Here is a 113,947-nt window from a genome sequence, read left to right on the forward strand (position 1 = left end):
GGAGGAAGTTGCCTTGGGGATTCTCAACACTGACTTCAGACCTCAGGACATCTTGTTGCATGAGGTTAAATGATACCTCCTGCTTGTAACTATCTCCCACGCTCCTCATCTACTAAATCAGTAATCCTCCAGGCTAAACACTAATTGGGAAGGATACAAAGCATTCTGGGTGAGACACTTAAACATGGGCAGCACAGTGACACAGTAGTTAGCATTGCTGCCTCACAGCACTAGGGTCTTGGGTTTATCTGTCTGTCTGCGTGGGTTTATTCCGGGTGCTCCAGTTTCCTGCCACAGTCCAAAGATGTGCAGGTTAGGTGAATTTGCCATGCTAAATTGCCCATTGTGTTAGGTGTATTAGACAGAGGGAAATGCGTCTGGGTGGGTTACTCTTCACAGGGTCAGTGTGGATTTGATAGGCCAAATGGCCTGTTTCCACACTGTAGGGAATCTAATCTAATCATCCATCACCAAGAATATATTGGTAGTAACACAGCTAGTCATCCTAAAGGAGTAGTTGCAAGACTGGGCCTAATGCAGATCATAATAGAACAGACAAGAGATCACAGAGTGGATCCAAGCGATTCTTTTCAGAATTGGTTAAATTGACTTAAGAGAAGCAATTTGCTTAAATATTAACATTTATTAAATAATAATAGAAGATGGAAAAGAAAGGAAAAAGGACTGTAATATGACCATCTATTAAGTAAAACAGAAAAGATGAAACGGAAGGAACAGAAAACAATGAATCTCATGCCCTCCTGCCCATAGGGAACCCCTCGATCGATGGCTGTTCTGGAGGCTTAGGTGTATTCTTGGCACTGTCCACAATCCCAGTCCAAGGTGAAGTCCAAAAACCAAGAACGAAACTCTCTCTTTCATATAGTGTAACAAGCAGCCAGCACAGAAAAACAGATGCAGAAAACAAGCTGCTTGCAAGCAGAGAAAACGAGTTTTGTTTGTGCCATCTGCAGCACATACAGGAACGAGCACAGGACTCATTCAAGGTCATGCAGCTGTCGAATACTGTCAACAATTTTAGCCCTTCAGCCCGTCCTATACAGCACAGGACATCACACCCACTAATCAATCTGTCATAGATGTATCTGTGTTTGACAGTTTTGATACGAGTGACCAGCACACATTCCCTGTGGAGGTGAAGTCCTGACTCTGCATTGAAGTTAACCCTCTATGATATTGTATGGCACTACCATTGTGTTAAATGGGATACATTTTGAACAGATCTAGGAACTCAAAACTAGATGACCATGAAGCACTGCAGGCCATTAGCAGTAGCAGAATTGTATTCAACCACAATTCCAACTCTATTAATCACCACATCGAGGGATCAATCCTGGTTCAGAGAATAATACAGGACAGCGTGGAGGGGCACCATCCAGACCTAAAAATGAGGATCTAATGAAGCTACAAATCAGGGCTACCACAGGTTAACAGCAGAAGCAGCTTGCAATATATAGAGTTAAGTGGTCCACAACAAACAGATAAGATTGAAGTCCTACCATGTACATTTGTGAATGATAGCGGATAATTCAACAATTACTAGGAGGAGGAGGCTCTACCAACATCACTCTATTCAGTAAAAACTGAAAGAACTGATGAAACAGAGTAGCATCAAAAACAGAAATTGCTGGAAAAGCTCAGCAGGTCTGGCAACATCTTCAGAGAGAAATCAGAGTTAACATTTCAAGTTGAGTGATCCTTCCTTAGAACACAGTGATGTCCTTGGCGAATCATCTTCAGCTACTTCATCAATCACCTACTTTCCATCACAAGGTAGGAAGTGGGGATGATCAGTGATAACCACGCAATGTTTAGTTTCACTTTTCATTCCTCTTTTACTGATGCAGTCTGTGTACATGTTCAGCAAGTCCTAACCAGTACAACAAGGGCTTGGGCTGATAAGTGGCAAACAACCTTTGCGCCATACAAGTGCCAGGCAATGACCAAGAGATAATCAAACTGTCTCCCCTTGACATTCAATGCCATTGCTGAACCACCACCCATTATTAACATCCTGGAGGTTACCATTGACCAGAAACTGATCTGGACCAATCATATAAATACAGAGGATACAAAAGAGAGACTGGGAAGTCTGCAGCAAATAGCTTTCTAAAGCTTCTCCACCTATTTATAAGACACAAGTCGGGAGTGTGATGGAATACTCCCCGCTTGCCTGGATGAGTGCAAGAAGCTTGGTACCATCAAGGACCCCGCTTAATTGGCATCACCATTTTAAATATTCAATCCTCTTACTGCCAATGGACAATGGCAGCAGTGTGGACCACTGACAATAATCTATAGTCTTCTGAATGTTAAATAGGAGAAAGTGAGGACTGTAGAAGCTGGAGATCAGAGTCGGGAGTGTGGTGCTGGAAAAGTACAGCAGGACAGGCAGCTTCCGAGCAGCAGGAGAATCAATGTTTCAGGCATATGCCCTTCAAGGCCTCCAAACCCTCTATTTCTTAACCTCATGCTTCCCAACCAGTACACTTTCACCGACACCCTCATCCGCTTGGTTGAACTGGTCCTCACACTCAACAACTTCACCTTCCAATCCTCCAGCTACACCGGTACCAACCCCCACTTTTCCTCTGCTGCATTGATGATGGTATCAGCACTATCTCGTGCTCCCATGAGGAGCAATTCATCAACTTTATTAACACCTTTCAACCCGACCTTAAATTCACCTGGACCACCTCAGACACTTCCCTCCCCTTCCTAGACCTCTCCATCTCCATCTCCATCTCCAGCAACCAACTAACCATGGACATCTATTACAAACCCACTAACTGGACTACACCTCCTCCCACCCTGTCTCCTGTAAAAATGCCATCCCTTATTCCTAATTCTTCCACCTCTGCCATATCTGTTCCCAGGGTGACCAATTCCGTCAGAGAACACCTCAGATTGCCTCCTTCTCCAAAGACTGCAATTTCCCCTCCCAACATTTGATGACAGCCTCCAGCACATCTCCTCCACTTCCTGCACCTATGCCCTTGAACCCCACCCCTCCTAATGCAACAAGGACAAAACTGCCCCAGTCCTCAATTTCCACCCCACCAACCTCTCCATCATCCTTTGCCACTTCCGCCACCTACAAATAGACCCCACCACTAGCGATATGCTTCCCTCCACCCCTATCAGCGATTTGGAGAGACCATTCCCTCCATGATTCCTTTGTCAGATCCTTGCTCCCAACCTTCCACACCCCATTCCAGCCCCCTTACCTTGCCACTGCACGCACACCTCCCCCTCACCTTGGTTCAAAGCCCCAAAGGATCCTTCCACATCTGACAGAAATTTACCTGTACCTCCACTAATGTCATCTACTGTATCCATTGCACCTGAGGTGGTCTCCTCTACATCGGGGATACGGAATGCCAACTTGTGGATTGTTTCAAAGAATATCTCTGGGACACCCACACCAACCAACCCCACTGCTCCATGGCTGAATACTTTAATACCCCTCCCCCCCCCACTTCACCAAGGACATGCAGGTCCTGACCCTCTTCCATCGCCAAACCCTAACCACCAAATGCCTGGAGGAAGAATGCCTCATCTTCCACCTTGGAACCTTGCAACCTCATAGGATTAATGTGGATTTCACCAGTTCCCCATTACCTCTCACCCTACCTTATCTCAGTCCCAAGCCTGGTAGGAAGGAGTCTGGGCAATGAAACCACTCGCTCTCGCAGAAGCCAGACCTGCCTCAGGCAGAGGTACATCAGGACCAGGGGCTCTGGGGTTACTTCAGTGTTATAATTCCCCGGGGAAGGCCAAAGCAATAGAACTTCTATACAGTGTAGTAATAGTTAACAAACCACAGTTAAAAACCACACAACACCAGGTTATATCACTATCACCTGATGAAGGAGCGCTGCTCTGAAAACTAGTGTGCTTCCAATTAAACCTGTTGGACTATAACCTGGTGTTGTGTGATTTTTAGTTTTGTACACCCCAGTCCAACACCGGCATCTCCAAATCACAACAAATCACAGCTCTGTGGAAACAGCTGAGGGAAGACCTTATTAAAAGCCAGCCGAAGGTGGGAGGGGATTGCTGGGTTTTCTGGGGGTCTGGATTGTATGCACTGTTTCTTACCTAATTGGACTGTCCTGTTTGTACAAATGTCATTGTTACTGTTTGTAATGAGTGAAACTGGGATTTGAGGTTTGTCCTCATTTCCCTGAAAACTGGTTGAATGTCAGGGTTTTGGGGCTTGGCTTTGCCGTTCTTCTCCCTAGTAAAGTTGCTGTTTCTCTGTATACAGATGTAAATGTTAATTGTTTTGTAAACTGTGAAATATATAAATATAAAATATATAAAAGTCAGCTGAGAGGAGCTCAACGGAGTGCAATTCAGTGGATTCCTTTGATGTGTAAATGAAAGGAGGATATTGTTCCTGGAATGAATGGGCACATGTTGATGGCACCACTCCAGGAGTGGGCAGTTTCTCCTCCACTTGCGAGCACTCAGCAGAACCTCGGGGACTGTCTGAAGATCAACAAGACCAGCGGAAAGGGAGCACTGCGCCAGCCCCTCTCTCATTGATACTGGAAACGGTTCATCGACAGAAACACAAAAATAAAACACAACACTTCAACACCAACCGCGCTTCCTATTGGAACCGGGAGCTGTGGGCTGGTCTGAGAGAGTGTAATGTGTGGCGGGGTTGGTGTAGATGGTGCGGCTGGCTTTCTGACTCGGTTACACATGAGTCTGGCACAAACCCCTCATTGACCAAGGGATAGATGTGGGTGGGAAGCTGACATTCTGACTCCAGATCTCTTAATGGTATGGGTTGTAGCGGCGAGCAGCTCTCTCCCACCCCCACCCCCTCCCCCTCCTGTTGGGGTGGGGAAGGGGGAAGGGGGGTGGATGATGGGATGGTGAAGCAGTGGACCATCTCAGCGGCTTTGTCTCTCTCTCTCTCTCGCAGCTTGCCATAGTAACGCTGACAAAGCGGCTGCGCGGCGACCCCAGAGCTCCAACCAAAACTCCCCCCCCCCAGCCCTGGAAAACCGGGAGTGCGAGGCAGAGGGAGAGGGGAGCTCGGCAATGCTCCTCCCGGGAAGGGGCAGCTTCACCCCGGAGAGAGAGGAGAGGAGAGGGAGGACTCCCTGTTGGAGCGTTGCCTGAGAGAGTGCCTGTGACAGCAATGAGCGCTGACAGCCAGTATGAGGACAGTGTCTCTGATCTGCTGCTGGAGAACATCAAACACAGGCTGCTGAGCGCCTTCAGGGTAACCTCCGCCCAGAGAGAGCCGCCTGCTTCCTGGTCCCTCAGCACCAACCCTCGGGCTGATCAGGAACTCCGCAGGGCCAAGATCGATGGGGCCATCACTTGGCTCCGGACTGAACTGGTGAGGACATAACTCCATGTCTGTTCAACTTCAGCTCTTTCCCAAACTCCCACTCCCCACCCCATTCTCAGAGCAGGGCCGGAGCTCTCTCCCTGTGGAGCTGAGCCGCACCTCCAGCTGTTTGGGGAGCAGACCCAATCTCAATTCCAACCCCTTACCCCTTACTCCCTGAACCGCGAACTTCCTTGAACCGGGTTGGTTTTGTTGGTAAGCATGTCTGTAACAGAGAGGATGAATGTGTTTCCGGCCCATGGGTCAGCGTGTCCGCTTTCCTGTCCACCCTGAGGACACATGGCACCCCCACCCTCACTGAGAGCCGCCCCTCCGTACCCAGCATTGGCAGGGCAGAAGCTTTTTTTCCAACCAAATGTTGGAAATACTGACCCCATCACCCTCCACTAACTCGGTTCCTCGGCAAAGGATTGCATCCCACTGGCTAGCAGCTGTCTGAGATGACCCTTGGTGCAACAGTTGATCGTTTAAGTTAAGCCTCTGACTCCATGCCATTATGACCAACCCCTTGTAGGTGTTAGCATCATCTACCTGGGCTCACCTGCTGCTGAAACCTCTTCTCTCCATCTCTAAACTCGACCATTCCAGTAAATCCCCAGGGGACCCTCCCACTGTGTATTCTCTCTGAATTTAAGTTCATGCCAAACTTCTGCTGGCCACTCAAGCACCAGCCTGTGCTTGCTAAAGCAACCTGCCAAGATGTCCATCAGCCCATGACCTCTCTAACTCTGAAAATCTCCCTGTCCAGCCCCGTAGAGAAACAACTTCTCTCAGAGGGTCGTGTGTGTGTGGAACTCACTGCCCCAGAGTGCAGTGGAGGCAGAACCACCAGATTTAAGAAGGAAATAGATATGTTTCTGATGAAAAGCAGAATAAAGGACTATGGGGAGCAGGCAGGAAAGTGGGATTGAGATCAGGATAAGATCAGCCATGATCATGTTAAATGGGAGAGCAGGCTGGGAATTGCCTACTCCTGATGTGAATGCCTATGTTCCTATGTATATCCCTGGGATGCAGTCCCATCTGCTCTAATGTGGTAGCTCCGTGCTTTCCTGCTGCATATTAGCAGCACTATTTAAACTAATGGGGCCGGAATCACGTTATAACCAATGCATGCTTTAAAACTTCGTGCTTCAGAAAGTGTCCCCAATCGTGTTGTCATGAATTCATGTTAACAAAATGCATGCTATAGCAGAACAACCTTCCTCCAATTCTGGTCCCTTGAGCAAGCCAGTCTCGCACTGCGTGGGACTGGACCTTCAGCTTCCAAGGTTCCCGAATTCCCCCTCCCCCAAATTCTAGGCCACTTTGATTTTCTCCTTTAATCGCTTCCAAACGTTAGTTCTTCGATCCAGCTTTTGACCATTTCCCCCTCTCCCAATCTCCTTATGTGATTCGGTTTCTAGTGGTGTCCTTTCAGGAGTCCAGGAATGTTGTACAATATTGGCGCAACATAAATTCAAATTGTTGTCACTTGTGTACCCAATGATTTGGGGGAATTTGCAAATGTAGTCATGATTTGGAGACGCCGGCGTTGGACTGGGGTGGACAAAGTTAAAACTCAGACAACAACACCAGGTTATAGTCCAACAGGTTTAATTGGAAGCACTGGCAACTATCTGATGAAGGAGCAGCGCTCTGAAAGCTAGTGCTTCCAAATAAACCTGTTGGACTATAACCTGGTGTTGTGTGATTTTTAACTTTGTACAGATGTCGTCACTGTTGACGGATGTTAATGATCGAGTGAATGTGAGGGGGGGCGTTGTTGAGTGGGGGGGGGGGATGTTGTGTTTTTTTTCAAGCGAGATCCATAGGAAAGGGAAACACGGAGTGGGTTAATGTGTGATTCCTCCCCAAGGTGGAGTCCAAGCTTTTCAATCACAACAGATCTGAACGGGGACATGGGCAGAAGAGGCGGTCTCACTTCTTTTGATTTGCCTTGCAGTTGGAGATGCGATCCCAGGATCGGGAGCTCGCTAAAACCTTGTTGGAGTTAAACCGGGAAATCCAGAAGCTCAGGAATGAACAGGAATTCTGCAGAAATGTGCGCAGCGAGTCTCCTTCAGAGCTTCGGGATCCTGAAATTCAAACTTCCAGGCAACCAGACAAGGAAGGAGAGCAGGAGTTGCTCAGTTCCAGGAGCAGCAGAGAGCAAACTGACCGATTCTAGGGTTAATGGCCTGAATTTGCAAAGTGCTTCACATTTAAAACATCAGGATGTATTGTCTGGGTCAAACAATAACATGAGGAAAACTTAATAATGTGACCATTCTGAAGAAAGGACCTGAAATGTGAACTCTGCTTTCTCTCCACAGATCCTACTGAACCTGCTGAGTTTCTCCAGCACTTTCTGATTTTTGTTTTTTTTTCACTTTATTCATTTGGGAGATGCTGGCCTCACTGGCTGGGCCTGCATTTATTGCCCATCCCTTGTTACCCTTGAGAAGGTGGGGGTGAGCTGCATTCTTGAACTGTCCACCCATAATGCTGTTAGGGAGGGAATTCTAGGATTTTGACCCAGTGACAGTGAAGAAACAGCAATATATATCCAAGTCAGGATGGTGATTGTCTTGGAGGAGAACTTGAAGGTGATGATGGTCCCGTAAATCTGCTGTTCTTCTAGATTGAAGTGGTCATGGGGGTGGAAGGTGTTCTCTGAGGATCTTTGGTGAATTCCTACAGTGCATCTTATAGATAGTACACGTTGCTGCTACTGAGCATCAGTGGATGCTCGTGGATGTGGTGCTGACCAAATGGACTGTTTTGTACTGATTGGTGTCAAGCTTCTTGAGTGTTGTTGGAGTTGTACCCATCTAGGCAAATGGGGAATATTCCGTCATATCCCTAACTTGTGCCTTGTAGATAGTGGCCAGGCGTTGAGGAGTCAGGAGGTGAGTTACTCGTCACAGTATTCCTACCATAGATGATAATAATGTGACCATATTGTGCTTTATGAATATATGCTCCAGTACACTGTTACCACGTTGTAACATAAGGAAGTTCAAATTAAAGAACTTCAGTACATTATTTTTGCGATATTACATAGGTACAGAAAGAAGGAGAATGCAACAACTCAGTTAAACACACCACAGAGTTCGATTCCAACACTGATTTTCTTTCTGCCACTCCCATACTATCCTTGTCACACAAGCTCATGGATGTTTAAGGTTGGAAGGCTCCAGGGAGCCTCCCAGATACAATGGGATATGTTAGTCTGAATGCTGGAGAAACTCAGAAGGTCTGGCAGCATCTGTACAGAGAGAAACAGAGTTCAAGCTTTGAGTTCAATGCGACTTCTTCAGGAGCTTCGGAAACGTGTCTGCTTTCAGGAGCGGGCAGCAAAGTCTATTTTCTGTCGTTCATTTTTCAGTACTGTTGGAGACTGATAGAATACAGTTTGCTTTAAAAGAAATAATTCTGAAAATACTACCTGATACTACTTCGGAATGAACTAAAATATAGAAAGTTATTTGTAGTTTAGTTCAGTAACTGCACACATACTGGTAAGTCAGCAGTTTGGGATGCAAGCTTTAATGCCGATTTGAGCATGTTATTTTGACTGTAGTTTTATTGTAATACTGAACAAACACTTCAGTTAAGTCAACATAGGTGAAGTGCAAAATCTTCTTGGTATGTTTGAGTAAATACTAACTGAACATCAGTGGAGTTCACCTCCTGATTTTCTTTAACATTTAATAAATATTGTTTTTAGATTCTGATTAATCCTTTTAATTCAGTTTTATTTTTTTAAAAAGTCATGCATTGCTGGAATTTGATGTAATGCTGATAACAGTACAAATGAACTGGGTAGGTTAAAAATTCTGAATTCAAAATATTTCTGAATCAGTATCAGCAGATTGTATTGGAGGGAATCAGTATCTTTGTTCCACAGGCAGAGGACAATTCCTTAGATGGTGAGACTTTAGTCTAGCAGTGAATACATTTGTGTAATAAATATGTGGCTGTAGTCTTAGGTACTTACTGAAACTAATACCAGTTAAAAACCTACACTGACTTTTTTTCTTATAATGTGCTCATGGGATGTATGTGTTGCTGGCTAGGCCAGGGTTTATTACCTTTTCCCAACTGCCCAGACAGCAATTAAAATTCAACCACATTGTCGTGGGTCTGGAGTCACATGTAGTGATACTGGGGAAGGATGGCAGATTTCCTTCCTTAAATGGTCTGTTTTTCCTGAAAATTGACAGTGGTCATACGGTTGCCATTAAGCAACTTTTTATTGAATTATTATTTCGCTGTCTCTCATGATGAAATTCAAACCATATCTCCAGAACATTAGCCTGGGATTCTGGATTTCTAGTTCAGTGATCCATTTCCCACGACACAAGAATCAGGAGCTGTGGTAATTAATTTAGCCCTTGAGCTTTTCCACCATTTGATAAGATAATGGCTCAAGTCCCTTTTATTAGCTTTTTCCCATAAACTTTCTATTCAAAACTCTATCTAGCTCAGCCTTGAACACATTCAATAATGCCACCTACATTGTCCTCTGGAGAAAGTAATTCACAGCTATATTTTCTATTGGACATAATGAATTATGACAACTGAGAGTGTGTAAACAATTCTAAAAAAGTGGAAGAAATGATAATGGTGATTTATTAAGTTAGTGCAATAACTCTGGATTTTCCATGTGAACCTAAACACGCACATTATCAGAAATATATTTATATGGGAGAATGATGAGTGAGTTTTCTGTTCCTTCATAAAATTACTTTATAATGGTCCACCACAATAATAACAAAAGCATAATGATACTGAAAGAGTGAATATTAACCCTTTATTTCCTCTTAAATCAGACAAGACTCAGGTTTCTTCATGCAAGGGAGATGTACATCAAGAAAATGGCATACAACTCAGATTTTATTACAGAAACAAAGGTTTTACACCACTGCTACAGAAAATAAGCTTCCAATTGATTCTTAATACAGATAATAATTTCCGACCAAAGGGTCACACACTCATTCCTATGACTACTCAATCCTGAGTCTATAATTGGCATGAAAATGTGTTGCTGGTTAAAGCACAGCAGGTCAGGCAGCATCCAAGGAACAGGAAATTCGACGTTTCGGGCCGGAGCCCTTCATCAACAGCAACCAGCAACACATTTTCAGCTCTGATTTCCAGCATCTGCAGACCTCACTTTTTACTCTATAATTGGCATGCCAAGTTTGTATATACAAGTATATTATTCAATCCTATTCAAACTAATACACAATTATACTGTCCAATTATACCATTACGTGTCCATATCTAAAACTATTCACATGCACTTCTTGCAGGAAACCTGAAATGCTTATTTCTCCACCTCTCCATCTCCCTAAAGTGAATGACTGAACAAAGGCTTTGTTACCCAGAAAGTGTTTAGTGACATTTATTTCCAACACTTTGTGTGCATTTATAATATGTTGACTGAGGGAAGCAGTACAAAGCAAGCATTTTAAAAAAAACTTGAGCTATCTCAAGCAAAGGAGTAAGAATATTTTAATGAAATCAGCATAGCATTCAGTCCAAGATGATGATTAGAGTAACAGAGTTATACAGCACAGAAACAGACCCTTTGGTCCATCAGTCCATACCAACCATTTTCTCAAACTAAACTAGTCCCACCTGCCTGCATTTGGGCCATATCCTTCCAAGCATTTCTTATTCATATACTTATCTAAATGTTTTTAAATGTCGCAACCCATACTGCTTCCACCACTTCCTCTGGAAGTTTATTCCACACATGAATAAAAAGTTGCCTTTCATGTCTTTTTTAAATCTTTCTCCTCTGACCTTAAAAATATACCCCTAGTCTTGAAAAACCCCATCTAGGGAAATGTCACTATTTAATGCAGAATGATGCAGTTTGCAAAATTGAGCTGTTCAACACACTACAATTTATCTATGCCCCTCATGATTTAATAAACCTCTATAATTTTACCCCTCAACCTTCTATGCTCCAGAGAAAAAAGTCCTGGCCTTTCCAGCATCTCTTTACAACTCAAACTCTCCATTCCCAGCAGCATCCTGGTAAATCTCTTCTGAACCCTGTCCAGCTTAATAATATCCTTCCCGTAACAGGCCATGTGCAATTTGGTCCATTATATTGTCCTCAGATTCAAGCACATGATCTGGTGGCATAGTGGTCTAGTAACAGTATGGTGCTTCTGTTTTGCACAGGCTTTGGACTGATAAAGGCTCCAAATCCAGTGTAAAAGCCTAAAATCTTACTTGAAAAGGGATTATCATTGACCTCTTTCTCAGTATCAATTCAACATTTCACAGGAAATTTCAGTTCTACAGGTTGAAATAAGAAGAAAGTAGAACATTTTGTATGTTCTGTAAGCTTTGGAATCTCTTCATCCATTTATAAACCTCCTGCAGTAATTAGGCAATCTTTGCCGTTTAATGCATAATGATGCAGTTTGCAAAACTGAGCTGTTCAGCACATTACAATTTATCATCACAAATCCATTAAAGGAAAAGCTTAGAAATTGTATTTTATTCAGTAGCTAATTAGTATTAACTATAATTCTCAATAACGGGAATCTAAACAGCAACATCCATCTTTAACACTGCTATCAGATTCAGGAATTCTGAAGTCCAAAAAGATTATTGTGGAATCTGGACTAAAAATGCATTTTTTAAATTGTTTTACAACAAATGCCCTGTGTTATTTGCCTGCGTAAATAACATTAAGAACGGGACTTGGTTTAAATTGTATACCACTTAAAAACATAATGCTGTGAAATATCCAACACCTCATTACAATGCTTTTGCAGTTTTCTCTTCCACCCTGAAACAGGAACATTTGAAGAAAACGTTCTGAGCATGTCAACTGGTAAATGTTATGGTTGCTTATTCCAGAGTGTAGGTTGCTGATCATAGTTCAGTTCATTATGCTACTTCTAACAGTATATTTTTAAGTTAAGTTTTGTTCAGTTTTGTTCCAGTCTGCTTCACAGTGACGCTGACAAAGTGGCAGTCAGGAGTTGATATTTCCCTCTCTAATTAAACTAAACTTGGGAGGTCTATAGTGATATGCACTCTGACATTTTGGATTACACCAGCTACTTCTGAACAGCCTTGCAATATTTCTATCCTGCACAGCTCAGCTATTATAGTTAAAGTCGTCATAGGAGAGCAACTACAGTAAATGCTACTTCATTTAAAAATTATTGTTTAATTTCCCACTTCTTGGCTCCCTCCTGTGAAGTTCTTTAACTTCACTATTCATTTGATTCAAAGATGTTAACCCAAAGGTGAATACAATTTCTCAGAGAAGTGACAGATTTATCTTTTGCACAAATACCCATAAAAAGAACAACTAGGTTAGTTCTTAGGAAAATTGGGCTTCTTCATACCCCAAGCAATGTCACACTAGATTGAATTGAATATAATTCCTCTAAGAATCATCCTATTCATATACATTGACAAGCAACTTTACTATTGGACACAAAACCCTTTCAGCACATGCTCCACGGGTGTATTTCAAAATTTGGCAGACAGAAGAAAGCTGAATTAACTTCATGCTCATGTCATTACTGAGGGAAGGCAAGTTACTTGGATGGTGACATTTTGGTAAAAGCTGTGCAGAGCTGGAGGGAGAAGAGGTGGCTTTGTGTTTGCAGTGTTGGATTAATTTTGCTTCTTTCACTTTGGGACTAACTCACTGTGTTATTTCCAGCATTTTCTGTTTCACTGCAGGCTTTTCCAAATTCAATCTCTCACACTTTCTCAACTTTCACTGCTTTAGCAACTCTTGCTTTTTATTTCTTTCACATATTTTTAAGTTTGTTAAGGCTTATTTCTATAGTTAGAGTGAAACTTTTACATCATGTTCTGTTACGTTAACTCCAAACCATTCAACGAATATTTTTTGTCCTTGGCATATCAACTATCTCTGTCCCTTTCACCTCTGGTTTTTATTTTCTGACTCTGAATGGTTTTGAAATTTTAATCATCTTTCATTTTTCACTTTCAAGAAATCTGACTCAAAATGCTTACCTGTTTGCTCTTTCCACAAATGCTAACTGGTCTGCTGTGTGTTTATAGCATTTTCTGAACCGTTACAAATAGGTTCAGACGTAAAGGTTATATGCTGGGTAAGAGAGAGGAATTAATTCAATAAAAGATGTGAAACTTGAGATAAATCATTGCAAAGGAACTTTTTTTCTGATTTAACAGTGATGGATTTGTGAAGCTCCCTTCTCTGTATAAGGATGTGGGCGGCACGGTGGCACAGTGGTTAGCACTGCTGCCTCACAGCGCCTGTAGACCTGGGTTCAATTCCCGACTCAGGCGACTGACTGTGTGGAGTTTGCACGTTCTCCCCGTGTCTGCGTGGGTTTCCTCCGGGTGCTCCGGTTTCCTCCCACAGTCACAAAGATGTGCGGGTCAGGTGAATTGGCCAAGCTAAATTGCCCGTAGTGTTAGGTAAGGGGTAAATGTAGGGGTATGGGTGGGTTGTGCTTCGGCGGGTCGGTGTGGACTTGTTGGGCCGAAGGGCCTGTTTCCACACTGTAAGTCTAGTCTAGTCTAATCTAATCTAAGGATATTTTTCAAATGTTAGCAGCAATTTAAATTTGTCACTGTGCAGTCTGGTTTCCCAAGGCTCTGAAGATCTAGCAGCTATAGGAAGAGAAAGCTGCCAGCTGCATTAAGTAAATGTTGTTCAGAGTAGCACAAGTGAGCTAGGAAGAACGGGATTCGCCCCTCAGTAACTCAAGCTAATCATCTGCTAAAACCTGCTGATCTCAACAAGCTGCTGATCTCTCCCTCCCTCCTCCTACCCGCACTTCCAGCATCAACCCCACATCTCCTCACCCCACCTTGCCCCAATCAATCCAGATACTTAGCACCAGTCCCAAGAATCCACAGAGTAATACCTTCATCTTCCTTTTCTTTTGGCTGTTTCAAAAAGAAGGAAAAAAACGGTTTTCACATCTGTAAAGATATTCAAAAGTACTTCAATTAAATAAATTCAGTTTGTAATATAACATCTCAGCATTGCAGCAAGTGAAAGTTACATTGGCCAATATGGCAACCAATTTATACACAACAAGCATCAAGAAATGCAAGTGAGTGAGTGAAAAGTTAATCTGTTTTGGTGGTTATTAATTGAAGGACAATTAAAGGTGAAGGGAACTTTTTGCACTTCTTCAAATAATGTTCATGGGTCTTTTTTACCTTCACATAATAGGCAGAAAATGTCCTAATTTAAACTTAAGTCACCAGTTCCTACAGATGAGGTGTCAGCCTAGATGACATGTCAGCCGATAGAATGATCTTTCAACCCACATTTTTTTTTGGGGATTCAGAGGCAGGTGTATGACACAGATAGGTAATTAGCTGAAAATGTGTTGCTGGAAAAGCGCAGCAGGTCAGGCAGCATCCAAGGAGCAGGAGAATCGACGTTTCGGGCATAAGCCCTTCTTCAGGAATGAGGAGAGTGTGCCAAGCAGGCTAAGATAAAAGGTAGGGAGGGGGGACTTGGGGGAGGGGCGTTGGAAATGCGATAGGTGGAAGGAGGTTAAGGTGAGGGTGATAGGCATTTCCAGCACCCCTCCCTCAAGTCCCTCCTCCCTACCTTTTATCTTAGCATAAACAAACAGATAGGTAATTACTCAAGTTTTACAAAATCTCTGTAAAAAATCAATTTCAGGGAGCCAGTATGAAACAAATGTATTGCAATATGCTGTATTAACGTGAATTTTTATTACATTTCTAAAAGTACTATGAAAGTGCATGAGAGAATATTTCATGGGATGAGACAGACAGTTTGAAAAATATCTGCAAAGTTAACAAAGACGTAGCTACAGTACACTGAAAAAGATTCAGTGAGAGCATTGCAGCAAGTGAAGCTGAAAATGTGTTGCTGGTTAAAGCACAGCAGGTTAGGCAGCATCCAAGGAACAGGAAATTCGACATTTCGGGCCAGAGCCCTTCATCAGGAATGAGGAATATGGCCCTTCATTGGGCCAGACCCTCATTCCTGATGAAGGGGTCTGGCCCGAAACGTCGAATTTCCTGTTCCTTGGATGCTGCCTAACCTGCTGTGCATTAACCAGCAACACATTTTCAGCTCTGATCTCCAGCATCTGCAGACCTCACTTTTTACTTGCAGCAAGTGAAGGCAAGATAATGGCAACAACTGAAGAATGGTTGAGGTGGATACATAAAGGAAGTTTGTGGTTTGACAAATTTGCAGAAATGGGGTGGCGTGAGTCTACAGGGAATTTTTAAGTGAGGATACAAATTTAAATTCCATTGTGAAACAGATAGGGATTGCAGATCAGCAAGAACAAGCGCAAAGGATGAACAGGGTTTAATGCCGGAGAGAACCCAGTTAGCAGAGTTTTAGACGAGTTAAAGTTTCCATTAGAGGAGAGCAATTACAAACTGAAAATATTTAACCCGCTGCATTGGTGTAGACAAACAATGGACATATGGTAGCCATGTCTGAAACTGGATGAAGGCCCTGTACATGTACAAGTAAGCAGCCCAACAGCTATGGTTACCCCGATGTGACCTATTAGAAGCCTCCTCACCAATGAATTACCTGGGGATGTCTAGTCAGTGTCTGTGGTTTTCCTGTGTAATGTAACTGGTCCAATATTGGATGCCTACTAATTCATTTACAAACAAATATCTATCCTTCTAGTTCCAGAATATGTACTTTTGGCCCACGGGACAAAGCCCGCTTTCTTGAGAAGATTACTTTTTAAAACTTGAAGAGATAAACAGATATATCTTAAATGATCCTCCACATGCAATTCCCCCAGCTTACGCATGTTCCACTCTTATTGGATGCTAGCTGTCTGGATCCAGTTATACTCGACAACATGTTTTGAGATGTAACTATTTTCCTTTTGGCCATGGCAACTTTTATGTTTGACTTAAGCTTTTCTGAAAAGTGGCTTCTACTTTCTATCAAAGATCTAAGAATTGGCTCAGGACTAGCCACAAAGAGATAGTGTTTGGGGTTGATACAGGGTGGAAAATAACTGGAGTGAGATATCCAATCGTATTATCAAAGCACTCACTAATGGCCCTCCTGAACATTTTTATAGCTCTCCACAAAAGTTATTTAAATGTACTCACTGTGGATATTAAAAAAACATATTTTTGATACATTTACATTTTAATTGTCTTTCTCTCAGAGTCCTAGAATTATCTTCTGGATTAGAAAATTCTGATTATAGAAAGCAGGATAATCAAGTTACTGCAAGTTGCAAAAAAAAATGTATTAACTGAACTGGCTCTGGGGAAGCTAGGTCAGGGTCAAGGACATTCTATGTATAAATAAAGGGTGACTTGGCGATGGGATACCAGCTGCTGTGGTGTTATTTAAGGGTATGTCCATGTTCCCTTTCAATATGTTTGAAATATAACATTTTTGCTTAAGGATGGTGTGTTTACTGATGTGTGACAGAAGTGTACAATGGATGAGAAGGAATTGGGGAAGACATCATAGGACTTTGAAAGGAAGATGTCCATTGACAAGTAGTGTTCTGTGTGTGTTATTGAATTGCTACATTCTACTTTGAGCTCCTGGTTACCAGCATGAAATTCCATTAGTTGTTTGATCTAGAATTAGCCAAAAGAACATATTCCATTTATAAAGAAGTATTTGAGAAGTAATTGAAGTTGCTGACAAAACACCCCTTACTTCTGAATATACAGGCACATTTTGTTAAATTACTTCAAATGTAAAATCGGTAACGTGAAAAATACATAATAGGCTAATTCTTTGGCTTTCAGAGTCCTTTGTTTCTGGGTTCACTCCAAAGTGGATCAGTACATGTTGGATGGACTCCCATGAAGATACGACAGGCCCACATTTGAAAACCAGAGCTCCACATTGTCAGGCACTCCATGCTGAGACATACTAGTGTCCCCACAACAATTATCTTTTTTTTGCCACTTTTCCCTTCAATGCTTTAAGCCAAAGTTTTGTCTTGCTTTGACATATCAATACTAAAGCAAAATCTTGGAAGTAGTTCTATTCAAAACACTTCGGCATGCCGCAGGGAATGCTGCAGTCAATCTGTAGTCAGGAAATGTATGCTTTTTGTGTCAAATTCTATCACCATGATTTCTAGACAGTCCTGTGCTGTATCTGAAATATGTGCAGCTTGGAAAATGAAGCAAGGAATGTTGCCTCTGATGGGCTTGTACTTATAGTGGGACAGCTACAGAAGTAGACGATACCTGGAAATCTTTGGGTTGTGTGAAAATGCAGATGACTCAAGTCACCTGAAACCTCAAGGAAAGGGATATTGTCCTTCATATTATTCTAAGGAAGATGATTACTCTTCACTGCCTCAAAAAGTGGACATTCAATGCATGCAAACCTAGAAATTGAGGGGTTGATTTCACTTCTGAATTAATTTCTCCCTGATGTCCCAAAAGTATACTCATAAACTTCTCCGACTCTATCACCAATGGATATCAATATCTGTATGGCACATGATCTAACCAGTTCAAATCCACCATGGCAATTAGGGTTTATTTCTGTTATAGGATCCCAACTTGCATATTAGAAGACATCAACCATTTGAAACAGGCAGGCACTTTAGAATAAAATCATAGAATCCCTACATTGTGGAAGCAGGTCATTCAGCCCATTAGGTCCACATCAATCCTCCAAAGAGCATCCCATCCCCAACCCCATACTCTATTCCTGCATTTCCCATGGCTAATCCATCTAGCCTGCACATCCCTGGACACTATGGACAATTCAGCATGGCCAAGCCACCCTCACCTGTGCATCTTTGGACTGTGGGAGAAAACCAGAGCATCCAGAAGAAATCCACACGGACACAGGGAGAACATGTCAATTCCAGACAAACAGTTGCCCAAGGGTGGAATCGAACCCAGGTCACATGAGGCAGCAGTGCTAACCACTGAGCCACCCTGGCTCCCATGGGACACACTTTGGACAACTGGAGTAGGTTCTTAAGACTAGAACTAGCCTCATCATCATGGTTAACAGAGCATAATGGTCAACAGCAATATTTTCAGGTCTTTGGGCTCAGTTAATGTTCGACAAAACTTTCAAACAAGCTTACTGTCAGCATTTGTTAAAGGAGTTGCAGTCAAACGCATAGTAATAACTTCTTTACACATTGTCCCTGGATGTGCATATGACAATTGGAGTAATTAGAGAGCAACTGCCAGGTCTAATTTCAACACATGCACAAGAGGTTGTCGACACACTTGCTGTCATGAACCAGAGCCTGTGTTAGAGGCAAAGATGATAACATATGTAAACATCTGAACATGCAGGCTCCACTAAATGTGCAATTTATTATTGAAGTACATGATAAGGTTTTTTTATAACTAAGAAAGAATTGTTTGAAGTCATATTAAAGATTCAGGAATGCTGTGGCTGTGTAGATGGCTGGAGGTGGTCATTCCAAGTCTTGTGTCAGAGAGTATTCTCAGAAGTAACTCAAGTCTTTAGATCATTTAATATAAATAGAAGATCATTCCATACACCATTCATATGTGAATCATAAAACAAACCTTTGTTGCAACTCTCAACTGCAAAGAAATCCACCAAGCCTTATTTTAAAAATTTCTTGAAATTCCTTCAGCCATTTTGGAAATTAAGCTATTTCTTTTGAACATTTAATACAGTGAACAAGGGCCTTGAAGATTAATTTAAGTTAGAAAATGGAACACTGGCACTATTGTTCTAGATATTAAGCTAAGACAACCGTATCCCATGTCAATGCATAGTTTGGGAATGAGCCATTATTAAACTGACCCTTACTCTGCTTGCGTCTTCCAGGCATCCTTGTAGCCACTCCTGAAATTGTATTTTGATGTTACTTTCAACTTAGAGCCAGGGTGGACAGCAGGCAGAGAATGTGATAGGTAGTAGCTTCAGGGACCGCAGGTTTAATCGGGGATAACTACCAGGAGAGGTAAGGCAAATGGTGCAAGAGTATTGTGAAGCTATCCCCCACTCAGACAAGTAGACCATTTTGTATACTGTTGGGTGGGGATAGCACTCAGGGGAAAATAGCAACAGCAGCCAGGTCTTTGGCACCATGACTGGCACTGCTATAGAGCAGGAGGTGACAAAACCAAGCAAGCAATCAAGATATGGGAACTCTCTAGGGAGCAGCCACAAGCAAGACTCTAGGATGGTGTGTTGCCTCCCTAGTGTCAGAGTCATCTTGGAGCGGGTGCAGCAATTTCTCAAAAAGGAAAGTGAGCAGCTGGACATTGATATCAATGGGATAGTGAGAAAAAGAGATGAAGTCCTGTAGACAGAATACAGGCAGTTAGGCAGGAGCTTAAAAAACAGGACCTCAAGGGTAGTAATCTCCGGATTATTCCTGGTGCCTCATGCTCGTGAGAATAGGAATAGGATGATCGTGTAAATGAATGTGGGGCTGAGGAGCTATTGCTGGGGGCAGGAATTCAGAGTTTTGGATCATTGCGATCTTTTCTGGGGCAGAGATGGACCTGTACAAGAGGGACAGGTTGTACCTGAACTGGAGGGGAACCAATATTCTGGTGGGGATATTTGCTAGAGCTACTTGGGAGAATCTCAGTCAGTGGGCCGAGGAAGAGCAGAAGCAGTTTAATTCAGATAAATGCAAGGTGTTGCACTTTGGTAAGAAAAACCAGAGCAGAACTTATACAGCTAAGGTAGGCCCTGGGGAGTGTAGTCGAACAGAGAGATCCAGGGGGGTGCGGATTCCCCCCAGACGTCATCGACGATGCCCTCCACCGCATCTCCTCCACTTCCCGCTCCTCCGCCCTTGAGCCCCGCTCCTCCAACCGCCACCAAGACAGAACCCCACTGGTTCTCACCTACCACCCCACCAACCTCCGCATACAACGTATCATTCGCCGTCATTTCCGCCACCTCCAAACGGACCCCACCACCAAGGATATATTTCCCTCCCCTCCCCTATCAGCGTTCCGCAAGGACCACTCCCTTCGTGACTCCCTCGTCAGATCCACACCCCCCACCAACCCAACCTCCACCCCCGGCACCTTCCCCTGCAACCGCAGGAAATGTAAAACTTGCGCCCACACCTCCACACTCACTTCCCTCCAAGGCCCCAAGGGATCCTTCCATATCCGCCACAAGTTCACCTGTACCTCCACACACATCATCTATTGCATCCGCTGCACCCGATGTGGCCTCCTCTATATTGGGGAGACAGGCCGCTTACTTGCGGAACGCTTCAGAGAACACCTCTGGGCCGCCCGGACCAACCAACCCAACCACCCCGTGGCTCAACACTTTAACTCTCCCTCCCACTCCACCGAGGACATGCAGGTCCTTGGACTCCTCCACCGGCAGAACATAACAACACGACGGCTGGAGGAGGAGCGCCTCATCTTCCGCCTGGGAGCCCTCCAACCACAAGATATGAATTCAGATTTCTCCAGTTTCCTCATTTCCCCTCCCCCCTCCTTGTCTCAGTCGGTTACCTCAACTCAGCACCGCCCTCCTAACCTGCAATCTCCTTACTGACCTCTCCGCCCCCCCCCCCACCCCCCACTCCGGCCTATCACCCTCACCTTGACCTCCTTCCACCTATCCCACCTCCATCGCCCCTCCCCCAAGTCCCTCCTCCCTACCTTTTATCTTAGCCTGCTTGGCTACTCTCTCTCTTATTCCTGATGAAGGGCTTATGCTCGAAACGTCGAATTCCCTATTCCTGAGATGCTGCCTAACCTGCTGTGCTTTAACCAGCAACACATTTTCAGAGAGATCCAGGGGTGCTGGTACATAGTTCCTTGAAAGTTGTGTCATAACGTAAGTATGGTGGTGAAGAAGGCATTTGGTACACTTGCTTTCATTGGTCAGAGCATTGAGTTCAGGATTTGGGATATCATGTTATGGCTGTAAGGGTTAGGGTTAGAGTTACTTACCCTGGTAAGGCCTCATTTGGAGTACTGTATACAATCTGGTCGCATGAAGAATGGTATTAAATGGAAAAAGGTGCAAAAAAGATTTACAAGGATGTTACCAAGACTGGAGGATTTGAGCTAAAGGGAGAGACTGAATAAGCTGGTGCTATTTTCTCTGGAGTATCAGAGGCTGAGGAGTGACCTTACAGAAGTTTATAAAGTCATGAGGGGCATGGGTAAGGTGAATAGCTAAGGTCTTTTTCCCCAGGGAATCCAAAACAAGAAGGCAGAGGTTGAAGGTGAGAGAGGAAAGATTTAAAAGGAACCTGAGGGGCTACTTTTTCACACAGAGAGTGGTGCATATATGGAATGAACTTCCAGAGGAAGTGGTAGATGTGAGTACAATTACAACATTTAAAAGGCATTTGAACAAATACAGGATAGGAACTGTTCAGAGAGATATGGACCAAACGCACGCAAATGGGACAAGTGTAATTTAGGAAATCTAGTCTTGGACGAGTTGGTCCAAACAGTCTGTTTCCAAGCTGCATGACTCTCTGATGCTTAACTCTAAGGAGATTCCTGGTTTTCTCAGCTGCTTGGGTGTTCCTACTGGCCATGTTTGCCATTGCCCCCCCCCTCACCCCAAGCAAAACCACGTGGCCAGCATTGAACTCATTGAGTGAGTTACCGTTGGCAAAAGTGACAAGTGTTAAAGCTCTCCGATGATATGCAGATAAAACCCAAGAGCCAATTTCTAATGATCATTGGGGGCCTCTGAATTCAGGCACATAAGTTGTTCCTTGGAACTGGTTGGAACTCTAAAGGGCCATCTTACATTTTGGAGATAAAACCATATCATATAAATCCTGTTAATTATTTGGTATATTTGCACACTTGTCGAATAATACGTTACACTTTAACAAAATTGAATTGGACATTTTGTGAAGTGAGCACAATCACCATGCTCTGACTAATACATACTCTATTCATTATTGCCACACAATTTGTTTTCTCATTTTAAAGCTATTTAAAGTAGGACATTTGTATTCAGTTTTCAGGATAGTTTCTGATGAAGGTCCGCAGATATACTGACAAGTAACAAATGTAAGTAATTTAAATCCACATCAATTCAGAGGAAATAAATCATTGAAGTAAACATGCTCATATAGGATTCATGACCTTTTCTGTCACTGATTAAAGAAATTGTCACAGGTCAAAGGTAAATAATCAAAGTTATAGGAAGTTGTTTATACAGTGCATTAACTGAGTATGTAATCATCTGTAAATTTACAATTTCCATCTTCTCATTGACATTGTACTGAGCTTCAGTCAACAAATACTCTCAATGGTTATTTTAATGTTATCATTCATCTCAGTCCTCTGTAAAATGGTTGGATATTTTTGTTTGATATTTTACTTTCAACTCCAATGAGGATATGCTTATACAAACGACATTTTAACAATCCTGCCAAACATCCTGCCTAAACAACTGATGTGATCAACCTTTCTGACCTCCACTCAGGTCACGAAGTTATAGATGAAACTTACTTCTAGAGACAGTTTCTCTGCCAATAAACATCAAACACACAAAAGTATGATGGATTGCCAATAAACACTGGAGTAAAGGTCTTAAAGGGTCTTCCTGCTGTATCTTCAATGTAAGCTACATAAAAAAAAGCAGAACTGTTTCTGTCCTTGGGGTTCCTGCTGAAGATTTCATTTACAGTTGGAAATGTTACATCTGTAGTAATTCTATAAAGGTAAAGGAAAAGCTTTCCTGTTCACATAAAGATATCTTTAAAAGACTCTCCAGACCAGATCGTCATCAACATTGAACTTCATTAAAGTGTAACCCAGTCAGAATACCACTTCATTATTCAAAATTCAATTTAAATAGTTTACATATTTATCATGAGAAGCTCCAAACAAATAAAAGAAACCAATTGGCAGAAGAATGATCAAACATGAATATAGACAGAAAGAGTATGCAAAGTTCTCTTCGCACTATCAGTTTGCTTAATTGAAGATCAGAAGTTGTAAATGAGATTCATTTTGCGTTAACTGAGAACACAAATTCCCTCAGTGCTCCTTCACTAAATGATAATAAGTAAATAATCGGCTAGAGTCACCATTGGCACCTCTGTCTATTAGGTGAAAGTGAGGACTTCAGCTGCAGATCAGAGTCTAGATTAGAGTGGTGCTGGAAAAGCACAGCAGTCAAACCATATCCGAGGAGCAGGAAAATCGACGCTTTGGGCAAAAGCCCTTCATAGGAACGAGGCCTCATTCCTGATGAAAGGCATTTGCCTGAAACGTCAGTTTTCCTGCTTTTCTGATGCTGCCTGACCTGCTGTGCTTTTCCAGCACCACTCTAATTTTGACCTTCATCTATTAGTCAGACAGATGGTTAGTCTATTTTATTCACACAAAATATTTTGTTACAGGTACTGTAGAATTAATACTGGTGTGGAATCCCCTGTGTAAGCTAACCTGAAATCGGGTGCTAAGCAGATTTCCATTTTTCTGCCACAGCTCCATTTTTCTTGCTCAACTCCCACTTGCTCACAACCGTGCCTTGATTGTCCACCTATTGGTGACAGCAGAATTCTGCTCCAGCTTTCTTTGGCCACCTGAATTCTGGTCCTGAATTCTGGCAATTGAGAGAAAGGTTCTGGTAAAGATACCCATTCTTTCCAAAACATTGTCTCCACCTCACTTTATAAGCATTAGTCTCAGCCAAAATCAATAAAAATTGAAGTCATTCTCACATCAATGTCTTCTCTGCCTTTAAAATGCCTTTTTTATTTGCTTATTCATTCAGGGGATATAGGTGACATTGGTGAGGCTAGCAATGCTCTGGTTGTAACACGATCCAGTTTCTTTCAGTATCTGCTGTCGGCTTCCTTTGTTGGTAGGAATCACACTGGAAGCTGACTGCAAATATTTAATTAACCTAGAAAAGATGAGCCTGTAGGTAGGCAGTAGCAATTATCTAAGTGGAAATCCTCTCCACTGTCTTCTCAGGAAAGGGATAATCCAGCATGTCACATCACATGCTGTATGGTCCTGCTGATGGGATTGGATTTCCATCATCTATAACACAACACATGGAAAGATGGCCTTAGAGTTGACTAAGATAGGCCTTTGGGGCAATTGTGATGCAGTGGTGGTATCCCTACCCCGGACTGAGTGATCCAAGTTCAAGACATACCTGCTCCAGAGATGTGTAGTAACATTTCTGAACAGGTTGATTAGATAAATAGGTAAAATTTTTAAAAAAGAGAGGCTCATGGGAGGGCTCTTGCAGCACAGTTGTAGTTTCCTTATCTTTGAGCCAGGAGGTTTGTGGTCAAATTCGACCAGCTCTGGGGCTAAATAGTAATATCTCTAATAGGATGATTAGATACTTTAATAAAAGACTTGTGAGCTTAGCCTGCTTTTCAGGTTGGACAGAATCTTTGGAAAGGTGTTAAAGCCATTGCTAGGAATGGCAAACTGGAGGATTGCATTGGGTTCATTGTTACTTAAAATGACTGTAAGCACTTATTAGGTAGGCTGGATAGCATTTTAACGGCTATCGCTTGTTCTAATACCCTCCGTTAACAGTGAGCAGGTGATTAGGAGTAATCAAGCAATGTAGTTTAAAGAAAAACCTACTCATTATTTCATTTAATGTACCACTGAGCCATGAAGCGGGCCTGTGAAACACATCAGGCTGACTTCCTTACTTTTAAATTTCACCAATCAGGTTCTACCTCTGCTATTGTACCAATTTTTCTTTACAATGTCACAATTGGTGCATTGTGTATCTGTGAGAATGGTTAACCATCCTTTTTATTGCTCTTGGCCTGTTTTGACATAATTGAGCACATCAATCTCTAATGCTATTGTCCAGCTGTGTGGAACAGTATTTGTCTGGCTCTATTCATCTTTTCAATTGTAGCCAAAAAAAAAAATCAGCTGCAACGGCTTCTTTGACTCTGGTGTCTTCTCCTCTCCCTACATTTACAATCCTCATTTTACTAACATGTATAAACAAAGCATTGGTTTTCACATGTACTTTAATGGCACTCATTCTACCTCATCGCTAACTCTCTTTAATTGTTCACAGTCTCTAGTTTATTACACAGCTTTCTAATGAGCAACAATGTTCTTTAACTTAGTATTGGGAAAACCAGAGTCATTGTCTTTGATCTGTCTACAAACTTCATTCCTCTCCTTAGCAACTGTCTGAGGGTGAAACATTCTCCCTGCAAACTTTGTGTCATATTTGACTCAAGTGAGCTTCCAACCACATGCCCATATTATTTCTATAAGCACCTTTCCATTTCTTATCGCTGCCTTTCTTCTCTCTAGCTTTGATTATTCCAATCTATTCCATAAACTCGAGGTCATCCAAAACTCTATTGTCTGTGTTCTAACTAATAACAATTCTCATAACTGACCTTGATTTTAAAATTAAGAACAATTGATAAGTTCCTGAGCCTGAAGGATCATGAGGAAGCTCACCAGCACTGAGGCTGATTGTTGTTGATGATGGAGAGAGGATACTTCAAGATGTAGATGCCCTCTTGATATTTTGTAATTCTTTAAAATTCACAAAGCTCACAGCTGCCAGGTCGTAATTTGCAGAGGCAACCCATGGATGAAAGACTAATTGTCACTGTTGAGATCTTATGAATATGGCATTGTCAGGGGCTTGCTAACGGGATAAAATGCACCCATCCTCATTACCCTCCCCCCAAAACCCCTCAACACACCCGATCCCCAGTCTGTTGCTAGGAGACTACTTCCATCCCTTGACCATGGCTTGACTTCAGTGGGGTTGAAAATGTGTTGCTGGTTAAAGCACAGCAGGTCAGGCAGCATCCAAGGAACAGGAAATTCGACATTTTGGGCCAGAGCCCTTCTGACTTCAGTGGGCACTTACATGCCAACTGGAAATACATAATTACAAAATGTGATTAATCACAGGATTACAGACATTAAGCATAGATTAAGGATTTGTTTAAGGACAGAAATCAAAGTAGAAATAAATAGGACATTTTCTAATTGGCATGCTATTACCGCAAAGATCAGTACTCAGGACTCAGCTATTTCTAATCGATATTTAATTGGCCATTGGCCCCTTGTGGATGGAAGTTGTCACAAGCTACCCACTCTTTCTTGAAAGAATATGCCCACAGGAAGCTATATCAGAGCATGCTGGCAGCAACAGGAAACTGAAATGCCACTCAGACCTTGCTCTAGGCCATTTGCTCATTTAGCCAATAGTTTCACCCCAATACCTGTGTTAGCTACAGATTTTAGAAAAGAAAATTGAAGGTCATGAAGGCATAATAAATTAATTCAAGTAAGTATTAATATATGAATGAAGAGTCTTTTATTGTTATCCTTGGGTCTGTAACTGGGTGCCTATGTAGATCAAGTAGAGTTGCTGACAATATTTGAAAGTTTTCATCTTGATTATTTTTGCATGTAAGAAGTGCCCTCGGTTCTACTGAGACAGGACAATGCAATGACTGAATTCAGTTCAAGCTGGAGTACCATTGGACATGACATCATGAGAACTGCAGAGGGTTAGAGGATACTATACACTATTTGCAATAGAAATCATTTTGCTTTTCAATTTCTTTGTTGAGTTCATTCCAGTTTTGACAAAAAGCTTACATCCAGATTGTTAACCTACCTGTTTCCAAACGTTGCTGTGTGTTTCAAGCATTTTTTGTTTCAGAATCCCTACAGTGTGGAAATAAGCCCTTCAGTCCAACAAGTCCACACCAACCCTCTGAAGAGTAACACAGCCAAACCTATTCCGCTACCCTATTATCCTATATTTACCCCTGATTGAGCACCTAACCTTCACCTCCCTGAACACTATGGGCAATTCAGCATGGCCAATTAATGTAACCTGCATATCTTTGGATGGTGGGAGGAAACCAGAGCACCTGGAGGAAACCCACGCAGACACCAGGAGAATGTGCAAATTCGACACACACAGTTGCCTGAGGCTGGAATCGAACCTGGGTCCCTGGCGTGTGAGGCAGCAGTGCTAACCACTGAGCCATCATGCCACCCCGCCCCATTAGATTGGATTAGATTTCTAGCATTAGCAGTTTTATCAGTCTTTTTATCTCTTTGCGCAAATACTTTCACTCATATACACGTAATGACTAACAAGGAAAACTGCAACAATCATTTATGAGACTTCAGAGACCAGTAAGGCAATTACTGCCATTTTAAAATGTCAGAATTTAAGCCAACTTGTTCTTTGAATTCAGATCGATTTTAAATGTAGTGTCTATCTCTTGAGATTTCTATTTACATGATTTTCTGGCTACAATGTGGCATCATTGGTTGCTGGGATTCCATTTTTTTGGATGCTATGCACTGTCCTCCTTCACATAAGACAATTTGTTTTGCATGGGGGAGATCAAGCATAAAATTTCACAATAAATTTCAGAGTGCTGTTTGCCTGGTAACCTAGGTGATTCACCAAGCCACTGAAAAAATTTGTCTTCCATTAAAATGAATCCCCTCACAGGCTCCTGAGAGAGGTTTAAAGTGGAGCTTTCTCATTTTTTTTCGGCTTCCTGACAGTTTCTTAGAAAGGATTAACTGTAAACTAGTTGGAGTCCAACCAACATAAAGAACTCAGGGACAGTTTTAATATTTACAAAATGCTATGTTTCAAAGGCAGTCGGCAAAAATGAGAGTTGTTAAGAAATTAGGGGATCAATCACTTGCCATCTAAATATTTATAGTTAAAAATCACACAACACCAGGTTACAGTCCAACAGGTTTAATTGGAAGCACACTAGCTTTCGGAGCGTCGCTCCTTCATCAGGTGGTAGTGGAGAGCTCAATCCTAACACACAGAATTCTGTGCGTTAGGATTAAGCCCTCCACTACTTCCTGAAGAAGGAGTGATGCCCCGAAAGCTAGTGTGCTTCCAATTAAACCTGTTGGACTGTAACCTGGTGTTGTGTGAGCTTTAACTTTGCATCCCAGTCCAACACTGGCATTTCCAAATCATAAATATTTATACAGGGTTTGGTGCAGTAACACAAACTGTTATAAAGTATTTTAAATTAAAATTTATAGTATTTATAGAATTTATAAATGCATTCAATTTATAAAGTGCATGCAATTGTGAATCTGTCCAACAGAGTCAAAAGAAGACCTTGCAGCTGAATGTTTGGAGAAAGATGGGAAACGTTTCAAAACTTTAAACGGAAAATATAAATGCTTGGAGCAGCATTAGTGCTGATCTCAAAATGGCAGCTACAAATCAAATAGCATGCCCTCTATTAGAGAGTGTCCTGAGGACAGAACGTTGAAGTGAAGACAAATTCAAATCAGCTCTCTTTCAATTTTCAGTGTGGAGGAGGGCAGATTTTATACACTGTTCCTAATTCAATATAAGTGGAAGTGGGCACCATTGGCACTTTTCCAGGTTTTCATGTGATTCTGACCATAATCTGAAGTGTCAGTGGTTTGCATGGGAAACACATGGCTTTGCAATGAGGGATATTTTACCTTGATGAAACCTGCCATCAGGTACAGCAATACACCCACAGGTACTATAAAAGAGCTTCCTGTTGACAAAGGGAGGCTCTGCATTGCTTCCTGAAGATCAGAGTTCAGTTTTCAAGTTGTAGAGTCGTAGAGATAGTACAGCATGGAAACAGACCCTTCGGTCCAACCTGTCCACGCCGACCAGGTATCCCAACCCAATCTAGTCCCAGCTGCCAGCACCCAGCCCATAATTCTCCTAACCCCTCCTATTCATACACCCATCCAAATGCCTCTTAAATGTTGTATTGCACCAGCCTCCACCACATCCTCTGCAGGTCATTCCATACACGTACCACCTTCTGCATGAAAAAGTTGTCCCTTAGGTCGCTTATATCTTTCCCCTCTCACCCTAAACCTATGCCCTCTAGTTCTGGACTCCCCAACCCCAGGGAAAAGACTTTGTCTATTTACACTATCCATGCCCCTCATAATTTTGTAAACCTCTATAAGGTCACTCCTCAGCCTCTGATGCTCCAGGGAAAACAGCCCCAGCATGTTCAGCCTCTCCCTATAGCTCAAATCCTCCAACTCTGGCAACATCCTTATAAATCTTTTCTGAACCCTTTCAAGTTTCACAACATCTTTCCGATAGGAAGGAGACGAGAATTGCACACAATATTCCAACAGTGGCCTAACCAATGTCCTGTAACATGACCTTCCAACTCCTGTACTCAATACTCTGACCAATAAAGGAAAGCATACCAAACGCCTTCTTCACTATCCTATCTACCTGCGACTCCACTTTCAAGGAGCTATGAACCTGCACTCCAAGGTCTCTTTGTTCAGCAACATTCCCTAGGACCTTACCATTAAGTGTATAAGTCCTCCTAAGATTTGCTTTCCCAAAATGCAGCACCTCGCATTAATCTGAATTAAACTCCATCTGCCACTCCTCAGCCCGTTGACCCATCTGGTCCAGATTCTGTTGTAATCTGAGGTAACCTTCTTTGCTGTCCACTACACCTCCAATTTTGGTGTCATCTGCAAACTTACTAACTGCACCTCTTATGATCGCGTCCAAATCATTTATGTAAATGACAAAAAGTAGAGGACCCAGCACCGATCCTTGTGGCACTCCACTGGTCACAGGCTTCCAGTCTGAAAAACAACTCTCCACCCCACGCTCTGTCTTCTACCATTGAGCCAGTTCTGTATCCAAATAGTTAGTTCTCCCTGGAGAAGAACACCTTAAGGCATCTTTCCCCAACATTCACCACTCCCCTTCCCCACATGCAAACAGCCCTCACCATTCAGAACTTCAGAACTGAAGAGGAGTTACACTGGATTTAAAGCAGTCATTTTGTTTCTCTCTTCACAGACATTGCCAGGCATGCTGCATTTCTCTAGCATTTTCTGTTGTTGTTAGAAATCTGTAGTACAGCTCATGAGTACCAGTTAGCATTGAATTTGGTTAGTGTGAATATTGTACCACACAATGATGCACAGATTTTGACAAATCAGGAAGTGAGCCACTCACCTGCCCTTGTAACTCTGTGATGATGTCTGCACAAATTTGGTCCTGGGAGTTGACAGAAGAAATGTAGTCAGAACCTCTGAAATTTCTTTCCCCGCTTAAGATTTTAGATTTTAAGAGATTAGGGTTCAGCTGCATTAAGTGTGGTGTTGGGAAAACACAGCCAGTCAAGCAGCATCTGAGGAGAAGGAGAGTCATTCTTGATGAAGAGCTTATTCTCGAAACATCGATTCTCCTGCTCCTCGGATGCTGCCTGACTGGCTGTGTTTTTCCAGCACCACACCTTTTGACTCTGATCTCCAGTAGCTGCAATCCTCACTTTCTCCTTCAGCTGCATTAAGTTTGAGGGACTTCCTTAACATAATTTCACTTTGAATATTAATATTTTCTAACTGTTTTATTCTTCCCTCTGAATTGAATTGAATTGAATTGAATTTATTGTCATGTGTACTGAGGCACAGTGAAAAGCTTTGTCTTGTGAGCAATACAGGCAGATCGCAGAGTTCAATAGCATAGATAAGTAAATAATAGGTAAACAGTGAAAAAAAGCAAAAACAGGTACAGGCGAATGTTAGTTTGTGAGTCCATTCAATATTCTGTAAAATTATAATATCAACTTGTGAAAACTGAGATATAGAACTGGTTCTGCATCTTTGTTTTCCCTTGACACTCCACTACAAGTTTACTTCTGACATTTTTATAGCTGTCCAAGCTCAATGTTTGACTACCCTTTTATCACTAACGAATCACAAAAAATCTTTATTATCCCTTATGTTTTCACTTTCTAATCATTTTCACATTGCTAAATGAACAAAATATCTCTTTTTGCAGATGTCTCATATCGAGTCATAGTGCCAGACAGGACAGAAACAGATCCTTCGGTCCAATTAATCGGTGGCGATAACTGCTGAAACTGTAATTCATGCAGGAATGTTCTCCTCATTTGTCATGGCACAAATTTGGCCCCTGAAATAATGGGATACTTATTCCCAGCTTCTACATTCCTTCATGTTGATGCTGAAAGTAACACAGAGTTCTACTTTAGTGGGTTCCAGGTACCACTTGAGAACTAGCCCCTCAATCCCTAACCAATCAATTAGAAGCTGATATTTTGTGCATCTTTACCATATGCAAGGGACATTTGGAAGTTAAAGATAGATGTCTGCTTTCCAAAGTTTTGCCAGTACTCTCAGCTGACATACTGATGCATTGTATCCCTGGTAGATAACTGCACCAGTTTGGGTGAAATGGATACAAACATATATGGAGGTTGCTCACACTGGTACTTCACCTATCTAAAACTTTCCCTGAAGACATCTCAGCACAAGTATAAAGAGATGCCTAGCATAATCTCACCCAACCAGAAATATTCTGATCTCCAACATCCCATTCCTGGCTCAGTAGTTTTAACTTTGAAATTTTCTTTCTTTTTTTCCTGTTCCTGCTCCTGCATGATGCAGATAAAACATATATTTATATCAGTGCAATTCTCTATCACGTTGAAAATTCTGGCCTAATCCAGAGCATTGGAAATTCATTGATGATCTTCCTTCCTGTGAATCCACAACTGGAACACAGATCTTAAAATTCTATGTTAAATCATCTGAATTTGATCACTGGTTGGATCTGTTCTCATCTGATTCTGGCCTGGAGGATCTCCAATTTTAATCATCCCACCATTATTAACTGAGTAACCCAAAGTTCTGGAAATCCCTCCTTACATGTCTCTGCCTTTCTACCTTGCTGACCTCCTTTAAGATACTCCATAAAAGCTATCTTTGACCCAGCCTTTGATCAACTCGCCTATTACCTACATACATGGCTCAGTGTCATATTTTGTCTTGTAGTGCTCCTGTGAAGTATGTGGAATGTTTCATTGCATTAAAGGCATTTTATAAGTTCACTGCTCTGAACATCACATCCCTCATAATTTTATAAACCTTTATAAGGTCACCCCTCAGCCTCCAATGCTCCAGGGAAAACAGCCCCAGCCTGTTCAGCCTCTCCCTGTAGCTCAAATCCTCCAACTCTGGCAGCATTCTTGTAAATATTTTCTGAACCCTTTCAAGTTTCACAACATCTTTTCGATAGGAAGGAAACCAGAATTGCACACAATGTTCCAACAGTGGCCTAACCAATGTCCTGTACAGCCACAACATGACCTCCCAACTCCTATACTCAATACTCTGACCAAAAGCCTTCTTCATTATCCTATCTACCTGTGACTCCACTTTCAAAGAGCTATGAACCTGCACTCCAAGGGTCTCTTTGTTCAGCAATACTCCCTAGGACCTTACCATTAAGTGTATAAGTCCTGCTAAGATTTGCTTTCCCAAAATGCAACACCTCACGTTTATCTGAATTAAACTCCATCGGCCACTTCTCTGTCCATTGGCCCATCTGATCCAGATCTTGTTGTAATTTCCAATTTTGGTGTCATCTGCAAACTTACTCGCATTCAAATCATTTATGTAAATGACAAAAAGTAGAGGGCCCAGCACCGATTCTTGTGGCACTCCACTGGTCACAGGCCTCCAGTCTGAAAAACAACCCTCCACCATCTTCTACCTTTGAGCCATTTCTGTATCCAACTGGCTAATTCTCCCAGTATTCCATGAGATCTAACCTTGCTAATCAGTCTCCCATGGGGAACCTTGTCGAACGCCTTACTGAAGTTCATATAGATCACATCTACGGCTCTGCCCTCATCAATCCTCTTTGTTCCTTCCTCAAAAAACTCAATCAAGTTTGTGAGACATGATTTCCCATGCACAAAGCCATGTTGACTATCCCTAATCAGTCCTTGCCTTTCCAAATACACGTACATCCTGTCCCTCAGAATTCCCTCCAACAACATGCCCATCATTGACGTCAGGCTCACTGAGTTAATGTTGGGTCTGGCATTTAGATTTTATAACTTGACTGTTGTTTTACCTTTATAGACTTTTAAAATATATTTTCTTATCAACCTGATCAGAAATACAAGTACGCCTCTGTAAAAAGTGAGACTTGAACCTAGGCCTCTTGGTTCAAAGGTTACCACAGCATCACAAGAGCCCTTGTGTATTCTGGTTTTAACAACCAGGGATACCTGCTTACTGTCTGTCAATAATTTGCCAGGGCGTCAAGGTACATGGAGAGTGGGATATGCTCTTTCAGTTAACTTAACAAGGGAATACTTTGAAGAGTGAAACTGAAAAACTGCTGCAGGTAAGGAGCAGCTGCCCACAGTACAGCTTCTCTGAAAGAATGCTACTAACAGATGATTGCCAATTTTTTAGTAGGTCCCAACTTGTCTTTCACTTCATTCACCTTCAGTTGCACTTCCCCGCTGACAGCCCTCACTGACGCATTGCTTATTCAGTTCCACTTTCCATCACTAGTGAGGAATGAGCAAAACTGAACATCAACATCACAACTGCAGCTGGAGAAACACCCTCGATAAATCCCACTGCCTTTTCCTCAAGCACTTGTCCTTACTGAGGGTGGAGGTTATGGAGACTGAGATCCAGCGGAAAGGAGGCAATTTTCGACCACGCAATCTATTGGCAACGGTTGAGTTCTCTCAACATGTCTGACACCTCAGGACACTGAGGCTTTCATGACAGGTCACTGCTGATATCTGCAGCCTCCTGAACAAGATCCCATCTCAGTGGAGCATGAGGAGGTCAGGAGGGCAGTTCCACCAACACCCCCAACCCCATCCCCACCTCCCCGTCAACATTGAGGGATCTCTGCCTGGCCCAGAGGTTATGTACTTTGTTCTCCTGCAAAGTGAAATGGCAGAGAGTCGTGACTGTTGCAATTATGTGGATGTGTGGATAATAGAGAGGGACAACACTTGGTTGATGATCATGAGGTAAAGGGCAAGGGCCAACAGACTGAGTGTTGACTGATTGAATAGAGGATGTGAGGTGCTTTTAGAGTGAGAGGAATGGCTGGTTCTGCAAGGCATATTGTCCTGTGTCAGAGTATGTTGGAAAAGTCAGAATGGGAATTTACACTTGAAAGTGTTACACCAATGGTCTTTCCCACATTTCTGATGTCCTGGATTCTTTGACACATTCTGCCCATGTTGAGGGGACTATTGCTCTGCTGCTGAATGCTTCAGACATTTTTACCCTGATTTGCCCTCATGTCTTTTGGAAAACTCACTTCACTGCAGCATCTCCGATGCAGCAGCTGGTTAAGAGGAAGACACTTGGTGAGCAGTCTTTCCACATTCCCTCACCATCACTGTGATTGCTTCCAGAGAAAAAAAAGTGCTGATGAACGTTTCTTACCTGCATAGGATTCCCTTTCATTACAATTCCTTCCTTTGCCAGAACTGATGCCTGCCCTTCCCAATGAGGTGGGAACCTGGAGATAAGATTCGAATGGCCATCATTCATTTAGAGTGTCCAGAAAGGTCACTCTGCATACAATGTAAACGGACAATAAAATGATGGCAGATTACACATAGCAGGGATCTGTGAGTGGCTGTAGCATGTACTGGTTCCTTCATTGTCCTATCAAACATCAAACATGGATCCAAATCTCATCAGTGATGCTGACTCAGTTTACTTGACATCTAGCTTGGATAGTAAGTTAGGAAGCTGAATACTAATAAACTGAGTTTAGCCTTTATCAAGATATTTGACAAGCAATAATCCCCCTTCAATCACAACTCACTACTACCTATTGAGAAACTTGCCATGCCACTTATTAATAGCATAAAAGATGGAACAAGATGTGCTCATTGTCGAGATGGAACCTCAGTGGGTTTCCCATCCAATTCTCTTCTTGCCATATCCCATGTCACTCAGACCCCGGTAAGATTACACCTTTTGCTTTTAACTAAAGACTGTGAATCATATAAATGCTATCTCTAGCAGCAGAAAGAATATGCATGCAGGAAGACATGAAGTGAATACAGTATAATGGTTTTCACTGAGCTATTTCTAACAGATCTGATAAAGTGATTTTGTTGAAACAATTCTCATAAGTACTTTATTTGCACCTCCTTGAATACAAAAATAATTAAGTTCTGCGTAAGGGGCTCTACTCCGGTCATTGCAATTCATTAGTTTTCAATCCTCACATACCAAAAACTCCAATCTCTGCATTAATTTCAGCCTTTGAGATGAGATTTTGTACAGATACCCGCACCAACGTAATTCGAACAAAAATACTTCCAACATGAACTTACCTTCCATTTACACTCAGGTTTGTTCTTCTTGCTAATAATGATAGTTTTAACTGCACTGGAATGTGGAAACCATTCACAGCCTAAGGAAACACCGAGAGTCATTGGTGCCATATGTGCCTGCACATTTTGAATCTGGTCATGGACAATTGATTTCTTAGGTTACTCACACAGAGGAATAATACATGTTTGTAATACAGTACAGTACTTCCATGATGCTGGGAAAGGACTTGACTAACTTAATGAAGTTCAGGTTGTAAGTTTGCTCAATGAGCTGGAAGGTTCATTTTCAGATGTTTCGTAACCATACTAGGTGGCATCATCAATGAACCTCCAACAAAGCACTGTTGTTATGTCCCGCTTTCTATTTATGTGATAAAATAGAAAGTGGGGCATAACACTAGCGCTTCACTGAAGGCTCACTGATGATGTTACCTAGTATGGTGACGAAATGTCTGAAAACAAATCTTCTATCTCAGGAAGCAAACTTACAACCTAAACCTCACCTTGAGTTACAAATTGTCTCAAAAATCACAAACTTAATGAGGGTGCTAATGGCACTTTGAACCCACTGACAGTACATGGATTGGTGCATGCAGAATTATTTTGTGTTTGTGTTCACAATCTCTATGTAATATGTTACTGATTGAGTAGAATCTAAGTTGTGCCATTTTCATTAGGAAAGGGTTGATAAAATAAATGTACTTGGGTAGATATGAGTAGGTACTTCAGTTTACAGTGGTTGTTTGATTGTTTCACATTATTTAATTTGCTGCCTCAAATATTTTGCTGGACTGTGCGATCGGGAAACTAAGCTTGGTTTGCATAATTTGGGAGTGCAATGGGCACTTATAAAATAAAACTGATATAGTTCTGGAGTGCTGGAAGGTAGCCAAATGTTTTAAAAAAGGCAGACTAAAACTCCTGTCGGGTCAACTGACCTCCAGACTAATATCAAAATACACCCATCACACAAAATGCCACTTTAATTGAATTTTCAAAATCTACTGTTCTATTGATTACTGAGCACCATCTAGTGGTAGAGTACACAGTGGTTTATGAATGCATAAAATTATGCTTGTTCTGCAAAAGCAAATAGATTGATCATATCCTCAGTAATTCCATTGATTTCATGCCATTCTGTATAACATAGCAGAAGAGTATGACTGTAATGAATCAAAGAACATAAGAAATAACAGCAAAAGAACACGTTTTGTCTTCTCTCAAGTAACTCTAAATATCAAAAAATGCAAATATGATGCAGAATCACAGAATTGTTACAGTGCAGAAGGATCCTATTTGGTCCACTGTGTCTGCACTAGTTCTCCAAATAAGTGTTACGATGGTGCCTTTTCCTACATTTTCACTGTAAGTCTGTGCAATGTTTTCTTCAATACCTCGATTGAGACGGCCTCCACTAATCTTCATGACTGTGCATTCCAGATCCTAACTATTCACTTTGTGATGGGGTTCTTTCTCACCTCACATTTGCTTCTTTTGCAAATTATTTCTCATCGGACAGTTGTCCTGTATGTGATGTCAGCCCAGTGAACCTTCTCTGGGCTGTCTATTTTGTGAAACCTTCCTTCCTCTTCCCCACGCCTGGCTCTAAAGTAATCTCTCAATTGTCAGGAATGCTTCCAGAAACGGTAGATGATTTCCAGGCTTCTGCCAAGATGTGGAGATGTTCCTGCATGTGCTACTGATATTGTTGCTCACTGCCATCAATCTCTAGGTCAGTTCCCCTGCTTTCTGCTGATCCACCAATGTCCCTAATGGTGTGATGAGTCTTCGAAAGTTCTGTCTTCCTTACCATGAGTTCACTTCAGTTGTTCCTTCATTTTGTATTTTCCACTGCCATCTGTAAAGTTTGTTACGATATGTAGGCAGAAAATCGAAACAAATCAGCCTTTCTACCTCTGTATTCACAACATAGTAACTTTAAAACCATTGAAGATCCTCAACAATTACCCCAATGGTTCCTCACCAGACTTTTAAATAACCAATCCCAGACTTTGTGAATAAGCAAATCCAGGCACTGGCTTTGTATTGTAAACAAAAGTTCTGGCAACTTATTAAATATACTATAACTTTAGCAGACAAAAATTAAACAAAGTTATCTAATTAATGTCCATGCTTAAAACTTCGTTTTGAGTCCCCATTCATACATAAGACATTCAGACAAGTACAAATTGCTGGGAAAACTCACTAAAGAACAGTGACTGGACCCAAAATGTTAACTCTGCCCTCTGTCCACAGGTACTGTCAGGTCTGCTGAGTTTTCCCAGCAATTGCTGTTTTGTTTCTGATTTCCAGCATCCACAGTTCTTTGGTTTTATTTGGACAGATAAACAAACATAGTTAAGAGATAAATAAAAGAAAAGAACGAAACTGGCCAGATTACTTAAATAATTTTCACACTGCATTGTTTCACAGGCACTCCTTGGTTGCTTTTCTGAAACATTAATCAGGGTTATCTTTTCAGTTCACTGAGGTATAAGTAGTAATAATTTTATCTCAGCTCCCGGCCTGGCCACACAAACAAGCATTGGTATTTTTGGTTTCCTTTTCCAGAAGGTGTCCCAAAACCCACATTCATCTTCCACCCCAAACCAAAATCATGAAAAAGCGAGGATTCTAACAAGATTATATATTTTTATTTTTCTACAGTTTTGATTATGGGAAAAGGACTGTTTCAAAACCAAGCATTACTGCACTTTTAACATTAACTTACCTGACACTCATTGTAAGTTCTGATTACACTGCTATTTGTTCAGGTAATCGAGTGAGGACTGTATTTGGGATGAAGCCGGGGTGTGTACAAAAGGAGATTCTGCTGCCAACAAGTAGCTGATTGGTTAATGGAATAGTGACCAGTTGACAATGATTCTGCCCCATGAACCATCTGATTGGCTCCCAGGTAGCTGAACAGTTTGTGCGTGTGAATCAGACTTTGGAGACAAAGTTGCTGTCTCTTACAATTAAAAAAAGCTCAAGCCTGAAAAAAAACCATATTTTTTACTTTCATGAGCTGCTGCAAACTTGGCTGTTAACTAATAGGACAGAGACTTTATAAATGAATCAATATGGCTCCTGAAAGTAAGTGAAGGTGCCAGGGAAGTACGATGAGAAGCATGTGCTAAGAAATAAAAAGGATCATCTCACTGAACCCTGTGGACAGGGAAGCTCGAACTGCGTTCTCGGAATTTCCCTTCATCCATAACACCCTTTCTTTTTCGTGTATCGTGTGTGTGTAAGGGTTTCATAAAAGTTTTAACTAGTAGAATTCCGTGTCAGTGGTTCATAATTGTTTGCCTGTAGGTAGAATCTATTTATTTGTAATAGAACTAGAAATCCAAGTTAAACACAGAAATCTGGTCCTTGCTTTCTGTCAACATGATTGAAAAGACAGGTACATTTTTATAAAATCTATAACTTTTGTGTTCACTCTGGGAATAGAATTTCCAATCTCTTACAACAGTGAGGCTTAACACACTATGTTTTGTTGCATGCTTGGTGTGGTCTATTAAATAATAAATTTATTAAATTCCTATCCCCTTTTAGTTCAGAAGTTTACTCTACGTATCAGCAACTCAAGACTCCCAAATTATTGTCTGCACAAAACACGCTTATTTGGCACTCAAAAAGAAACTTGTACTCAATAAAACCTTTACTCATGTGTCTGAGAGTCAAAACAGAGAGTGTTATCAGGTTTAACCTTCTTGCCTCCAAGCCTACTTTGTCCGGACCTGGTGTCCATGTGTGGAAGACTGCTTGAGCTCGTAACAGAGGGAGTGATCAGTTCTTTCCTTCTGGTCTCCATTTTGTTGACCAGCCTACTTCATCCTGAACTGAGCTAGCTATCCTGTTGGGGCACAATTCCTTATCGATCAATCAGAGCTAACTATCCACAAGCATTGACTCCAGACAGACCAAACCTGCCTTGCCGAGGCTCAGCAATTGATCAGTTGTTGTACTGGCTGAACTTGCCTTATTATGATTTTTCATTATCTTTCATAGCGAATTCCCTGCTTTTCAGCCCAGAAAGCACATCATCAAACAAGATAACCTCATCCCTGCTGATTCCTCTGTTTTCAAGCAATCAACTCATATGTGTTCAATGCAAATTTAACTAAAATTTTAACCTTATCTAAGAGAAATTTATTCTAATCTAGAGCAACATGTTACAGGTTTTCAAACAGTCAGCTCCTTTAACATTAGCACAGTTACACCGCATTAGTCAATCTATAGGCTCACAGCATTTCAACTTTGATTACTGTAGACAAACGTCATGCCAGTCTTTACAAATTAACACACTCGAACTCAACATTATGGATTTAGCATATTCCACACCAACCCACCCTTTGCATCTTTGCTTCAATTATTTGTGCTCAATACATTCATCATCATCAAGTGTCATTACATTAAAGGAGACAATGGGAAAATGGAGACGGGGTGGAAATTGTTTGCATTGGTAGTCAAAGCTCCACAAAGTATATAGTTTGAGTCCATGGTACTTTCTGTAAGAACATTTTACTTGTAATTTGATCTGGATGCACATTGTCTTCAGAAGAGTTTCTACTCTTTTATATTTGATTACTTAATCATACCACACTGATATCATCATCAACATGTATGCTTTTGATGTAAATTCCTTTTCTCTGCACTTCTTAAAATTTCAAGCAACAAACATAGGATGTATCCCATCATTGACACCACCACGCAGTTGATTACTGTTTCACAAGTTCAACACTGTTTTGATAACTTGCTTTCAAGCAGGGCAGTGCAGTTATGCTTTGCCAAGTCATTGAGTACATGCGCTAGACTAGTTAGGTACACCTTCATGGACACAATGCGTTGAATGATGGATTGTGGTGAGTTAGATGGGAATGGAGAAGTTCAAACTCAGAAATATCTCTTTCTGTTTGATGTGGGATGAAGGCATTGCAAAACTAACATCATGTCCAAGAACAAACAACTCGTTTTCAGAGAGCACATGATCCGACAGCTTGATTATGATCTTTGTAGCATCGTTAATCATGTTATCAAACTGCTCCACTTAGGTGAATTTATAGTGTGGGTGCATTTCACGAAGGTATTGTGTATGGTGTGGTCACCTACTGAGGCGATATCACAGCACAAACTGATCAAATCAAATCCTTCACTAAGAATTCTGTCTCACTAGCTGACAATGTTTTTAAACAGATCTTTGGGAGGCTAAGCTGAAGTCTTCTCACCATTCTGTCACCATCCGGTGATACCTCTGTTTATACATATTACTTTCAATTAATTACATTTCTGGATCTCCTCCTTACATCAAAACACCATAAGATGTAGCAGCAGACTTGTTTGGCCCATCAAGTCTGCTCTATCATTCAATCATGGCTTCAATATGTTTCTCAACCCCATTCTTCTGTAACCATCGATCCCCTTCCTAATCACCTTGCACCAACAACATTCAACAAAGAGTTCTCTATCATTCTGTAATTCATCAAATTGTATGTAAAACATTTTGTAGTAATCACATGTCACTACAATTGATATGATTTCGAAACATATGGTCTCTTGTTTAAAAAAACAAGGAATGCACGTTGTTGCTCTTTTTGGAAGCCCCAAACTAGGTCATTTGAAATGTTCACATAAAATCACTCAAGTGCCTGACACTAAAAGATTGACAATGTCTGATATTTATAATACAGCAATGTGACTCAAAAATGTTGCCAAATAGAAAACGAATATCATTTAGATCTTAAATTTCACAGACATAAAGACAATCATGTCCTGTCTCTGCTTTTCTCTAAACATTCTTTTAACTTTACTTTTTCACTCTTTCTGCATTTATCCTGGCTTTCTTAGATGTCAAATCTTCTCCACGATCCCAATAATTTCTGTATTCAACCAATCACTACTTATAAAACATGATTCCTTTTGATGGGTAATGAACTCACAATGAAATGTTTTATTCTATATTGCCTCTTCTCATTTATCATTTCAAAATCGACCAGTTTTCACATCTCAAAAGGTGTGGAACCGGAAAAGCACAGCCAGTCGGGCAGCACCCGAGGAGCAAGAGAGTCGACATTTCGCGCATAAGCTCTTCATCTTCATTCAACAGCCTGGCCGGCTGTGCTATTCCAGCGAGGCACTTTTTGACTCTGATCTCCAGCATCTGCAGTCCTCACTTTCCCCCACTTCGCACAGGTCTCAGCATTATATTCCATTGGTCACAAGTCTACACATTGTACTAGTCTTATATATCCTCTTGAAGTTTATCATGGTCCTCTTTAGGGGAAATCTCTCCAAAATATTGTTTTGGATCTGACCTTTCCTGGGACCTTGTCAGTGGGATGGTATCCAGGCTTGCTGCTAAGTAGCTACCTTGATTGAGTTTGCAGCCATTACACAGCAGAAAAATACCTCAAATTGGATCCTTAATTGCCCTAATTATCTGCTTGCTGTCTGGATGCAAATTCCACGATTTTTCCAAACCTACGAATTGCAAATCCCTCTTCACAGGGCCAAGAATTTTCTGTTTTTATTTCTAACGACATGCTGACTTTGTATTATATCACCACTTCGACACTATCGCTTGATCTAAAAGTATTATAGCTGTTTATACATCAGATACATTCTGGCCATGTCAGCAACACTGACATCCCATAAAGGAATGCTTTACAGAAATGGCTCACTGATGACATAGACGAGCTTGAGGCAGTTTTATGGGCCCAACTTTGGAGTCCTGACACCTACTGGAATACCCAGATCAACATTTCAGGTTGAACTGGAACTAATTCTGGAGACAGCTCATCGACCTGGAGCATTGGCAGGGTATTTACCAGGCCTCTGAAAATAGGTTGGCAGGCAGGAGGGCCGGTAATGTGACAGCAGAAAGAATCAGGAGAAAATTCTTGTCCTCATCATCACAGGATATTTTGATATGAGGGAGTGACTGCAAACCACCAACTGGTGGCTGACAGCCAACTAACCTGATTTCACTCACCAGTTAGAATCATAGAATCCCTACAGTGCAGAAAAAGGCCATTATGGCAATCGAGTCGGCACCAACCTTCCAAAGAGCATTCCACCCAGACACCCGATCCCCAAAACCATACATTGAATGGCTAACCCACCAAGTCTGAACATCCCTGTACACTATGGAGCAATTCAGCATGGCCAATCCACCTAACTTGCACACCTTTGAACTGTGGGAGGGAACCAGAGCACCCAGCGGAAACCCACAGAGACGCAGGGAGAATGTGCAAACTCTGCACAGACAATCACGGAGGGTTGCATTCAAAACCAGGTCCCGGGTGCCGTGAGGCCACTGTGCTAACCACTGAGCATCTGAGCTGCCTAAATGGCAGATTTTAATCATGCTGGTATTTTATTGGCATCAGACTGACCTTCCTTTAGGGGGTTTACTCAATGTGTTTTGCTTCCCAGTAGTTTCTGGGTGAGAGGATGATCTTTCTTCCCTGAGGCCTCAAATCCCATAGGGTCTTTCTTTCAGTGATGGCAGTCCCCCCGATGTTACCAGTCAGTCTACCCTAGCTTTGTCCCAGCAAATTAAAATCATTTCTCATTGCCCCTTAACATGAACCTGCCCTACTCCCAGCAATCTTAGTAGCAACACCTCTAAAAGCTTGCCAAGGCTACAGGGCAGCTGACCCTCTGACATGGCTGGATCCGCAGGGATATGCACTGCTTTAATTAATTTGTTGACAGTCCAAGCTGCAATCTCTGGGATATGTGCCACAGCCAAATCCCATCAGAAATCATCCACAACCTGCTGAGTATTTACTGCGTTTTTATTTAAATATCTAATGTTAGCTGCTTAACCCCATTCTATATTGATTCAATATCTCAAACTCAGTCCTTTTCCTCACCTAAACTTATTGTTGTAAAATTTCAGACAAATATTGAGGATGTTTCATTTTCTCATTGACTATCGAAATCTTCTGATTGGCTTATGCAAACATTTTTTGTGATGCATTTGTCTCCTGTTATTCAATTTCTTTCCCAGAACTCTATTGGTATATGGAAGGGGTGATATGACATAAGGGGGAGAAAAGATTCTGGACTTCCAGTCGAAAATAAGAGTCCACTTCTTGTTTTACCTTCTGAACTGTGCTTTCACAGATCTAATTCTGATGCTGCATTGCTTTAGACCATGGTTAAATTTTCCTTTTTACTGATCCTGTGATTATCTGTCACTGTATGACTCAGATCTGCACTTAACAGTGCAACCTCTCAATGGACAGTGCAGAAGGGCATGCCAGGAGCAGCACCAGGCTGACCTAAAATTGGGGTATCAATCTCATGAAGCAACAAAAAGAACTATTTGCATGCCAGACAGGGTAAGCAGCAAATGAGAGATGGAGGTAAGTGATCCAACAACCAACAGATCAGGTCTGTGCTCTGCAGTCTTGCCACATCCAGAGGTAAATGATGGTGGAGAATTGAACAACTCCCTGAAGGAGGGGGCTGCACAGATATCCCCATCCTCAATGATGTAAGACCCCAACACATCAGTGCAAAAGATAAGGCCGAAACATTTATAGGAATCTTCAGCCAAAAGTGTCAAAGCAGATGATCCATCTTGGCCTTCTCCAATTGTCGGGAGAAAGTGAGGACTGCAGATGCTGGAGATCAGAGCTGAAAAATGTGTCGCTGGAAAAGTGCAACAGGTCAGGCAGCAGCCAAGGAACAGCAGAATCGACATTTCGGGCATAAGCCCTTCTTCAGGAATGAGGAGTGTGTGCCAAGTAGGCTAAGATAAAAGGGAGGGAGGAGGGACTTGGGGGAGGGACGTTGGGAATGCAATAGGTGGAAGGAGGTTAAGGTGAGGGTGATAGGCCGGGGAGGGGGGTGGGGGCGGAGAGGTCGGGAAGAAGATTGCAGGTCAAGAAGACGGTGCTGAGTCCGATGGTTGGGGCTGAGATAAGGTGGGGGGAGGAGAAATGAGAAAGTTGGCCCGGCCTGCACGCCGATCTCCGCCCCCACGCCTAACCTGACCCCACCCCCAGCTCCAGCCTCACACCAGGTCCTAGCTCCCAGCCCTGCTGTATTTTCACCATCCCTCCAGACCTCCCCCTCTCTGAGGATGAAAGATCAGCCCTCAGCAGAGGCCTCACCTTCATCCCACTACACTCCTGGATTAACGAGTTCAACATGCAGCGAGACATCGAACAAATCTTCCTCCGCCTTTGGCTCCGCGCCTACTTCTTCAACCAGGATTCGGGCCCACCCGCTGACGACCCATTCTCCTGCCTCCAACACGCCCCATCTACCTGGACATCCCATGCTGACCTCTTACCCGCCCTCGATCTCTTCATAGCCAACTGCTGCCGTGACATTGACTGCCTCAACCTGTCCACCCCTCTTACCCACTCCAACCTCTCACCCTCGCAACGTGCAGCCCTCCACTCCCTCCACTCCAACCCCAACCACACTATCAAACCGGCAGACAAGGGAGGCATGGTGGTAGTTTGGCACACCGATCTTTACACTGCTGACGCGAAACACCAACTCGTGGACACCTCCTCCTACTGCCCCCTTGACCATGACCCCACCTCCCACCACCAAGCCATCATCTCCCAGACCATCCATAACCTCATCACCTCAGGGGATCTCTCATCCACCATCTCCAACCTCATAGTCCCATAACCCCGCACCGCCCATTTCAACCTCCTTCCCAAAATCCACAAACCTGACTGCCCCGGCCAACCCATCATCTTAGCCTGCTCTTGCCCCACTGAACTCATCTCTACATACCTCAACACGGTCCTGTCCCTCTTAGTCCAAGAACTCCCCACCTATGTTCGGGACACCACCCACGCCCTCCACCTCCTCCATGATTTTACACTTCCTCGGCCCCCAATGCCTTATCTTCACCATGGACATCCAGTCCCTATACACCTCCATCCCCCATGATGAAGGCCTCAAAGCCCTCCACTTCCTCCTTTCCCACCGAACCACTGTACCCTTCCACTGACACCCTCCTTCGACTGACTGAACTGGTCCTCACTCTGAACAACTTCTCTTTCCAATCCTCCCCCACTTCCTCCAAACCAAAGGAGTAGCCATGGGCACCTGCATGGGCCCCAGCTATGCCTGCCTCTTCGTCAGATATGTGGAACAGTCCATCTTCTGCAGCTACACTGGCACCACCCCCCACCTTTTCCTCTGCTACATCGATGACTATATCGGCGCTACCTCATGCTCCCACGAGGAGGTTGATCAGTTCATCCACTTTACTAACACCTTCCACCCCAACCTCAAATTTATCTGGACCATCTCAGACTCCTCCCTCCCCTTCCTAGACCTCTCCATTTCTATCTCGGGCGACCGACTCAACATGGACATTTATTATAAACCGACCGACTCCCACAGCCACCTAGATTACACCTCCTCCCACCCTGCCCCCTGTAAAAATGCCATCCCATATTCCAAATTTCTTCGCCTCCGCCTCATCTGCTCCCAGAAGGACCAATTCAAATACCGAACAACCCAGATGGCCTCCTTCTTCAAAGACCGCAATTTCCCCTCACAAGTGGTTGACGATGCTGTCCATCGCATCTCCTCCACTTCCCGCTCCTCTGCCCTTGAACCCCGTCCCTCCAATCGCACCAGAACAGAACCCCACTGGTCCTCACCTACCACCCTACCAACCTCCAGATCGTATCATCCTTCGTCATTTCTGTCACCTCCAAACAGACCCCACCACCAAGGATATATTTCCCTCCCCTCCCCTATCAGTGTTCCGGAAAGACCACTCCCTCATCAGGTCCACACCCCCCACTAACCCAACCTCCACTCCCTGCACCTTCCCCTGCAACCGCAAGAAATGCAAAACATGCGCTCACACCTCCCCCCTCACTTACCTCCAAGGCCCCAAGGGATCCTTCAATATCTGTCACAAATTTGCCTGCATCTCCGCACACATCATTTTCTGCATCCGCTGCACCCGATGTGGCTTTCTCTACATTGGGGAGACAGGCCGCCTACTTGCGGAATGTTTCAGAGAACACCTCTGGGACACCCGCACCAACCAAACCAACCGCCCGTGGCTGAACACATTAACTCCCCCTCTGACTCCGCCAAGGACATGCAGGTCCTTGGCCTCTTCCATCACCAGACCATGGCAATACGACGCCTGGAGGAAGAGCACCTCATCTTCTGCTAGGAACCCTCTTACCACAAGGGATGAATGCAGATTTCTCCAGCTTTCTCATTTCCCCTCCCCCCACCTTATCTCAGTCCCAACCATCGGACTCAGCACCGCCTTCTTGACCTGCAATCTTCTTCCTGACCTCTCCGCCCCACCCGTCCCTGGCTTATCACCCTCACCTTAACCTCCTTCTACCTATCGCATTCCCAACGCCCCTCCCCCAAGTCGCTCTTCCCTTTTATCTTAGCCTGCTTGGCACACCCTCCTCATTCCTGAAGAAGGGCTTATGCTCGAAACGTTGATTCTCCTGTTCCTTGGATGCTGCCTGACCTGCTGCGCTTTTCCAGCAATACATTTTTCAGCTTCTCCAATTGTCCCCAGCATTACAGATGCCAGTCTTTTGCTAATTTAATTCACTGCACATGATATTGAGAAAAGGTTGGACACATTGGGTACTGCAAAGGCTATGGGCCATGACAACATTCTGGCAATAATATTGAAGTGCTCTAAAACATACCACTTCCTTAGCCAAGCTGTACCAGCATTGCTATGACACTGGGATCTGGCATGTGGAAAATTGCTCAGGTATGTCCTGTACTCAAAAAGCAGGACAAATCCAACCCTGCCAATTGCCACCCCATCAGCCTACTCTTGATTATCAGTAAAGTGATGGAAACGTCTGCTCAGCAATAACCTGCTCAGTGACATCCAGTTTTGGTTCTGCAAGGAGCCCTCAGCTCCTGACCTCATTACAACCTTGATTCAAACATTCATCAAACAGCTGACTTCCAGAGGTGAGGTGACAGTGACAGCCCTTGGCATCAAGGCTGCATTTGACTGAGAGTAGCATTAGGGAGCCTTAGCAAAACTGGAATCAATTGGTATCAGGGGACAAACATTCTGCTGATTGGAGTCATACCTGTCTTGTGGTGATGAATGTCCATCATCTCAGCTCCAGGACACCTCTGCAGGAATTCTTCAGGGTAGTGTCCTAGGCCCAACCATCTTCAACAGCTTCATTAATGACCTTCCTTCCATCATAAGGTCAGAAATAGGAATATTTGCTTAATATTGCACAATGGTCAGCACCATTCACAACTCCTCAGAAACTGAAGCAATTCATCATCAAATGCAACAAGGTCTGGACAATATTAAAACTTTGTCAAGTTGCAAGTAATGTTTGCACCACACAAGTGCCAGTCAATGATCATCGCCAACAAGAAACAGTCTACCAACCACCCTTTGGCATTCCATGGAGTTACTATCACTGAAACCCCCACTACGAATATCCTTGGGTTATGATTGATCAGAAACTGGTCTTGCTACACAAACACAGCAATTACAAGAGCAATTACTTTAGAAAAACTGCAACGGGTAACTCACTCCTGACTCCCTCAAGTCTGTCTACCATCTACACGCCACAAGTCAGGAATGTGCTGGCATACTCTCCACTTGAATGGATGGTGCAGCCCCAACAACACTCAAGAAGCTTGACACCACCGGGGATAAATTAGACAACTTGACTGACACATATCCACTACCATCTACTCCCTACATCATTGGCACTCAGTAGCAGCAGTGAGTACTATCTACAAGATGCTCTGTAGAAATTCTCCAAGACTCCTCAGACAATTCCTTTCAAACCCATGATGACTTCCATCTTGAAGAACAAGGCTGGCAAATACATGGGAACACCACAACACGCAAGTTCTCCTTCAAGCCACTCACCACCCTGACTTGGAATTATATGATCATTGCTGAGTCAAAATCTTGGAATTCCCTCCAGAATAGCATTGTGAGTGTGCCTAATCCAAATGGACTGCAGTGGTTCAAGAAGGAAGCTCACCATCTTGGAGCAAGTTATTGCAGATGCAGAAATCAGAGTCTACGAAAAGTCATCTAGACTTGAAACTTTAGCTTGGCCTCTCTATCCATGACTAGGGCCTGACCTGCTGGGATTTCCAGCTTTTTTTATTTCAAGAAGCTCACCATCACCTCCTCGATGGACAATAAATGCTGGCCCAGAAAGTAATGCCTACATCATATGAGTGAATTACAAAAACATTTGTAGAATGGCCATTTTGACAAACTCAGATGTTCCAATGCAATTCATGGATTTGGTTCATTTAAGGCAATGTTTAAATATTTACGTATTACAAAGTGGCTTCAGGCATTTTGCCTGAAGGGCATGAAAATTCAGAATCTAGGAAAATAATAGATGAATAATTGTGGTCAATAATGAGCTGGAGTAGAGAACAGGGAAACACAAGCCAATTTGTAAAAATCTGGAAGGTGTATTAAAAAGGAGTTGCATGTATTTAAAGTTGGCTGAGAGATTATGTTTGGAAACTAAAGGGAAGGTTGAATGGTAAATTGCAGTTAAAATAAATAGACTTTTAATCTGTAGGTGGGCATTAACTCTAAACCAAGTGTTGGTCAGATGATGAGAGTATTGTGCAAAGTGTACTATCAGCCTGGGCTCAGTTCTTTCATATACGGAAATGTGCACTCAAAGGATCCTTTGGTCCAACTCTGACCAGATATCTTAAACCGATCTAGTCTCATTTGCCAGCATTTGGCCCATATCCCTCTAAATCCTTCCTATTAATGGACCCATCCAGGTGTCTCTTAGATATTGTAATTGTACCCACCTCCACCACTTCCTCTGGCAGCTTATTCCTTATATGCACCACCCTCTGTGTGAAAAAGTTGTCCCTCAGGCCCCTTTTAAATCTATCCTCCATCACCATAAAGCTATGCCCTCTCGTTTTGGATCCCCCTACACTGGTAACAAAAAGACATTGGCTGTGACCTTGGCTGGTCACCTTATCCATGCTCCTCATGATTTTATAAACCTCTATAAGCTCAGCCTTCAGCCTCCAACTGGATAAAAGCCTCTCCCAATAGCTCAAGCTTTCCAATCCAGGCAACATTCTTGTTAATCTTTTTAGGAACCCTTTCAAGGTTAACTCAGAGTTCTGGCTGAAACTGACTTGGGACCTTGGGAAGTCTAAAAGGCAATAGCATCCAGTGGTAAGAAAATCCCTGAAGGAGGGGGAACAAAACTGCTCAGGTTGAAGAGTACGTTAGAGACTAAAAAAAAACTGCAGATGCTGGAATCCAAAGTAGAAGGGCAGGCGCCTGGAAGAATACAGCAAGCCAGGCAGCATCAGGAGGTGGAGAAGGGGCATGGGGAAGGGTTATACCCAAAACATCGACTTCTCCACCGCCTGATGCAGCCTGGCTTGTTGTGTTCTTCCAGCATCCTGCCTGTCGGCAATGATCCCACTGCAAAGTACTCAGGACCTGCTTGGGAAATTGCTTTGTAACACTCCCAAATAAAGGCTTTCTTCGCGCATGCACCGCTAAGGTCAGGACAACCAGCAGAGCACTTGCCTTAAAGCCCGAGCAAAGAAACGGTGCCAAACACTCAGAGTCCACCTTGAATCAGAGACACCCGATTAGAAAAAAAAACATAACGTTTGATAAGAAGGAGATAGGTTACTTCAGACAGATAGATTGGTAGCTTTTGAGTTCGAAGCAAGAACCAAAGTTCGCCTCAGGGGACGTACGTTCAGGTGGGGGACAGCTAATTTCTGTCAGGGAGGAAGTCACTCAGTGTGCTGGAGATGGATCCGCTCGCTCAGATCCGTTCAAAATTTACATTCCAGAGGACGAACATGGAAAAATCTCACCTGGTGCGGGATAAAACAAGCAAGGACCTTTCCTTCCCCAGGGATAGGTAAGATTTCTCATTTTAAGCCATGATCTCGGTCGAGGAACTCAGTGCCCAGTAGATATTGTGAATGAACGGTAAGTGAGCCGTATTCACCGGCGTCTGTTGCTAAAAAAATGTACTTTATTCCAAAAAAGTATTTTTGAACATACTGTTACTGAAGCAGATCAGTCGTCTTTGCCCACGAGGGACAGAGATTGGAAGTTGGCATTCCCTGCACTTACAAAATAAAACCCAAGGGGTTTCTTAGATTTTTCAGGACAATCTTTAGATATAGTTGAGATATAGAGAGGGTCTGATAACTGAACATACTCCCATTGTACTAAATAACTTCACTTCAGTCACAGTCCGTCAATGCGAACTGCCTCTGACTTGCAAGGTACTGGGACTCTCTGTGAGCAGTCTGATTATTTCTTGGTCACAGAAACAGGAAGGTGGACAACCCCTCACCCAGCCCCATGATCTCAGCTGGAGCTTCGAGGAGATGACGGACCCTCAACAACAAAATTCGTTTGACGGTTTTGTTAGAAACGGATGAAATCCGATGCGGGGTGGAAAGTGCAGCCGTCCACTGGTCCCTGAGAAGCCCACGGCTTGTTCCCGGGAGCTGACCGGTGGGATTTACCTTAACCCCAATGCAGTGAGGTCGCTTGGAAATACGGGCGGACCCTTTGCAGGGACGTGCATACACACCGAGAGGGTGTGTGTGTGTGTTGGGGCGGGGGGGGGGGGTGGTAGTGGTGGTTTAATTCAGCCCCCAGGAGTGGGAGATGGGGCATGTTCCAGGAGCAACACTCTGAAAGCTTGAGGTTTCAAATAAACGCTATTGGACTATACCCTGGTGTTGTCTGACCTTGTCCAACTCAGTCCAACACAAGCACCTCCATATCATGAAGGAGGAAGGTTGGGAGGTTTCAATTATCCCATGGCCGGTCAAAATAAGGCAAACTGTGCTCACCACAATACTGTCCAGCGGTGCCTTCACACTGGTGAGACAGGCAGTGAATATTTATTAATCTGTTTTTTTTAAAAGACTGAAGTATTTATTGCTTTCAGAATAAAGTCAGCAACACCATACACACTCAGCCCACTAGCTTCACCTTTTTTCTTCAAGGTGGCATGCGCACTTACATAGAACATAGAAAAGTACAGCACAGAACAGGCCCTTTGGCCCACAATGTTGTGCCAAGGATTAATCCTAATGTAAAATAAAATAACTTAATCTGCGCACCCCTCAATCCACTGCTATCCATGTGCATGTCCAGCAGTTGTGGTTTTCCATGTTGAAGTGGAGATTGTACACCGCAGGGCAGCAGGAGAGGGGCAGCTTCCATTAGAGAGCTGGGCCCAGCAAGAGCAAGCCAGACCTGAGGTGATGTGGGCATCAAGGGAGATATCCGAGAGAAGACGGAGGGTTGGGTCAGGGGTATGGAAAAGTGTCTGGGTCTGATATCCCGAGTGTGGTACCTGGGGATGCACGCACTGTCAATCAATCCAGATCATAGAATGAGGGGCAGAAAGGGATTGTGCTACCCACATATAGCTCCATCTCAGGGGTTTTGCTGGCAGAGTACTTACAGAACTCTGCGTTCAACATTCAACGACCTCTCCTGAGAATCATCTGGGACACTGAGTGAAGGAAGGCCAATTGAGGCTGCCAGTTAATCCATGCCCCACAGAGTAGGGAATACAATATTGGACATAGTGAGGGCTGCAGATGCTGGAGAGTCAGAGTCGATAAAGTGTGATGCTAGAAAAAGCACAGAAGTCAGGCAGTGTCTGAGGAGCAAGACAATCAACATTTCAGGCATAACCCTTCATGAGGACTCAATACTGGACAATACTGGACACTGACATACCCACAAGGAATCTCTTGGCCCTTTGGGTTCAGGCCCCATTCAGTAATATCAAGGTTGATCTGAGTTTAACCTCAACTCTACATTGCTCCTCATTCCCCTTTCATCCTCCTTGTTAATCAAGAATCTATCTACCTGTGCATTAAAATATTTAAAGATTCTGCTTCCACAGCCTTTTGAGGAAGACAATTCCAAAGACACTAAACATTCTGAGAGGAAAAATGTTTCCTTATCTCTGTTTTAAATGGATGCCCCTCAACCCCTTAGCTTTACACTATGACCCCTAACTCAAGATTCTCCACACAAGGAAACATCCATTCAACATTCACCCAGTCAAGTCCACTCAGTATCATATTTGCTTCAACTAAGTCATCTTTGACTTTTTAAAATTCTTGCAAATACAGGCTTCGCCTGTAGGGGAAAGTATTGGCCCAATGGTATTATTGATGGACTGAACATGTGTTCATACCCTGCCACAGTGGATAGTGGAACTTGAATTCAATTTTGAATTGAGAGTCTAATGATGACAACGAAGCCATTGTCAATTGTCAAGAAAAACCATCTGGTTCACTAACGTCCTTTGGGGAAGGAAACTGCCATTCCTACCTGGTCTGGCCTCCATGTGACTCCAGACCCACAGCAATGTGATTGAATCTTAACTACCCTCTGGGCAATTAGAGATGGGCGATAAATGCTGGCCTAGCCAGTGATGTCTTCATCCTGTAAATGATTTTTAAAAATGCCTGTCCAGGCTATCTACTCATTCCAGGCAATAGACTAATAAATGTTCTCAGTAATACATTCAGCACATTACCATCCTTGTGTAATGATGGTAATTAGTGCTGAGCACAGAACTCCAGATGGATTCTCACTAGGGTCCAGTATAACTGAACCCCCTTACTCTTACATTCAAATTCCCCTTGCAATAAACCATAACATTCTGTTAACTTTCCTGTTTTTTGCTGTGCCTTCTGTGATTCATGCATGAGGACACCCAGATCTCTCTGCAACTTCTTACCATTAAAGATAATATGTTTCTTTTTATCCTTTTGACCAAAATGGACAATTTCACACTTCTTCACAACATACTGCATTTGCTAGATCACGAACGTTCAGCAAAGATGAACAAAAAGTCATTGTTCCTTTTATAATTAAGGAAATGTCCTAAACAACTCAGTAAACACCAATGAGTTACAATTATGCGGCATGCCTACACATTTACCTTTCTGACTAAGCTAACGTCAACAAGGAAGGTGAAACACCCATGAACATTGTGAAGTCAATACAAAGTGAAATATTTACATGTGATTCTCAAATTTGACAAAGAGCAAATATATGAATTCTCAACTAATCTCATGCAAATGGCCACAGAGTCAGGCAGCAAAATGTTTGACATGATGTACAGACTCCTTTTTTATTAGGAAGCTCTTCTAAAGTTTCCCCAGAGCTGCCCCATTCTGAGTGAATGGTGATTTCATCACAGATTTTAGGAACGTAGGAGCAAGAAGAGTCAGTTCAGCCCTCGAGCCTGTCCCATCATTTAATACGATCATAGCTGATCTCATCTAGGACTCAGCCCCACTTTTCTGTCAGCTGTCTATAATCCTTTAACCCATTACTAAATAAAAATCTATTTCCTCCTTAACTATATTCAGGTGTTCTTGCATTTAACACATTCTGAGGTAGCAAATTCTACAGATTCTTTAAGAGAAGTTATTCCATACTAAATCTGCTAGCCCTTAGCTAAAAACTATGTTTAAAATTCTTGTTCTAGAGTGCTCCATGAGGGGAAACATCCACTCTACTTTGTCAATTCACTTTATCACCTTATATACTTCAATTAGATTTCCTCTCGGTTTTCTAAACTCTGGTGAGTATAGGCTTCTGGCATTCCCCTCATGGGTCAAACGAGAAGAAACGTACGAGTGAAGTTCATAACTGAGCAGAAGATTGCATTGTATTTGTGTCTGTGTCTTTTTCGTCTAATTTGTATTGCAGTTTTGGACCAAAACAGCTGTACAATATTACTTTTGATCATAAAGTAATTTTTAAAATTTTTTTTCTGTTTTGATTTACCAACACCTTTTTGTGAATGGAAATTTGAAATAGATGAACTTATTTCACAATATTTTCCCATGAGGCTGAAATCCACACCCCATCTTAATATATCCAGGACAAGGTACATGCACTCTGAGCTGTACCATTACCTACAGGAGTACAAACTCCTTAGATAGATAGGTATCAATGGTAATGTGTAAATGCTGAAATATTATATTGACTATTATAAAACTATTGTTTCCCTCACTGCTTGTCTAAAAAAAAAGTAGTATAGCAGTGGGAACTATAAGATTCACTCTGTGCTGATTTTGAATCTGTGAAAATTTGTTTTGTTAAGCTTGCTGATGAGACTAATGGTTTTGTGAATTGTTATCCAATTAGTTAATTTATAAAATCAACACTTAGAAAAGTAACTGAGTGTTATTTGGCAAGATTGAAAGTTTGTCTTTGCCTGTCACATAGTCCACTTGAATTAATTTGATGTTGCAGCTTTTCAATTGTTTAGCCCTCATGCACCCTCATGTCTTAGTATCTCCAAACCAAGTTACTGAGAAATCTATAAGAACTGAAGATTGGATTTATGTTTGAAATGTGCTGGGGTGGTGACAGTAGTGATGTTCTGTGGGAAATGCAAAAGTAATTACAACATGCCTTTAATAGCCAGCCATTATATTACCATATTTCTGGATTTTCAGACTAATTTGCACAGTGGGAATGTCTAGTTTTTAGTGGACTCTCAACATGCCTGGCCATTGGAGGTAAGGAGAGGGGGACCTCACAGGTATTTAGCAACATACTAACCATCAGATAGCTCATGGCATACAACACTCAATCGTTCAGTAACGTTAGCAGCAAAATGTGATCATGTGCAGGCTGAAAGGATTTAGAAATAATAGCTTAATAAAATAACTTGTGCAGCAAAATTTAATAGAGCACAGTTGTGACTTTTTAGCTGTAAATAACATCCAAGGACACAAAACTGTCATTTAAACAATACATGGGACCATTTGTTCTAAGAGCTAATTCTTCTGCAAGATAGCAAAGGAATAGTAAGATAATACTCACAGTCAAACAAAGAGTTATTTATTCATTGAACTGCTGAGCCTTGAAAGAAGCCACTACAACACCAGGGGTATTAGATAAGGGAAGGTGATTGACATACATAAGTCAGACATGTAAGGACAAATTGTAGCCTAGAGTACATCAGACCTGATAATATGTCTATTTTCATACTAACTGTATATTGCAATTAGATAGATGTACCTGTGTAGTGATAGGCTAACTATTCTCATATTCTATGCATTATACAAACCTAATCAATAGTAATGATTTCATTTAGATAAACATATATCTCTTACTTGGCATATATTATTTATTTTGACTGAATCCAAAAGTATAACTGCTTCTGTAATTCTTTGTTCTGGATCTTCAGCATATCATTTTTAGATTATTTGTAGTCCCTAGCTGCAGCTAAGGAACAGAGGCCATTTTAACACTGTACAGACCTTTGTTTGGTCACTCTCTATGGATAAACATCAGAGGGTGGTGGAAATTCCCACAACAAATTGGGGGGGGGGCATAGGATGGTTACTGCCTGGGCCTATGTGAAGTCAATATTAATGATCCAGTCAGTATAATTTCACTTGAAATAATACTGACCAATGGTTTTTGTCAGACTAGAATGGAGGTCTAAAAAAGCAGAACCGATCCTAATATAGAATAGACCTAACAAAGAACAGATGGCAGTTGTCCTGATCACTAAAATCATTCATACCATGAAAGTTCTGACACATGAAACAGGACTCGTGTCCCACAGGACTTGGTCAACAAAGCTGACGATAACTCTTCACTGTAGGTTAATCTCTATGAAGTTGCCCTTTCACAGACTCATGTAGATCCTGCACCAGCTCAGATATTGCCACTTTAGTTTGGATTGGTAAGACAGATGGTTGAGTTTTTCTGGTGACTCAAGAAGAGATGGTAGTGATAGAGTCAGCAATCCAGGGTCCAGGTCAGAAGCCATAGAACAATCTAAGCTCTGCTCTGCTGGATTCGGATGCTGTATCTCAGGAGCTGTGAATGAGAAAGTACATCTAGAGTAGGAGCATTGGATGTGCTATTTACTGGAATCCATTCCAGCTGCACTGTGTACGCTTATTGGGAAATTGCAAGAGTTTTAGTAATTTTTCAGAAGATTTGTAGCTCAGGTTAATGCTAAGTATTTAAGTTAGCTCATTGAGCTGGAAGGTTTCTTTTCAGATGTTTCATCACCATACTAGGTAACATCATCAATGAGAGTCTCCAGTGAAGCGTTGGTGGTAAGTCTCGCCTCTTTATTTATAGGTCTCAGTTTCTTAAAGTAGACGATATCATTTCCAGTTTTATTTTTAAGTGAAGGTAGATAGGATCTAAATCGATGTGTTTATTGATGGAGGTCTGGTTAGAATGCCATGCCTCTAAGAATTCTCGTGTGTGTCATTGTTTCACCTGTCCTAGGATGTGTGTGTTGTCCAGTCAAAGTGGTATCCTTCTTCATCTGTATGTATGGAAACTAGTGATATTGGGCTGCGCCTTTTGGTGGCTAGTTGGTGTTCGTGTATCCAGGTGGCGAGTTTCCTGCTTGTTTGTCCAATGTAGTTTTTTTTATAGTTCTTGCATGGTATCTTATAAATGACATTAGTTTTTGCTGGTAGTATCTAATGGATCCTTTAGGTTCATTAGTCACTGTTTAAGTGTGTTGGTAGGTTAGTGGGCTACCATGATGTCAAGAGATCTGAGTTGTCTGGAACTCATTTCTGATACATCTTTGATGTGAGGTAATGTGGCTATAGTTTTTGGTTGCATTGTGTTTGCTTGTTTGAGTTTGTTTCTAAGGAAATCGATGAATTGTTGTATAAATTTTTTCTTCTGCTTTTTGTAGTTCTTGGGTGCTGCTGTGTGATGCAGCTCTGTCTGTGGGTATTGGGATGGCTACTTCTGAAGTTAAGTATCTGGTCTGTGTTTGTTGATTTTCTGTAGATGCTGGCTTGAAGCTCTCCGTTAACTGTACATTCAGCTGTCACATCCAGGAATGAGTGTTGTTGTCGCTCTCCTCCTCTTTTGCAAATTTTATGCCTAGGTAAAAACAATGACTGCAGATTCTGGAATAGAGTGATGCTGGAAAAGCACAGCAGTTCAGGCAACATCCGAGGAGCAGGAAAATCGACGTTTCGGGCAAAAGCCCTTCATCAGAAATCAGCAAATTTTATGCCTGTCAGGATATTGTTAATGGTGTTGTATCTTTCCTCTAATTTGTTCCATTTTGTGAAGACAAAGGCGTCATCCACGTAACGGACCCCAAATTTGGGTTGGAATGATGAGAGGGCAGCATAGACTTCTAGAGGAGAAGTTGTGTTTAACTAACTCACTGGAGCTTTTTGAAGATGTAATAGAAAAGCTTGATACCACTGTTGTCGTGGTATACATGGATTTCCAGAAGATGTGTGACACAGTGCCACACAATAGAGTTGTGAGGAAGGTTATATGTCATTTTAGAAAAGGGACAGTAGCAATGTGGATACAAAATTGGCTGAGTGACAGAAAACAGAGAAATGCTCAGTGATTATTTTCAGGCTGGAGGAAGGTTTGTAGTGGAGCTCCCCAGGGGTCGGTATTGGGACCCTTGCTTCTCCTGATATATATTTTATGTAGGAGACAATTTCCAATTTTGCAGACGACATGAAATTTGGAAGAATTGTAAACAGTGAGGAGGACATTGACAAATTGATGGAGTGCCAGATAGGTTGCAGATGAGGTTCAATACAGAGAATTGTGAGGTAAGTCACTTTTGTAGGAAGAATATCGAAAGATAATATAACACACGGGATACAATTCTAAAGGGACACAGGAACAGATGAATCCGAATGTATATGTACACAGATCATTGAAGGTGACAGGATGGGTGAGAGAGCACTTAATAAAGCATATAGTGTCTATAGGTTTATTAACAGGAGCATAGAGTACAAGAGCAACAAGGTGATTTGAGCTGTTGGACCTCAGCTATTGTTTGCAGCTGTGAGTGCCACATTATTTGGTTAATGTGAATGCATTCCAGAGCATACAGTAGCAATTTCCAAGAGTGGTTCCAGGAATGAGAAACTTCATTTCTGTTAGGGCCCACACACCATTCCCATGGGTCAGAGTGCAGAGCACTGGGTCTGCTGGATTTTAAATGTTGCTGTGTCCAAATGAGCAGGACATTCCTTGCAGGCTCCACGAGTTTTGGGCCAAACCTCTTCTAATTGTTCGTGATTGGATTTGGGTTAGGTTAGCCCCAATGAGTCATAGAATCATTGTGTTATACTGCACTGAAACAGACCCTTCAGTCTAATCCGTCCATGCCAACAAGATATCTTAAACTGATCTAGTCCCATTTGCCAGCATTTGACCCATATCCCTCTCAACACTTCCTATCCATGGACCCATCCAGGTGCCTTTTAAATTATGTAATTGTAGTTGCTTCCACTATTTATTCTGGCAGCTTGTTCCATACACAAACCACCTTCTGCATTAAAATGTTAACACTCTCGTCCCTTTTAAATCTTTCCCCTCTCACCTTTGATCCATGCCCTCTAGGTTTTTGTCTCCCTATTCTGAGAAACAGACCTTGGCTATTCACTCTATCCATACCTCTCATGTTTTATAAACTTCAATGGATCCACCTCTCAACCTCCAATGCTCCAGGGAAAAAAGCCCTGGCCATTTCAGTCTCTCCCTAGAGCTCAAACCCTCCATTCCTAACAACATCCTTGTAAATCTTTTCTCAACCCTTTCAAGTTTAACTACATCTTTCCTCCCATTTGTTCCACCCTCCCTAGCTCCTCATTGGCTCCTTGCCATTGACCCCCCCCCCACCCACCCTAGTCCTCATTAGCTTCAGTCCATGACACTTCTCAGTGGCACCCTATCGTCTACCTCTTCCCCCAATTGCAATCATTATGCCTTCCTTATTGGCTCCATCACTGGTGGACCTTTCCCACTCTGGTCCTTTTCTGATCACCCTTATTGAGCCCACCCATTACAGTAACCCCGCTTAATCCATCCCCTTACGCAGGCATTTTCTCCTAGACCTGCCCGTCGTCATCCCTCTCCTATGCCCCATTCCTCTATAACACCATTCGTCTGACAGCCTGAACCTGCCCCTGTATAGCCCTGTCTCTCTGACTACTGACCGTCCTCATGATCCCACCCCTTTGTAGCTGTGCCCTCAAGCCTGTTGCACCGACACTGCCCTCTAATCCCTATCCCAACTGATACCACAAACATGACCATTCCTCCTCGTCCTAGCCCTCCATATCCTCACCCCTCTGACCCCAACCCATCCTCATGGGCTGGCCCATCCATTGCCCTTCACCCTGACTTCGCTAAACTGACACCACCCCCTGACCTTGTCCCAGCAAACCCTGACACTGCCCACCATAGCCCTCTCCATGCCGCCAACCATAGCCCTGCCCCTGACCAGTCTATTGTAGCCCCCAAAACCTGCCATTCATGGCCCCGCCCACCATTGCTCTCTCCACCCTGCACTCCATAGCCCCCTGACCCAGCCCACCACAGCCCCGACCCCTGACACCGCCCATTGTAGCCCCACCCAACCCTGCCTTTCATAGCCCTACCTCTGACACTGACCACCACAGCCCTGCGCCCCTACCTCACCGCCCGTCTGACCCCTGACTCCGCGGAGCCTGGAGGCTGGGTTCGGGGTGTGGGCAGCTTGCCACTGTAGTAAGGGCCTTGGCTGGGCAATGCTGATGAGTTCCTGCTGCACAGAGACCTGGCCAGCTCTCCGATTCATGCAGCCTCGGCTTTTACTGGCACTGGCGATCCCAGCGAGTGTCGTCAGTTGGTTTCTGAAGTTTGTGTGGAGTCTCGGCACTCGTGTATTCGCAATAAATTGACAGATGAACGCTCGGACCTAATTCATTATCACCATGTGCCATCCCACAGCTCATCGTGCCAACTTCCAAATCTGGAACAGGAGATAAGCTTACCATCTGAGAGTGTCTGTGAGTCCAATGGGGTCTTCCATTGTCACTGCAATAAAAAGGCTCACGAACAGAAGCAAATCGAGCAATGTCAAGCTAAGAAGAAGCTGTGGATAGCTTTGGTCATCTGTCTAACATTTATGATTGGAGAACTGGTTGGTGAGTAAAGCAGTAACTACACTTCAAATGTGTATCATTAGAAACAGAGCTCTTGGTAGATAAATGAAGAAAAAATGAACAGGGGTATTATCTTTCGGCAATCGGAAAAGTTCAATTTGTTGAAAGATGCTCCGTGGTCTGCCTGAAACTTATTGATCTGCCAGAGCAAGGAATTGACCTTGACAACATTAACTGGTTGGACTGAAGGGTCTGTTTCTGTGCTGCATGATCCTGAGTGTTGCAGACTTGCACATTCCTAGGTCCATGATTACATGCTGAGATAGGAACAGGACTTCAATACTGGTAGAGGAATCTTTATGGAGGGTGTTGGCATCGGTCTGGAGGTTGTCCAGTTGGACCCCAGGATTGTCTTGAAATGCATAAAGGTGGACAAATCCCCCGGAACTAATCAGGTGTACCCTAGAACTCCGTGGGAAGCCAAGGAAGTGATTGCTGTGCCTCTTGCTGAGATATTTGTATCATTGATAGTCACAGGTGAGGTGCCGGATGACGGGAGGCTGTCTAACGTGGTGTCACTGTTTAAGAAGGATGGTAAGGACAAGCCAGGGAACTATAAACCAGTGAGCCTGACGTTGGTGGTGGGCAAGTTGCTGGAGGGAATCATGAGGGACAGATGTATATGCATTTGGGAAGGCAAGGACTGATCAGGGATAGTCAACATGGCTTTGCGCGTGGGATATCATGTCTCACAAACTTGATCGGGTTTTTTAAAGAAGTAACAAAGACTTTGATGAGGGCAGAGCGGTAGCTGTGATCTATATGGACTTCAGTGAGGCATTCGACAAGGTTCCCCATGGGAAACTGGTTAGCAAGGTTAGATCTCTTGGAATACAGGGCGAACTAGCCAATTGGGTACAGAACTGGCTCAAAGATAGAAGACAGAGGGTGGTGGTAGAGGGTTGTTTTCAGACTTAAGGGCTGTGACCAGTGGAGTGCTACAAGGATTGATGCTGGGTCCAATACTTTTCGTCATTTATAGAAATGATTTGGGGGATGTGAGCATAAGAGGTACAGTTAGTAAATTTGCAGATGACACCAAAATTGAAGGTGTAGTGGACAACGAAGAAGGTTACCTCAGATTACAACAGGATCTTGATCAGATGGGACAATGGGTTGAGAAGTGGCAGATGGAGTTTAATTCAGATAAATGTGAGGTGCTGCATGTTGGGAAAGCAAATCAAAGCAGGACTTACACACTTAATGGTAAGGTCCTAGGGAGTGTTGCTGAACAAAGAGACCTTGGAGTGCAGGTTCATAGCTCCTTAAAAGTGGAGTCGCAGGTAGATAGGATAGTGAAGAAGGCGTTTGGTATGCTTTCATTTATTGATCAGAGTATTGAGTACAGGAGTTGGGAGGTCATGCACCAGCTGCATAGGATATTAGTTAGGCCACTGTTGGAATATTGCATGCAATTTTGGTCTTCCTGTTGGAAAGATGTTGTGAAACTTGAAAATGTTCAGAAAAGATGTACAAGGATGTTGCCATGGTTGGAGGATTTGAGATATAGGGAGAGGCTGAACAGGCTAGGGCTTTTCCCTGGACCGTCGGAGGCTGAGAGGTTTACAAAATTTGCCCTGGGTTGGGGGAGTCCAGAACTAGAGGGCATAGGTTTAGGGTGAGAGGGGAAAGATATAAAAGAGACCTAAGGGACAACTTTTTCACACAGAGGGTGGTACGTGTATGGAATGAGCTGCCAGAGGGAGTGGTGGAGGCTGGTACAATTGAAACATTTAAGAGGCATTTGGATGGGTATATGAAAAGGAAGGATTTGGAGGGATATGAGCCGGGTGCTGGCAGGTGGGACTAGACTGGGTTGGGATAACTGGTCGGCATGTGCGGCTAGGACCAAAAGATCTCTTTCCATGCTGTACATCTCTATGACTATATGACTCCATGATTCAATGTCGACACTATTGATGGAAGCTCTCGAGGATCTTGATATGCAACAGCTCTAAACATTCAACTATTATAAGGAGGCTATGAACACAAGTGAATACTGTGAATACAATAGCTGTATAAAGAAATAACTATGATTAAAAAAAATGAAGTTAAGTCATTACCAAATGATCTTTACTAGGTCCATGTAGAATTACTCCATTACATGCTATGACTTAATTTTCTACCATTTCTCTCAGGTGGCTATCTAGCAGGGAGCTTGGCTGTTATGACCGATGCAGCACATCTTTTAGCAGATGTCACAAGTTTTCTGATTAGCTTGTGTTCATTATGGTTATCATCAAGACCGGCCACGAAGAAATTAAACTTTGGATGGTACAGAGCAGGTGAGAGTTTCAGAAAAGTATTTGCAGTTAAGTGGAAGCATTAGGAATATTGATGAGAAACAATAATTTTATTTTTCAGAATCTATCCAGTGTAAACTAAAAGTTCAGTGATATTTTGGTTTAGGGTATTTCGTACTTTAAAATACAATGAAAGCCAAACGATATTGTTCTGTGATTTAAAATTTGATGTAGTTAGCAGCTGGCATTGGATAAGCCACCTGTTACACAGCCTGCCTGGTTTCTTTTATTTTTATTTCATAAAACAAGACTACTTGTTTGTCCAGGACAATGCAAATAACTGTGGTGCTGATCTCGGGCCATTTATTTTGTTTGTCATGTGTGAAAATCTGAAATTCTCTCCTTGACCTACTATACCTCTCTTAACTATTTAAAAACACTAATTAAAGACTATCTCTGATCAAGATTCAGGGCATCTGGTCCAAAATCTCCCAGTGTGTCTCATTGATAAAATTTCAATGAAATACCTTGAGGTGTTTATGTGTTAAAGATACTACCTAAACACAAGTTGTTGTTTGCTACTGATCATAGTCTTTTAAATAAACATTATTCTGCCAAACAATAAAAAAGAACTGCAGATGCTGGAAATCAGAAACACATGCAGAAATTGTTAGAAAATCTCAGCAGGTCTGGCAGCTTCTGGAAAGAGAAAGCAGAATTAACAGTTCAGGTCCAGTGAGCCTCCTTCTGAATTATTTATGCCAATTAAGTCAAATTAAAAGTTAACAATCCTTTAATGGGATACTCTAACAAAAATCAAAAGTTAAAAGCAAATATAAAAATGAAATTAAATTATCACTGAAGGTGATAACAATGCGCTCCAGTTCCAGTGAGGTCCACCAGAAACAAGCATTAAGCCTGCCACTGGACACCATGTCTTCCTCTCCAAGGATATCCAGTGCAGATGTAACTACAGGAGAGAGATAGGAAGTCCAGTATAGGGACTCACTCCACACCTCGTTGCCTGGACTGGTTGCTTATGGCCATTTTGACCAGATCCACAAACAAACCCATGAGAGGGTCCTCCAGTCTGCCCATTCCTGTCTGCACCAAGTGACCAAAGATCAGGAACATAGTGCTGAGATACCACCAAAAATGCATAAACAGCCCTCAAGAAATGAAAGAGTGTCTGCAGTCTAGTGTATAAGTGGAACACAGATTCCTCAAAGCTACAGTAAATGAAGGTTGTCCGGGAGTTTATGCTCTATCTTAAGCATCTCCATCTTAAACATCAATTGCAATGGACTGTTGCATCTCAAATCATCTATTGGTGTTTTTATGCAAACTATTCTTACTAATTCCAATTTTATTTTTACTAGAAATTCTTGGTGCACTGTTCTCAGTGATCACAATTTGGCTTGTAACAGGAGTGTTGGTCTACCTTGCTTGTGTAAGATTGGTTCGTGCTGATTATGAAATTGATGGATTGGTGATGGTTATAACATCTACCTTTGCAGTGGTGGCAAATGTAATGTAAGTTAACTTTCATTATAGCTTTGTATATGCTGCTTTTTAAATTAAACATTTCTTCAATTACTTTATTTTAAATATATGTTTATAAATGTTATACATTGGAGCTGAAGTAGGCCATTCAACCCATTAAGACTGTTCTGCCATTTAATAAGATCATAGCTGATCTGATAATCCTCAACTCCACTTTCTTATCATTTCCTCATTACCCTTGATTCCTTAATGATTAGAAATATGTCTATCTCTAACAAAGATAGCGTTCAGAATAGTGCCTAAGTGTGAATTATTCCTTCAGTCACAATTGCATATCACTGATGTGTTTATTATGATTTCCCCATCCAGAATTTCTTGTGAAATGTTGATGACATTAGCAATGTCAAACAGCAGCCTGAAAAGGTATTATTCCTAAAGGAAGAAAGTGTTAGACGTATATATATGAAAACTCCTGTCATTGTATATGATTCAATCATTCACTGACTGTTGTCATTAAAGTAACATGGAAGCACACAAAATTGAAGCAGGAGTTGGCATTTGGTCCATCAAGCCTGCTCTACCGTTCAGTACGTTCATGGTTGACATTCTATCCTCATGCCTATTGATGCTATTAGTGTCTAAAAATCTATTTCTTTCTTAAATATATTAATTGACTTGGCCTCCACAGATTCACCAGTTTCTGAATGAAGACATTTTCATTATCTCAGTTCAAAGTAGCCAACTATGTATCCATGGGCAGCACGGTGGCTCAGTGGGTGGCACAGTGCCTCAGTGGTTAGCACTGCTGCCTCACAGTACCAGGGACCCGGGTTCGATTCCCATCTCGGGCGACTGTCTGTGTGGAGTTTGCACATTCTCCCTGTGTCTGTGTGGGTTTCCTCCGGTGCTCCAGTTTCCTCCCACAATCCAAAGATGTGCAGATCAGGTGAATTGGCCGTGCTAAATTGCCCATAGTATCAGGTGCATTTTATATATATATATCGAGCAGGGGAATGGGTCTGGGTAGGTTATTCTTCGGAGGCCTATTTCCATACTGTGGGTAATCTATCTATCCTGAGACCATGATCCCCTTTTAAGGGCCCCAAAAAGGTGAAACATCAAATCTGTGCAGTCTTGTCAGAATTCAGTGAAATATGCCTCATTCCTCTGAGTTTCACTTGTTGATTGATCTTACCTCTCCTTGTACCACAATCTTGCCACCCATCCTACCTTCCCACCCCCCAGTCTCTTCAACCTTCACTGCCCTCCCTTGATGGCAAGTGCACCAAATCTGCCCTTTAGTATGTCTATCCTTTCTTAGATAAGATGACCAAAACTGCAAGGTACTCCAAGTGTAGTCTCATGAAGGCCCTGCACAGTGCCATTAAGACATTGTTGTTCTTGTAATACACTTGCAGTGAAGACCAACATAACATTTACCTTCCTAATCATTTGCATCACCTGCATTTCTCGATGACTGATGAACAAGGACACTCGTGTCCCTACAACAATTTCCTTTCTATCATTTAAATAATATTCTGCCATTCTGTTTTGCCTACCTAATAGGTATCCTCACACTTATCCACGTTGTGCTGCATTTGTTATGTATTTTCCCACTCACTCAACTTGTTTAAATAACCTTAAAGCCTCTTTACATACAAATTTGATTCCCTCGCCACATTATTGATATATATTGTGTACATCTCAATCACTGTGGTATCCCATTTGTCCTCACCTTTCACTCTGAAAAGATCCATTTACTATGCTCTCTGTTTCCTGTCTGCAAACGCATTCTCAATCTAAGCCCGTATATTACCCCAATCCTATGTGCTTTAATTTTGAAAGGTAACCTCTCATGTGGGACTTTCGAAAAAGCTTTCTGCAAATCTGAATATACCATCTCCACTGTTTTTACCTCATTTAATCTACTAGTTACATCCTCAAAAACTCCTCAAATATGCTTTCACTTTCTTAAATCAGTGTTTATTTTGTCTAATTTCATTGGTGTTTTCTAAATGCTCCGATATAATGTCCTTTAAAATAGACTCTAATATTTTATCTACTTCTAATGTTAGGTGTACAGGTTTGTAATTCTTTATTTCCTCCTTTCCTCATTTTTTAAATAGTGCGTTATATTTACCACCCTCCAATCTTCTGGGCTGCTCCAGAATGTACAGAATCACATCCAATTTATCTGCTACTTTGATAGCTACGTCCTTTATCCTGGAATGTAGATTATCAGTCCCTGGGGATCTAGACATTTTAACAGTCTAGATTCATCATCTCGCAGAAAGCATGTTTCATTTTTATTTGCATATAAATAGCACACTAGAAGATATTATTTTCCTAAATAAAAGGTCGCCATTTTGAAATTATCAGAAGGAATTAACCATTTCTCGACTCTATCTAAATGAGTTTAATGCAATTCTTTTAAATGAATTAAAGCCACTACTCATAGAGGAAATTTAAATGAACGAGTTAAATATTTGTTCATGTTACCTGACCCTGTTACCAAAGATGCTATTTTAAAATTATTTAAATTTTCAATGTCATAGAATCATGCAATGCAGAATAAGGCCATTGCATCTCTGCTGGCTCTTTGAAAGTGTTGTGTATTTAGTCCCATCCCCTGCTTTGCAAAAAGTATACATCCAATTCCCTTTTGAAAGTTGCTATTGAATTTGCTAATGCCTTACCTTCAGGTATTACACTCATAATTTGCTGTTTCAAATAATTCCTACACCCTTTCTGATTCTTTTGCCAATGATCTTAATCTGAGTCTGTTAGTCTAGCTGGCCTATGATTGCAGATTTACCCATCTCTCATTTGTTGAATAGGAGTAACATATTTTCAAGTCTCCAGTTCTTTGACATCACTCCCATATGCAACAGGATTAAAACAGTGTAGTCAAAGCCTCTGATATTTCCACATTTACTTTCTTGGACAGGATGCATCCCCTCTTGACCTGGTGACTTACATTTTGAACTGCGACAACCTTTTAACTGTATCCCCTTTATCTATTTTTATCTTGGAATCATATAATCCCTACAGTGTGGAAAGAGGCCATTCGGCCCATTTCGTCTGCACTTACTCCCGAAGAGTAGCCCACGGAGGCCAAGCTCTCTACCTTTTTCCCATAATTACCATCATTAAAACACCTAGCTTGCACATCCGTGGACACTATAGACAATCTAACATTGCCAATCCACCTAACCTGCACAGCTTTGAACTATGGGAAGAAACAGAGCATCCGATGGAACCCACACAGACACAGGGAGAACAGGCAACCTCGAAACAGTCAACCAAGGCTGGAATCGAATGTGTGTCTGGTGCTATGAGGCAACAGTCCTAACCACTGAGCCACTATAATGTCCTCATCCAATTCTTCTACCATAACAGTGTCATTTCTTCTGATACTGTTAGAATACTCATTTAGTGAAGGCACACACAAGCTGGTATCCAATAATGTCATCTGCCTTCATAAGATTTCCTTTTTGGTCAATAATTGGCCCACATTCCCTTTGAGTATCATTATTTACTTTATTTTTTTAGATTAGACTTACAGTGTGGAAACAGGCCCTTCGGCCCAACAAGTCCACACCGACCCGCCGAAGCGAAACCCACCCATACCCCTACATTACCCCTTACCTAACACTACGGGCAATTTAGCATGGCCAATTCACCTGACCCGCACATCTTTGGACTGTGGGAGGAAACCGGAGCACCCGGAGGAAACCCACGCAGACACGGGGAGAACGTGCAAACTCCACACAGTCAGTCGCCTGAGTCGGGACTTCTTTTGCAAGACTTCGGTATTCCCTGTTATGTGCCTTCTAATCTTTACTTATACGTTCTCTTTGCCCCTCTTATTAACTTTTTAAGTTCTCTTGCATTTTATGTTTGTGTTCTGCTTGATTCTCAACAATAGGATAAACTTGCCTTACCCAAATACAATAAAAAAATACAAAACCCCATAAATATTCGTGTTTATTTCTAAATGTACAGAGCATTATAATCACTCTCATTCTAGCTTGGCTTCCACCATTACGTTTCTCTCATATAATCATTTACGAAATAAAGCATTGGTATTCACATAGCACCTTTCATAGCCTCAGGATCTCCAAAGTTAATGAAATACTTCTGCAGTTTAAGTGATCACTGTAGTAATTATAATCCAGGACATTTTACACACAAATAGCAACAAGTCTCAGTAGTCAGACACAAATTGAACATTCAAGCTTCAAATTCACACACAAAATTGCTACCACTGAACCAAGTCTTTTCTAATACTCTTTTATGTAATTGAGAGAATTAAATATTGTAATTAAAAGAAAAAGAAAAGTAGTTCTACAGAATAGACCCTGACCACTGATTACAGTTTCTGTCATGAAACAGAAATTTAAACTAAAATCATAACTGTAAATATACATAGATTACTTACAGTGTGGAAACAGACCCTTCGGCCCAACAAGTCCACACTGACCCACCGAAGCGCAACCCACCCATACCCCTACATTTACCTAACACTACGGGCAATTCACCTGACCTGCACATCTTTGGACTGTGGGAGGAAACCGGAGCACCCGGAGGAAACCCACGCAGACACAGGGAGAACATGCAAACTCCACACAGTCAGTCGCCTGAGTCGGGAATTGAACCCAGGTCTCTGGCGCTGTGAGGCAGCAGTGCTAACCACTGTGCCACCGTGCCGCCCGTGCCGATTGAATATAAATATTCAATCTAACAGCTATTTAATACAGCTTTTTTTACTGAAACCTGATGCAAAACTCATCTAATCTTGTGTTTTGCAGAATGGGATTGGCACTTCATCAGGGTGGTCATGGTCACAACCACAGTGCAACTTGTATCGAGCATTCAGCGGAAGCTTTTCACAGCCATCAGCCAAATGCCAGCATTCAAGCTGCGTTTATCCATGTCGTGGGAGATTTCTTACAAAGCCTGAGTGTGCTAATTAGTGCCCTTATAATTTTTTTCAAGGTCGGTTACTATATTATAACATTTGAATTCTAGGTCAACAAACAATTTCAAGTGCCATTTCATTTTAATATTTTTCTTCACCAAGTAGATGCACAAATTATGCCTGCTGCCCTGGTATACCTTGACTGAGTTTGCAAGCAAAGCTATCAGAAAATGACTTTTTGAAACTACTATCTCTAAGCTACACCTTCATGCCCATATTGAAGTAGAAAATATATATTGTTATTACTTCAAACTTGAATAGTTATTGCATGCCTTTTTGAAAAGGTGAATTTACAAAAGAAGTTTACAATATTAATCAACTCAACATGAATTTCATGTCTCTCAGCCCTTCTGCTGTTTATTCCCAGCACTTTATTTCCAGCATCCACAATATTTTACTTATAAATTTACAGCAGAACCTGCCACTAAATCCATTTTCATTGATTCACAGAAAAACTCCATATAGAGTGGACATTAGCTGATTTTTTTGTATTAGCATCTAGACACTATACTTCTCCATGCTGCAAAAGATTACATTAACAGTATGCAACAGGCCTGAGCCTACACAGAAGAGAGCATGAATTTTGCTTTAATGGGTCAATCTGATAACCCATGTTTAAATTCTAGAACTCTGTGATCCTAGAGTGAAAAGATCAGAGGAAGCTGCAAGTCTTTAAAGGTCACAATGAATGCCATCCTTTTCATGTTATTTCTCTTTATTAACTGAATAATGTAGTCACCCAGAGTTATCTGTTTAAATATACATAGCTGCAACAAAAAAAAGGTTGAAATTTTATTTGTGGGTCCTCATTCTGCCGTCAAGAGGAAAAGCAGTTAGGAAACTTGCACATGCTGACACATCTTTGCTCTTCACAAGGGTTGTCATGGACTCATTTCTCCTACAAGTATAACGGGGATAGGGAGATGAGGCAATGTACTGATGTATGATGAAAGGAATCTCCTCCATATGATTTGAAACATCTATTCTTTGTTAGTCTTACCCGTTAGGACTGGACACAGCATCAGTAACTTAAGGACACTGTCCTCCAAGGTTGAGGACTGGTGTCCTCCAGATGCTTTGCATATTGCACTTGCAATCAGGAGCAGTTTCTGATTAGTTGGAAGACTCACACACCTAGCCAGCGCACAGCAGGTCACTAAAACTTTTGTGACACTGAATCCAAAGTCTCCAGTGCTTCCAGAGGTATTCATTATGCTATTTGTATCTATGGTCTTCTGGTCATTATTGAGTACATTTTACTACCTGCTAGATAGATGAAGTCCCTCCTATTACTTACCGCCTGCACCAGAATGACCAGGTCACAGTCACTGAAACATAGAGTTAGCAGATCATCATTCTGTTGGTTGTATTTGGCTCCAACATTCCTTATATTGGGCGAAGTGAAGTACATGGTTTAGAATACGTACCAACCGCCCCGTGGCTGAACACTTTAACTCCCCCTCCCACTCCGCCAAGGACATACAGGTCCTTGGCCTCCTCCATTGCCAGATCCTGGCCACATGATGCCTGGAGGAAGAGCACCCCATCTTCCGCCTAGGAACCCTCCAACCACACAGGATGAATGTAGATTTCTCCATCTTCCACACGTCCCCTCCCCTCCACCTTATCTCAGTCCCAAGCCCCGGATTTAGCACTGCCCTCTTGACCTGCAATCTTCTTCCCGACCTGTCTGCTCCCACTCCCTCTCCGGCCTATCACCCTCACCCCCTTCCACCTATCGTATTCCCAGCACCCCCTCCCCCAAATTCCACCCCCTCTACCTTTTATCTCAGCACGCAAAACACACCAGCCTCATTCCTGAAGAAGAGCTTATGCCCGAAACATCGATTCTCCTGCTCCTCGGATGCTGCCTGACCTGCTGCGCTTTTCCAGCACCACACTTTTCAACTTTGGTCTCCAGTATCTGCAGTCCTCACTTTCTCCTTAAAATATATATTGTCTACTTGGATGTTGGGCATTGCTACCTGGCACAATAACATGGCAGTGTTTTGTGTTCTGAATGCCAGGGTCAGATTCACCAAGTAAAGGCTTGGTTATGTCACTATTGCTATTCAAGTGACAAAGTGACATAAATTGACACTGTGCGGCAAAGCTCTAGGAGACCAGAGCTCTTTGAAGGGCACAGGTCTCAGGACAAAACAACGCTAGGTGTTGGTAGGTGTTTTCTCATCATTTGGTGTCCTGTATTGAGGTAGAGAGAGGGACGTAGAGTTGAGGTCTGAATGCGTGGTGTAGTTCCTGAAGAAGTATGCTGTACACCTTTGTAGAGCTGTTGTATTAGCAGAGAGTATTCATTTGCCAGGGAGAACAGGGCTAGCAGACTCCTCAGAGTTGCCTCTTGTCAGGCAGCAGACCATGACAGGTATGGTTTGGAAGCTTTATTAAGAGTTCCTTCATACTGGGCCAACTTTCATGGGTGCTGTCAAAGGAGCTGTAATGATTTGACACATTGCATCTTGCAGATCATACACTGTTTACCAGTGATGAAAGGAGTAAATGAGAAAGCTGATGGTTGGAGTATTAAGAGAGTTTGCTTTATTCTGAACAGTGTCGAGCTTCTTGACTTTGTTTGGTGACAGGTGTTGGTGGGGATAGGGAAGATATAGGTTACACACCACAGAGTTGCAAGCCTTTCATCTGCACTTACAGCCAGGAAACTATACAGCTGGTTCCAGTTAAGCTTCTGCTGAGTGGTAAGCACCAAGGATGCTGATGATTTGGGATTCATTATGGTAATACCACTGAATGTTAAGAGGAGATGGTTAGGTTCTCTTCATAGTCACTGCCTGACATATGTGTGGTACAAATGTTTCTTGCCATTTATCAGTCATGCTTTTTCTCAGTGTATTGCTCCTTGGAGGTATTGACCATGCCAGTTCTTGAGGAGTTGTAAGGTGATGTGCTAATGGTAATTTCACTGGATTTGTAAGCCAGAACCCCAGGCTATTGTTCTGATGATTCGGGCTCGAACACACTATGGTAGATGGCAAAATTTAAATTCAATAAAATCTGGAATGAGAAACTAGCCAAATCATAACCTTGTCAGTGCTGTTGATTGTCATAAACACCACCACATTCTGACAAAGGATCACTGGACTCACGTTAATCCTGCTTTTCTCCCCACAGATGATGCTGTACTTGCTGAGTTTCTATAGCACTTTCTCTTTTTACATCGTAAACAACACTCTAGTTCACGCATGTCCTTGAAAGAAGGAAATCTGCCATCCTCATCTGGTCCAGCCTACACGTAACTCCACACCCACAATGTGGTTAATTCTTAACTTTTCTCTGGAAAATCAGGGATAGGTTATAAATGCTGGCCTAACCAGTGACACCCACATCCCACAAATGAAGGACAGAAAGACATTGATGAAGCAGTTGAAGATAGTTGGGCGTAGGACACTACCCTGACGAGCTTGTGCAGCAATCTTCTGGAGCTGAGATGTTTGGTTTCCAACAGCAATAGCCATTTTCCTTTGTGCTAGGTATTACTCCAATCAATAGAGTGTATTCCTCCATTCCTATTGATATCAATTTTACTATGGCTCCTTCATCCCAGAGTTTGAAGGGCACTCCCTCTTACCAACATTTATAGGTGGCCATTCAAATCTTCATGACACTAGAAGCAATGGCAGTGCAAGTGAATACATAAATACTCCTTGTATGCTGAGAGTTTCTGACTCAACCATTCCTTCAGGCTGAGAGTTATGGGCTCGCACTACCCTGTGGAGTGAAGAAAGCTTCTCCTCAACTACCTTCTGCCTGTCATCTTAAATTTACACCCTTTGGTTATTGATCCGACTACTAATGGAAAATGTGTAGCTCTGAGGAAAACAACTAGTGCTTGTCCAACTTTTCCTTGTATCTGTGATCTACCTGCCCAGGCAGCATCTTGGTAAATCTCCTTCATACTCTCTCTAGTGCAATCAAGTTCTTCGTATAATGTGCTGACCAGAATTGCCCGCAGTACTCCATTTGAGGCCGAATCAGGTTTTATACAGTTATAGCACAACCTCCCTATTCATGTATGCTGTTTCTTTGGGATAAGCCATTTCTGCAATCCTGTTCTTTGACCATATTTGAATCAAGATTTTAATGAGACCTGGAACCCAAACAAAGCATTGCTGAGCAGATAATTACTTAGTAGGTTGACACCTGTCATCGCTTTGCTATTGATTTTAAGATTAGATGGGTCCATAATTGGCTGGATTGAATTAATCCTGCTTTTTATAAATGGAACACAACAAGGAAATCTTCCACTTTTTCTAAAATGCAAAATACTATCAAAAAATGTAACTCCCATTACAGGAAGCTAATAACCATATAGATATTAGTAATAAGATGATTCAGCACCTAGCAAATTCTGCCACAGCTTTATAAAGCATAGGTCAAGGTTTTATCATGAGTCCATTATTCATGAACACATAAGGAGGAAGGAAGAAAATACAAAGCATTCAATGTAGTTTCTGCTCACTGTATTTTATGTGCTTCATGGAGACATCTAGTAAACATTTGGAAAAGGTATTACTATTCTTGTCTGTTCCAGCCTGAATTCAAAGTAGCTGATCCTATCTGCACATTTATTTTCTCTGTGTTTGTTTTGGGAACAACAATCACTGTTCTGCGAGATATTTTGTTGGTGTTGATGGAAGGTAATTCTTAACTATTATTCACATTTTATTTCTATTGTCATTTCATTTTGAGTGATTTTAGACAAAGGTTTTGATCAGTGGAAGTTTGGGGTTTTGTCATATATGCAACATTGGCTTCATGATGTCCTCTTGGCACTTTGGAGCACATAAGGAACAGAACTTGCACAAAGAATAATAGGCATGTAGATGAAGCTAACAGATTAAAAATTTTATGAATGGGCTCAAGAAGCAAGTAGGTATCTATCGTGAGAAATGATTGTGGAATATCTTACAAAGGTATATAAATTACACCAATTTAAAAGTACTGGCATTTTAAACCTAATGCTATTCTGTTTCTAATTTCTGATGCCTGCGTTTCTTTGCAAGCAATTCCCACTCTCTCTGACAGACACAATGAGCGAAGTGGTTTCTTCTTAAGCCTGAACTTTCAATGATTCTGTTTGAGAATTAAATATGGGAAGATCTCCCTTTCAGAAACATGACTATGTGGCAGAAACTCTGAGATAAAGCATTTTATTCTGAGTCAATGAATGCGTTTACAAAGGGACAGGACGCATACCTAATCAGGACTTCGAATTCAAGGAAGGGCACATAAAGATAGAAATTATCTAACGTTTTGTGTAAATGAAAGGCCATAACTTTGAACATATTTGGGGACAAAATATTGACCATCTTGTTTTGAATGCCCTTACATCCTACAAATTACTTCCATTGACCAGTGCAAAGGAATATTAGAATATAATGTGTATCGTGCAGTTGCAACTTTACTGAGGGTGACATTAAGTAGTTGGTGGGGCAGCTGTTTAATTTAATTCACCCTTTAATATCAACCACCACACTGCTCAGTTGAAGAACATAGAAACATAAGGTAAAGGAGCTTGTGTAGGCCATTTGCCTATTCAAGCTTGTTCTGCTATTCAGTGAGGTCATGTGAATCTTCTACCTCAATTCTATATTACTGCTCCATCCACCATTAATCCCTTAATTCCTTAGTGCACAAAAATCCTTCAGTCTTTTCCTTGAATATGCATAATAACAGAGTGGCCATAGCTCCCTGTGAGAGAAAAGTCTAAAGATCAATACTTTTAGTAAAGAATTTCTTCCCATCTCAGCCCAAAATTGCCAACTATTTAATCCATGACTGAGACCCTATGTTCTCAATTGACTAACCAGAGGAATTATTTTCTAAGCATCTGCGCTGTCAAGTCCTTTAAGAATTTATTTGCAATGAATCACCTCTTATTCTTCTCAATCCCATGGCATTCTCTCATCTGAGGATCCGTCTAGTTAATTTTTTATTGTTTGCCTTGAAGACAAGTTTGTCCTTTCTTGGATATACTGTACACAGTACTCCAGATGTGGCCTCTTCAACTCCTGGATAACTATAGTAAGATTTCTTCATAATCCTTTGTAGCAAAAATGGACTCACTATTTAACTTGTGATGGCTGTATCTACATATAAACTGTGATGTGTGTGGAAAGACATCAATGTCTGTCTGAAATGCAAATGTTTCCCACCATTCAAGAAATATTTTGGTGTTTATATTTTCTTACTAAAATGGATAACTTCACCCTTTGCAATATTATATCCATATGGCATGTTCTTACCCATCTATCCTATCAATATCCGTCTGCATCATCTTTGCTCACCATTACTTTCCCACCTGTGTATTGTCAGCCAACTTAACACATTACACTCCATTCTCTCATCTAAGTCATTATGTAATCTGTAACTTGCAAAGATCCAAACCTTTTTATTTCTGCTTTTTGCAGATAGCCAATTCGATGAGTTCTAATTTTGTGTAATAGCCTGTATTGCACTTATTGAAAGCTTTTTGAAAATCCAAATACATTTCGTTCTCTTCAGAAAAACTCTGGCAACATTTATCAAAACATTTTTTTCCTTCATATAAACCAGTGCCAACTCTAATTAGTCTTATGATTTTTTAAATGTCCTATTACCACATCCAAATGTTAAATACATTGCCTTATTTCCCAGTATTTCATCTGTCTCTGCTTATTTTCACTAATCTCTTATAGTATACCTATAGAAATGTTTACCACCTGCTTTAATGATTCTTGTTATCTATTCTCATTCTCTGTTCCTAGCATTTCCTTGTTCTTCATTTGCTGAACTAATTATAAAATTCTTTTCATCATCAACTCACTACTCTTTTTGGCAACATTTTATTCCTCTGTTATTGATCTAATAACAATTTTAGCTCCTATTGTTGGTGGGATGACATTTTCTGTAAAGTTTGTGTGTGTGAGTGTACGCACGCGCATGTATGTGTGACAGAGTGAGTATTATGGGATGTCCTGTCCTGTCAAAGTGTTAATTCAGGGGCATCTGATGACGCCTGATGCCTTACTTTAATACACAAAGAAATACGGATGCTGGAGACTGGAAACAAACAAGAACATAAATTGTTGGAGAAACACTCAGAGGGTCTAACAGTTCAAGTCCAATGACCTTTTTTCAGAGCTCTCAGATCCTTCTGAGTTTTAAAAATAAATCACTGAAGTCTAAATATTTACTGTTTTCTCTCCAAAGATGCTGCTAGACCTCTTGAGTTTCTCCAATAATTTCAGTTTTTATTTGTTTCTTGATTCTCTGTCGCCTTTGTTATACTCCCAATTCATTTTCATCAAAACTGTATGAAGTTAGAGCTGTAACAGTTTTTAAGCTTGCACAAATTCCAGGAAAGGGTCAGATAAAGAAAAAAAAGAGAAAATCTGCGATAGTGTGGAAAGCATAAGTTTGACAACAATAGAGACTCACTGAATTCAAGAGAAAGTCAAATGGGACAGCAAAGGGCATACCATTGCTCAGTAAACGTCAGTACATTTTCTCATTGTTAAACCACACAAACAATCTCAAACTGTGCGCTCAGGTCAAGGCCTCTGTGTTGGATGGAACATGCTAGCAGTAATAAACTGGGGCAGTTGGATGTTTTCACCTGTTACAATCACCATTAAAGTACAAAGATTAGATATCAATACAGGCTTGTATGTGTAAACATGGATATAATGTGAAATATATAGAAAACTGCTTGGCAGTGCAGACTTAAACATTGTTAAAAAGATGCTTTTTATCCTACACTTATCAGAACTGGGACACAAGAAACAGACTTGAAAGAAAGACACCATTTTTTGCAGAATGAGACGAGGGTACTGATTGATTGGGCCATAATCGCTAAGGAGATCAATTAACCAACAGTCTTATTTCTCAGACCAGGTTCTGATCAGTCAGCATTCTGCCATAGGCATGCTGCAGAATCAACTTGTCTCCTAGGTCCCTTTATTGGAAAAGGAACAATGAATATACAAATTCTTTTTGCCTACATGAAACAAGATTGTGAGTATTTATATATGAACTCAAGCTCACACAAATGCACTTTTTTTGCATTTTTTTCAAGTCTGTTTCTTGTTCTGATTAGTGCAAAATAAAAAAAGCCTTCAATTTCTAATCTCCTTTTAGTAATGTTTAAAATATATAGAATGTTATTAATATTTTGTGTTATTTATTTTATCATCAAGGTGCACCAGCTGGACTGAATTATAATGTGGTGAGGGAAAAGATTCTTGCAGTTAATGGAGTGAAAACAACGCACAGCCTTCATCTCTGGGCTCTTACCTTGAGCCAGGTTGTTATCTCAGCTCATGTTGCTACAGGTCAGTAAAGAAACAACATCAAATACAATTTCTTGGCTTCATTCTGTCAGCAGTACTGATATATTAGCTATACTTGTTTACTTAGCTATGCTTCAGTAGTTAGTAGCAAATATGAGCTCAATACCATTAATAGCATGTTTGTGCCACAAAACTATAAATGACCTGATGTTTAGATTGATTCTAATCTAAAAAGTGAGATAACAGAGTTTTACATAAATTCATGCATTTTTGAGCTCAGAGTTCTACATGAATGTATGCAGTTTTTCAGCAAATGTACTTGTAATGTAACTCTGCAAGAACAAATTCACCACACAAACAGAGACAGAGACAGAGAACACAGGGGGCTAACACCTTCAACATATTGTCCAGCTATCACCATTGTTAACAGCTAACCCGAGAATGCAACTTTAAAAAACAGGGTTTTGTGATTTACACATGAAAGATGTGAAACTATCACTGCATTCTAACAGATGAAAGGCTTAACAATCAATTTTTCAATGTATAATTTCAGTTACATCACACTGCAAATTTTTGCTATAAATTCTGTGTTATGATCGAGCCCTCCACAATCACCTGATGAAGAAGCGTCGCTCCGAAAGCTAGTGTGCTTCCAATTAAACCTGTTGGACTATAACCTGGTGTTGTGTGATTTTTAACTTTGTACATCCCAGTCCAACACTGGCATCTCCAAATCATAATATTTTCAAGAAAGAGTTGTATTCCAAGAGGGCGGTGTGGGGCTCACGTGGCAGAACCAGTCACATCCACACAGCTTCAATGTTGTCCTGCCAGCTTGGTCACATTCTTTTTTGCTTTGGTAGCCCTGGGGCCTCCTCCTGTCGGAGGCCAGGGCCCCGTGTATCTCCATCCCTGCTCAATCACAGGTGGTGGCATTGGAAGATAACAGAGGACCCCAGGGGTCAGTTGACCGGAGCCAGGACCCTGTCAGTCGATGTCCAGTGTTGGAGGTGCAGAACCTGCACAATGTGACTGTCTCCAGCTTGGAGGTGGCAGACACAGAAGCGATGGTGTCGGTGGTGATAGGAAAGGAGCACATTGCCTTTATCCCAGGGACAATGTCAGATGGCGGTGACTGTAGGAGTAGAGAGGGTGAAGGCTGCAGAAAGGGAAAGATTAACTTTGGAAGCTGTTTTAGTTTTAATAATGTAAATTTAAAATTGATTTATTCAGTATTTTACTATATGTACAATTTATTCCGAAAGTGGGGACATTACACACTGTACTAGGCACCACCATGATCGTACTGAAGGGTAGAGCAGATTTAAAGGGCCAAATGACCTACTTCTGCTCCTATTTCATATGTTTCTATGTTTCTTTTCCACTTCTGAAGGCTACATGGAATAGGCATTGGTGCTTGACCCTCTGAGACCCAGAAATGATCAGAAGTGGATAGAACAGACAAGGGTGGCTGGCCCTACTCACACATTCCTGCCACTTATGCCGAAAACCACATGCTTTACTCTCAAAGCAAATAATATTAACACTATTGTCTGGATAAAGGCAAGCATTACTTCTCCAACAAATAAGAAATGTGTTGTGCAATCCCAATACAATTGCTTTCAGTTTAACATCCTCACACACCCCACCCCCATTTCATTTCATTTCTTCCAATGCAGTTTTTACATAAGTTTAATTGACAACCTTATCCTGACAAACACAACCTTAAACCCCAAACTTGCACTAAAATACTTTGTTTAAAAATAAATACATATTTGTCTCATGATTTGTATTATGCACATTAAAGGAACTGGGCATTAAAGGAAAAGTAGGTTCAGACACTAGTAAGGAATCCTAACAAGATCCTGCTGGCCAAAGGGATCCTGCTGTCATTTGGTAGGGTGTGCTTTTAAAAACAAAGGAATGGTTGAGTTACTGCTGTTATAGTCATTTGATTGCTGAAGTTACCCTGCCCTCTAATACTCTTTGCAGCAGGGAGAGAGGTTACGGTCTGCTTTGTATCACAGAGAAGCAACAGAAAAGGAATTCTTTCCTATTGACATATCTCAGTGTATCCAATCAGACATATTAAATCGAACTGCAGTATGAAAGCAGGCTTCTGTCACCCCGCATGATAACATTGCTCTGTATGGAGCAGTTGTGGCAATCGAGCAAACCTACAAATCTTTCTGATGAAGGTGAGATGGAGAGATGCTCAGTGATATCCTAGGATAGGGGTGGGGAACCTGCGGCCTTCTAGGCTATTGTGTATGGCCTTTTGAATGAATCCAAATTTTGCAGAACAAATCTTTTATTTTTTTATTAATATGTTTTTTTATCCTTTATTATCTTTATTTTAATCTTAAAATGAATATATTTAAAATATGAGAGTAAAAGAAAATTCAACAAAATAATCCCTGCTAATTGCTGCGAATCTACATTCTCCTACTTAACCAAAATCAAGATGCTCTTAAGGTCACAAATGACGGATACCCATCTAGAGCACCAGCTAAAACTGCAGATCTCCATGCTGCAACCAAATATTCCAATGCTTTCCTACAAAAAGCAGTCACAACAAAGTCATTAAAAGGTTAGTTAACTTTAGAATTAACATTTTTTCTTTTTTTTTAGTTAGTACATAGTAGTTAGATTCTTACAAAAAAATGTGAATTTTGAAGAATATATAATTGAAGTTTCTTGGATGCAGCCTTATTAGATTATGATTCACATAATGCGGCCTTCCAACATGAAAAAGGTTCCCCACCTCTGTCCTAGGGAAACACAGTTCTTGGATGTGCAACTCCTTAGGGAAGCCTATCTAAGATCAGTGATGCCTGCATAGGTGTTGAACAGGATGAACAGCTGTTTTCAGCCGTAATGCCTGATTTTTTTGTCCTTCCCCCAATTTCCCCCTTTCTTAATTCCATTCCAGGTCATTAAATCTTGAATCTTCACCTTGATCTGAGTAACTTGGTCTGTTTTTTTCCACCCTACAAATGTTCCTTGTCTTTCTTTTGGCTGTACGCATTAGAATCAGATAGAGGTTAAGGGCTGTTTAATTTTCCTAAAGAGGATACAAAGTAGGCCTGAGCTTATAGTGAACATTGGAACTGTCAATCTAATAAGAGTAGGGTCAAGCTGATGTGATGCTTCTTGTTTATTTACCAGATGATCTATGCATAGTACTTGCTTAACAATAATTACTTTCCTATTTTTCACAGATGATCAGGTGAATCCTCAACAAGTACTTAAGGAAATTACACAGATGATTTTTGACACCTTCACCGTTCATTCTATCACAATCCAAGTAGAACGATATTCCGATCAAGAACAAACGTGCCTATTTTGTGAGGAACCCAAAGATTAAAGCTGCTTAATATACAAAATCCATTTTCACCGGCTTGAACTATGTTTTGCAAACCAGTGAAGCCAAATCTATTGGTCTTCACTGCATTTACTGTCATTTTAAAAACCTCAGTAAAAGTCAGGAATATGTCTAACAAAGTCTTGCAAATAATGTGTTGCACATTCAATTTGCCGATTAGCAGAAAAAAAATGTAACAATTTATCGTAGCTACCAAACCATTCTGTATTTGCTTAATTTTGTATCAGAAACGATGCCAAACATGCCAACAAAAGAAACACTTGAAAGGCTGCACTTCTGTTGAACCACATCACTGCATGTCTATTTTCAAAAAGCTTCCCTTGCATTTTTATCTCTGACCCAGTTAGATATGTAACCATATAATTAACATTAAAAAAAATGTGTTAACTGCTTCAAAATCATTGCTCCTCAAATACGCCTTCAATGGTCACCTCTAGCAGGATTCTGACAGAAACTCCAAGTAACAGAATAAACATATAGTCAGTGGTTTTTAAACCTAACCAAATAATTCCTGATTTTGTACTTGCATTCCTTGATGGTGGTTTGTTTCCAGAGGCCAACTTATGAGTACAAAGAAATTATTTTCTCTCCATGTCTGCAATTCTGTTAATACACTTTTGTCTGCCTCCCTGTTCAGTTAAAAGGTGAATATAAGCTTTTGACCTTATCTACCATTTTTGTATAGTTGTTTATAGTGCTTTCCTTTTTATCCCCATATCTCTGATCTTTTGATCTGCTGGTTTTTTGGGTTATTTCATTCAATTATTACCATTTTACTATTCCCTTGTGAATACAGTTGAACATTCTCCCAACTTCTGTGTGTTTGCCTGTTTTTTTTTAATCCAACAATGACTGATGAGAGAGACTGGGAAAAAGGCACACTCAGTACAAGATAAGGACCTTGAAAATTTGTGTCCTCCTTACCAGTTTCAAGATGGTTACTAATGAGGGCTGAGTTTGCAGAAGAATCATAAAAACATGTCACAATTTGCATGATAGGTTATCTACTGGACAGCCATTTAATTCTCACGAACGTATAAAGCAGCTTTTTGTGAAGGAATGATGGGCTTCTGTCAGATTTCCCATACAATTAATGCATTGAATGCTATTATGAAGTTGACATTCCTTTGACAGGATCAGCTAATCCTGGGTTAAGGCAGCAGCAGCATTCACAAGCTGATAATGGCTGAGGAAAGCTACTTGACTCAGATCTTAACATTCCACTGTATTCCTCTCTCTGGTCCTTTGCAGTTGTTTGTTAAATAATTGCAGTATTCCTACTGCGACTGTTGTAGAACTTTCTCCTAACTACTGAAAACGTTCCTAATAACAGTCCTAAATTTCGTTATTATTTGGTTGAAACACCAGGGCATGCATGATGAACATTAGAAGCTTTACTACCACAGTTTGAAGCCATATTCTGAGATTTTTCAATACCCTTAACAATGATTTTGAAATTATGATCACCCGTTTTCAGTTTCCACAAGAGTGTGGTCATTGCATTATTTGAACTGAAAATACAAATAATAATCTGAAATTACGTTGAAAGAAAAATTCAATTTTAGTTAACATATCATTATCAATAAGTGTCTCTTAAATATATGCTATTTACAGCAGAACAGGATATCCTCTAAATTTCTATAAACAATAAAAAAGCAGACTGCTTATAAAATAAAATACACTGCTCAACATATGTAACACTGCAGAGTTCACAGGAAGAGGTCCCATGTGTTTTTACAGCTCCAGGATAGTTCTGGGTACCACCGTTAACAAAAAGGTAAGACAATACGAGTACAGCAGCTGCAAGATGCTTTGGAGAGAAAAGAGAGCTTGTCCCAAAATATTGCATCCTAGAAAGTCACTCTATAATCAGCACAAGGGGAGGCAACGACCTGGTGTATTATTGCTGGATTGTAAATCCAGACACCCAGGTAATGTTCTTGGGACCTGGGTTCAAATCACGCTGCATCAGTTGGTGAAATTTGAATTCAATACAAATCTGGAATCAAGAGTCTGATGCTGGCCATGAAACCATTGTTGATTGTCGGGAAAAACCCAGCTGGTTTACTAATGTCCTTAAGGGAAGGAAACTGCCATCCTTACCTGGTCTGCACTACATGTGACTCAAGACCCATATCAACATGGTTGGCTCTTAACTGATACCTGGGCAATTAGAGGTGGCAATAAATGCTGGCCTAGACAGTGATGCCCTCATCGTGTGAATTATTTTTTAAAAATTCAACTGCTTTCATCTAATGTACAATTGATAAGGGCATGCTGGGTTCCTTTAAAGGTCAAGATGTGTGAAAATGTTATGGCAGTGAAGGTAACAAGAAACAGGAATGTATTGCTGGGATCACTTATCCTGGACTGGTTTTCAGATTCTCTCCACTTGCACTACAATGGAAATATACCAGGTGGACACAGGACGTTGACCTGATTGTATCTACTGTTTGTTTTCTCCCCCTCTCTACTCACCCGAACAGTTCTGAGCCCCATAATTTACTGTCATCTGAAAAAATAGACTGCAACATGTGGCATGTGAAGGGGGAGGGAGTCACAACATTTAACAAATGGCCAATCAGAATTAATAGAAAACCAAACATCAAGCAGATAATAAATTAATGAAATTGTTTCAGATATTTTTAAAATTCCATTCAGTTGTCATGTTGAATTTTCATCAGCTGAGAAGTATAGACCGTAATATTCCCCTACCTAAAACTAATTAGATATGTTGGTACCAGAGAGATAACTGATCCTTTTGCAATTAGGTTCTGGTGGGAAGGCCCACAGTTCAAATTCCTGACAGTGTCATGACTTAGGGTCCTTCAGTAATCAAATAATAACCACTTAAGGCCTTCAGCCTGCCACTGGGTCAAATAACTTTGTTTACAAGAGAAATGGTAATCTTCTTGCCTGCTTCAACAAGCCAGCCTCCTTTTGAGTTGGGGGTTAGGGTCTCAAAACCGTCCAGTTTGAGGCACGGATGGGGGAAGTGGGGTGGGTGCTGATAGCCCTTGCGTTGCTTCTGAACCCCTCTCTCTGCAAATCCACCCTCAACTCCATGATCTCCTCCAACAAAATGGCCTGCCTTCTGCTGCTCTTAATCTTCAGCACTGCTATTGACCCAGCAGTCAGGACCTTTGACGTGGCACTGTTCTCACAGTCATTGCTAGACTTTGTTTGGCTACCAGCTTGAAGTGAAGCAGGACAATGCTGTTTTGGGACTGTATTAGCCAAGAGGTCTGCTGGGTCACAACTTAAGTGCCCAACTGTTAACTGGCAGGCTTTCTCACTCGTGGAAGTGAGGGTATCTTACCCTTTAAAAAAACCTTTCCTCACACTTAGAAGATGGAAGACAAAACACCAGTAATAATATTCCAAAAAAGAATGTAACAAGAAAAACAATTGTACATTTGCAAGAAAGTTATTGCATATGTAAAATATTTTAATGCTGTCATCAGATGTTCACTTGGTTTCCTGAAACAACATTTCTAGAGATGAAAAACATTCAAGAAAACAGTTGTTTTCACTTTTCAACAATCCTCTGTGTCTGTGGCTCCAACAATATATTTGCCAAACATCAAGACTGGCAATTCACTTTGTGTGCAAGACTCTGTATTGAAGACTTAACACTTTCCCCATATCTTTGGTCCAATTATGAGAAGCAGTATCAGAACCAAAAAAGGAAAAAAGATTTTCAGGAACACAATGCTAATGTTTTCCCTTATGTTAAATGTCAGAACAACGTAAAGAATGTCAGAACAAAGTCAATTCATTCTGAACTAATTTTCTGAAAATAATTATTTATAATCATTTATTTTTATGTCATAACTTTGAAAAAAAAAGATTAATAGTCAAACAGTAACAATTGTGAGACTATCATCACTGAAGCTTGATTAGATTACTTACAGTGTGGAAACAGGCCCTTCGGCGCAACAAGTCCACACCGACCTGCCAAAGCGCAACCCACACAGAACAACCCCCTACGTTTATCCCTTCACCTAACACAGGTAATTTAACATGGCCAATTCACCTAACGGGCACATTTTTGGACTATGGGAGGAAACCGGAGCAAACCCATGCAGACAGGGGGACAATGTGCAAACTCCACACAGTCAGTCGCCTGAGGCAGGAATTGAACCCGGGTCTCTGGCACTATGAGGCAGCAGTGCTAACCACTGTGCCACCATGCCGCCCACAAAGTTTGGAAGAAATTCTGAATAAAAGTCCTGAATGAAACATATTTGATTTAAGTAGAATATTTCAATGAAAATGTAGCAAAATTTATGACTCTGCCCATCGTAAGAGTTGAGAAATGAACCGAGCTTAATTTTATTTTTCAGCAGTTTGGTCCAAATCTCAGGAGATTTTGGACTTCAATTGAATATTTAAGAAGCTGAGTGTTTTAACTTGGGCGGCACGTGGCACTGTGGGCGGCACCGTGGCACAGTGGTTAGCACTGCTGCCTCACAGCGCCAGAGACCCGGGTTCAATTCCCGCCTCAGGCAACTCACTGTTTGGAGTTTGCACATTCTCCCTGGGTCTGCGTGGGTTTCCTCCGGATGCTCCGGTTTCCTCCCACAGTCCAAAAATGTGCGGGTTAGATAAATTGGCCATGCTAAATTGCCTGTAGTGTTAGATAAGGGGTAAATATAGGGGTATAGGTCTGGGTAGTATACGCTTCGGTGGGTCAGTGTGGACTTGTTGGGCTGAAGGGCCTGTTTCCACACTGTAAGTAATCTAATCTAATTTATTCTAACTTCTGCTGTCCTTTCAGGAAATAACTTATAGAACCTGGTAGGACTAAATATGGTGCAGGTCATATTTGGCAAAGAATATGCAAATTCAGGAGACACTGAGGTCTGCAGATGCTGGAGATCACAGTTGAGAGTGTGTTGCTGGAAAAGGACAGCAGGTCAGACAGCATCTGAAGAGCAGGAAAATCAATGTTTCAGGCTAGGGCCCTTCATCAGGAATGCAATATGCAAATTCAACTGATCTTAAAACTTGAAAGCCTTCTGCCTGAGGTTGTATTTGTTAGCTGCAAAACAAATTGGCCCTAAAATCATTCCAAACTCAGACTTTTTGGGACCTGTGCCTGTTGCAAGCATCCTATCTAAAAAAAAAGTGAAAATAAGTGAGGAGAAAATAAGTGCATTGGTTTCTACTTTAAGCAGTTACTTTGATAAAAGAATTAAAAAGTGGTGCTAAATGGGTGTTGTGCCAATAAGACTTGCCTGTTTGAAAATCTGTTTTTTGTAAACAATTTTCACCCAATTACCACTATTTAAATTTGTCTAGATTTGCCAAAATGGCACCTGAAGACATCATAATTAAATGTTGATTGGACTCAAATTCCATGTAGTAGTGTACTCCATCTCCAACCATTCATTTTCTCTGAAGGTATTGAATGTACTGGTTGGCAGCCAAGTGGACTTTTTAGAATGACACAGGAACTGAAGGAAAGAGTGCTGTGAGATCCCAATGGAGATAGGGTATTCTGTACTCATTAGGGTACCTTCCCCTCATGTTTCTCGCCCTCCCTCCAGCAGATCATGCTGCTCTTCCTGGTCTATCTCCTCCTCCCATTCCTTCTGCAGACGAAGTGGCTGATAGCCACATGTTGATACAAGCACTTCTTTTGGTTGTTCTGTAAACTATTTTGAATTCAGTCAGTGGTCAGCACAAGAAGGTCTGACAATTAGTGAGGCATGTAGAAGAATCCAGAAAGTAGTGTTGAAGAAGTATCAGTCCTTGAGCTTGTTTTACAGGTTTGAGATTCTTGCTCTCAGTGTGGATGAGATTAGGGGTTGTATAGAGGATGAGTAAACTAGCCATAGCACCATGGTACAGGGAGCCATTCAAAAGGGGGGGGGAAGGGAAAAGGAAATGTAATTGTAATTGATGATAGTATAGTTAGGGGAGTAGACACTGTTTTCTGTGGTCGAGATCAAGAATCCCAAAAGCTGTTTTGCCTGTCTGGTACCAGGGTTCAATGGCTGCCCGTGTATTTGAAAATTATTTCTACTCTGGATTACAAGTATGGGTCTTCATATGACTGAACACAGCATTTGTGATTGCAGATCTTTGGGCACATGGAGCAGGACATCCCATGTGGTGATGAGATCCAAAGTGCAGGATTTCTTTTTCTGTTGCTGTTCTCCCTCATTATTAAGACATTGATACTCAAAAACATGTTGCAAACTGATGAATAAATTGTCAACATTCTGAACAATTGGCAGTAAGTTTCCCCCCTCCAGTCATTAATGTCAATGTTGCTACATTTCAAAGAGAGCTTTGGAGTGTCTTTAAAGCATTTTCTTTGACCTCCCCTGGGATGTTGGACATTTGAGAAGACAGGGAATGCTGAGGGAGAAGCTCTGTCCTGTTCATTGTAGTTAATTTTGCAGGAATTTTGCCTGAACACATGTAGACCTGGCTTCAAGAAGGACCCTGACATTTTTTGATGACCCTCCATGAGTCCAGAAGATGAGGTCAAGCATTGCTGAGTGAATTTCCTGCCCACTCCATGTGTCACAGCAGTACAGGAGTGAGGTGACTACAACAGGCCTTCACGCAAAGACTTTCATTGATTTATAGAGTCACCAGAGTCATAGAGTTGTACAGCATGGAAACAGACCATTCAGGTCCAAATTATCCATGCCAACCAGATATCCTGAATTAATGCAGTGCCATTTGCCAGTATTTGGCTCATAGCCCATTAAATCCTTCCTATTCATGTACCCATCCAGATGCCTTTTAAATGTTGCAATTGTACTAGCCTCCACTACTTCCACTGTCAGCTCACCCTCTGCATGAAAAAGTTGCTCCTTAGGTCCCTTTGAAATCATTCGCATCTCACCTTAAATCTATGACCTCTAGTTTTGAACTACCCTGGGGAAAGGATCTTGGCTATTCACCCTACCCATGCCTCTCATGATTTCATAAACTTCTATAAGGGCACTTCTCAACCTTTGACACTTCAGGGGAAATAGCCCCAGCTTATTCGGTCTCTTCCTATGGCTCAAATCCACCAACTCTGGCAACATCCTTGTAAATCTTTTCTGAATACTTTCAAATTTCACAACATTCTTCCTATTGGGAGATCAGAATTTAATATGTATTCCAAAAGTGGCCTAACTAATGTCTTGTACAGCCACAATATGACCTCCCAACTCCTATACTCAATGCACTGGCCATAAAAGGCAAGCATACCAAGTGCCTTCTTCACTATCCTGTCTACTTGTGACTCTACTTTCAAGGAACTATGAACCTGCACCCCAAGATCTCTTTAGACCGCAACACTCACCAGGACCTTACCATTGAGTATATAAGTGCTGCCCTGATTAGCCTTTCCAAAATGCAGCACCTCACATTCATCTAAATTAAAAAATCCATCTGCCACTCCTTGGCCCACCTGCCTATTTGATCAATGTCCCATTGTACTCTGAGGTAACCTTCTTGGTTGTCCACTACACCACCAATTTTGATATTATCTGCAAACTTACTAACCATACATCCTATGTTCACATCCAACATCATTCAGATAATTGACAAAAAGCACTGGACCCAGCATCGATACTTCTGGCACACTGCTGGTCAGAGGCCTCCAATCTGCAAAGCAACCCTTCACCACCACACTCTGACTCCTGCATGCTGAGGTCTTTGTTGTCAAAAACTTGTTGTTATAGTTTGGAAAAATCTCAGAAGCTTAGATGATCTGGTGTAGTATCTCCTTGTCAGTGGTGGTCTTTTAAAAGAGGTGGTTGCCAATATGTGGGAAGTGCTCAACCGATTCCATAGTTTCTCGGCCACATATAAGAGATGGAACAGTTGACTTGATTGGATTGATTTATGAGTTTTGGCAACGTGCAAGTCAGGACATTGGAGGGTTTGAGCTACAGGGAGAGGTTGAATAGGCTGGGGTTTTTTACCCTGGAGTGTTGGAGGCTGAACAGTGACCTTACAAAGGTTTATAAAATCATGAGGGGCATGTATAGGATGAATAGACAATGTCTTTTTCCAAGGGTAGAGAAGTCGAAAACTAGAGGACATAGTTTTAAGGTGAGAGGGGAAAAATTTAAAAGGGACCTGAGAGGCAACTTTTTTTATGGTGTGTGTATGGAACAAGCTGCCGGAGGAGAGCTTGAGTAGGCTCAGTTGACGTAGGCTCTTACAGAGATTATAGGCTAAAAGGCCGTATAGGGATTGATAAAGGCTAGACATTGGGAAGCAGACTAATAGCCACTATCAATGAGTGATTCTGAGATCTTACAGCAATGCAAAGTTTCCTCCAATGGAAAAGTAGTTACTACAGTTCATTTATTTTTTACACATGTTTAATGCATCAAATGACATTTCTCCATGACTCTATAACTGGTGAAATACTTAACATCTCACTTGTATGTTCATTTCAGAATGGATCCACTTGTCAGATTCAGCAAGCAACAATATCACAACAGGATAATCAGTCAAGTAGCATCAATAAACTATACAGAACTTTTAAAAATCGCTGCTCAGGTATCACTCATCACTTATGTTGATTCACACATTTAATTCAGTTATCAACATTAAAAAAACTTCCATCCCAGTTGCTACAAGAGTTAAATATAATTACATCTCCAATGCAAAAAAAGTAAGGTTGCATGAGTGCTATCCATTGTTAAATGAATGGAAACCCTTGTCCTTTTATTGCTTTTGATAAATCTCTCCTTTTGCAAAAGGCAATAAGAGGACTCAGATAAAGTTCCCAGCTTGCAAATACAAAGGCATCCCCACATTCCTTGGGTTGATTAATCCACAATGACAGTGTGTTACCTGACCTACAGAATAATTGATGACATAAAAAAGTTAAAAGCAAAGGCAGCAACCAATTAGCTGATTTTCATGTTGCTCAGCACAACAATTAGTAGCATGACAGGGAATTGGTTGCACATATTGTTGGGTCCAAAATAAGTGCATATGCTGGAGATCAAAGACTCAGCAGAAACTCTTCATTTAATAAAATATTAAATTGCCAGTACATACAAATTGACTGATGATTGGAATCAAATTACAGCATTTGCCTTGTCGGCACTAGCCCACAAATAAGGCCTGGAAATAGGGAGTGGAGGAAAATATGTGGAAATTATTTATATAAATGACAAAAAGCAAAGGACCAAGCATCAATTCTTGAGGTGCACTGCTTGAGGTGACAGGTTTCACAATCGGCCTTTAGGAAAGAAATGTTGCTGTGCTTTGATAGGTTGCACAGCCCAACCTAACTCGTGCATTCACTATGTTTCTCTGGAATTCTGTGCTCCTTTCTGCTGCACGGGGATAAAACAGAGAGATGTGCATGCAATTATGTGAAGATGAAGGATTCCATATTTGCAAGATGAATGAGGCACAGACATGAGATAGGATAACGACTACAGTGTGTTTGAGTGTTGGTGATCCAGATGGGGATCAAGATTAGAGTGGTGCTGGAAAAGCACAGCAGGTCAGGCAGCATCCGAGGAGCAGGAAAGCCTGATGAAGGGCTTTTGCCCGAAATGTCGATTTTCCTGCACCTCAGATGCTGCCTGACCTGCTGTGCTTTTCCAGCACCACTCTAATCTTGACTCTGATCTCCAACATCTGCAGTCCTCACGTTCGCCCGATCCAGATGGGGATGTCAATGGATGCCAGGAGACAGAGAAAGAGCGAAAGAGTGGAACAAATAGGTAGGTTCAACCAAATGTTAAAATAAGAATATAAGAAAGACAAGCAAGTCTAAGCAATGCACACAAAAAGCAACAAGATTATGGTTGACCTGATGTTGGCCTCAACTTTGTTTTCCTATCGATTTCTCATAACACATGGTTCCTTTGTAGATTACAAATCTGTCTAATGCAGCACTGAATAAATGTAATATCTGCATCTCCCTAGGATAGAGAATCCAGTTATCAAAAACTCTCTGGGGAAAGAAACTCCTCCTCATCTCCACTTTTTCAGGCCCCTTATTCTGAACCTTTACTCCCTGCATTTATATTCTCCCAAGAAGAGAAATATCCTCCCATCATCTACTCTGTCAACTTTCTCAGAAGTTATAAGTTTCAATAAATTCACCTCTCTGTTTTCTAAACTAGTCTAGGCCCAACCTGCTCAATAGTTTGTGTAGTTACAGCAAGACTGCAGGAAAATATTGACAGAAAGTCAGAGTATGGCACTCAGGTGCTGAAAGTGTTATGCCATCAAATTTCCTACCCTTTGATTCTCTTCGTGCACTGTCACTGGATTCAAGGGTCAATTTTACAATCTCCTCACTCACTTCCATCATGTTGGGTTATTTGAAGAGGTTTTCCTCTACTATGTATCCTTAGCTAACATCGTCTAGTTGCAGGTTGTCGGACCTCACAGGAAGACCTCTACCTCAGGCCACGGGAAACATAAATGGGGAGAGATTGAATGGGAATGCTGAGGCACACACAGTTTCAAGGAGAAAGTGAGGACTTCAGATGCTGGAGATCAGAGCTGAAAATGTGTTGCTGGAAAAGCGCAGCAGGTCAGGTAGCATCCAAAGAGCAGGAGAATCGACGTTTCGGGCATGAGCCCTTCTTCAGGAAGGGCTCATGCCCGAAACGTCGATTCTCCTGCTCTTTGGATGCTGCCTGACCTGCTGCGCACACACAGTTTCCACTTGTCCATTTTATTCTAGTGGTTATTGAAGCAACAGGAATTAATGTACACTTTAGCCATTTGGAGAACTGCTGGCTTCTAATTAACTGGATATTCTACCCCTGAAAGAGATTCAGTGCATCATTGCCTGATTTTTCTGCTTGGCCAGAAAATCCAGAGATGACAGTAAATTACAGTTGAGTTAAAAAAAACACAACAGCATCCATTGATGAATCAATCAGGTTCAAAATGTGCCAATGACACCCGTTGTCTGAAGATTAATATCAGTAAGATTCCACTCCATGAGTCAGGGGGTTCACATTATTTATTGCTTTAGACCACATGGGACTTCACTCCCAATAAGTACACACAGTGCAGGATGTGAGAAGCATAAAAGATAGAAATTCATGCTCTTCAGGCATGACCATTTTTCATTCTAAACAGTATCAGATGAAGATTTTAATTTTACCTGGTTGAAATGGAGCTCGGTTTCTAAGGTGAAAGGCTAGTATTTTGAGTCACAGCCAGAGTCTGTTATTGAAGAATGTACTATAAATGGAACTGCAACAGAAGCTTATTTGTACCTGATTAGGCTAAAGCTTGACCAATTATTTTCTAATTGAGATTGACCTTTTTTTTAAAGACTGATATTCACAAAACTTGGACCATAAATCACCAATGACTGTACTGAAATTATCAAACAAGAACACCATTGTTATGCTGACCCACATACAGTTCCACAGAAACATTTATCACCTTTACTCAGCACAATAATAAGTGCTTTCATTGAATACAGTTTCTTGAAATGTTGACAACTGATCACATTGAATTGAAAAATTAATCATGTTTGGGAATTAAATCAGCTGTGCAATTGAGTCTTCCACTACAAAACATTTCGGAGGTTACTCGCTTTTAAGATAATATGCCATATTGATGAACTGAAGCAAGGTTCTGTTATATTACGCTCGTTTGACTCTACTATTTGCCAGTTTAAATTGTAACAGAGGAAAAAATCATTTCAAAAATTTTGAATGATTCTGTTTTCTGTAAATGTTTCACTTCGTTTCATTGTTCTGTGAACATGCAGGACAAGAATCTAATGATCAATTCTGATAATCAAAATCCCTGAGGGCTTATGCCCGAAACATCGATTCTCCTGCTCCTCGATGCTGCCTGACCTGCTGTGCTTTTCCAGTGCTGAACTTTAGTGGCTCTAATTGTCAACCTTCATGTGGGAATTAATTTTCTGCAAATGCCTTGCCAACAAAATATTCCCAAAACCTAGGTCAAGTTCCTCAGTTAATCTTTGAAAGTTAATCATTTTATGTAGGAAATCCTACTCAAGCAATAAATCGTGTTTTGATAGAATGCATTCCAATGTGCCAATTTCACCAAAGATTGATCACATATGACATCAGCTTTGCTGGTGATAGTGACACTGGTTGTTTGGTTGGAGATATGAGCTGAAGAAAGTGAATCAAACTAACTTTCAGAATATTGTTCAATTCCAATTGTTGCATATTAACTTGATAGGATCCCAGCTACCAGTATTAAGTTGTAAACAAGTGGAGTACAGTGTTTTGTGTTTGCTACACACTTGATGATTGTTTTCTTGCCAGTTCCTTTGCACAAGTTGAGTAATGCAGGATGAAAGTGAGCTTAGATGCAAGCTGGAACATCTAATCATTTATCTCGAATTAAGCAAACACATCTGCCCAGAAGCTTCACCCTCACCCTCACCCTCACTTTGATGGCTCCCACTCCCTAACTGATCATCAATTCCTGATTAAGAGTATACCCGCAAAATGCAAACGTGACTCTCCTGCTCTTCGGATGCTGCCTGACCGGCTGTGCTTTTCTAGCACCACACTTTTTGAATTCTATTCTGGTTGCAAGGAGAAACAAACCACCCAATAAGCAGTAAGTTATACAGCATTAATATATATTATATATAATATTAATATATAATTAAAAGCTTCAAAAGAAGGAAAGAACTACAGCATTGCTATACTATATAGCTTAAAAATTTTGAATAAAAATTTTTAGAAGTAAAAGTCTTTATGGAAAAGCGGTTTCAGCTGCATTGAAATGCTGCAGAATTTAAAATCTTGAAAGTAAGAAAAGCAATCAAATTAATAAGATAAAACAGGAGAAATAATATGACCTGCACAATTTATTAGAGATGCATGAAGTAGATCACAAAATTATCTTTATTGGAGAAAAGAGTTCTTCAGATATAGGACTGCTTTCAATATTGAGTTGTGGAGTTATACAGCATGGAAACACTCTCCAATCTAACCAGGCTATGCACCCATAATCTCAAACTGAACTAATCCCACCTGCCTCGACTTCCCCCATATTCCTTCAAACTTGTTCTTTTCCGTGTATTTATCCAAATATCTCTAAAATGTTGTAACTGTACCTGCATTAAGTGTACTTATGTCCTCCACTTTCTCTGGAAGCTCATTCTACAAACAAACTGCTCTCTGTATAAAAAAGTTGCCCTTTGTGTCCTTTTTATACCTTTCTCCTCTCACCTTAAAAATATGCCCCCTAATCTTGAAATCCTGCCATTTACCTAATGATTTTATGACCCTCTCTAAGGTCACCCCTCAACCTCCTACGCTCCAATGAAAGAAATCCCAGCCTATTCAGTCTCTCCTTATAACTCAAACCTTCCATTCCCGACAACATCCTGATAAATCTCTTTCGAACCCTTTCCAGTTTAACAATATCCTTCCTATAACAGGGCAAGCAGAGCTGGATACAATACTCCAGAACAGGTCTCATCATGGATGGCACAGTGGCACAGTGGCTAGCAGTGCTACCTCACAGTGCCAGAGACCAGGGTTCAATTCCTGCCTCAGGCTACTGTCTGTGTGGAGTTTGCACATTCTCCCCGTGTCAGCGCGAGTTTCCTCTGGGTGCTCCGGTTTCCTCCCACAGTCCAAAAATGTGCAGGTTAGTTGAATTGGCCATGCTAAATTGCCTCTAGTGTTAGGTGAAGGGGTGAGTTGCTCATCGGAGAGTCGGTGTGGACTTGTTGGGCTGAATGGCCTGTTTCCACAGTGTAAGTAATCTAATCATCTTGTACAATGTCAACATAATGTCCCAACTCCTATGCTCATAGGTCTGAACAATGAAGGCCAGCGTGCTAAAGGCCTTCTTAACCACCCTATCTATATGTGACACAAACTTCAAAGAATTATACACCTGAAGTCCTAGGTCTCTGTGCTACAACACTACACAGGACCCTATCATTAATTGGATAAATTCTGCCCTGTTTGTTTCACTAAAATGCAATACCTCACATTTATCCAAATTAAACTCCATCTGCCACTCCTCAGCCCATTGACCTAATCGATCAAGATCTCTTTGTAATCTTAGATAACCCTCTTCACTGTCCACTATACCACTAATTTTGGTGTCATCCACAAACCTACTAACCATGCCTTCTATATTCGAAGCTAAATCGTTTATATAAATGACAACCATAAGCAGACACAGCGCCGAAGCCTGCGAAACACCAGTGGTCACAGGTCTCCAGTCCGAAAAACAACCTTCTACCATCACTTTGCCATTAAAGCAAATTTGTATCCAATTGGCAGGCTTACCTTGAATCCCATGTGATCTAACTTTACTAATTATTAAATACTAAGTCATAAACAGAACAGAATAGGATCCACAGCTGATGATAATTAAAGGCACAGGTGTTTATGCAGAAGTTCTACAAGTTTTTGACATTGAATGTAATCTGGTGTCAAATGAAATTCTTGAAGGCATTGGATTCACAGGCAAGTTCAGTATTCAGAGGAATCCATAGATAATTCCATGAATGACCGCTATGGATTAGTGCAAAACTGTGGAGCTTTGAAAGCAGAGATACGGGATATTTTGGAATTATTGATTAGTGTTCCTCAGATTTATTACAGTCCAAAAAAGATTTGACTTTAGAAAAAGCTACTTAGGTTTTGCTGGGTGCAGAAACTAGGAAGAGTCACAGACAAATCCTGAGAGAAAGACACCCTTATTACAGGATAGCAACAGAACTTATCCATTTTATACACCTTAATCTTTCACTTGACAGGCCAACACAAAGAGTAGCCAATTAGCAAATGTTAAGGACAGCATCTTCTCAGTCCCGAAAAATGTGAGCCACAGTGAGAAAGTTGGGAAAATCAGGTAATATAGCCAGCAAGGAGCTTCTTAATATTGAAATAAGTCCAATTCCTAACCAAGTGTTGAACGGTCAGGCAAGATTCTCACTGGTGAGTGGGAAAAGTCTATTTGTATGCATTAGCATGCACTAACACCTCATTATTACTTCATCTTGTCTCCTTAATGTAGCATTCCCTATTCTACTACCTGTCAAATAGAAGCTACATGCTGACAATTACCAATATGAAAGGAAGAACAGAGTGCAGCTCACATTTGCTCCTTCCAACCTTCATCATGCACACCTAGCACCAACATCGTAGTGTGCACTCACGAGCATCATCCATATGCACCTCACGTCCACAGATGCAGTCATCTGACGCATGCCAGCAACTTTGCACCATCATGGCACATCTACAATCTACTTACAATATGCTTCTACGTTTAAATGCAACACCATCAAGCACACAGGCAATTATTATTGGAATGCTGCTGCAAGGACACTTCGCACTCAGGAATAAGCGAGGAGAAAGTGAGGACTGCAGGTGCTGGAGATCAGGAAAAAGCACCTAGCTCATAGATTGGATTTACCAGCATCTCAGAATTCTCACTTGCTTTCTTAGAGCTCACTCCCTAGTGCCTATTTGGATGCTGACTGCCTTGCCTTGACTTTCCCCCTCAGCCAGAACTAACTTGCACACAGTACTTCTGACTTGACTTGCTTTTTACCACACACACAAATCAGGGAGTTTTTCATGGCTGTCAGCAGTCATCAATTAAGGACCAGTAATCTCATGTCTACATCAAATGCTAGGAGTATACATGGCAAACACACTGTATATGGTTCGACCAATTTTCTTAATGATTCATTCATGGGATGTAAGCATTGCCGGTAGGCCAGCATTTATTGCCCATCTGAGTTGCCCATGATCATGCCTCAAATTCTAAGTGTAGTATTCTTAGTCAAGTCAAGAGTGTCACTCTTCAATAAGGGAGTCCGGCACAGTAATTCAAGGGCTGCTTCTGATACCAGTCCATGGTCAATCGATTGCTCAGGGCAGTCAAGGTCAGTTTCTCCCCTTGTAGGTGGCGAGAGCTGAATGTTCAGTACCACAACACATACCTTTGCAATTTCTGTCCTATTGTGGGCTGTTCACTCCTGGAATGAAAAGGCAGGATTGAACATCTGGCATAGCTGTTAGTACTAATGTTAGTATGGGCGGGGGGGGGAAATGGTGGAGGGAGGAGGTAGTGATGAGGTGTCCCAAGTGGGTGAGTGGGCAGAAGTAATGAAGTTATGGATGAAATTTTCAGTGGTTGATTAGCTGAACTGGACTATACTATGGAGGTGGAAATAAGTGGTATCATTGGTGTGTTGTTAAAAACTCAAGTCCGAATCAAATATGACACCTAGGTTGCAAACAGCAGTATATTGTTATCCTAATTACTTACCAGAGAACAAAATGTAAATACCATCAGCCTAATTCTTGTATATAAATATCACTATTAAAATCAAATATACTGTAAACTTAGTTTGGTAGATATAGGAAATTACAATTTTTCTATACCTTTTGCTTGTCAGCTGTTCTTTGATGCCATCTAGGGGTTGAATATGTTGCTACTATCACAACAAGGCTGTCAGAGCAGATTTTTACAGAATTGGACATACCCTCAATCTTTAAAAGATGTTCTGGGGCTGTGGGTGCAGATGCCAAAGTCCTGCCCCCATTTCTGACAGATCTCAATTTTGTCTGTATTGAAAAAGGATAGTGGTGTGATTAATACAGCACAGAAACCTAGACCATGCAAGGCCAATTGAACTTAGCTCTGATTTCAAACAGACCTCAACATTTTTGTACAAGGACCTTAACTGATAACATGTAAGCCAAAATATTATGAAGTATACATGCATAGCCTTGAATGGTGGATAAAGTCTATTAAACTGTCTAAAGTTTTTAAAATTTTACTGCCTTTTAAAGTGAAAAATAGAGTTGTAACTGTCAGCAAATACTGAAACACAAATATCTCTGCTGCACTCTTTGATTGATAGTTGGTGTAGCATTTGTTACAGCAGTTTCAATAGAATTTTTTGTTGAAACATCCTAGCAAGCTATTCATTATGAATGTTTGGCTGAGCTACAAAAGCTATCAATCATCTCCAAAATGTCAATTTGATTAACAGGTTAAAAAGTCTGGAAAAGGTTTAGGAGCATGCAGACAAGTTTGTTTATTTTCTCAGAAAGTTACCACTTGAGTAGATTTGAAATTTTAATGCTTTAATGTGAATTATTTTTCTCTACTGTTTAGTGAGATCTGTTTTAGATTTTCAGAATTCTCATTTTTACATCTCTACATAATTCCTGAAGTCTGCCAATAGTGGATACTGTGAGAGTTGGCATTGATTTGGCAAAGACATGCAAGGAAACATGAGGGGTATGTGGAGAGCATGAATTGGTGTTGAGTTGGTATCGGAGTATGAAGGACATTGGTGGGTGAAAGGACCTGGGAAGGTCTAAAATCTTCTAAAACAACCATTACAAAGTACTGCGGTAAGCCTTCTAACCAACTTGCTTGACATTCAAATGCTCCTGTGTCCTTCTAACATTTGCTTCCAGTTTTGACAGGTCAAACTTCATCCTACAAACTCTCCTCACAGCTTCACCAGCACCACAGCCAACCCAATCTCAGAGTGAAAATCTTGTGATTTGCAACACTTTTTCCTGCGACAGGCTTGATGAGTCAGGGATTTTTCTCACACATCTGTAGCCAAAAGCAAACCCTGAGTATCTGATGAAAACTGGAGGTATTTATTTTCTCTTCCAGTTTCTCTCCATCTCTCTTACCTTAACTTTTTTCCAAAAGCAATGGTCAAGCAAATGTACTGTTATATAAGAACTTTCTCTCTCTTTTAATAAAAAAAACTTGGAGATTAGTGCTAAGAACCATGAACTCACTTTGGAATTTTTCTTCAGAATATAGCAACAGGACTCCATTAAAGCATTTCTAGGCTCACAGCATTCAGATAAGATTGACAGAATTTTGCTGGAAGGACTAGCATTTATTGCCCATCTTTAATTGCCCCTTGATTTAAATGGCCTGGCAGGTGCATTTCAGAATGCAGTTAAGAATGAACCACACTGCTGTAGATTGGGAGTCACATACCAGGTAAGGTCAGTACATTGCCTTCCCTGTAGGGCAATGATGAATAAGTTAGTTTTTTTTTTATGACAATGGTCATATGGTAGCTATTAAGTTAGTTCTTAACTCCAAATTTTTTTCATTGAATTCAAATTTCATTATCAGCCACTGCAGAATTCTAACCCATGACACCAGAATGTTAGCCTGGGACAATGGATTACTAGGAGAAAGTGAGGACTGCAGATGCTGGAGATCAGAGCTGAACATGCGTTGCTGGAAAAGTGCAGCAGGTCAGGCAGCATCCAAGGAGCAGGAGAGTCGACGTTTCGGGCATGAGCCCTTCTTCAGGAATAGTCTAATTACATTACCACTATGTCATCTCTGACTTCCAGTATGTCTGGCAACTAACAACTAGTCTCAATGATACTAATGCTTCTAAAGCTAAATGTCACACACAACAAATACTCTGGAAACCAGTGGAATAATCAGAAATGAAAGGCAAGAATTATGGTGTCATACATTGGTCCTTCCAACATACTGAAAACCATGCCAAGTATGTATCAAACAAGATACTCCAAATCTTGTTGTGACATCTGTTGAAAGATTGCCAAGATGCTGACTAAAGAAGAATTTCATACTTCTATACTATATAGCATTTTTCATAGTCTCAGAATGTCTCAAAGCACATTACAGTCAATTACATCACTGTTCTAATATAGAAAACTGTTATTACTATCGCAAGTGTCATGAGATTAATGACTGGATAGTCTGGTTTTGTGACATTGCTAACAGGAAAAATATTGATTAATATCGTAAGAGAACATCTTATCTATTAAGTGGTGTGAGAGTATAAGGATATTCATTAATATAACAATGGACTAGTTGAAAGCCCAAGATTCTGATTTACCCGAATAGATAGTTTGCACTTCTTTCAGTATGTATTAGTTGAGTATTTTTAAGGCAGTGGTAGATTGATTATTGATTGACAAGGAAGTCAAAGGTTGTTGGAAGTAAGTGGAAATATGGAATTGAGACCACAAAGAGATCAGCCATGGTCTTCTAGAAAAACAGAGCAGATGCAAGGGATGGAATGTCCTATTCCTGCTCCTAATTTAGATGCTCATATCAGTATCTATTGAATTATGGAATTAAATTGTTGATGTTGAACTTCTCCTATTACAATAGAATGTATCTATGCTCAAAAGGACTTTGGCTATAATTCACAGAACTGTAGTGAATGATGCTACCCATATTTTTGTTAAGTTATTGATAATTGTTGTCCGCATTGTGAGGATTAAAATCCACAATTGTCACTTGCCAGCTAGTGACCATCCACTTGGCAAAAGCTAAGTACTTTAAGGGGGATCAATGAAGACCTAACGTTACATAGCTCTCAGTGGAAATGCTAAGCCCCAGTGATAGACCTTGGAATCAGATACCTCAACTACTGGCTTCATTGTAGTCTGGAGTATTCTTATAAATGACCGTTCAGCTGCACTTTCTATGAAAATAGATTCAGGCAATCATTCAATCCTACTGTACAGCATGAAATATACATTGGGAAGAAACTGTTAACCTGCTCAGTATGTGAGAGAAGTCATCCAGCTTCTCGGACGTGAATGGGAGTAACAGGATTGCACAGTCTTTTTCAGTTAGCCTTGCAACTAATACTCCAATGTCTAGCATAGCCTAAATAGACAAGCAGCAGGAGAATACATGTGTTTTGTGTATTGTTAAACTTTACACAAATCCCCTTTTAATCAAGAGGACATAACAGGTTAACTAGTGGATTTCAGAGTCATAATCTGCGCTGCTTTTTACCCAGCAATCAGGAATGTGGAATGGGCCTGGGACTTTTAATTTTCTCTGCTTCGTCAGCAACTTGCGCTGCCTTCTCCAACTACAGTCATTAATTGTTTGTGCTTTTTTTCCTTTTTCCAAATTCTTTCTGCATGTTATTTTACTTCACTTATAGAATCATAAATTTGTTGTAGTACTGAATACCATTTGACACATCCTGTCCATGCTGTCCCATCTAAGAAGCAATTCACATGCTGCCATTTCCCTGTTCTCACCCTACACCCCTGCACGTTCCTCCTCTACCAATATTTAGAAATATTTATAGTACAGAAGGATCTGTACCTGGAGAAAACCAAGCCACCCAGCCAAATTCCATTTGCTAGCACTTGGTCTATATCTGGCAGATTACAGAAGTTCATGTGCGTATCCAGACCTTATAAACAAGTTGAGGATCTCTACCTCTACCACCCTTTCAGGTAATGAGTTCCAGACCCAAACTATCCATGGAATGAAAAGCATTTTCTTCATTTCCCACTAATTCTTCAACAAATCACTTTAAATCTATGTCTGCTAGCCATAGTACATCCTGGCTGTAGTTTTTATCAATGTCAGAGTTTAAACTATCTATTTAATAATTCGCAGCACATTTGATTGTAGCGCTTAACTATTTCTGCTGCTGGCCATTTGACTACAACACCTTATCAAATCTCTTGGGAGTGGAATGTCCCTTTTAATTAAGATAACAGCTCTTTTGGAACACTAACATCAACTCTGGTCAACTGAACAGCATCCTGGAAAAATTGGCCAACTGAATGGTGTGTTGGGAAGGGAACCAAGGCACTAAGCCCAGAAGCTCACAGAAATCACTGTCAAATTTGATCAGACCAGATAGATTTCAAGCCATTAGCCTTAATTGACTGTAATGAATAGATGTCGATTAGACAGTGCTGTGAGGTTTCAGATGGAACAATAGATTGGAGTTTAGGTGGAACTGTGTTTGAGACAGCCCGGTTTCTCGCCACGGCTCAATCAAGAGGGAAATTACAATATCCAATACTGCCTTTTGTATCACCTTTTCCCGAGACAGAAGATCATTGACATGGAATAATTGAATTAAGTTAATTACATTGCTGTATCAAACTGCTGTAGCCACACAGGAGGAAGCTGCGTGTTGGTTACCATGCCAACATAGTGAACAATGGTAAACCACTACTTGACCCAAAGAACTGCATTTAAAGGGATTACTCAAATCAGAGGGACTGACACTGAGGAGATGATGTCAGCACAAGGAGCTGAAACCTTGGAAGCGAGATCAGCCCCAGCCTCAGTTGGGCCAGCAAAAACTGGGGTAGTGTGAACTTCTTACCATCTTATCACTTCCAAAGCATATTTTAAACAGTGTGAGAACACAGTAATTTAAGAACTGAAAGGATATTCAGGAAATTAGAGGGAAAGATAGTTTTCAAAGATTTGCATGTATATATCTGTATTTTAACAAAATTAAACCATGCATGGTAAACTACATCCAATTATTAGTTTAAAGTTGTTCAGTAAGTAAGCAAATGAATCAGACACACACAACGATGCCTACACTTCAGCATACCTCCATGCTCTTACATTCTATGTTTCAGTTAATAAGGGAAATAATTCTATATGCTTTGTAATATTTTTTTATATCCATCTTGTTAACTTGAAGGATCTGTAGACACTCATAGAAACAAAGAAAATAGTAGAAGCAGGCCATTTGGCCCATCAAGCCTGTTCCACCATTCAATATTATCATGGCTGCTCCTCTACCTCAACACCATACTCTTGTTCTCTTCCTTTAGCTCTTAGAAATCTACTTATTTCTTAAATATATTCAGTGATTTCACCTCCCCATTTTTGTTTGGCAGTGAATTCCACAGGTTCACCACTCTCTGAGTGAAGAAATTTCTCCTCATCTCTGTCCAAAATGTCCTACCATCTATCTGGAGACCAATTCTCCTTGTTCGGGAATGTATAGATAGGGGAAAATCATCTCTGCATCCAAATTGTCCAACCTTGTCAGACATCTCTACATTTTAGTGAGATCCACTCTCATTCTTCTAATGTCTCGTGAATACAGGTCCAATTGATCAATCTCTCCTCATACAACAAACCTATCATCCCAGGAATCAGTCTAGGGAACATCTGTTGCACTCCTTCTATGGCAAATATACATCTTCTGAGGTAAAGAGGCTAAAACTGCACACAATACACTACGTGTGGGCTCACTAAGGCCCTGTACAGAAAGATGTCCCTGCATCTGTACTCAAACCCTCTTGAAGACCAACATAATATTTACCATTCTGACTGCTTGCTGCAGTAAGCTTGGATTCACTGACTGGTATACAAGGACAACCAGGTCCCCTTGTACCTCAACATTTCCCAATCACTATTAAAATAGTACTTCAACATTTTGATTTTTTTCATACCAAATTAGATAAATCACATTTATCCATGTTATGCTGCATTTGTTATGTATTTTCCCATTACTTCTACTTCTCTAAATTGCATTTAAGCATCTTTCTGTTCTCCTCAACACTCAGTCTCCCAACTAGTTTGTGTCATCAACAAACTTGGAAATATTATATTGAATTCCCTCATCCATATTGTTTGAACCCTCACTGATTTATGATTTTTTAAAATCAATTTTGGTTTGGAACTATGAACTAGGAACTGAGAGCTAAAGATGACTTTTGGACTGTGTAAACAGCTTGCGATAGCAGACCTAGCAAGCTTTTGTTTATCTGTCAGGGCATGCTGGAAATTAATTGCAAGTTGGCTCCTGATCAAAACGTTCTGCAGACAATCCATCACCAGGAAAAAGCATTATGTTTTAACAGATAGCAGAAGTTGGCTATTACTGAGTCCGTACCTGGGAGTTGGTTCCAGCAAGTCTGCTGAAGAAGATGGCAAATGCTGAATGGTAACTGGGACCTCATGATGGTGATGGTCAGTAGAGAGTAGTGAGAGTTGAACTGAATTTTGGACTGTGTTTTCTGTGAAAAAGGAATCTGGCTGTTAGCACTACAGCATGAAGATTTGAAAGCTCCTTGTCAAACTCCTCGTGAGCAGCTCTTGGTAGTTTACAGAATAGAACCCTGTTATAAGTATTACTGCCTTTATGAGTGAAATGTAAACATGACCCTGATCAAAATCTTGAGAAAATCAATCAAGAACCATCATCTATCCAGTGGTTTTACGAAAAACCATTTAAATAATCTGCTCAGTTTTTACATTTTCTTTAATTTATCCCTTAACTGTATTTGTCTGTTACTTGCATGAAAACTAAGACTGTTGGGTTTAAAACATGGACCAAGTAGATTATTTTGTTTTTTAATGTTTGCTCTGTTAAAAGTTACAATGTCATTAATAAAGTGCTAAGTCTTTTGGTTAAGATTCAAACCAGTGTCTGGAATTAATTATTCAAAAAAGTCAGGTTAGGAACCACTGGGTCAATTGTGAGGGTCTTTGAAGTTTTTAATCTTACACAAATATAGTTAGAAAGGCTAAGTTGGTTTAGCTGTCTGCTTCCCCAAAATAACAATATATATTTTGTGGATATCTGAGGGTGAAGCACAAATCTGTGCAGTGCCTCACATGTAGAAGCCTTCCACTCTGAAAACAACCCATTTATTCCAATTTTCTATTGCCTCATTGCTAAACAATTCTTAATCTGTGCCAGTGTATTACCACCAATTCCATGTGCTTTGATTTTGCCAACAATCTCTTACATGGGGCTTTACCAAATGCTTTCTGAAAACATTCAAGATATCTCTCTTGCTCAACACCTGTCACGATTCTCCCATTTACTGTGCATTCCTTTGCCTTGATTGACTTCCCCCAGTTCATCAGCTCACACCTTCTCACATTGAATTCCATCTGTCATTGTCTGTGCACCTGGTCAATCCATTGATGTCTTCCTCCAATCTACAGCTTCCCTCCTCACTTAGAGCCATACAGTTTATAGTCTTCAAACATCTTTATCATAAACTCTGTTTTTACATCTAAATCATTGAAGGTGCCATAATTATTAAGATATTTTCTACATATAATTAGAAATTCAATTTTCTCACTGATTATTCTTACTACTGCACAGACCTCTGAGCTGTGTGTGTAGTAGTGGCTTCCAAAAATAGCAGATTCATCAGCAGCTTCGCAGAAATGTGTGATATATCACTGAACTTTATCAAACTCCACTGAAAAAATGCCTCCCAGTCTCAAAAATACCCATTCACCATTATCCTTTATTTGCTGCCACTGACAACTTATGTAACTGACTTGTCTGGTTTCCATGGGTGTTTTTTAATTCATCAATCTGCCAAGTGAGACTTCTCAAAAGCTGTTTTAAAATTAAAATGGACACCAGCTGAACTATCCCCATCAATCATCCTTGTTACCTCCTCGAAGAAAATCAAGTCACGTTAGTGAGACATGATTTTCCCCTCACAAATTCATCCCCTCATGGCTTTATAAGTGACAGTATATCCTGTCTCTCTCCTGTCCACTACTAAAGTTAGGTTGATGAGCTGTAATTATTCAGTCTATCCCTCATTCCATTTTTAAACAACAGCAAAATATTAGTCATCCTTCAATCCTCTGCCATTTCGTGAAAATCAGCATTCACTATTTCCTCTCCACTTTAGTTTAATAGTCTGGCCCTGCTGTTTATTCACATTCAAGGATGCTAACCCCCTTAATACAAAGTTAAAAATCACACAACACCAGGTTATTGTCCAACATGTTTAATTGGAAGCACTAGTTTTTGGAGTGTCACTCCTTCAGGTGGTTGTGGAGCAGGACCACAAGACACAGTATTTATATAAAGAGATTACAGTATCATGCAAGTAAAATAATATATTTAACACACCTAGATTGTTGTTAAGTCTTTCAAATTTTAGGATGTCTTACAAGTTTTAGTTCATCAATATGTAAATCCCAGAACTCCTTTTAAGTCACATTCTCAAGATAACTTGAGGTTTTTTTAATAAAAAAAAGGTGACATCTCAGCTGAGACAATGTGCTAAAGGTGTGAGGCCAGAGTCTGTCTGCATCCCAATGCTGAGTCAGACCAGTTCTATTTTCTAAGTGGAATTTACAAAATATTATATGGATTGACTGTCTGCATTGACTGCTTACAGGTTATGCATTTTAGAGCAAAATAGAATGTATCTGCAAATACAAATTCACCCCATGTGTGTGCGCGTGCAGGACAGAAAGAGTGAGAGAGACAGAGTGAGTGTGCATGTGTGAGAGTGTGTTTGCATTTGTGCAAGCATGGTAAAGTGTGTGTGAGCGTGATGGGGTGTCAGCATGTAAGGGGGTGCATGCGTGGATGTAAGTGTGATGTGCCGTGTGTATGAGGGTCTGTGTGAGTGTGTATGTAAGAGTGTGTGTGAGAGAGAGTGTGTATAGTGTAGTGGGTTCACCTGTAGCGTGACACGAACCCAAGATCCTGGTTGAGGCCATCCTCATGGCTTCTGAACTTGGCTATAAGGTTCTGCTCAGCCACTTTGTGTTGTTACCTGTCCTGAAGTCCACCTTGGAGGATGGGCACCCAAAGATCCGAGCTGACTGTCTCTGACTGCTGAAGTATTCCCTGACTGGGAGGGAACACCCTTCTCTGGTGATTGTTGTGTGGTGTCCATTCACCCATTGTCATAGCTTGTTTTCGCTCATGTACCATGCCTTGGGTCAATCTTGCCTGCAGTGCATGAGATAGACAACATTGGCAGAGTCACTTGAGTACCTGCCGCATACATGGTGGGTGGAGTCCCCCTGTGTAATGGTGGTATCTGTGTCAACACTCTGACAAGTCTTGCAGTGATTGCCATGACATGTGGTTGATGTTGTCCTGAAGGCTGGGCAGTTTGTTGTGAATAATGATCTGTTTAAGGTTTGAGTTGTCTAAATGTGTGAAGTGGTGCTTAGGGAAGGCCTCGGCAAGGTGGTCATCTTCATCGATAAATGGTACAGTTGCCATACCAGGTAGTGATACATCTAGAAACAAAAACAGAAATTGCTGGAAAAACTCAGCAGGTTTGGCAGCATCTGTAGAGAGTAAACAGAGTTAACTTTTTGGTCCAGGGATCCTTCTTCAGGAAGTTCTTCTGAATTGTTTCCAATCTTCAGATTTACCATTACTTCTGGCATTTTTATAAGCGATTTAATTTGATTTTAAACAAATTTCAACTTATTTTGCTAATTATAATCAATTCATATTCGGATGCTTATGCCTCAAAAGAAATGTATATACTTGCTGTAACCTGGTATATTTTAAAATACTATCCAATCAACCATTAAATCTGTCAATGTATTTTCCAAATCCATCATAGCCATCTTGTCCTTCATACACTCACAGATTCCTTTGATCAGATTTACAACTCGAGTTTTAGAATGAATTATGTTGCATTCAAACAGTGTAAAATTCTGGCATTTTTGTGGTCATGATTGATAAATACACAAACCAGGAACAAGACCACTTGGCCCTTCAAGCCTGCTCCAGCATTCAATAATGTCATGGTTGATCTGATTTTGACTTCAACTCTACACTTCTGCATAACCCCAATAATCATCTTAAGAAGGCAGCAGTTGAAAAATATATCAGCCCTGATCGAATAGTGGATCAGTCTCAATGGGTCAAATGGCCTAACTGTGCTCCTATATCTTATGGTCTTATCTCCTTAATAATCAAGAATCTATCTACCTCCATCTCTAAATATTTCAACATTGTGCATCCACTGTCTTTTTGAGGAAGGAAATTACAATGCCGCACAACCCTCAACAAGAAAACACGTTTCTTCATTTCTGTTTTAAATGGGTGCCCCCCCTTATCTTTAAACTACGATCCCTAAGTCTAGATTCTCCCACAAGAGGAAATACCCCTTCAACATTCACCAAGTCAAACCCCTCAGGTTTCAATTAAGTCATACCTGATTTTTCTGAAACCAGAAGATACAGGCCGAGCCTGTCTAGCCTTTCTTCATAAAGCAGTCCGGTCATTCCAGGTGTTAGTCTGGAAAACCTTCTCTGAACTTCTTCTGTAAGTATAGTAACCAATACAGTACACAGTACTCCAGATACAGACTCACCAATGTCCTGTGTAATTGAAACATAAATTCGCTACTGTTGCATTCCAATTCCCCTCTCAATAAATCTTAACATTCTATTAGCTTTCCTGATTACTTGCTGCGCTTGCATACCAAACTTTGGTGATTCATGCATTAGAACACCCAGATCTCTCTGTAACTTAGAGCTTTGCAACCTCTTACCATTTAGATATTATATTTCTTTTTTATTGTTTAAACCAAAATGGACAATTTCATACTTTCTCACATTATACTGTGTTTTTCTAGACATTTGTCCACTCTTTTATCTACAACATTTTGAGGACTGCTTTTATCCTCTTCACAACTCACTTTCCTTCCTACATTTGTGTTATCCGCAAATTTAGCAATCACAGCTTTGGTCCTTTCATCCAAATCATTTATATAAATTGAAAAGACTTGAGGCCCCAGCTCTATCGCACACTACTTGTGACATCTACCAGGCTGAAAAAGACCCAATTATAATAACTCTTTGCTTCCTGTTAAAAAGCCAATCTTCAATCCAAACCAATATATTACCTATTACATCCTGAGCTTTTATTTTTCCCCACTAACCTTTGATGTGGTACCTTATCAATTGTCTTCTCGAAAGCCAAGTACAATACATCCACTGGTTCTCCCTTATCCATAACACAAGGTAGTCTTTCAAAGAACTTGTGTTCTGGATACTATTATGGGGGATGGCCTCTCAGGGGAATGTTGGAATAGCAGTCAGATCAGTGGGCACAACGACGAGGGAGAGCAGGGAGGGTTGAAATGTAGTCAAGCTACACGGGCGGCACGGTGGCACAGTGGTTAGCACTGCTGTCTCACAGCACCAGAAACCTGGGTTCAATTCCTGCCTCAGGCGACTGACTGTGTGGAGTTTGCACGTTCTCCCCGTGTCTGCGTGGGTTTCCTCCGGGTGCTCCGGTTTCCTCCCACAGTCCAAAGATGTGCGGGTCAGGTGAATTGGCCATGCTAAATTGCCCATAGTGTTAAGTAAGGGGTAAATGTAGGGGTGTGGGTGGGTTGCGCTTCGGCGGGTCAGTGTGGACTTGTTGGGCTGAAGGGCCTGTTTCCACACTGTCAGTAATCTAATCTACCATGACAGAGAACTCTATAGTCAGGGGCATAGATAGACATTTCTGTGGATGCAATCAAGACTCCAGGATGGTGTGCTGCCTCCCTAGTGCCAGGGTCAAGGTTTTTTTTGAGTGAGCATAGAATATTTTGATAGAGGAGGGTGAGCAGCCAGAGGTTGTGGTCCATATTGGTACTATTGGCAAAAAAAAGAGACGAGGTCCTAAAAAGGGAATTCAGGAGTTAGGTAGAAAGGTGAAAAGCAGGATGTCTAAGGGTTATAATCTTGGGATTACTTCCTTTGCCATGCTCTGTTGAGGCCAGAAATAGGAAGATAATGCAGATGAATATGTGGCCAAGGAGCTGGAGTAGGATGGATGGCTTCAGATATTTTGATCACTGGGATCTCTTCCAGGCTGGTAGGAAATGTACAAGGACAGGAAGTGCCCAAACTTAATGAACACGGAGGGACTGGCAGTATGAAGTGTATTTATTTTAATGTAAGGAGTATAACAGGTAAGGCAGATGAACTTAGAGCCTGGATTAGTACAAGGGACTATGATGTGGTAGCCATTACAGAAACTTGGTTGAGATAAAAATGGCAGCTCAATAGTTCAGGGTTTCCAAGTTTTATGTGAGATAGACAGGCAAGCAAAACAGTCTTGTTGCATTACTGATGAAAGAGAATGTCACAGCTGTACTAATAGATGACATGTTGGAGGCCCATCCAGCTAGGCAATGCGGGTAGAAAGTATGAATGAAAAAGGTGCAATCACTATGATGGAGCTATATTATAGGCCTCCCAATAGCCAGCAGGATGTAGAGGAACAGATATGTAAGCAGATCATGGAAAGAGATAACAATGAGGTTGTGGTAGTGGGTGATTTAAACTTCCCCATTATTGACTGAGATTCCCTTCATGCCAGGGGTTTAGATTGCTCAGAATTTGTTAGGTGTATCCAGGAGGGTTTCTTGAAATAATATGTAGATATATAATATATGGATATGATGCAGGGCTTTTGCCCAAAACATCGATTTTCCTGCTCTTCAGATGCTACCTGACATGCTGGGTTTTTTCCAGCACCACACTCAACTCTAATCTCCAACATCTGCAGTCCTCACTTTCACCTAAAATGTAGATAGTTCAATTAGGGAAGGCGCTGGACAGTGTTGGGGAATGAACCTGGCCAGGTGACTAAGTTTCTGTTGGGGAGTATTTTGGGAACAGTGATCAAAGTTCTGCAAGTTTTAAGATAGTTATGGATAAAGATAAGACTAGTCCTTGGGAATGTGTTAAATTGGGGGAAGGTTAATTAAAACAATATTAGGCAGGAATTGGAAAATTTAGACTGACGGGTGGCTGTTTGAGTATAAATCCACATCTTAAATGTGAAACTTTTAAAGACCAGTTGACAGAATTCAGGACCAGCATGTTTTATTGACTATGAAACATAAGAATGGTAACATTCTGGAATCTTGGATGACAAGGGATATTGAAAGTTTAGTTAAAAAAGGAAAAGGAAGCACATGTAAGGATTAGGAAACTGAAATCAAACAAGGCCCTTCAGGATTATAAAGGAAGCAGAAAAAAATTAACTTAAACAAGAAATTTAAGAGGACGAGAAGCTGCCATGAAATGTCCTTGGCAAGTAGAATTAAGAAGAATCCCAAAACATTTTATACATATGTTAGTTGTAAAAGGGTAACTATGGAAAGGACAGGTCCACTCAAGGAAAAAGAGGGAACTTATGTGTGCAGTCAGAGTAAATGGGGAGGTCTTTAATGAGGACTTTGTATCAGTATTCACCAAAAAGAAAGACATGGATGATGGTAAGATTAGGGAGGGGTTCATTGATATTCGAGGGAATGTCAACATTAATGAGGTGGGTTGAGGTGTCTTGAAACAGATTAAAGTAGTTAAGTCTCCAGAGCCTGATGGGATCTATCCAAGGATACTGCAGGAGGTAAGGGAAAGATTGCTAGGACCTTGACACAGATCTTTGTTTCCTCTTTAGCCACAGGTGAGGTCCCAGAAGGCTGGAGCATAGCCAAAATTGTTCTTTTGTTTAAGTACAACAGGGATAATCCAGGAAATTATAGACATCATTAGAAAGGAAAACACTGAAGATTCTTAAGGACAGGATTCACTTTCATTTGAAAAATGGACATATTAGGGATAGTCAGTATGGCTTTATGTGGGGGCGATTTGTCTCACAAACTTGATTGAGTTTTAAGGCGAGGTGGCAAGTTGGATACCAATTGACTTGGTCATGAAAGACAGAGGGTAGTGATGGAGAGGTGCTTTTCTGACTAGAAATCTGCGACCAGTGGTGTTCACAAGTATCAATGTTGGGACCTCAGTTGTTCGGGATATATATAAATGATTTGAATGAAAATATAAGTGGTCTAATTAGTAAGTTTGCATACGACATGAAAATTAGTGAGAAAGATTATCAAAGGATGCAGTCTAATATTGATCATTTGGAAAATTAGATGAAGAAATGGAATATGGACTTTCAGCTGGACGGTGTGAGGTGATGCCTTTTGGAAAGTCAAATACAAGAGGAGAGTATACAGTAAACAGCATGACCCTTTGGAGCATTGATACATACTGAGATCTTGGGGTGAAAAAAAAAGGCAACACAACTGTATATGGTGGTAAAGAAGGGCTTCATCAGTCAAGGGATTAAGTATAAAAGCTAGTAAATCATGTTGTAGCTATATAAGACTTTAGTCAAGCCACATTGACGTATTGTGCAGTTCTGGTCACCACACTATATGAAAGACGTGAAAACTTTGTAGTGGATACAAGTTTGCCAGGATGTTGCCTGGATTGGAGTGCATTGGCTATAAGAGTAGAACAAATTTCGATTGTTGTTGCTAGAGCGTCAGAGGTTAAGGGGTGATTTGATAGAAGTCTATAAAATTATGAGAGGCAGGGATGGGGAGGACAGTAGAGTCTTTTGTCCAGGGTGGAAATGTCAAAATCAGAAGGCCTAGGGTTAAGGTGCATGAAGAGAAGTTTAAAGAAGACGTGCAAGGGAAGTGTTTTTTTACACACAGGAGGTAGTGGGTGCCTGGAATGCACTGCCAGAAAAAGTGGCAGATGTGTTAGCCAAGTTTAAGAGACATATAGACAGACACGTAAACAAGCAGTGAATAGAACGCTATGGACCACATGTAGGCAGATGGAATTAGTTTAGAATGGCATCATGGTTGGAACATTCATGGTGGGCTGAACGACCGGTTCCTGTGTTATATTCTATAACTTCAATAAATTAGCTAAACACAATTTCCCTTTTACAAAGCCGTACTGTCTTTGCCTGATTATCTTCAGCTTTGAAATGGACACTTTGGAGAAGATAGAAAAATGGTTTACTAAGATGCTGCCTGTTTTGGAGGGTATTAGCTATGAGGAAAGAATGGGTAAACTTGGTTTGTTTTTGCTTGAATGTCAAAGGATAAGGATAAGGGGCGACCTGATAGAATTTTACAAAATTATGACATGCATGGATAGAATGGATATTTAGAATGTTTTTCCCAGGGTAGAAATGTCAAATACTGGGGAACAAAGGTTTAAGGTAAAAGCAAGTAAATTTATGGGAGATGTAAGTGGTAAGTTTTTCAAACAGAGTGGTAAGTGCCTGAATGCACTGCCAGAGAAAGCAGTGGAGCAGATACAATAGCAACATTTAAGAGGTAATATGACAGATATATGGATAGGTAGGGAATAGAAGGATGCAGACAGAGTAGAGATAAAATGTTTCTAGTTTAGAAAGGCATCGTGTATCAGCGCGGTATTGGTGGGCCGAAGGGCCTGTTCTTGTGCTGTACTGTTTTTTATTGATTCTAGTGTCCTGTTATAACCTCCTTAATAATAGTTTCTAACATTTTCCTATGACAGATATTGAGCTAACTAGCCTCTGATTTCCTGCTTTTACTTCCGTCCCTTTTTGAAGAAAGGAATTACATCAACCATTTTCCAATAAAAAGAAACTTTCCCTGAATCTAATGAGTTTGGAAAATTAAAACTAATGCAAATACTATATCACACTCTACTTTTTTTAAGAGCATAGGTCGAAATCTATCAGCACCTCAGAATTTGCCAACTTGGATTTTCAACAATTTACTCGGTACTACTTCACTGACCATTGTAATTTTCTTGAGTTTCCCTTCCTTTCGATAGCTGATTTCCAGCTTCTTCCTGGATGCTGCTTGTTTGCTGTATAGCGTTCTATTTATTCTCTATTACTAATTTTCCCCAACTCATTTTCTACAGAAATAACACTTACTTTGTTAACTCTCATTTTTAGACAGCTCAAGAAACTTTTCGTCTTTTTCTTGGTTAACTTTCTCTCATTCTGATTTTTTTCCCTCCTTATTAACCTTTTAGTAACTGTTTTTAATTATACTCTGTCCAATCTTCTGACCTGTCAAAATATCTTTGCACAATTCAACAGGTCTGAATTTAATACTACCTTTGATCTTTTTTTCAGTTAATCATAGATGTGAATATCCATCCCTCAGAATTTTTCTTATTCCCCAAAGCCTCTCTTACAACAAAGTTATTAATTTGCCCTCTCTCATCATGCTACACTAATTCCAAAAATCCACAATCCCTACTTGGCTCAATATACAGTTCCATAAACTATCTTGTACAGAGCCCAAGAATTCATCCTCCGCAGCTTTAGCACTGACTTGGTTAACCTTGTCTCTATGTATTTGAAGTTGCCCATTACTATAATATTATTCATATAATAAATGCATCTCTTATTTCTTGTCAATAAGATGCCTAACACTAACATTATGGCTAACAATGTAACATGCCCAGCATTAATGCTACAGATTTGTAGTCTATAAACAATTCTAATTAATGTTTGCTGCCTTTTTACTGTTTCTTAGCTTCAATCAAACTGATTCTACTTCTTGGTCCTTCGATCAAAGATCCTTCCTTATTAATACGCTGATCGTGCTCCTTTTTAAGAGTACCTACGATGTCGCTGCAAATGGTGACTTGTAAACTTTTCATTGTACTTATTTGAGTACGTGACAATAAAGCT

General features: G+C 41.2%; 2 protein-coding genes across 2 annotated transcripts; both read left to right on the forward strand.

Annotated features, from left to right (window-relative positions):
- The first annotated feature begins 5,179 nt into the window (after window positions 1-5,179).
- Window positions 5,180-7,565, forward strand: si:ch211-153f2.3 (alanine and arginine-rich domain-containing protein). Its single transcript, XM_060823983.1, has 2 exons — window positions 5,180-5,383; window positions 7,341-7,565. Exons 1-2 carry the CDS (start codon window positions 5,180-5,182, stop codon window positions 7,563-7,565), a joined length of 429 nt encoding a protein of 142 aa, XP_060679966.1.
- Window positions 7,566-50,322: 42,757 nt separating this feature from the next.
- On the forward strand, window positions 50,323-80,943 carry LOC132815172 (proton-coupled zinc antiporter SLC30A8-like). Its single transcript, XM_060823984.1, has 9 exons — window positions 50,323-50,435; window positions 57,264-57,329; window positions 60,152-60,525; window positions 62,682-62,828; window positions 64,166-64,319; window positions 69,101-69,287; window positions 73,838-73,943; window positions 77,484-77,618; window positions 80,798-80,943. The coding sequence occupies exons 1-9, from the start codon at window positions 50,323-50,325 to the stop codon at window positions 80,941-80,943; spliced, it is 1,428 nt and encodes a 475-aa protein (XP_060679967.1).
- Window positions 80,944-113,947: the final 33,004 nt, after the last annotated feature.

The sequence above is a fragment of the Hemiscyllium ocellatum genome, chromosome 4 (genome assembly GCF_020745735.1).
Source record: "Hemiscyllium ocellatum isolate sHemOce1 chromosome 4, sHemOce1.pat.X.cur, whole genome shotgun sequence".
NCBI classification, from domain to species: Eukaryota; Metazoa; Chordata; class Chondrichthyes; order Orectolobiformes; family Hemiscylliidae; genus Hemiscyllium; species Hemiscyllium ocellatum.

Coding starts and splice junctions, on each gene's coding strand:
- si:ch211-153f2.3 (XM_060823983.1), top strand. CDS start 5,180: ATGAGCGCTGACAGCCAGTATGAGGACAGTGTCTCTGATCTGCTGCTG. Junction 5,384..7,340: donor CTTGGCTCCGGACTGAACTG/GTGAGGACATAA, acceptor TTTGCCTTGCAG/TTGGAGATGCGATCCCAGGA.
- LOC132815172 (XM_060823984.1), top strand. CDS start 50,323: ATGGATCCGCTCGCTCAGATCCGTTCAAAATTTACATTCCAGAGGACG. Junction 50,436..57,263: donor CTTTCCTTCCCCAGGGATAG/GTAAGATTTCTC, acceptor TGCTTTTTGTAG/TTCTTGGGTGCTGCTGTGTG. Junction 77,619..80,797: donor CTCAGCTCATGTTGCTACAG/GTCAGTAAAGAA, acceptor TATTTTTCACAG/ATGATCAGGTGAATCCTCAA.